The sequence below is a fragment of the Hyperoodon ampullatus genome, assembly GCF_949752795.1.
Source record: "Hyperoodon ampullatus genome assembly, chromosome: 2".
In the NCBI taxonomy this organism is placed as follows: domain Eukaryota; kingdom Metazoa; phylum Chordata; class Mammalia; order Artiodactyla; family Ziphiidae; genus Hyperoodon; species Hyperoodon ampullatus.
Genome location: NC_136915.1, coordinates 150063179 through 150206063, shown reverse-complemented (window position 1 = coordinate 150206063; position 142885 = coordinate 150063179). Strand labels below are relative to the sequence as shown.

At 48.5% G+C, this 142885-nt stretch overlaps 1 protein-coding gene across 6 annotated transcripts; it reads left to right on the top strand.

Moving 5' to 3' along the window:
* Nucleotides 1–72682: 72682 nt before the first annotated feature.
* NFASC (neurofascin) lies at nucleotides 72683–142314 on the top strand (the record flags this gene model as incomplete). Of its 6 annotated transcripts, XM_079696795.1 has the most annotated exons (29): nucleotides 72698–72788; nucleotides 78901–78918; nucleotides 79528–79633; nucleotides 81348–81544; nucleotides 82024–82146; nucleotides 85064–85234; nucleotides 95509–95620; nucleotides 96059–96243; nucleotides 97763–97894; nucleotides 100573–100716; nucleotides 101373–101484; nucleotides 101780–101946; nucleotides 102429–102576; nucleotides 103866–103990; nucleotides 104863–104907; nucleotides 106152–106253; nucleotides 106544–106741; nucleotides 107561–107631; nucleotides 108950–109172; nucleotides 111157–111272; nucleotides 112891–113095; nucleotides 114266–114388; nucleotides 115499–115672; nucleotides 123719–123946; nucleotides 127448–127564; nucleotides 128733–128885; nucleotides 136159–136290; nucleotides 138561–138630; nucleotides 142083–142314. In XM_079696795.1, the coding sequence occupies 29 exons, from the start codon at nucleotides 72698–72700 to the stop codon at nucleotides 142312–142314; spliced, it is 4020 nt and encodes a 1339-aa protein (XP_079552921.1). The 6 variants fall into 6 exon arrangements, with proteins under 6 accessions (XP_079552922.1, XP_079552921.1, XP_079552923.1 ...); XM_079696796.1 differs by lacking the exons at nucleotides 111157–111272; nucleotides 112891–113095 and having other exon boundaries at nucleotides 72683–72788; XM_079696797.1 differs by lacking the exons at nucleotides 78901–78918; nucleotides 123719–123946; nucleotides 127448–127564; nucleotides 128733–128885 and adding an exon at nucleotides 89431–89481.
* Nucleotides 142315–142885: the final 571 nt, after the last annotated feature.

Sequence of the window (142885 nt, the reverse complement as noted above, 5' to 3'; positions counted from 1 at the left end):
GCATCTGCCCCAGATCCTGCCTTTTCTCTGCCAGCACCCTTCTCCCCTTCCCACCTCTGTCTTGTCCCTGGTCTGAACCTCACCCAGTTTATACTTCTCATGGATTCCGGTACACTTTGCATGCCTAAAGCAAACATCTGTTGACATTTAAAAGTACTTCAAGGCCCACATTTTCATTTCCGTGTGAACACAGCATACTCTCTTTCTGGTGTGCGAAACTTAAAGGAGGCCCTTGTGATGGAGTCAGCCCACATTTATAATCACTTTTGAAAAAGAGAGGTAACTTTCCATTTTGCTCTGGACTGAGCAGGGTCAGGATGAAGAGGTTGGGTGAAGGAGGGTGGCATAATGTTCTCTGGCTGCCCTCAGGCAGTGCCCTGTCCTTTTTTTTTTTTTTTTTTTTTTTTTTTGATGTATGTCTTCAATAATCTGAGGAGGCAGATACCACAATCCCCATTTTATAGATGGGGAAACAGAGAGGTTAAGTGACTTACCTAAGGTCACACAGTGATTGAGAGAGTCAGAATTTGAGTGTGGATCTGTTTAATTCTCCAGGAATCATGCAGCCTCTAGAAGGTGGGTTGGATAGGGGATGTTAACGTAGACATAACTGAATTTTGATTACCCTGGAGCTGGATTTTTGACCCTGAGCAAATCCAAGCATCCTGTTCATGTCCCTTCCTTGTAATTTTCCATCCCTTCTCTGTGGACCTCCCTGAAGGGAGGAGGGGAGACCCCAGCCTCCCATTGCTCTCTGTCGGCCTCCAGGTTAGACCAGGAGTGTGGGGACACTGCTGAAGCTGTGAGCTTCCCAGAAGTCACGCGTCCCTGAGAATAGACTATATTTTGCCAGAAGAAGGGAAAAGAAAAATAGGTCTGGAAGTGCCTGAATAATACAGTAATAGAAAGTTGAAGGGCTTCTCCTGCCTAAAAACAGGCTGTGAATGCAAAATTCTTGCAGATTGTCCAGGAGTGCTGAGTGTGGATACCTGTACAGTCCATAAAAATCACTGCTCCCAGTCTCCAGGCTCTGGGCTCTCCTTGGAGCTTTCCCATTCCCCAAGCTTCTTAGCTCCCCTGCTGGGGGCTCTTTGTAAGGGATGATGTAAGTGGCAGGGTAATGGGCCTAAGCACACACTAAGAGCCAATGGTAGGGCCCAGCCACCCAGTTCCCCCATCCACAAACTCCCAACCAAGACAGGATGTTATTAACTACTTCGGAGGAAACATTTGGAATTCTACTTCCATCAGCCTGAGGAGAGGTCTGACGGGGTCTTTGTCTGCCTGACTCTGAAATTCTGGGGTTAGTGGGGAGAGGCGGAGGGAGGAGGGGTCTGTAGGTTTCTTAGACTCAGCACAGAATTGTCTGGTAAATACACAGTCATTTGGGATGTATTTTCTTCCTTCCTGAGCCTTTAAGATTTGCCTCCTAAATTACTACTAAAGCATGTGACTTTCTTACCCGAGCTCTTTTTTTTTTTAACTTTTAAAATAAACTGTATTGAGGTATAATTTCCATTCAATAAAGTATACTCATTTTAAAGGTATAGTCAGATGAGGTTTTTTTAAAAAATAAATTTATTTATTTATTTATTTATTTTTGGCTGCGTTGGGTCTTCGTTGCTGCGCATGGGCTTTCTCTAGTTGCGGCGAGCAGGGGGCTACTCTTTGTTGCGGTGTGCGGGCTTCTCATTGCGGTGGCTTCTCTTTGCTGTGGAGCACGGGCTCTGGAGCACAGGCTCAGTAGTTGTGGCGCACGGGCTTAGTTGCTCTGCAGCATGTGGGGTCTTCCCAGACCAGGGCTCGAACCTGTGTCCCGTGCATTGGCAGGCGGATTCTTAACCACTGCACCACCAGGGAAGTCCTGTCAGATGAGTTTTGATTAATGTATATACCCATGTAACCACAACTCCAATCAGGATATATAGATTATTTCATCTCCCCTAAAAGTTCCCTCATCCCACTTGCAGTCAGTTTCCCTCCCGGCCCTGGCCCCAGGCAACCTCTGAGGGCTTTCTGTCATTGTAGATTGTTTCTGCTGTTCTAGATATCTATATATTTGCATATAGGCTGGTCTCTTTGTGCCACTTCTAGGGTTTGATAAGCTTCAGGGGAGAGTAAGAGTGATTTGATTTCCCCAGGTCTCTGCACCCTCTCAGTCCTTCCCTGAGCCCTTCAGCCTGTTTTTGCCCTCGTTTGTGGACACAGATACATTGGCAGGAGAAAGACACTCCCTTCCCTCTGCTTCAGCAGTGAGTCTAGGGAAACCGGAGGGAGAGGAGATTTTGGGGAATTCTGGCAATGGCTGAGGAACTCAGGATGTGGAGGATTCTGTTCTCAGCCATGAAGTGGATGTGGGATCCGGGTTGGAAAGCCTGCGGGGCTAGGGCTGGGGCAGCAGGGGGCTGTCCTCTGTCCTGCTGCAGGCTTTGCTGCCACTGTTGCTGCCATTCTTTGCATCGAAGTGGGTTTGAAAGCCGCTCTCCTGGGGACCATTCACCCTGGAGTTCCAGGGTACTTTTGAGTACCTGGAGGGGCAGGGAGGCACAAGATGCAGACTTCAGAGGGCAGCTTCTGTCGGGGTGCTGGAGTGAACAGGCCAGTTCCTCACACCCTGGTCAAGCCCAGCCTGAGGGCTCTGGCACTGAGGTGTGTGCGTGTCCTGCCCAGCAAGGAGGTGCCAGAGGACAAGCAGCAGGGGGCTTGGGGCTGATCAGCACCACGCTCTTCGGCTTGTGCTCAGGTCTGCAGCTCACCCCGTCCTTGGGCAGGCGGGAGGGGCAGCAGACAGGACTGACTCTTACACGGCAGTAGCCATCCTAGGTGGCAGCCTGCTGGAGAAGGACACATTGCTAAAGATTTGCTACAGTTTGCCTAACCTTTCTGGGATTCAGTTGACCCATGCTACAAGTGGGCCTATTTGAGGATATTTTAAGGTTGCTTTCAGCCCTTGGGAAAAAGAGATACAAACTAAAACCAGGATGTTGTCATTATAGTATTTTTTTTTATCATCATTATTATTACTTCATTATGGTAAAATATATACAACATAAAATTTACCATTTTAACCATTTTTAAGTGTACAGTTCAGGGGCCTGAAGTACATTCACTGTGTTGTGCAATCATCATCACCATCCATCTCCCGAACTTCTCATCCTCCCCAACTGAAACTCTATACCCATTAAACACTAACTCCCCATTCCCCCTCCTCTCCCAGCCTCTGGTAACCACCATTCTACTTTCTGTTTCTGTGAATTTGACTACTCTAGTAATCTCATGTAAGTGGAATCAGTATTTGTGTATCTGGCTTATTTCATTTAGCATAATGTCTTCCAGGGTCATCCATGTTGTAGCAAGTATCAGAATTCCGTTCCTTTTTAAAGCTGAATGTTATTTCATTGTATAAATAGAGCACATTTTGTTTATCCATCTGTCAGTGGCTATCTGGGTTGTTTCTACATTTTGGCTATTGGGAATAATGCTGCTGTTGCGAACATTTGTGTACAAATATCTGTCTGGTCATCATGGTATTCAAATGCTCAGCAATCCCTTCTAGCATCTCCTCTTGCTTAAACCTACTGCCGCCCGAGGCCTGGGAGAGGGATGCATTTCTCTTTCCTAGCCTGCCTCCCTATCCCTTCTAACTTAGTGCCTATGACGAATGATGCGCTTCAAACGCTTCAGTCTTGGACGGGTATTTGGGAGCTCAGGTTTCCCAGGCAATGGAGTCAAGTTCCTTTCTTTAGAGTCCTTCATTTTAGTGTGTCTTAGTTACTGTTGTCCACCAGCTAACTTCTGGAGTTTGATTCCACTAAGCTTCTTTTTTTTTTTTTAATTAATTTATTTTTGGCTGTGTTGGGTTTTCGTTGCTGTGCGCGGGCTTTCTCTAGTTGCAGCGAGCAGTGGCTTCTCTTGTTGTGGAGCATGGGCTCTAGGCGCACGGGCTTCAGTAGTTGTGGCACGCAGGCTTAGTAGTTGTGGCTTGTGGGCTCTAGAGCACAGGCTCAGTAGTTGTGGTGCACGGGCTTAGTTGCTCCATGGCATGTGGGATCTTCCTGGACCAGGGCTCGAACCCGTGTCCCCTGCTTTGGCAGGCTGATTCTTAACCACTGCGCCACCAGGGAAGTCCTCCACTAAGCTTCTTAATACTAGAATACAATAGAACATCTTTGCTCCATTAAGGGAAGAAAAGAAACTAAATTTTATCCCGCATCTGCTATGTGCTAGGTACCGCTTGAGGTGCTGTCACAGTACTACAAGCTTCACTTCCTTTCCCTCACTGGACAGCCCTGTGAGGTAGGGACAAAACCTGAGTTTTAAGGGTAGGGAAGCAGAGGAGAGGCAGAGAGGTTAAGTTACTTGCCCAAGCTCACAGAGGCCAACATTCTTTCTATATACCACCTAAATACCACCCTGACCTTTCAAATGCCAGAGGTATTTCCTGGATCTTTTCTTTTATAATGGAAATCCACGTCTGGAGTTCCCCCTATGATCTGAAAAGAGTAACCCTTTGGGCTTCCTTGCCCTAGTTCTGTAAAAGGTAGAATTATTAATCAAGGTTTTGTTTATTTTTCAGAAGGTACAAGAGTAGAGACAGTAGTATCATGAATCCCCATGTCTCCATCACCCAGCTTCAACAAGTATGGACACTTGGCCAATCTTGTTTCATTGATCAGGTTCCTCTTTTTGATCTGTGGGGTCCTCCCAAGTGGAGTGGCAGCAGTTGGTGTTTTCTGGAAGAGGGAAGGGGAATCGGTAGATCTGGGCATCATGAAGCTAAATCTGTTCCCAGCTGGAAGTGTGTTAATTGCCACCGGTTGGAATCCTCTCTGATGGTTCATTATTCGGCTGGGTACTGAACACCATCCAGGAGGCTGGGGGAGGGGAAAACTCTTTTGAGAGGCCTGGCAAGTCCTGGCAAGGTGGTGTGCAGAGAGGCTTCCCTTTCTTAGAGCATTATCCTTCTTCTGTTTGATTTTATTGGAATTTTTCTGAGTAGGAGGAGAGAAAGTTATGTGAGGATAACCATCCCCTTAGGGGAACAGCCAAGGCAGTCTTAGGATGGAGCGGGGACCAGTGGGAAATAAGCTTTTGGCCTCTTCAACTAGATTTATTTAACAAACATTTTAATTTTTAGTTTTTTTTAACTATCCACCATGTGCCAGGCACTGCGCTAAATGCTGGGCATCCAACTATATAATGTTGGTATCTGCTCTCGAGAAATTTGTGGTCCACAAAAATAACAGCTAGTAACAACTAACGTGTGTGTGCCAGACACTTTACGTACATTGTCTGATTATACCCCCCAACACAATCTGTAAGATGGGTACAATTGTGTCTGTTTTGTAGACAAGGAAACCGGGGCTCACTGCCTCCCACATAGCTGGCAGGGCGTGGAGCTGATTGTGTTTGTGCTGCCGCATCTGAGCAGAATGAGGAGTTCAGGCACAGGTTGGAGAAGGTAGAGGGGGCAGGGGACTGTCTCTTAAGCTGCAGGAACATGCGTATATAAAACCCCGTGAGATGTGCTTTCTCATAGGATTGGGGGCAGCCAAATGGTAGGTATATTTTTCCTCTCGACTTTACAGAGGACTGTGGGATTTATTTTTATTTTGAAGACAGGGGAGTTCTTTGGGAGGAGGGGAAGAATGAAGACTGGAACTTCAGAAAGAGTTCTTTCCTGAGGCTGCAGAAAGGGATGGAGAGAAGAGAATGAGCTAGGTTTGTTCTGTTTTTATTTAAAAGAAGATTTGGCATCTTTCAAGGGAGAGGAGTTGTGGGAATGAGAGAAGTGGTTTTAAGTATAACGAAGGGACAGTTTCTGATCTGGTTTGACTTAGTCCAGATATCAGATGGTTTTGGGTTCTAGTGGGGTGGGCCCTCAGTCACAAGAGCAGCTGGTGGTGCCATTCCTCTCTTTCTGGGATGAAGTCGGCTTGGTGTGCCCAATTTCTTTCACATGGAGGCCTGCTTTGAGTTTGAACATGTTTTCCAAGGTTGCATCAGCAAGTACCTCTGTAGCAGGGGGCAGTAAATTATTTATTTTAAAAGAAAACCTGGGCTTCCCTGGTGGCGCAGTGGTTGAGAGTCCGCCTGCCGAGGCAGGGGACACGGGTTCGTGCCCCGGTCTGGGAGGATCCCACATGCCGCGGGGCAGCTGGGCCCGTGAGCCATGGCCGCTGAGCCTGCGCGTCTGGAGCCTGTGCTCCGCAACGGGAGAGGCCACAACAATGAGAGGCCCGCGTACCGCAAAAAAAAAAAAAAAAAAAGAAGAAGAAGAAAACCTATGACTCTCTTTTCCACTCATCCCAGGAAGCCCCTCATCCTTACCCATGTTTAAGCTGTAACCTATAGTGTAAGATAAATGTAGAAAGCTCTGCCTGCCTAACCAAAAAGAAATATGAAACGTTGAAATCAGGGTCCCAGGCTGAGATCTCTTTTAAGGAAAGGAAAATGTTTATTATTAGCATTTTAATTTAATTTTAATTCATTTTTTAAAAGTTTTTTTTTTGCCGTGAGATGGGGCCAGGTGCCATCTGGCTCAGAGGCAGGAGAATGGAACATCTCAAGTTCCTTCCAGGTGTGTGATTTTTTTTTTCTAGTTGTCCCCACTCTGAGTTCCCAGGTAACATAGAAGCAAGATTTTATGCAGGATCAGCTTCAAATAGAACCCAGGAGAATATCCCATCTTCAAATCAGCATATCATCTCCATTTGCACCTGGCTGACAGAGAGAGGAAATAGATGAAAGTGGATGAGGACACCTCTTTTTTTTTTTTTTTCTTTTTTGTGGTACGCGGGCCTCTCACTGTTGTGGCCTCTCCCGTTGCAGAGCACAGGCTCCGGACGCGCAGGCTCAGCGGCCATGGCTCACGGGCCCAGCCGCTCCGTGGCATGTGGGATCCTCCCGGACCGGGGTACGAACCCGTGTCCCCTGCATCGGCAGACGGACTCTCAACCACTGCGCCACCAGGGAAGCCTGAGGACACCTCTTTTAGGAATTGAGCGCTTCCAAACCAGCAGGAGAAAAGCGTGTCTCCACTCAGAATAAATGGCAAGAGTGATGCTGCCTGCCCTCCAGGGACTGCAACTCACAAATGCCGGTTGCTCTGGATACGGGCAACTGAGGCTCCCTTGGGTGGTGGCAGTGGAGACCTCAAGGCTGTTGCAGTGATACAGGGCTTGGTGTTGGTGTGTTCTCCATCATGGCGCTTCAGCATGATGGGCAGGGACCAGCTTTGCCTGAGCTGCCACCTTGGCTCCTCTAAGGGCCTCAGGTGGCCCAGCCGGGAGCCGGGGGGCAGCGGTGCACCTGAGGTGGGCCACACCTGTGTGGAGCTGCTGCACTTTAGGTGGCAGGTAGGGTTTAGGGTTCGCGCCCTATCCTGGAGGCTGAAAGGACGTATCAGAAGGAAGGGGAAACATAATTTGTGCCATCAGGGAGCTCCTGGTATGAGAGGGGAAAAGCCCCTGCGCTCAGTGGGCTCCCAGTTTGATGGGGACAACCAGATGCACAGGAAGACACAGGGTAGGGGACAAAGACAGAGAAGGAAAAAGCCATGGCTTCCTTATTTTAAGCCCTCCAGTGGCCTCCCTTCATGCTTCCCATAAAGTCAGACTCACCTCCATGGTGTACTCAGTACTGTACATGGGCCCTTCCCTCCCGGTCCTCCCCCAGGCTCCCTGGTTTCTGCCACAGTGGGCTCTGGGCTCTTCCTCAGGATTCCAGCTGGCTGCTGCCTTGGGGCCCTTCCTTGCTATTCCCTTGGCCTAGAGCTGTTTCCTCCGTCACCTCCTCCTCCTTCACCTTATTCAGGCCTCTGCTTTGATATCATTTCCTGACCACCCTGTGTCAAATCAGCCCTTCCTTTCTTCCCACACCCCTCACTTAACCTCTTTCCCTGCTCTGCTTTTCTTCACAGCACTTGCATATTTACTTGTTCACTGTTTGATTGCCTGCCTCCTCTCCTGGAAGGTCTGCTCCTCCGGAGCTGGGACAATGTCTCGTTTACCCCTGAATCCCATTGCTAAGAGCATCGCCTGGCACATGTGAAGCACTCAATAAATATTGGATGACTAAGTGACAAACCGTGTAGCTCAGAGGATTGCATTCGATTCTGTGAGAATGTTAACAATGTGCTTTTATATTACTCCACCCGTTGTAAAGAGAAAACTTCTGTAAGTCAGAAAAAGAAAGACAAATACCATGTGATATCATGTATATGTGGAATCCAAAATATGACACAAATGAACTCATCTATGAAACAGAGTCACAGACATAGAGGACCGACTTGTGATTGCCAAGGGGGAGGGGGGTGGGGGAGGGATGTATTGGGAGTTTGGGATTAGCAGATGCAAACTATTACATATAGAACAGATAACAAGGTCCTACTGTATAGCACACAGAACTATATATAATCTCCTGGGATAAACCATAATGGAAAAGAATATGAAAAAGAATGTATATATATGTATAAATGAATCACTTTGCTGTACAGCAGAAACTAACACATGGTATATCAACTATACGATAAATTTTTTAAACATTTTTTAAAAAGAGAAAACTTCTCTTTTGCAATTCTAATTTGCAATTGAAAGACATTGTTCATAAAATTAGATTTTGGTTTCTTAAGGCAGTACCTCTTACACTTATACAGACCCTGGGGGTTCTTGGATGTGCCCATGGGAGTTTGGGGATTTTTTTCCTTTGGAAGATGTCTGTATATTAGTCAGGTTTGGGAAATCCATGTGTAGCTGTTGGAAATCATGCACATAAGGGCTCACGAGGTAGGGTGCCTTGGAGGTGGACTCTGGAGGACTTTCTGGAAAACAGATCTTAAGCAGTAATTAGAAGAAAGGGGCAGGTCTTAATACAGGACAGAAGAGCTTTGGGTGACTCGCTTTGAGGGCCTGGTTTGTAACGCTAAGAAGCCATAGGGGGCAAGCCCTCACGGGCCACTGGGGAGCACGTGTGCCTGGCCGAAATGGAGTCTGAACTTGGATAGAACAAGGTGAAGCAGTTAAGTTGAGGGTACTTCATGCTCTGAAAGCCTGAATTTGAGTGACAGCTGTGCAAGGGCTGGGATTGCAGTGGAGCAGTAACCCGTAAACTCTGCTTTCTGGCCCCTTCCTCATCACTTACGTGTCACTGAAGTCGTGTTGGCATGATCCCCTCCAGGGAGCCTTGGCCCCCCTCCTGTGGCCTGTGCAGCTGGGGCATGGAGGGTGCGCGGGAGTCAGCTGGCAGGTGGAAGATGACCCAGGCCTGGGGAAGGCGGTCCCCAGCTCACCAGCTTGCGGTCCTTTGTTTAACTGGGAATCAACCAGACCAGAGGTCAGCATTTTCCTTGGGAGACTGTCAAAGCTTGCCTGAGGTTGAGGGGGAGTGGGGTCAAATTCCCAGGGAGTGGGCCAGGATACGGCCCTATCTCCTGCATCAGCTCTCCGTTGTCTGCAGCCCGGCTGGTGCAGCAGCATGTGATTGGCAAGGTGGCTTCCCAACCTGGTCACAGACTGCAGACCTGAGGATCTGGGAGGCCCTTTACAAGCCACGCAGCGACCCCCTTGTTGTAGGGATGGGGTGCTTGAGGCCCAGAGAGTGACAGAAGAGTCGGGACACCCAGCTCAGTGCTCTTTGTGCCGTCTCCTGTTTAGGACAGGAACCCAGGTGGGCCACGAGATACGGGCAGCAGTACCTCAGCACCTTGGTTTTGGCCCGTGCATCTCACGCACGCATAAACATTGAGGTTTGCTTTGAGAAGTTAAAATAAATGTATCCTGCTCTCTGCTGGAGTGACAGTTATTCTCTTTGGACACGGGGCTGTGATGTGGCTTCCTCACCCCGTCAGGCTTCAGGCAGGACTGTGTCTGGGGGGCTGTCAGCCCTGCAGGTAATGTCTGTGTATAGAGTGGCTCCCGAGTGGAAAGGCAGCTAGGCCTGAGGAAGAGGATGTCCGTGCCCCGCGATGCCCTACCCTTCTCTGTCCACAGCTTCCCGTCTACCTCCCGCTTGTTCTTCCAGGGTCAGTCATCCTGGTGGAGGTTCCTAAAACCACCACGTGGGCTTTGAGGTCCCTTCCTCCTGCCCCCTCCCCCCAGCCTGGAGGCAGGAGAGTGTGGAGGTTAGGAAGGGAACAGGCAGACCTGGCTGGGGCAGGGATACCTGAAGTAGAAGATTAGGTCAGGGGTTTTCTAACTCCTTAATTTAGGATCTTGAGAAATAGGCCATGTTTAAGTGTTAAGAGCTCTGGTTTTGGAGTCCAGGGAGACGTAGATTTGCACCCAAGCCTCTCCCCTTGACCTTGAATAGGCTACTTAATCTCCTTGACCTTGAATAGGCTACTTAACTTTTTTGACCCTCAGTTTTCTTATCTGAAAAGTGGATTTCATAGCCCCTGGCACCTTGCACCATATAGGGATTCACTGAGATAATCCATATCCACAGAGCGCTTACCTGAGTACCCAGCCCCAGTAGGCAAACATGATAAGGTAACTTAGCATCGCCATCAGCACCACAGGACAGCTGAGTGCCTGCACGGTGCCAACACTATGCAAGATGCTGTGAAAAGTAAAGAGGATCACGCATCAGCCACTGGGCACGTAGTCTGGCTGGAGAATTACACATAAAACAAAGTGCACAGCATACATAGAGATCTCAAATGGGGAGAGATCTGCAAAGGGAAGAAGAGGATTTTAAAGGCCTTTTGAGGAGTTATGGGTGGCTTAGGAAAAAACTTGATATATATTCAAATTAATATTCCACTTTTAGTATGTCCCCGCCCCTGCAAGTGAACACTTTAGAATAACACACGTGGAGCAAGGAGAAAGTCCTCCCGCTGAGGGGCAGGCAGAAGTTCCGAGTGGCCAGTAGCCGGGGGAACAGAAAGCCCCATCCTCACCCTCGCCTTGCCCTCCCAGGGGCTTGGTGCATGGGTTCCTCCTTCCCAAAGGCCAGAAAGTTTGTGTGGCTAGATAGAGGAGGAATCTTTCACCCTCTTCACTCTCACTGGACTCTGTGGGATGCTAGAAATATTTTCCAACCCACCGCAAGAGAAAGAATCAACCAGGGCGGGTGCCAAAATATTCGGTAAATTCAAAAGAGTCTATTGTTTGCTGAAGAAAGCAGCTGAGCTGGAGACTCCTCTTCCAATCTGACATCATAGCCTGGTGGGTTGGGCCTTCCATTCTTGTCCAGCTCCCACTCCCGAGCTCCAAGGTCTTAGCCTATGCAGGGTCCTTTAGGAAAGCGCAGTTCTGGTTCCACCTGTCAGTTCCCTCGCCTTCGGCAAATCCATCAGCCCCTCTGGCCTTAGCGGCTTCACCTGTGAAGTGGTGATGGCCATTCCACTCACTCTGAAGGGAGGGATTGGCCAGGCGGGATGGTCTTTTGCTCCACCGCCAGCTGTCAGGTCTGAGCTCAGATGCAGCAAGTGTTGCCCCTTTCCAGATGGGCACTCTGAGATGCCAAACACACACGTCTGTCATTATTTAGAACAAAGCTCTGCTTTGGAATTTGCCTCTGAACCTGTGGCACATTCATTCTTCCTCAGTGAGGGGTAGTCTTCTTCTTAGAGGGAATTTGATTTCGGGGAGCAGCCTAATCAAGAAAATAAGTATAGGATCAAGCTGAATGAAGATACTTTTAGTTGCAAACAAATGAAGCTGATTTCATCCAGCTTCTACACGGACTCAGAAAACGGTTCCAAATAAAATTTTAAAAATGTTTTGCACAAGGACTGCATCCTTAGAACACAGATGATATGTTCTTATTATTTTAAGGACAGTACTCATTTGGGTATATTAATTCTGATTTTTAAAAAATGATTTTGCTACTTTATATTTACATCTCATGTTTTCAAAAAGTGATTATCCTCTCCATTTCCTAATGCATTTGTTTTATGTGTTTGGATATTTGTGCTTTTTATTTTATTAAAAATGTGGCTTACTGAGTTCATTATCAATTATAAAAACATAAAATGTTTTATGTTAGTGGTTCTCAAACCTCTTAGCTTATTCAAACCCAGGTGGCTGGGCTCATGCACAGAGCTTCTGATTCAGTAAGTCTCGGGTGGGGCTCGATTATTTGCATTTTAATATACTCCCAGGTGATGCTGTTGCTCCTGGACCATGTTCTGAGACCCCCTGACCTAAGTGAAAGGGGCTTTGGTCATCAAATCTAACCCCTTTATTGTACATGTCGGTTAACTGAGGTATAGGGAGGAGTGACTCCCTCACCAAGTGTTGTATAATTAGGTTAGTGACAAAGCTGGGTCTGAAACCCAGGCATTCAGTAAGCCCAGTCCAGTGCTTTTCAAATTATTATTTCTTGGTTGGAGACTAGTTAACGTGAGTGTAAGGTTTTAAGATTTTGTACGACCTTCCTGATTTCAAATAATCTGGCCTGTTATCCCCTTTAGTACAACTGTGTCATGATTTTTATTTCATCACAGGAATAACTTGTGATGTTTGATTTTCTTTTTAAAACATTGTGATAAAATACACACAACACAAAATTTAATATTTTAAACCTTTTAAGTATACTAAGTACACATTGTTATGAAGCCATCACCACCACATCCATCTCCAGAACATTTTTTATCTTCCCCAACTGAGACTCTGTACCCGCTAAACAACGACTCCCCATTTCTTTGTCCTCCAGCTCCTGGCAACCACCATTCTAATTTCTGTCTCTGTGACTTTACTCTAGGTACCTCATGTAAGTGGAATCATACAGTATTTGTCCTTGTGTGTCTGGCTGATTTCACTTAGCACAATGTCTTCAGGGTTCATCCATGTTGAAGCATGTGTCAGAATTCAATTCCTTTTGAAGGCTGAATAATATTCCATTGTATGTATACACCACATTTTATTCATCCATTTATCCATTGATGGACACTTGGGTTGCTTCCACTTCTTGGTTATTATGAATAAGGCTGCTATGAACATGGGTGTGCAAATATCTCATCGAGCCCCTGCTTTCAGTTCTTTGGGGTATATACTCAGAAGTGGAATTGCTGGGTCACATGGTAATTCTATATTTAGTTTTTGTTGTTGTTGTTGTTTTGGTTTGGTTTTTTTTTTGCAGTACGCGGGCCTCTCACTGTTGTGGCCTCTCCCTTAGCGGAGCACAGGCTCCGGACGCACAGGCTCAGTGGCCATGGCTTATGGGCCCAGCCGCTCTGCGGCATGTGGGATCTTCCCGGGCCGGGGCACGAACCCGTGTCCCCTGCATCGGCAGGCGGACTCTCAACCACTGCGCCACCAGGGGAGCCCTATATTTAGTTTTTTGAGGAACCTGATTTGCTTTTGATTCTGGGAGCTTGAGGCTAGAAATATGGACCTGCTATTAACAAGTTAGTGGGTAAACAGAGCTGGAACAGTCCCTGGCTCTTATCCATCTGGTGCTAATGTTGGAAGGTGAATCAGCTGCCCTAAGGCCTTGTGATAAAGAGACCCTGTTATTTCCAGTTTACTACCCGAGACTGCAGTGTCTCCTAGGTGTTTGCTCTTCTACGCCTTGGCTCTGCTCTGACTTCACTGACACCAGTCTTCACTCATGTTTGCCTCCCTCTTTGTCTTTGGGCATTTATCTGATAGTTTGTATTCTTGTCCATCAAATCTTGCCAGCCCCAAACACTCCCACTGCATTGCAGAATGAAGTCTGGAATCAGTGGGTCCAACCCCATTACACTGCACCTTAAGTTCTCTATATGGAATATGATTGTAATCTGGGAGGCAGCATGCCAGGTGGTGGCGTGAGAAGACCTCGCATGTAGTAGACATTAAGAAATACTTGTAGAATTAATGAATGGGTGTGACAAGAGGGCTAGAATGCTGTCAGGCAGGGTTCCAGGGCTGGGCGTTTTGCAAGAAATAGCCAACTACTTGGATTGGTTTTTGCCACCACCCAACAGTCTCTGGGGCTACACCACCTCCAGGGAATCTTGTGCTGCCCTGGAATTAGAGGGGCCAATTGGGAGGCCTAGTGCCTTCTGCTTCCAAGTAAGTGCCAGCTTGAGGGTTGAAGAATGTGTCTTCCTTGGGATCCAGTCTTGTCTGGAGGGATCTAGAGCAGCGACTCCTAGAATTGGCAGAGTGTTGGGGGCTGAAGGAGAAGAAAGAACAGGCTGTAGACTTGCCAACTCACGGTTCCAGCCCAAGTCTGCAAAAACCCAAATGTCTCTTCAGTGACTCAAGAGGATATTGTGAGACTTCAAAACCAATTATTATATTTTTAAATTTAAGGAAAATTAAGACTGTACAGCACTTTCTTTGTGGTTGGTTTATAAAATCCTTCTATCAGTGCAGTTAGATCAATAGCAACCAGGTGTAGAATTCCTAAAACGTGTGTATCCGCATCATTTTTCCACCCTATCCAGGGTCAGGGAACTAAGTGGCTAGGTTACTTCCTTTTTAAATTTTAAAGCAAGATGCCCATTATTGAGTTCATCAGAAATGACTCTTTTTGTTCTAGTGCTCCATTATCCAGGTTAACAGAGGGGAACAGTGAAACAGATGTGGTCGTTAATCCACAGAATCCCTGTTGGCTCAGAATAGCATCTTTTTTACTTACTCTGTATCAGCAGATGATACTGCCTTTCTGTATAGAGTTTCATGGTTTACAGTTTGCTTTACCCACGTCTCTCCACAGTGGTAAATATCTTGTTAGATCCCAGGACTTTGTGTTTCTCTTCCTCCAGGCCATTTTCCCAGAAGCAGGTAGTCCAGCTCCAAATGTCTATCATCCTTGTTTTCTTCAGTCGGGTTAAAATAGAGGCTTGTAAGAGTTCCCAGATCCCAGGAGCAGTCATGGAAGGTAAACTGGGTGGTAGTCGGTGATTTCTCTGGATACTGGGAGCTGTCATCAGGTCTTCAGAGTACAAATTTGTGGAATCCATTAACATCAGTGCTTGCTACTAATGGTAACCAGACCCAACCTTCTCTCAGCAACATGCTGCGGCTTAAAAGGGTAATTCCCGCGCAGTAACTGACTACCCTTTCTGGTTGCACTGTAACAGAGTGATCACATGAGACCAGCAGGGTCTTTGTGGGTCTCCCCTGTCTGTGAGAGCTGCCCTGCTTAGGGTGCTGCACAGCACGGAGGCAGATGCGGCTGACTCGCCGGGTGTTAGACCTGCAGAAGAGTTAAGTCAGCACTTTAAATCCCCTGAGACACCTCCTTGGTAACCTCCACCCCTTCCCCCATCCATTCATTCAGATAGTGTTTGCTCCGGGAGTGCTTGTGCTGGGAGTGGCCCAGGGGCCAGAGCTGTGTGAGACCTGGCGTGTGCCTTCACAGTGCCTCCAGGATGCTTGAGAAAACCAGTCTGCTCTACATGAAGATCTAGGCAACAATACAAGGCAGGCTGTAAGGCACCCAACCCATGCATTTTACAGGTAAATCGAGGGAGCATGTGAAACTCAAGCTCTTGTTCCTAAACTAGGCATGAAGTAATACCAGGAGAAGGAGAGAAGTGAAGTATTTTAAGCATGATAAGTAAAAGTACTTAAGAAAAACAGTGTCTGTGTCTTTGGAAAGTGAAGGGCCCTTTTCCAAGAGGAGTGGTAGAGGGAAATGACGGTGCATGTATGCCCTGGTGTTTGCCCATTGGTCTGGTGCTCTGGTTATGGGCTGGGCCTTCTTGGGTAAGCAGAATGGGATGGTAGAGAAAGTGTTACCTCAATTGGGAGCCAAAGAAATTTGGGGGCTTCCCTGGTGGCGCAGTGGTTGAGAGTCCGCCTGCCGATGCAGGGGACACGGGTTCGTGCCCCGGTCTGGGAAGATCTCACGTGCCGTGGAGCGGCTGGGCCCGTGGGCCATGGCCGTTGAGCCTGCGCGTCCGGAGCCTGTGCTCCGCAACGGGGAGAGGCCACAACAGTGAGAGGCCCGCGTACCGCAAAAAAAAAAAAAAAAAAAAAAAAAAAAAAAGAAATTTGGGTCTTCATTGAGGCAGCTAAGCATAAGATGCCTAACGTCATATTTGAGGGTGGAACCTAAAGATCTACCAGCTGGAAAAATCCTAGATTACTTGGCATCTGGCCTGGAGTCCCTAGAACACAGAGCCTAAGGTAAAGGCTTATGTGCTGCACCTTTATCAGAGAGTACAATCCCAGAGAACAGAAGTGAAGGAGAAGGCGAGATGCAGGGAAAGGGCAGGCCAACATGAGGATAATTTATTGATCTGGCTAGCACTTGGTGTCAAGCCCAACCAGTGGTTCAGTCTTTCAGGGTTTGAAGAACTGACTGCTCCTCAGGACAATCAGTCAGGAGTGGAAGGGGTCCCCCTCCCATGGGCCAAAGGCTCATCCCACTGGGCGTAATTCCCCTGCATTTCTGGATTGTACATGCCCAGTCTCCCTAAGTAGGCCCTGCTGTCTCTCAACCCCCAGTGTAAATAGGAAGCCCTAGGGCCGGAAGCAGGAGGTACAGGAAGTGGGCATAAGTCTAGGCATGGTTGGGTGGTGCCTGTGGGAAGTGCGTAGCTCTACAGCAGTGTCACTACAGCAGTGTCTGGGGCTGGAAGGAAAGTGCAAAGGCCCTGGTGACAGATGCGGCTGAGAGGCACTTGACCACACACCCGTACACCACAATGGACAGGAGGCAAGATAGATTTTCTTTCAATACCAGCAAGAGTGTAGGGCACAGAGTGGGGCTGGGGGTGGTGCCAGGAAGCATTATTAGTTTTCCTGTGGATGGAGATGAAGAGGAAAGATGCCCAGGTAGCAACAACAGCTGCCGTTTAGTTTGCTGTGCCCCAACCTCTGGTCAAACAAAACTAGTCTACAAAGAAAACGTTATCTTCTCCAGTCCTCCTCCATGGAGCCCTGCACCTAACCCAGCCCAGGGAAAAAGGTTCTGTGGACTCCTCTGTTAATATTTAGCACCAAGGATGTGCCTTGCATCTGTGTAGGCATGTGATGGTTTAGCAAGCAATATACAAGCATAAAAAGGGGGCTTAGAGTCAGCAGAATTGAAATAAAGTCAATCTCTGACACTGACTACCAATTTGAAAATTACTTTTACATTCACCCTTCTTTACCCTCTTGAATAGTTAACCCCTTTGTCCCTTGAACTCTTAAGATCTTCGTTTCTTTAGTAAAGACAGCAGCACTATCTACTGCTGTATCAGTTTTCTATTGCCGCGTAACAAGCCACCCCCAAAACTTAGGGGCTTAAAACAACCACCATATCATTTATTCACAATTCTCTGGTCAACAATTTAAGCAGAGCTTGGTTGGGACATTCTTCTGATGGTCATGCCTGTAGTCACTCGTGTGGCTGCAGTCACCTGGTGGCCCAAAAGGATGATGTAAGTTGGCCTTGCACATCTGGTATGTGCTGCTGCCAGCTGCTTGGTCGAGGGCTGTGCTGTCCAGTACAGTAGCAACTAACCGCATATGGCTATTGAGCACTTGAAATGTGGCTGGCCCGATTTGAGGTGTGCCGTAACTGTAGAATACACTGGATTTTGAAGACTTAATAACTGTGTCCAAGGTAATCTATCTCATTAATAATTTTGATATATTGGTTACATGTTGAAATGCTAATTTTTTAATATTGGGCTAAATATAATATATTAAGCTTAATTTCACCTGTTTCTATTTGCCTGCTTCTTTTTAGTTTTCTAATATGACTATTAGAAAATTTAAAATTACATATATGGCTTGCATTATTATATTTCTACTGGACAGCATTATACTATATGAATGAAATATATAGTTGCATTACAAATGGAACTATGATGTAATTTCACAGTTTATACATATAAACGATGAAATAGGTAAACAGTCCCACCTATCACCTCTGGCCCATACATTTCACTTCTGGTAGAAGGATCCAGAATTATTTAAGGTTGGGGAGCTTGGACTAGCATACAGAGTCTTGCTTTGTAACACCTCTGTTTTGTGAAGGAGGGAAACAAAGGCCCAGAGGGTTAAATGACTTGGTAAGAACTAGAGCCCAGGACTCCTGCCATCCAGGCCTTGGCTGCACTGCTCATGCCCCTCAATGATGTGTCATTGAATCCCAGGCTTCTCAGTGGACCATCTGCTTCTCCAGCTTAGGTGCTTCCCTCCTCTAGACACCCCCAAACCCTTCCCCATCACATCCCATGCCTTCATGCCACTGGCAGCCCAACTCAATCCCAAGCACCAGAAGCAGATACAGTAGCTCAGAGTCCTACAGTTTGACATTCTGCTGTAGTCAGTTGATGTTCACTCACCTTGCTGGACCAGGTGGGACAAGATGGGGAGCAGGACCCCCAACCCAACCAGGAACAAAGGATGAAAAGTAGAGACTGTAATTAGTGACAGTCACTGAGCTGGGCTGAGGAAATCCACCTAGCCTTTTGACCCAAATGCTCTAGGTCCTAAGGAAGTCTGCAACTTCTGTGGCCACGGCAAAGCAGAACTGTACCATAGACCTTGCTGAAGCTCAAAGATAACTATTAGGCAGCAGGAAAACAATTACCAGGTTTTGTAGTGATCCTGGGGAGACTTGAACTAAAGCACAGCAGGAAGCATGAATAGTAAGGGATAGAATAATTAGATACCTGGGAGCCAAAATATCTATAGATAGGAATTGGATATGGGAGGCTTAGGGTTCTCAAGTCTAGCCAAGTGGATAATGGTGTCATTCACTGATAATGTGACTATGAGGAAGAGGAAGAGGTTTGGTAGAGAAGATCATAGGTCTGGTTTAATTATGTTGGTTTTAAAGTACCTATGGGAGACCCAAGTGGAGATGGTCAGTAAACAACTGTAAGTATGGATTTAATTGTGGGAGAGAAGGAAGGACATGAGAAATTGATTGGGAGCCTTATCAAGTAGGGGGTAATTAAAACCATTGGCAAAGATAAGATTCTCTGGGGGAGGGGGTGTAGACTAAGAAGATATTGCTTGAGAGGGAGACCCTGGGAAACAGCCATGTTTGAAGTACAGGGAAGGGAAACAGAACCTTCGAAGTAGGCCAAGAAGTGATCTAGTAACAGAGCTTGGTACTTAATCTATAATTGCTAAAGAAAAGGAGAAAGAGATTCCTGGAACATCGTGGACCATGTGTTTAGCATTTTATTCCCCAAAGGGCTTTGTACAGAGAAGACAGGGAGTAACATTTGTTGAATTAAATTAAGTTGCATTGTATTGCACTGCACTGGTTTGAACTGAATTGAGTTTACTACTTCCTGGGCTGCTCTAGCTCTTTTAGGCTTTTTCCCTGCTCTGTTCAGCTTCTCCCTCTTTCCCTCCTCTTGTTCACTGTGTCCAGTATACAGCAAGAACTCTGTTGCCCAGTTAAACATTTCAGGGACTTAGTAAAAGCTGATTATCTCACCAGTTACCATTTACCAGCCTTCAGATGACTGTGAACAGAATGACTAGATAACAGAGGCTTAAGTAAAAGGACACTTAATTACCTCTCATAATAAGCAGTCTGAAGGTAGGTAGCTTCAGGTTTGGGGCAGGACTTATGTTATAAAGGACCCAACTTTTGTTGTCTTTCCTCTTTGGTATCTTAAGTTTGTTGATCCTTAGTCCCCAGGTTTAGCACCTCATGCTTATGGGATGTTTGCCATACTTCCAAGCATCATATCCTAAAATAGTCAAGTTCTTGGAAGGAATAAAATGTCAGGCCTCTGCTGTATCTTTGACAGAGATAAAAATCTTTGTCAGAAGTTTCCCCAGCTGATTTCCCCTTATGTCTCATAGGCCAACTTGGCCATTACTAAACCAAGCACAAGCAAAAGGAGATGGTGTTACCATTCCGATTTAGCCAAATCATGGCTCATCCCTTGGAGCAAGAGGAAGATTCACCTTCCCTGAGCCTGGTACCACCAGGAAAAAATGGGGTCCTGAAAACTAAGGAAGAAGGAGGGATGGGTGTTGGGTAGGAAACCAATGGTGTCTTCCATACCCATATTTTTGGTCCTTGTAACTTAGGCTTGAGAACATTCAATCCAACATTTATTGAGTGGCTACTGTGTAGCAAGAACAGTTATTTTACCACTGAGGCAGGTAACAGGTCAGGTTTTAAAATACTGACTAGATCCTTCTGCCTACCACCTTTCGTTGGCCTCTGTTATTCCTTGGAGGCCTTTCCTGCTTGTGATACTGAATCAGCCCTCTGGGTTTTGCTCAGTTCTAAATCAATATTGCAGCCACTTGCCTCGCCATCTTGGCTGGTGCAGCTAGTTCTGATTTTGGAAACCCTGTATTCCTATCATCTTTGTTCTGTTTGTGGTGGACCTTGTCCTCTGTACTCCTGGTCTCCCCTTCAGCTCCTCCCTTTAAAATATTTTACCACCTATTCTTCTTTCTGTCTGTGATGAATCTCCCTCCTTCCCAATTTCCATCGGTCAATCTCAATGTCGTCTTCAAGCTTGTTTGCTCACTCTCTTCTTCCTGCACCATTCACTCTCTTCAACCTCGTGCCTTGCATTACTTTGTTCTTGAGGAGTCACCTGCTCGCCTCTGCTGACTGTTCCCAATTTGAACACAGTCCCTGGCTTAGAAAGTTCCAGTGAGTCCCCATTGCCTGTTACATGAAGTCTCTAGCCTGACAGAAGGATAGCCACCGAGCCAATAACAGTGTTGTCTATGTAGAAGAGACTTGAGTGAGAGAAAAAGGTGTTGAGGGGTTCCGTATTACTTGAATCTTTTACTGCAAGAATGTGTTCTGTGTAACTTGCAAAATTTAAAAAGAAAAAACCTCTAGTCTAGCTTTCAAAGTTTTCCACGTTCTTTCCAGGTCCTCTTCCGCTGCTCTTCTGCACGAACTTTCCTCTCCATTCAAACTGGCATCCTTCCTACCCTCAAGACCAGGCTTGAATCGTTGCACAAACGCAACCTAGTATCAAATGACTCATGACTTTCCTGCCAGACTTAATTTCTACACGTTCTTTAATCTTCCAAGACCTAGACTGTCTAACAATTTGCTCAAGAGCCCCCATCCCACCTCCTGGCAGCCACCACCCCTCCCCATGAGTCTCCCACAAGCTCGTCCTTCTCTGAACTCCGAAGCACTTTTGCTGTTGTACATCAGGGTTCTGAACACATCTGCCCCTTTGTGTCATTGATCTCTGCTCTTTGGGTACTGCCTAATAGAGCATCCATTCTCCGTGCCTTTATTCATTCACATTCTGATTTTAGCTGACGACACGGAATGTGGCTGGAGTGACCGAAACAGGATTTTACCTTACAAAAGTGAACTTTAAGATGTGGTCTCCAGAAAGGCCTTGCCTATAAACTGGAATACCTGAATTATTCATTTGACTTTTTTTTTTTTTTGCCGTATGCGGGCCTCCCACTGTTGTGGCCTCTCCCACTGTGGAGCACAGGCTCCGGACGCGCAGGCTCAGCAGCCATGGCTCACGGGCCCAGCCGCTCCACGGCATGTGGGATCTTCCCAGACCGGGGCATGAACCCGTGTCCCCTGCATCGGCAAGCGGACCCTCAACCACTGCGCCACCAGGGAAGCCCTGAACTATTCATTTGACTTTTAAATGTAATATCTCTGATATTGTAGCCTTGAGGCATTACTTAAGTACCACATTGTTATTTACTATTCTTATTTATCTCATCCCCCTAAGAAGATTGTAAACCACATGGACAGTGTCCTATCTTATTTATTTCTATTTACCCCCCACAGTATCTTTCCTAGTAAATATTTGTTGGTTTGATTTTAATCCTATTTTCTTACATTTTCTTCATATGAAGAAAATGCAGATCAGCACTCAAGACTCATTTTTTAAATACTTATGACCCTACATATGAATTTGCAGGTTGATGTTTCCAACCCCCTTTGTATAAGTTAAGTGGCCCCTCTAGCTCTATAAGCACCTACTTGGAGGTACAAAGTTTTCAAGCGCCTTCCCCAGGTTTCTACTTTCCTCCCTAATCTGTAGGAGGTTGAGAATGAAGGGAATTCGTTCTGCCAGTGGGTTAGGTTGCCTGGAGATGGCCTGGTCCACTCGTCTCCTTGAGATTATTTTGTTTAGAACCTTGTGAACTGCACACAGCTCTGCCCACTCTCTGGCCTGAAGAAGACAGCATGGAGTAGGCCAAAAGGAACAAAATGGAGGCAGGGAGCCGGGTGGGGTAATCAGAAAAGCTGAATGCAGAGAGCTGAAGTTCACTGCCTGAAGTTGCTGTGAAGCTGGTGGGAGGGGTAGCATCCCAGCCCCCGCCTGTGGCTGCTGCCTGTTGGCTTTAGTAATTGTATTCTGAGTAGCATTTAGACAGGCCTAGAATGTGAATTCTTGCAGGGGAGGCAGCCAGCACAATCCTGCTTTGTTCCAGTTCTTTGAGGACTAAGGAAATAATTTTTAAAACAATACCCTCCTTCCTGGGCTGTCACTTGTTTGTTTGCTCTGAGGATTTCTCAGTAACTCTTTGGTCTCTGTTGTGTGTGTGCTCCTAACTCTGTGCTCCTAACCACAAGCAGGAATTGGTAGAAAGGAGGGTTTGGGTTTATATGAAAGGCTGGGGATGTATTAATGGTGACATTCTACGTACGTTGGACACTCATAAAGGGCCATGGACCAGGGTCTCTCATTCACTGTTCCTTTAGGCATCTATTCAATAAACACATTCTAGGCCTTGGTTTTGTGTCTAGGACCATTCTAAGAACTATTTGGGGTGGAAAAGGAGTAAAAGATATGGTTCTTGCCTCAAGAAGCTGTAGTGAGCATATAATAATATTATTATTAATAATGGCTGACACCATTTATTGAATCCTTTTTAGTCTGACTAGAAATCAGGCTAAAGACATTATAGATATTGCTCAGTTTAATCAGCCAACGTTTCTTGAGCACTTCTTGTCTAGGCACTGTGCTAGGGGCTGGAGTAGGGGACCTTAGTCTAGCAGGAAGACAGATATCATTAAACAAGTGATTACAGGCATGCAGGGGTGCCACATCACTCTCAAGGGTACTCCTCCCAGCAGCATTGTTACTGAACCAAACAGATCCACTCACCCGCACGCAGTAAAGGAAATCTACTGACATCCAGTTGTGGTGAAGGAAAGTGCGGCGTTTATTGTAAGACGCCAGACAAGGAGAACAGGTGGCTCATGCTCTAAAACCCTGAAGTCCCCGAAGGGTTTCAGCAAAGCATTTTCAAAGGCAAGGTGAGGGAAGGACATCCCAAGGTATGTGATCAGCTCATGAACATTTCTCTGGTTGGTTGACGGTGAGGTTGAAGGTGGTGTCACAGAGGTTAACATTATCAATTTTTAGGTGCCAGTAGGTCTGGGGGCTACATGCTCATGATCACCATGTAGTCCATTTCTTCCATTTGGTGGTGGTTTTAGCATCTGTATAACAACCCAGTAAATACGCATCAGATGCTATTATCTAAGTACTTCAGAGAGAAGCTACAGCATAGGGGTCTGTCCTGGGAAGGCCCCACAGGGTCCTGCTCGATTACAGTATCAGATCACCTACAGCTTGTTAGAAATAACAAATGTAGGGCCCCACCCAGACATGCCATATTTTAACAAGATTACTGGGTGATTCATTGATATGTACACTGAAGTTTGGGAAGCACTGGCCAGCAGACAGGGATTAGCTTGGTCTAAAGTAGAGGATGAAGGAAGGCCTCGCCCAGGCAGTGACTGTTAAACCGAGATGTGCTGAGGACCCAGCAGGAAAGAAGATGACAGGTGGGGCTGGGATGAGGCGAGTTTCAGGCAACGGGAACAGCCTGTGAGCATGTGGGGCTGTGAAGTACAGTATGGTAGCTGAGCAGAGGGATAGGCAGGAGCCAGGAGGGGAAGGCCTGGTAAACCAGGGTAAGGAATTTAGATCCAGTGAGAATGGATTGAAGAGATACTGTCCCCAATGTATAGATGAGGCCACCAAAGCTCAGATAGGTTGAGTAATTGGCCCATAGCCACACAGTTAGTAATTGACTGGTAAACTAATCAAAGCTGGGATGTATATCCAGGTCTCTAATTCTGAAGCCCATTTTATGAACCACTACATAATTTTGTCCTCTCAGGTAATTAACAAGACAAAATATACACACAGTATAATTTTTAATGCATCTCTGTATAATTTAGGATTTGAAGACTCTTATAATGACTTAGATAAAACAAGGAGATTAAATTTGGAATAAAATAATAAAACCCATGAACTGAGAGGAGATATAAATTCCATCTGAGCACAGATATATCCCCCCCTAAGTTTCTTAGGAGATACGGTATAAAAGGAGACACTGTAAGTTGTATAGTTAACCCTTGTTATCTGAAAAAATGAAGTAGACTTCTTCCTAAAGAAGAACGTTTTTCTTTTTCCTATCATTAAACTGTAAGAGGAAGCATGAAACGACTAATTGTGAGGGCAAAGCACTCTGTGATTCAACTAGGGCTGTGCTGCTAGGCTGAGAGACCCTTCCTTTCTCTCTGCTCGCAGGGTGGGCAGCACGGCTCATGGGGCCAGAAGCCAGGAGGGAGAGGCAGGGAGGGAATGGAGAGACCAAGTACAGCCAGTGTGCTCTGCATCTCAGTCCAGATATGTGAGATTTGGGCATCGCAGGACGAGCTGAGCGCCTGATCTCCTCCCAGGAGCCTGACTGGGTCCTGTGTGGTTCATGGATTTCTGAGAGGTCAGATTGCAGGGGAGGAGAGAATACAGGCCCCTGTCCTTGGTGTTGGGGGAGGTTAAAAGAGGAGATGGGAGCCCTGGGGTTCAGGGGATTCTAAAGCTATTGGGAGATATGATCTTTAATCTTGGGTAGCTTCCAGTCTAATGGGAGAGGCACAGCCCCTGCCTTCGGACAGCTCCCAATGTGATAGGAGAGGCACAGCTCCTGTGTTCATGAAGTCACCCTGAAGGGGAGTGACAGACCAGCCCCAGGGAGTCCCCAGGCTGATGGGAGAGATAGAAAGCACAGACATAGGAGAATAAATAAGAGCACAATGATCAAAGTTACCAAAACTATTAAAAAAGTCACAGCCTTTCTGACTCCACACTGCCACCGGAGGACTCTGAAACCTTCGCTTCTTCTTGCCTTTTCCTGGCAAGCTGCAAAAGCAGCAAGTGCTCATCACATCTGTAAAATGGGAAGCCAGCGAAGTCAGTCATGTCAGAGATTGTGCCCGCCTTGGTTGAGCTGGTCTCCTCTGCCCAGGGCTTGTTTCAGGTGCCTCCTTATGGCCCTGGCAGGAGGGAAGGAGAAGCTCCTGAACAGAGACAGATAGCTGGCAACACCCAGGCTGTCTCTCTGCTCCCCTCATCCAAACCCCAGCTTGGCTCGCAACTCACACTCCGCTGTGCAGGCGAGGCTGGTGGCACGGGTTGGGCCAGTTCCCGCCTCTGGAGGACAGCTGTGCCTCTAGAGCACTGTCTAGCATGCGTTGTATTTGTCTGGCCATCCTTGGCAAAAATGGAATCCTTCTGTCTCCCTGCCCTTCCTCCCTAGCACCTCCCCTGGAGACCATGACTGCTGATGTCAGGCAAGAGAGAAAGAGAACTCGAGGTCTACTGAAGGCGATGTTGGATTAATCAGGAAGCTCTTGCTTTTGTCCCACAAATGACTTACATGTCACCTTGAGCAAATTCTCCTCCATTCCTTTTCTCTGCTACCAGGACCACCGTTTTCCCATCAATATTAAACTAAGGAAACATGGTGGACAGGAAAGACCACATGATGTGAAATCATGAGACCCAGTTTCAATTCCTGGCTCTCCTGCTTGTAACTGTATGACCTTGGGTAAGGCGAATCCACTTTCCCACAGATAAAGGATTTTTTTAATTTTCCTTATTTTTTTGGCTGCGTCGGGTCTTAGTTGCAGCACACGGGGTCTTCATTGAGCCACGCAGGATCTTTCTTTATGGCGTGAAGTCTCTTCATTGCAGTGCTCGGGCTTCTCTCTAGTTGTGACGTGCAGGATCTGTAGTTTGAGACACGTGGGTTCTCTAGTTGAGGCGCGCGAGCTCAGTAGTTGTGGCTCATGGGCTTAGTTGTCCTGCAGCATGTGGGATCTTAGTTCCCTGTCCAGGGATCAAACTCGTGTCTCCTGCATTGGAAGGCAGATCCTTTACCACTGGACCGCCAGGGAAGTCCCCAGATAAACGATTTTTAAAAATCACTTGAGGGCCTCCCTGGTGGCGCAGTGGTTGAGAGTCCGCCTGCCGATGCAGGGGATACGGGTTCGTGCCCCGGTCTGGGAGGATCCCATATGCCGCGGAGCGGCTGGGCCCGTGAGCCATGGCTGCTGAGCCTGCGCATCCGGAGCCTGTGCTCCGCAACGGGAGAGGCCACAACAGTGAGAGGCCCGCGTATCACAAAAAAAAAAAAAAAAAAAAAAAAAAAAAAAAAAAAAAAAATAAAAAAAAAAAAAAAAAATCACTTGAGCTTCAGTTTTCTTACCTGTAAGATGGAAATTATGACAGTAATGTCTACCATACTGGGAGGTTATGAGGGTCAATTATAGTGAATATGCTGAAATACTTTGACAATTTTAAATCATTTAATAACCAGTGTTATTTTTTGAAGGGGAGATAGGTACCCTTCCCTTTCCTCCTCACATGGTTGTGGTGGTGATAATATTGAAAAAAAAGATCATATGTGAAAACAAAAAGTTTATTGAAATGTAAGAGATTCATATTAGCCAAAATAAATATTGAGTCCACACAGGTTTGAGAGCCTGAGCGGCAGGAACAGCTAATTCATGACCAATACTATGTAGGGCTGAGGGGGAGAAAGGATAAGTGGGAAACCAGGTCTCAGGCTCAGATAACCCAGAGTCTAGAAGGAGAAATAAGGCTAAGAGTCGTGGCAGTAATACATAATACTAACTGCTGCATTTCAGACTAAGTGCTGGGGAGGTTCAGAGGCCTATGTGGAGGAAATACCTTTTACTATAGCTACATGTATAAATGTATTTATTTATTCAGCAAATATTTTTGACCACCTTCTATGGGCTGGACACTGTTGTAGATGTCAGAAATATAATGGTAAATAGATAAAATCCCTGTATTTCAAGGAACTTACATTTTAATAGGGAAAGACAGGTAATAACCAAGCTAAAATAAGTAAAAATATGTGGTACATTAGGAGGTAATAAGTGCTAAGAAGTTATAAAATAAAGCAGGTAAGGAGGACAGTGAGGGTTGTTGGGGCAAGATGGTTTGTAATTTTAGACGCAGTGACCAGGAATTCCTTACTGAGAAGGGAACATGGGAGCAAAGATCAGGGGGAGAAAAATAAGGTAATAGACGAGCATGGTGGTGTGGACCAGGAGAAGAGCAGCAGAGGAAGCGAGGAGAGAGCAGATTCCTTTTCCAGGAAGAGGTGATAGGATTTGCTGATGTTCAGGGGCAGGGTGAGAGGGAGAGAGCGGAGTCAGAGATGACTCGAGGGTTTGTCATGAACACCTGGAAGAGCTGTCATTAAATGAAATGGGACTCCACTGTGCCGGTGGAGTGGGAGGAAGAAGGTGAGATCAGGAGCTGAGTTTCAGACTCTGAGACCCTTGTTAGAAATACAGTCGGAGGTGCCACGTCGGCAGTTAGATACGTGGGTCCAAAGTTTGGTGGAGAGGTCTGGGCTAGAGATGTAAAGCTGGGAGTTTTGAGCATACAGATGGTGTTTAATGCTGTGAGACTAGATGGGATCCCAAGGCAGAGGGCCCATGTAGAGAAGACCTCCTGGGACCGAGCCTGGGGCACTCCAGCACTAGAAGTTGGGAGGAAGAGGAGGCTCCAGCAGATGAGATGGAGAAGGAACAGCAATAAGGAAGGAGGAAAATCAGGAGATTGTGCTGTTCCAGGTGTCAAGTGAAGGAAGTGCTCTGGGAGGACAGAGCGATCACTTGTGTTGGGAGCAAGAAAGCTGAGAGCTCGGAGTTCATTCACCCCTGGACTTACACTATTGAGGTGACCTTAATAAGAACAGTTTGGGTTGAATTGTTGGGGGGAATCTTGACTGGTACGGGTTTAAATGAAGTTTGGAGAAGAGAAATTGGAGGACGTAAGCGTGGGCAGGTCTGTAAGGATTTTTCCTGTAAAGGGAAGAGAAAGAGGGCCATAGCCAGAGGCAAGAGTGTGGGCAAGGGAAGGCTAATCCGTGGGTTGGGATAAATCACAGCATTGTAAGCTGGTGGGAAAGATCCAGTAATGATGAGGCAGGAGGAAGAGAAGAATTGCTGGAGCACTGTTGCTGAATGGGCAAGAGGGTATGGGGTCCAGAGCACAGATGGGTCATCCACAGATACGGGAGAGAAGGTGAAACATACAAGACAGAGGTAGGTGGGCAAATGGAGCGGAGGCACCTGTGGAAGTTCTTACTCCTTGCTTCTGTTTTCTGTCAAAGAATAAACGTGGCCATCAGCCGAGAAATGGTGGGGGAATCCCAGTTGAAAAAAAATGAAGGGGAAGGGGAAAAAAAAGAGATGCAACCCCAGTTTCTTTCAAAACAAATAAAGTGTAAGGGAAATAAAGAGATGAAATTTACAGATTAAAAGAGACATAATTATCAGCTAATGTGTGGACCTTATTTGGATTCTGATTCAAACAAGCAGTAAAAAAATGGACATTGTGAGCCCATTGGATATTCAGACATGGAATGGATATTTGATAATAAAAGTTATTGATAATTTTGGAGGCGTGATGTTACTAAGGTTATGTTTTGTAAAAGGGTCATCTTTTAGAGATAGATGCCAAGAAATCACTATTTATAGATGAAATTATACAGTAACAGGGATTTGCTTCAAAATAATCCAGTGGAGAAGTGGGGGAGAAGGGTGTGTGTGTGTTAGATAATGGATGATTGGCCTTGGGTCAGTAATTGTCAATGTTGGCTGGTGTGCATATGGAGATTCACTCACCATACTTCGTAGTACTTCATTATACTTCATAATAAAAATTAAAACAAAGGAAAAAAGAATGGGGAAGGAGAGGTTGGGGGTTAAGAAGAAAAGGGAAGGTATGAATTGCCATCTGGGAGAGCAGATGAGGGGGAGATGCATTTGATTGTCCCATGCCATTAAAGGCCCACTTGAGATTCAAAAGCATGAATTAAAATGAAGCCAGACAGCATCGAGGTATGTATTTCCTCAGCCACGAGCAGCTATACACCTGGGGGCACAGAGTAGGTGAAGCATTGTGGGATTAGCCAACCAAGTACAGGAATTGAGAATATCATCCTCCCATTGTGTTAATAAAGTCTTGGAGGACTGGGGTTCTGTCTTTGCTTCAGTGACTTCACAGCTAATTTGACTAGCTGATTCCCTAGCCCACCCACATGTTTTGACTAAAACTCAATACTCTATCGCAAGTACTTTAAAATGATTTATTTGGAGGTGCTAACTGGAGGCGGGAATATGGGAATATATTGTTTAATGGGTACAGAGTGTTAGTCTGGGAAGATGAAGAAGTTCTTAGGATGGATGGTAATGATGGTTGCACCACAAGGTGAATGTACTTAATGCCACTGAACCATACACAAAGTGGTTAGAATGGTAAATTTTATGTTATGTATATTTTACCAGTTTTTTTTTTTTTTTTTTTTTAAGATTTACTTGGTTGCATCTACAAGCAAAAAAAAGTGGGAATAGAAGTGGTTTCAGTTGCCTTGTGTCTCATGCTCCTCCCCTTTGGTCCTAAGTAGCAGGTAATCTTGGTTTGCGAGTCCTCTTTCCATGTGCACGTGGCTGGGACAAATGTGATATTAATGCCTCTCATGAACAATGTCAGATCCCCATTTTCTTTTTTTTTTTATTGAAGTATAGTTGATTTACAATGTTGTGTCAATCTCTGCTGCACAGCAAAGTGACTCAGTTTTACACATATATACATTCTTTTTTTAATATTCTTTTCCATTATGGTTTATCCCAGGAGATTGGATATAGTTCCCTGTGCTCTACAGTAGGACCTTGTTGTTTATCCATTCTAAATGTAATAGTTTGCACCTACCAGCCCCAAATTCCCAGTCCATCCCTCTCCCTCCGCCCCCACCCCCCACCCCGGCAACCACAAATCTGATCTCCTGTGAGTCTGTTTCTGTTTTGTAGATAGGTTCATTTGTGCCATATTTTAGATTCCACACATAAGTGATATGATATGGTATTTGTCTTTCTCTTTCTGGCTTACTTTACTTGGTATGATAATCTCTAGTTGCATTCATGTTGCTGCAGATGGCATTATTTTGTTCTTTTTATGGCTGAGTAATATTCCATTATATATATGAACCACATCTTCTTTAGCCATTCGTCTGTCGATGGACATTTAGGTTGTTTCCATGTTTTGGCTGTTGTGAATAGTGCTGCTATGAACATAGGGGTGCATATCTTTTTGAATTATAGTTTTGTCCAGGTATATGCCCAGGAGTAACATTGCTGGATCATATTTTTGGTTTTTTAAGGATCCTCCATACTGTTTTTCATAGTGGCTGCACCAACTTAACACTCCCACCAACAGTACAGGAGGGTTCCCTTTTCTTCACACCCTCTCCAGCATTTGTTATTTGTAGACTTTTTAATGATGGCCATTCTGACTGGTGTGAGGTGATAGCTCATTGTAGTTTTGATTTGCATTTCTCTAATAATTAGTGATGTTGAGCATCTTTTCATGGGCCTACAGGCCATCTGTTTGTCTTCTTTGGAGAAATAGAAGTAGAAATAGAAAAAGACCTAAATAGTTAGGTCTTCTGCCCATTTTTCTATTGGGTTGTTAGTTTTTTTTGTTGTTGAGTTGTATGAGCTATTTCTATATTTTGAACATTAAGCCCTTGTCAGTTTCCTCATTTGCAACTATTTTCTCCCATTCCTTAGGTTGTCTTTTAGGTTTTTTTGTGGTTTCCTTTGCTATGCAAAAGCTTGTAAGTTTGACTAGGTCCCATTTGTTTTTGTTTGTTTTTATTTCTATTGCCTTGGGAGACTGACCTAAGAAAACATTGGTATGATTTATGTCAGAGAATGTTTTGCCTATGCTCTCTTCTAGGAGTTTTATGGTATCATGTCTTATATTTAAGTCTTTAAGCCATTTTGAGTTTATTTTTGTGCATGGTGTGAGGGTGTGTTCTAACTTCATTGATTTACACGCGGCTCTCCAACTTTCCCAGCACACTTGCTGAAGAGACTGGTTTTTTTCCCCCATTTTATATCCTTACCTCCTTTGTCGAAAATTAATTGACCATAGGTGTGTGGATTTGATTCTGGGCTCTCTATATTCTGTTCCATTGATCCGCATGTCTGTTTTTGTTCCCATACCACAGTTTTGATTACTGTAGCTTTGTAGTATTGTCTGAAGTCTGGAGAGTTATATCTTCTGCTTTGTTTTTGTTCCTCAGGATTGCTTTGGCAATTCTGGGTCTTTTATGATTTCATATAAATTTTTGGATTATTTGTTCTGGTTCTGTGAAAAATGTCATGGGTAATTTGATAGAGTCAGATTCCCATTTTCAGTTGTTAACTTGTTCTGTGAAGCGTGTCGTTGAGGCCCAGTTGGGAGTCAAAGACTCAGGGTGTTTCCCACATCCCTGATGATGGCTCAGCCTTTGTAGAGTGCTGCCCTCACCCCCTCCTGTCTACCAGTTTATGATCTTTTCCAAGTCTCTTCCATCTGAAGCAGGAGCCTATCTTTCACTGGAGCATTTCTTCCTAGGTTCTAGTCACAGAAGTAGGGGTCCAATTGCTATGACATACCTACTTTATCTTCTTTAAGAAGAGTTTTCTATAAATCAAAACATTTCTCTGGCAAGGTTATGTTACCATTACAAATTTGTCTCTCATTCATTGTATATTTTAAAACCAAGACATATGGAATATATAAACCAAGTGTAATTATACCCCTTTCCCCCCTTGGGCATAATGACAATTTTCTGATATAATCACAAAGAGAACTTTTAAAAGAAATCCAGGGCCATTCACAAAGTAGCAGTTGGAATGTTGCTTTATTGCTGTGAACTAGGCTTCCACGTGGCATCAAAGGAGTGTGGGCTCTGGAGACAACCACCAACCTGGGTTTGAGTGTTGGCTCTGCCACTCACCAGCAGGCAAGTTTTTGTGGTTTTTTTTGGATATCATTAGGCTTCAGATTTATAATGTGTAAAATCAGGATAATAATGCCTTCCTTATAGGAATGTTGTAAGGATTAAAAGTGATGGTTAGTGTAAGAATGGATGTCTGTTCTTAATTTGCCCTCATTGCTGCTTCCTGTTTTAACAAACATGGTTGAGAAAGGATTAGAACGTAGATAGCTGTGTGACAGAGAGATCATTGAACATTTCTGAGTGTTATTCACATTTCTCATCTATTTCTGCATCACTTTTCTCATCACATTGAATGACGGAATTCAATTAGAGATTTCTGAGATCCTTTCATTTTAGGTAATCTAGGATTCCTTTGACCCACTGGAACAGAGTTTTGCGGAGGAGAACCTCAGGTACACAGCACTGGATTAATTATAATCCTTGGTTCATGATTCATTCTCATCATTGGTCCATGCATGCCCTGCTGTTTTTCTTCTCTCTTTTATTCCTTCTCTCCCTCCTTCCCCCCTTCCTTCCTTCTTACCTTCCTTCCTTGCTACCTGCTTTCCTTCCTAATTGGCTATCTTTGTACCTACTTATCTATAGTAATATTGTAAGTACCTGCAAATCTACCACCTACAAAAAGTAGGACTTTGAGAATAGCAAATATCTAATCTTATGGTCCCACTACACCCATTCAGCTGTTCTCTCCACCTCCCCCACTACCAGGAGTAATCATTATCTTTCTTTTTTAGTTGTAGTAAGATATACATGACATAAAATTTACCATTTAAACCATTTTTAAGTGTGCAGCTCTGTAGTGTTAAGTACATTCACATTGTTGTACAACTAGTCTTCAGAACTCTTTTCATCTTGCAAAACTGAAAGCCTGTACCCATTAAAGAACAGCTCCGCATCCCTCCTCCCCCTGGCAACCACCATTCTACTTATGTTTCTATGAAACCTGACTACTTTAGGTACCTCATATAAGTGGAATCATACAGTATTTGTCCTTTTGTGACTGACTTATTTCAATTTACATAGTATCCTCAAAGTTTATCCATGTTGTAGCCCACGTTAGAATCCCCTTCCTTTTTAAGGCTGAATAATATTCCATTGTTTGTTTATACTGCATTTTGTTAATCCATTCATCTGTTGATGAAAGCTTGGGTTGCTTCCACCTTTTGGCTCTCTTAAATAATGCTGCTGTGAACATGGGTGTGCAGATATTTCTTTGAGACCTTGCTTTCAATTCTTTTTTATATATACCCAAAAGTGGAATCGCCAGATCATATGATAATTCTGTTTTTAATTTTTTGAGGAACCACCAGGCTGTTTTCCATAAAGGCTGCACCATCTTACATTCCCACCAGCAATGTAGGAGGGTTCCAGTTTCTCCACATCCTCACCAACACTGTTATTTTCTGTTCCTCTTTCAGCACTTGATATCATCAGATTTAGTAATTTTTGCAAATCGAATGAGTGTAAATTGGTATCTCATTATGGTCTTGATTTGCATTTCCTAATCACCAGTATGTTTATTCGCCATCTTTCTGTTGGATTGTTTATCCTCCTATTTACTTATAGAACTTATTTATATATTCTTGATAGTAATCCTTTGTCAGATGTGTATATCCAATAGCTTCTCCTAGGTTTTAATTTGTCTTTTCCCATACCTTAAGAGGTTTTTTTCCCCAAGCCGGGTCTATTGGGGTATAACTTAGATAGAATAAAATTCACTTTTGTTAGGTGTACAGTCCTATGAATATTACAAACACATACAGTTATGTAACCACCACTGTAATAAAAATACAGAGCATTTCCATCATTCCATAAAGTTCTCATGTACCCCTTTTTGGTTAATCTTCTCCCCTCCAATCCCAGCTTCTGGTAACCACTGATCTTTATTATGTCCCTAGAGTATGCATTTCCTAAAATGTCATATAAATGAAATCATATAGTATGTAGTCTTTTGAGACTGGCTTCTTTTACTTAACAATGCACTGGGGATGCCTCTGATTTGCTGCATGTATTAGTAGATCATTTCTTTTTATTGGTAAGTAGTATTCCATAGTATTATGTACCACAGTTTATTTATCCACTCGCCTATTGACAGATATTTGGCTTATTTCTAGTTTTTGGCAATTATGAATAAACTTGCTATAAATATTCACATGTAGGTTTTTGTGTAGAAATACATATTCATTTCTCTTGGGTGAATACCTAGGAGTGGGATTACTGGGTTATATGGTAACTGTATGTTTCACTTTCTAAGAATCTGCCAAACTGTTTTCCAAAGTAGGTGTACTATTTTTTTATTTCCACCAGCAATGTATGCAAGTTTCAGTTCACATCCTCACCAGCACATGGTATTGTAAGGTTTTTAGTTTTGGGGGTTTTTTGAGCAATTATTCTAACAGGTATATAATGGTATCACATGGTATCTCATTGTGGTTTTAATTTGCACTTCCCTAATGACTATGGGTGTTGAACATCTTTTTGAGTGCTTATTTGCCAAATATATCTTCTTTGGTGAAGATCTGTTTAGATCTTTTGCTTATTTTTTATTGGGTTGTTTGTTTTCTTATTATTCAGTTGAGAATTCATTGTATATTCTGCAACCAGCCGTTTATCAGATTTATGTTTTTCAAACATTTTCTCTCAGTCTGTGGCTTGTCCTTTTGTTCTCTTAGCAGTGTCTTTCCAGTGGCCGTGCAGGCCCCTCTAGCCTCTCCTGGTTGTTCCTCCCCTTACTATGCAGCAGGCAGAGCTGCAGGGGCCCACTTGATGCTGGCCTCCCCACTATCACCAGCAATCACTCTGGGCACATTTTTTAATTGAAGCATAATTGATGTACAATATTGTATAAGTTACAAGTGTACAATATAGTGGTTCACAATTTTTAAAGGTTATACTCCATTTATAGTTATTGTAAAATATTGGCTATATTCCCTGTGTTGTACAACATATCCTTGTAGCTTATTTTATACGTAATGGTTTGTACCTCTACCCCTATACCCTGGGCACATTTTGAAGATAATGTTTCTCCACATTGTTTACTGTTCTGTTTGACTGGTCTAACTTTGCTGAAACTGTGAGTGAAAGTGCTCACATCTGTCTTGAACTTTCCAGAGTGAATGCCCATCTTTCTTGCATTTAGAGAACCTCTTTTTCCTCTTGCTGATGGCTTCAGAATGCAGGTCCAGCTGTACTGAAATAACAGTGTCGGATTTTAGTGGGATTTTTTTTGCTCATTTGGAATCTGAGACCCACTTAGTGAAGCAAGTTATCAAGGAAGGCTAATGAATCTCTCCTCTTGGAAGTGCCATTTTTGAACACTCATGATGCTCTTAGCACTGGGCAATTTGTTCTGAGGAGCAATAGCTTTTAAATACATCTAGGTTTTAGAAATACTGCCAAAATTCTGTAATCTGTGCTAGCCTGTAATGAGAATACGTTAAAAAATTATTTCCATCCAGTTTGTATTACTTTATATGATAGCAGATTTTTCTTTCCTAATTTGTTTTCCTATGCCTAACATTAAGTTGAATCTGCCAAAAGAAAGAAATGAGGTATAAAAATTGGAAATGAGGAGATATTATAATTATTTACAGATGATATAATTATTTACATGGAATTCAAAAGGAATCAACTGAAAACTATTTTTAATTAATTTTTAAATTTTGAGGCAATTATAGATTCATATGCAGTTTCAGCAAATAATACAGAGAGATCCCTTATACAGTTTGCCCAGCTTCCACCAGTAGTAACAACTTAGAAAACTAGGATATTGACGATATACTGTCAAGATTAAAAAACACTTCCATCACTACAAAGATACCTCTTGTTGACCTTTTATAGTCATACCCACCTCCTCCCGTCACCACCCCCCTTCCTTAACCCGTGGCAACCACAAATCTGTTCTGCATTTCTATAATTTTGTCATTTCCAGAATGTTATATAAATGGAATTACACACTTTAACCTTTTGGGTTGACTTTTTTCACTCAGCATAATTCTCTGGAGATTTATCTAAGTTAATGTATGTTTCAGTAATGTATGTTCTTTCCTTTTTATTGCTGGGTAGTGTCCCATGTTGTGGATGTACTGCTGTTTGTTTAACCATTCAGCCATTAAAGGATACCTGGGTTGTTTCCAGTTTGGGGCTATTATGAATAAAGCCACTATAAACATTCTTGTACAGGTTTTGGTGTGAACATAAGTCTTTATTTCTCTGGGATAAATGCCCAGAAGTGCATTTACTGGGTTACATGATAGTTACATGTTTAGTTTTTTTTTTTAAGAAACTGCCGAACTGTGTTCTAGGCTGGATGTACCATTTTACATTTCCACCAGCAATGTATGAGTGATCTAATTTTTCCACCTCTTGCCAGCATTTGCTGTTGTCACTATTTTTTATCTTAGTCATTCTGATAGATGTGTAGTGATATCTCACTGGGTTTTTCTTTTTATTATGGTTTTAATTTGCATTCCCCTGATGGTTAATGATGTTGAATATCTTTTCAAGTGCTTATTTGCCATCTAAATATCTACTTCAGTGAAGTGTCTTTACCATGACTTTGACCATGTCCTAATTGGGTTGTTTGCATCTTTACTGCCAAGTTTTTAGGTTCTTTATTTTATATTCTAGTTATATTCTATGACAGAGAGCTAGTTCTTTGTCATATGCGTGGTTTCTGCCACTATTACCTCCTGAAAAGCAAAGTTTTAAATTTTGAAATCTAGTTTATCAATTTTTGCTTCTGTGGATCTTGCTTTTGGCATCAAATCTAAGAACTGTTTGCCTAGATTTTCTCTTGTATTTATTCTACAAGTTTTATAGTTTTACATTTTAAGTCCACCATCCATTTGGAGCCCATTTTTGTATAAGGACTTGGGTTAAGAATTTTTTTTTTTTAGCCTGTAGATCCTATGGATGTCCAATTCCTCCAGCACCATTTATTGAAAAGGCTATCTTCCTCCATTGCTTTGGCCTCTTTGTTAAAAATCAGTTGAGCATATTTGTGTTGGGCTATTCCTGTGTTTTCAGTTCTGTTCCATTGAACTATGTGTCTATTCCTCCACCAATACCACATAATTTTGATTACTGTAGCTATATAATGAGTCTTTCAATTGGGTAGCCTGACTCTTCCCATTTTTCTTCTTTTTCAAAATTATTTTAGCTATTCTAGTTATTTTGTATTTCCATATAAATTTTAGAATAATCTGTCTATATCTACTAAAAATCTTGGGATTTTGATAAAGGTTGCTTTAAACCAGTGTATCAATTTGGGGAGAATTTGCATGTTTACTGCGTTGAGTCTTCCAATCCATGAACATGATATGTCTCTCCATTTATTTAGATCTTTGATTTACTTCATCGGTAGTTTTCAGCATACAAGTCCTGTACATGTTTTGTTCATTTTATACTTAGGTATTTATTTTTTTGAGGGACAGTAAGTGGTATTTTAAATTTTTACATGGGTTCATTGCTTATATACAGAAATACAATTGATTTTTTTATGTTTACCTTGTATCCTGAGACTTTGATGGCTCCAGTTGTAAGACAATTTTTTGTAGTTTCCTTGGGATTTTTTACATAGACCATCATGTTATCAGTACATAGAAACAGTTTTATTTCTTCCATTCTGACTTGTACGCCCTTTATTTCCTTTTCTTGTCTTTTCCAATGGCTAAAACGTCCAGCACTATGTTGAATAAGAGTGGTGAAAGTAGACATCCTTGCCTTGTCTCCAGTTTTAGGGGAGAAAACATTCAGTTTTTCACCATTAAGTATAATGTTAGCTGTGGATTTTTGTAGATTTTTAAAAATCAAGTTGAGGAATTTTCTCTCACTTCCTATGTTTCTGAGACTTTTTTTCTTTATCATGACTGGGTGTTGAATTTTGTCAAATGCTTTTTCTTCATTGATTGATATGGTCATATGTTTTTCTTCTTTAGCTTGTTAATATGGTAGATTACATTGATTGATTTTAGAATATTAAACCAGCCTTACATCCCTGGAATGAACCCTACTTGGTCATGGTGTATAATTCTTTTTATATATTGCTGAATTCTGTTTGCTAATATTTTGTTAAGGATTTTTGCATCTGTATTCATGAGGGGTATTATTATTATTTTTTAAAATCTTTATTGGAGTATAATTGCTTTACAATGGTGTGTTAGTTTCTGCTTTATAACAAAGTGAATCAGTTATACATATACATATGTTCCCATATCTCTTCCATCTTGCGTCTCCCTCCCTCACAACCATGAGAGGTATTATTGATCTGCTAATTTTTTTCCTTCCTTCCTTCCTTCCTTCCTTTCTCTCTCTCTCTCTCTCTCTTTCTTTCTTTTTTTTTCTTTCTTTCTTTCTTTCTTTCTTTCTTTCTTTCTTTCTTTCTTTCTTTCTTTCTTATACTGTCTTCATTTGATTTTGGTATCAGTATAACACTGGCTACATCAAATGAATTTGGAAGTGTCCTCTCCTCTTCTATAGTTTGGAAGAGATTTTATAGAATTGGTGTTGATTATCTTTAAGAGTTTGTTAAAATTCTCTAGTGAAAGAATCTGGGCCTGGAGATTTCTCTTTGGGAAATTTTTGAATTATGAGTTCAATTTCTTTAATGATTATAAACCTATTCAAATTACCTAGTGCCTATTGAGGACTGTGGTAGTTTGTGTTTTTCAAGGAATTGTTCCATTACAACTAAGTTTTTAAATTTATGGGTGTGGAATTGTTCATAGTATTTTCTTAGTATTCTTTTGATGTCTGCAGGATCTGTAATGACATTCGCTTTTTTCATTCCTGATGTTGGCAACTGTGTCATCTCTCTTTCTTTTCTTCTTCAGTTTTGCCAGAGGTTTGTCAATCATATTAACCTTTTCAAAGAACCAGTTTATTTCATTGATTTTTTTTCTATTGTTTTTGTTTTCTATTTCATTAATTTCTGTTTTTTATTTCCTTCATTCTGCTTGCTTTGGGTTTATTTCGCTCCTCTTTTTCTACTTTCTTGAAGTGGGACCTTTTACTACTGTTTGAAACTTTTCCTTTTTTTTAAATGTATGTATTTAGTGCTATAAATTTCCCTTTAGCACTGCTTTAGCTGTGTCCCACAGATTTGGATATATTGCATTTTAATTTTCATTCAGTTCAATGTATTTTTTTTAATTTCCCTTGAAGCTTTTCCTTTGAATGATGAATTTTTTAGAAAATAAAATTCAAAATAGTGGAATTCAAAATTAATATAAAACAATTCTTTTTAAAAATTTTTACTTATTTATTTATTTTATTTTTTATTGGCTCGTTGGTCTTTGTTGCTGCGTGTGGGCTTTCTCTAGCTGCAGCGAGTGGGAGCTACTCTTCATTGCAGTGCGCGGGCTTCTCATTGCGGTGGCTTTTCTTGTTGCAGAGCACGGGCTCTAGGCACGTGGGCTTCAGTAGTTCTGGCACGTGGGCTCAGTGGTTGTGGCTCGCAGGCTCTAGAGCGCGGGCTCAGTAGTTGTGGCACACAGGCTTAGTTGCTTCGCGGCATGTGGGATCTTCCCAGACCAGGGATCGAACCTGTGTCCCCTGCATTGGCAGGCAGATTCTTAACCACTGCGACACCAGGGAAGTCCTTAAAACAATTCTTTAAAATAGCTTAATGAAAGATCAAATGCATAGTAATAAATATAACAAGAATGTATATAATCTATATGAGAAAACTTTAAAATGTAGTTGAAAAACCCCGAAGAGAATTTAAACAAATTTAAGGTATGTCACATTCTTAAGTAGATTCAACATCATAAATGTGTCAGTTCTCTCTAAGTTAATTTATAATTTTAATATGATTTTTAAAAAATACCATCTGATTAAAAAAACCCTAGAGAATCTGATTTTGTAGTTCATGTGGGAAAAAAAGCAAAAATAAACAGGAAAATTCTTAAAAATCAAATCAAATAAACTACAGTAATTAAAAGTGTGTGGTACCTGCGTATGAAGAGATAAATAAATGAGTGGAAGAGAAAATCCAGGAATAGACCCAAACACATAAGGGAGTTTAATATATGAAAACAAAAAAGGCATTTCAAACCAACGGGTAAAATGTGAATGGTGTTGGGAAAGCCATCTTATATGTTTATAAAGTTATAGTCCTCCCTCCTATGATTTCAAAGTAATTTCCAGATGAATAGAAGATTGAAACATAAATATTAAACTATAGAAATGCTAAAGAAAACATGGGAATACTTAAAAATATTCTTGAAAGAAGAGGCCTAAGTATGACATAAACAATGACAAAAGATCTATAACTATGAAAAAACTTTTTTTTGCATGGCAAAAACACCATAAATAAAGTCAGGATAAAAATAATGATATGGACAGTTTGCAGCTACTCTTATAAATAAAGGGGTAATTTTCCTAAAAAATAAAGAGTTCCTTCAAACTGATAAGAATAAACCAACTACCCAGTAGAAAACTGGTCAAAGAATACAATAATTCAAAGAAAAGAAAAGTGTTCAACCTCACTATAATAAGAGAACCACAAAGGGACACCAATTTCTGTGCATCAGATGGTTAATATTAAAAAATAATAATAACAACAGCATGTTGGAGAAGGAAAACAGGAACTTTTATAAATTGCTGGTGGGAGTTTAATTGTGAAAACTTTCATGGAGAACAATTTAGCCACATTCCCTTTGACCTAAGAATTCTGCATCCAAGAATTTATCCTAAAAATAATCTTGCAAATGAGAGAAATCATATTTATCCAAAGATATGTATTGCAGCAATTTTCTACATCCAGGGATTACAAACATCCTAAATGTCTATCAGTAGAGGGTTGAGTAAATGATTATATGTTCATACAGTGGAATACTATACAGCTGCTAAAAGTAATAAGGCAGTTTCATATGAACTAATATAGAAAAACATCTAAGATATTAACTGAAAAAGGCAAGTTAGGAGAAAATTTGTATAGTATGCTATAATTTTTAAAATGTATCTGTGTATGCATGGACGTCTCTGGAAGGATACACAAGAGACTGGTAAGAGTGGCTGGTGGGGGTGAGGGGCTCAGTGGGACTAGGAAGTTGCAGGACAAGATTGGGGGGGAAATTTACTTATATATACAATACTTCTACTATACACTCTTGTATCTTTTGAGTTTCATATAATGTGAAGGGGTTACCTATTCAAAAAACAAATAAAGTAATTTTTTAAATGTTTAAGTAAGAACCTCAAGCAAGAGACAGAGACAGAGAGAGTTCTTGTTCCCTGAGCTCAGACTAAATATCCAGAGGGAGGGAGCACATGAACCAGGACTCAGGACAAGTTTGACTTTGTACTTCTTCAGAAATAAGCATTTATAGAATCATGGAATTCCAAGGTGAAAAAGTCTTAGAGAGTCCCCAGACCCACTTTTCTTCTGTGGCAGAGGGAAGGACAATCTGAGAATCAACATTTGCTGAGAAGAGATCTGTAGGTACTCTCCAGGCAGACATTAAGATATGAATGCCGAGAGAGAGCAGGTGTCTGACCTTCTGGAACCTGGAGGCAGTGCCTGAGATGCCCAGCAACCTGGCCATGGTCCCCACCCAGCTGGGCCTCAGAGCTGCTCTTCTTGCAGCTTGCAGGCTATCAGGTGTCTTTCTTGATCCCTGATCGTCCCCAGAGCATCAGGTGTCCCTCCTGGAACCTTCCTATCCCTGGGTCAGCTGGAGAGTCTAGACCCTGGGTTTGAAGCCTCACTTCTCATTTAACCCTGAAGTCCTGTGAGTGATGATAGAGGTATCAGGGTAGTTGCAACCTCACTCGTCTTTGAGGCTTTTCTGTTTCTCTCTCTTGATATCTGTCTATCTATCTTCAAATCACAGTTCTCAGTGGATCCTCACAGCAACTGCATAGGGCATATCTGATCCCCAATTTTCAAATGACAGCAAAATATTTATACAAAGATTTGTTTTCCAAACACTTTTCTCATTGCAGCCCCCCATTAACCTCATATAGGCAAGGAAAGTTTTATTAATGCAGATATAAAAGAGGAGAATATTAAAGAGGCAACTCTGAAATAGTGAGCCTTTGGGCTAAGAATATGTGGGCTTGAATCCTGACTCAAAGGATTCTTTACACTTATTTCCTCCAGGGTAACGTGGGGATAATAATATCTATATCCTTGGTCACCATATAGGATTGTTGTTAGGATTAAATGACTGTGGTTCTAAAGAGTTTCAAGACATTCTAAGATTTCTCATTTCTCAACCTGTTCTATCATTTAAAGTTTATTTTTATTTTGAAAATGTGTTACAAAGAAGAGAGAATAATATAATGAACCTGATGTATCTGTCACTGTCTTCAACAGTGATCAGTACCAGGCCAGTCTTGTCTCAGCAATACCTCTACCCACTCCTCCCTCTTTTGCTTTATTGACCAGATTTTCAAATAGTAAAGTGTATTCCTAACATCCCTAAAAGGTGACTCACGGGTTATTTGGGGTTTTAAAGAATATTATTAGGGATTTATAAGATTTAAATGTTTAAACACATTTGTTATGTTTCAACCTATTGTAGTCATGATCCTGGTTTTTTTTTGTTTTTTGTTTTTTGGTACACGGGCCTCTCACTGTTGTGGCCTCTCCCGTTGCGGAGCACAGGCTCCAGATGCACAGGCTCAGCAACCATGGCTCACGGGCCCAGCCGCTCCGCGGCACATGGGATCTTCCCGGACCAGGGCACAAACCCATGTCCCCTGCATTGGCAGGTGGACTCTCAACCACTGCGCCACCAGGGAAGCCCCATGATCCTTTTTAATGCTCAATTTGACCAGGGACACCTTATGCTGGGTAGCTTCCAAGTCCCTTTGGCATAACTCTAGTAATCTTTTTTTTTTCTTTTTTTAACATCTTTTTTGGAGTATAGTTGCTTTACAATGTTGTGTTACTTTCTGCTGTATAACAAAGTGAATTAGCTATATGTATACATATATCCCTATATCCCCTCCCTCTTGTGTCTCCCTCCCACCCTCCCTATCCCACCCCTCTAGGTGGACACAAAGCACCGAGGTGATCCCCCTGTGTTATGCAGCTGCTTCCCACGAGCTATCTGTTTTACATTTGGTAGTGTATATATGTCAGTGCTACTCTCTCACTACGTCCCAGATTACCCTTCCGCCTCCCTGTGTCCTCAAGTCCATTCTCTACATCTGCGTCTTTATTCCTCTCCTGTCCCTAGGTTCCCCTAGTCTGAAGTCAGAGAGCCTGATTCCTCCAGCTCTGTTTTTCTTTCTCAAGATTGCTTTGGCTATTCGAGGTCTTTTGTGTTTCCATACAAATTGTGAAATTTTTTGTTCTAGTTCTGTGAAAAATGCCATTGGTAATTTGATAGGGGTTGCATTGAATCTGTACGTTACTTTGGGTAGTATAATGATTTTCACAATGTTGATTCTTCCAATCCAAGAACATGGTATATCTCTCCATCTGTTTGTATCGTCTTTAATTTCTTTCATCAGTGTCTTACAGTTTTCTACATACAGGTCTTTTGTCTCCTTGGGTAGGTTTATCCCTAGGTATTTTATTCTTTTTGTTGCGATGGAAAATAGGAGTGTTTCCTTAATTTTTCTTTCAGATTTTTCATCGTTAGTGTATAGGAATGCCAGAGGTTTCTGTGCATTAATTTTGTATCCTGCTACTTTACCAAATTCATTGATTAACTCTAGTAGTTTTCTGGTAGCATCTTTAGGATTCTCTATGTATAGTATCATGTCATCTACAAACAGTGACAGTTTTACTTCTTTTCCGATTTGGATTCCTTTTATTTCTTTTTCTTCTCTGATTTCTGTGGCTAAAACTTCCAAAACTATGTTAAATAATAGTGGTGAGAGTGGGCAACCTTGCTTGTTCCTGATCTTAGAGGAAATGGTTTCAGTTTTTCACCACTGAGAACAGTGTTGGCTGTGGGTTTGTCATATGTGGCCTTTATTATGTTGAGGTAGGTTCCCTCTGTGCCTACCTTCTGGAGAGTTTTTATAATAAATGGGTGTTGAATTTTGTTGAAAGCTTTTTCTGAATCTACTGAGATGATCATATGGTTTTTATCCTTCAATTTGTTAATATAGTGTATCACATTGATTGATTTGCGTATATTGAACAATCCTTGCATTCCAGGGGTAAACCCCACTTGATTGTGGTGTATGATCCTTCTAATGTGCTGTTGGATTCTGTTTGCTAATATTTTGTTGAGGATTTTTGCATCTATGTTCATCAGTGATATTAGCCTGTAGTTTTCTTTTTTTGTGACATCTTTGTCTGGTTTTGGTATCAGGGTGATGGTGGCCTTGTAGAACGAGTTTGGGAGTGTTCCTCCCTCTGCTATATTTTGGAAGAGTTTGAGAAGGATAGGTGTTAGTTCTTCTCTAAATGTTTGACAGAATTCTCCTGTGAAGCCATCTGGTCCTGGGCTTTTGTTTGTTGGAAGATTTTTTTTTTTTTTAAGACGTTGCGGGTAGGAGTTTAATTATTTATTTATTTATTTTTGCTGTGTTGGGTCTTTGTTTCTGTGCGAGGGCTTTCTCCAGTTGTGGCAAGCTGGGGCCACTCTTCATCGTGGTGAGTGGGCCTCTCACCATCGCGGCCTCTCTTGTTGCGGAGCACAGGCTCCAGACGCGCAGGCTCAGTAGTTGTGGCTCACGGGCCTAGTTGCTCCGCGGCACATAGGGTCCCCCCAGACCAGAGCTCGAACCCATGTCCCCTGCATTAGCAGGCAGGCTCTCAACCACTGCGCCACCAGGGAAGCCCTGTTGGAAGATTTTTAATCACAGTTTCAATTTCAGTGCTTGTGATTGGTCTGTTTATATTTTCTGTTTCTTCCTGGTTCAGTCCCGAAAGGTTATGCTCTTCTAAGAATTTGTCCATTTCTTCCAGGTTGTCCATTTTATTGGCATATAGTTGCTTGTAGTAATCTCTCATGATCCTTTTCATTTCTGCAGTGTCAGCTATTACTTCTCCTTTTTCATTTCTAATTCTGTTGATTTGAGTCTTCTCTCTTCTTTTCTTGATGAGTCTGGCTAGTGGTTTATCAACCTTGTTTATCTTCTCAAAGAACCAGCTTTTAGTTTTATTGATCTTTGCTATTGTTTCCTTCATTTCTTTTTCATTTATTTCTGATCTGATCTTTATGATTTCTTTCCTTCTGCTAACTTTGGGGGTTTTTTTTGTTGTTGTTGTTCTTCTTCTTCTTTCTCTAATTGCTTTAGGTGTAAAGTTAGGTTGTTTATTTGAGATGTTTCTTGTTTCTTGAGGTAGGATTGTATTGCTATAAACTTCCCTCTTAGAACTGCTTTTGCTGCATCCCATAGGTTTTGGGTCATCGTGTTTTCATTGTCATTTGTTTCTAGATATTTTTTGATTTCCTCTTTGATTTCTTCAGTGATCTCTTGGTTATTTAGTAGTGTATTGTTTAGCATCCATGTGTTTGTATTTTTTACAGTTTTTTTCCCTGTAATTAATATCTACTCTCATAGTGTTGTGGTCAGAAAAGATACTTGATATGATTTCAATTTTCTTAAATTTACCAAGGCTTGATTTATGACCCAAGATATGATCTATTCTGGAGAATGTTCCATGAGCACTTGAAAAGGAAGTATATATTCTGTTGTTTTTGGATGGAATGTCCTGTAAATATCAATTAAGTCCATCTTGTCTAATGTGTCATTTAAAGCTTGTGTTTCCTTATTTAATTTCATTTTGGATGATCTGACCATTGGTGAAAGTGGGATGTTGAAGTCCCCCACTATTATTGTGTTACTGTTGATTCCCCCTTTTATGGCTGTTAGTATTTCCCTTATGTATTGAGGTGCTCCTATGTTGGGTGCATAAATATTTACAATTGTTATATTTTCTTCTTGGATTGATCCCTTGATCACTAGGTAGTGTCCTTCTTTATCTCTTATAATAGTCTTTATTTTAAAGTATATTTTGTCTGATATGAGAATTGCTACTCCAGCTTTCTTTTGATTCCCATTTTCATGGAATATCTTTCTCCATCCCCTCACTTTCAGTCTGTATGTGTCCCTAAGTCTGAAATGGGTCTCTTGTAGACAGCATATATAGTCTTGTTTTTGTATCCATTCAGCCAGTCTATGTCTTTTGGTTGGAGCATTTAATCCATTCACGTTTAAGGTAATTATCGATATGTATGTTCCTATTACCATTTTCTTAATTGTTTTGGGTTTGCTTTTGTAGGTCTTTTCCTCCTCTTGTGTTTCCTGCCTAGATAAGTTCCTATAGCATTTGTGGTAAAGCTGGTTTGGTGGTGCTGAATTCTCTTAACTTTTGCTTATCTGTAAAAAATCTGTAATTTCTCCATCAAATCTGAATGAGATCCTTGCTGGGTAGAGTAAGCTTGGTTGTAGGTTTTTCCCTTTCATCACTTTAAATATGTCCTGCCACTCCCTTCTGGCTTGCAGAGTTTCTGCTGAAAGATCAGCTGTTAACCTTACGGGGATTCCCTTGTATGTTATTTGTTGCTTTTCCCTTGCTGCTTTTAATATTTTTTCTTTGTATTTAATTTTTGATAGTTTGATTAATATGTGTCTTGGCATGTTTCTTCTTGGATTTATCCTGTATGGGACTCTCTGCACTTCATGGACTTGATTGACTATTTCCTTTCCCATGTTTGGGAAGTTTTCAACTATATATTTAATATATAGAATATATATATATATATAATATATGATATTTTCTCAGTCCCTTTTTTTCTTCTTCTTCTTCTGGGACCCCTATAATTCGAATGTTGGTGTATTTAATGTTGTCCCAGAGGTCCCTGAGACTGTCCTCAATTCTTTTCATTCTTTTTTTCTTTATTCTGCTCTGTAGTAGTTATTTCCACTATTTTATCTTCCAGGTCACTTACCCATTCTTCTGCCTCAGTTATTCTGCTACTGATTCCTTCTAGAGAATTTTTAATTTCATTTATTGTGTTGTCCATCGTTGTTTGTTTGCTGTTTATTCTTCTAGGTCCTTGTTAAACATTTCTTGTATTTTCTCCATTCTGTTTCCAAGTTTTTGGATCATCTTTACTATCATTACTCTGAATTCTTTTTCAGGTAGACTGCCTATTTCCTCTTCATTTGGTTGCTCTGGTGGGTTTTTACCTTGCTCCTTCATCTGCTGCATATTTCTCTGTCTTCTCATTTTGTTTAACTTACTGTGTTTGGGGTCTCCTTTTTGCAGGCTGCAGGTTCGTAGTTCCCGTTGTTTTTGGTATCTGCCCCCAGTGGGTGAGGTTGGTTCAGTGCCTTGTATAGGCTTCCTGGTGGAGGGGACTTGTGCCTGTGTTCTGGTGGGTGGGGCTGGATCTTGTCTCTCTGGTGGGCAGGGCCGCATCTGGTGGTGTGTTTTGGGGTGTCTGTGAACTTCTTATGATTTTAGGCAGCCTCTCTGCTAATGGGGGCGGTTGTGTTCCTGTCTTACTAGTTGTTTGGCATGGGGCATCCATCCCTGGAGCTTGCTAGCTGTTGGGTGGAACTGGGTCTTAGCATTGAGATGGAGATCTCTGGGAGAGCTTTCGCTGACTGGTATTACATGGGGCCGGGAGGTCTCTGGTGGTCCAGTGTCCTGAATTCGGCTTCCTACCTCAGAGGCTCAGGCCTGACACCAGGCTGGAGCACCAAGAGCCTGTCAGCCACACAGCTCAGAAGAAAAGGGAGGAAAAAGAAAAAGAAAAAAAGAAAAGTTATTTACATAAAATAATAATAATAGTTTTAAAAGAAAAGAAGAGAGCAACCAAACCAATAAACAAATACACCAATGATAACAAGCGCTAAAAACTAAACTAAGATAAACATAAATATCAGAAGCGAATCAGTTGCAGACAGCAAACCCCAAGTCTACAGTTGCTCCTAAAGTCCACCGCCTCAATCTTGGGAACATTCATTGTCTCTTCAGGTATTCCACAGATGCAGGGTACATCAAGTTGATTGTGGGGTTTAATCCGCTGCTCCTGAGACTGCACAGAGAAATTTCCCCTTCTCTTCTTTGTTCGCACAGTTCCCAGGGTTCAGCTTTGGTTTGGGCCCCAACTCTGTGTATAGGTCGCCCTCAGGCATCTTTTGGGAAGTCTGAGGTCTTCTGCCAGTGTTCAGTAGGTGTTCTGTAGGAGTTGTTCCACATGGAGATGTATTTTTGATGTATTTGTGGGCAGGAAGGTGATCTCCACGTCTTACTCCTCCGCCATCTTGAAGGTCCCCCCAACTCTAGTAAACTTTGACGCTTTGTTTGCTTTATGGTGTGACAAGATGTTCTAGGCTCATCTTATATATTTGCTGCTTCAGACCCTTCTCCAAGGAAGCCTGATTTCTTTGGGGGGGATGGTATATAGAGTTCATAATCTGATTGCTAGGGGTACTCATTCCTTCCAGGATGATCCTTGTTTCTAGGCCTTGCTAGGCAGTGTGTGTGTGTGTGTGTGTGTGTGTGTGTATGTGTATGGATGGATGTAACATAAAACATATGGAGTTCATCCTGATACTCCCAGTTCACAATCAGGACTACAAAATTTTAACCTGATCTCATCGAGCTTACATTTGTATGTTCTTGCAATAGGAAACCCTTGTTTTTCAGTAATATAAATATTATTACTCATTTGGTTTATCCCACAATACACATACAAAAGTCTCAGAATAACAACAACAATAATAATACCATAGCTTCATCAATAATATGATTATTGAAAACAGTTTAGGATTTTGGGGTGGGGGGAATGGAGCAGTTCTTTTTATTCTTAGGATATATCCCTCCAAGGATATACAGTCAAATTACTGTGTTTTAATTTCTCTATGTGTAGTTATGCCAACCAGCTGGACATACAGACTCATTTGCTACACTTTCATTTTAGGGATTTCTTTCAAAAATATTGTTCCTTATAATTATGTCAGATATTTACATGTTCCAAAGCAAATCCACAAAACAAGGTATCTTCAATATCCCTGTTCCCTCCACCTCATTCCTCCCCCTCCCTATAAGTCCTTTAAATTTTATTTTATGCTTTATCCTTTTATTGTCTTTTCAGAATATAAGCAAATACATACATATCTTTGCATTCATTCTCCCTTTCTTTAATAAATGGTAGCATATTAAGCACACTTTTTCCTGTCGTGTTTTTTTTCACTTGACAATAATCCTGTAGGTCACAACTTGGGCATCATATAAGATATATTTCAAAAAGATTCCTAGAACTGAGGCTATTGGGACAAAGAATAAATGCATACTTATTTTGATAGATATTGCTGCATTCCCCTCTACAAAGGTGGATGTGACCATTTTCTGCAGACACGTTTTAATGTTAAAGCAAATGATTAAGTGAGATATGTTATCTGTAGTGAGAAAGGCTAAATGATTGCCCTAAAGGACCGGACCTGGGACTTGAACCCTTGAAATGCCAACTAATAGTCTAGTGGTCTCACCCACTGTCCTGTACCTTCTCCCCATTTAACAGATGAAGAAAATGAGTCACATGTAGGGACGTGATCTATGCAAAATGATAAAACAAGCTAGGACCTAAAACCCATGTCTCCTAACACTAAAATTTGATCTCCTTTTAATGGGTAATTTATTTATGGTGAACTTGGTTTGATTATCTGTAGATGGGGAAGAAAAACATAATAGTTCTAAGTAAAAAAATTAATGAGATAATTATGGGTAAATTCTCCCTTGGGTGTAGGAGAGATTCTTTGAGGAATGGCTTAACTCCTTCAGGTGACTAGGGATTCAGCAATTCGATTATGATGTCAGGCCACAATAATAATCTTATGAAGAGAGAGATGATCCCCCCTTCCCAAAGTCCAGCATGCTTAGGCACCTTGCAGAATCTGTCCCATTTCTTGCAGAGTGCTTTGAATTTTTGTGAACAAAGATGCTGTTATGCTATGTAAAACTGTCCAAATGGGTGTGGACAAAGATGTAATTTCCCAGTGAATGAACAAGCTGCAAAGCACAAAGCCTTTTCTTTTCCTTTCCTAAAGTGACCCTGGGGTTCTTCTTTGTGCTTGCTTTGTGACAGGTTGATTGACTTATGTGCAATTTGGGACGCTGGAGTGTTCCTTCCCGCTGCAGACTGGAAGGGAGCCCCCTCTGGTGTTACAGGAAGGAGGCTGAATGAGGCAGAGACGGTGAGTGGGGCTTGGGCCTGGGCCTGGGCCTGGGCCCCGTGTCTCAGGGGTAGGGTGGGAAGAAATTCTCACCTCCTGACCCTTCTCTTTGATGAGAGACATTTCAGGCCCCGGAATTTTCTGAGGGGACATCTCCTTCCTTCTCCCCAGAGTTGGCCACAGAGCCAGACCTCAAGGCTCTCCTAGGCCAGGAGGCTGACTTTGGGGAAGCATTTGTTCCTTTTTCTCCAGCAGATGCAGTGAGCCGGCATTAGCCCTGCCATTGTCCCGACTGTTCACTTCAATTGAAAAATTGGGAAACAGCTGTGTTTGTGGCCCTCACTCCCCCTTAGCCTGGCCTCCACAACCTGGGAGCCTCCTGAGTGACAGCCCCAGCATATGGGGGGCAGTCTGAGAACTCCTCCTCTGGGCGGAGCAGTGGGCCCTGGCAGATGGACAGCTGTCCAGGGCACCGTAAACAGCTAAAGCTGACATCACTGAAGCCACACCCTGTGTCCAGGGTCTGCATTGTTCCATTCTGGGGTAAAATTTCCTGCTGCTCCCAGCAACTCCTGTCTTAGTCTCAAGGCAGGAATGGCAGGGGAGTACATGCAAGAAGGGCTACAAATTTAACCAAGGAGAATTGGCATTGAATCAGACGCTAGCAGCCTGGAGGCTTCTGGGCTGGCGGAGTCTGACCTGGAGGCCTGAACAGAGAAAGGTTTCCCTGTTCTTGAGTGTGGGCATTTCAGCCTCATTGCTCCAACTCCCTTTTCAGATGGCTTCTGTTCTCCCAGAAAGAGTTGGAGATTTGGGCTGGGAGGAGGCAGGCAGGGAGGGAGTTGAAAGGTAGGAACAGAATATGCTGATGACATGGGTTCTGGCTGTCCTTGCTTTGTGACTGTAGGAAAGTTTCGAGCCACTCTAGGTTTATACAGTAGGGATAATAATGAACATCTTGTAAAGATTAAACGTATAAAGAGCCCTGGACCGTGCCTGGCCTATACTAGGTATTCAGTAAATGAAATTATTTGTCATATCAACAGCGGCTCAGATATACTTGTTTTATGAAGGTAGTTTCTGTATGGGTTCTCTTAGGTCTACGACTTGCCTTAGAAGAGTGTCAGGTTTCGGGGACCACCAGGGAAATCCATCTGACCACAGGACTTTCTCACCTGTTACTAAGTATTGAACTTTAACATACTGGCAGTAGCGGCGGGGGGGACACCGTTCTTTTTTTTTTTTTTTTTTTTTTTTTTAATTTTTTTTTTTTATTAGTTTCTGCTTTATAACAAAGTGAATCAGTCATACATATACATCTGTTCCCATATCCCTTCCCTCATGCATCTCCCTCCCTCCCACCCTCCCCATCTTTTGGTTTGTATTTGGAGGACTCTGATTGCAAAAATAGTGTACAGGTTATTATAATGGGCCTGTAAATATATGCAAAACAGCATGGGAACAGATCCCCAGGTTTGTGCCAGAATCAGGGGTTAGTCCAGCTTTGTGGTCACTGTGGCCCCTCTCTTGGCACTTTTTCATGAACCCACCCTACTTTCTATCTCTGCGCCCCCTCCTAAGGCCCCTCCACACTCCTCCCTGGGCACACACACTCTGGGTTGCCTAACCAGATCCCTGCCTAAGGAACCTGGGAGCCCCCCGACCTTCTCTGATGATAGCAGTGTCACTACCCAGCAGCACACCTGACTGGCAGCCAGAGTCACACCCTGCTGCATCCTGCCTGATGCCGAGCAAACCTATTCTAACTTGCACCTCTGGACACTTCCCGTCTAATCCACGAGCCCTAAAATTAGAACCACATATTGGTTCACTATATTTTTACAGTGCATTCATTTACATTAGTTGTGTCATTTGACTTTCACGACAATTCTGTGATGTGGGCAAGGCTGGCGTCGTCATTCGCATTTGACTGATGAATACAGTGAGGCTCAAGAAGTTACTTCTCCAACGTCCACAAAACGAACAGCAACAGAACTCATATTAGAACTCAGATGTCCTGGGGCTTCCCTGGTGGCGCAGTGGTTAAGAATCCGCCTGCCAATGCAGAAGACACGGGTTCGAGCCCTGGTCCGGGAAGATCCCACATGGCACGGAGCAACTAAGCCCGTGCACCACAACTACTGAGCCTGTGCTCTAGAGCCTGTGAGCCACAACTACTGAGCCTATGTGCTACAATGACTGAAGCCCGCGTGCCTAGAGCCCGTGCTCCGCAACAAGAGAAGCCACCGCAATGAGAAGCCCGTGCACCGCAACGAAGAGTAGCCCCTGCTCGCCGCAACTAGAGAAAGCCCGCGCACAGCAACAAAGACCCAACGCAGCCAAAAATAAATTAAATAAATAAATTTTTTTTAAAAAAGAAAGCACTCAGATGTCCTGAATTGTGGGCCGTTTTTCTTGCTGCGACGCCACACTGCCTCCTCCAGTCTGAGGCACCCACACCTTCAGGAAGTCAATGGATCAGAGAACCTTCAGACACACAGGGAAACTTTTAACAGAAGAAGAAGAGAGTGCACACGTATGGCCACGTGAGGACCACTACGCTCTGCAGGGGTCTGAGCCGGTTCTTTAGAGGTGGTAACAGCCATCCTTGCCAGAATCAGCACTGGAGGACTCCCCAGCCGCCAGCGCTGTGCATTTTCCATTGAATCCTCCTCACAGTCACCCTATGAAATAGGGCCCATTGTTACCCACATTTTACTGGTGACAGAAATACAGAAAGGTGGAGGAACATGCTCAGAGCACCACAGCTGAGAAAGCGGCAGCACCTGAATTCGAATCCCAGCAGTTCTCCAGCTCTGGGACCCACACGGTTGGCCATTTGGGCTTGGGGTTGCAGGGTGTTTTCAGGGTGGCTTGGGGCTGCATAGGTGTTTCTGAGCAAGCCTCCGGCCAGGTTCCAGGTAAGAATCTGATTTCGTCTCTCCACTTGGGAAGCCTCAGAGGAGCAAGTCCTCTGTCTCTCTGTCCTGCTTCCCTCTGGCTCTTCCCCTTTTGTTCTGGGCCACTGCCATCTGGAGCGGCCCCATGCATCTGCTCCCCAGCACAGGTCTCCTCCCTCCCCACTCCTCCTGCAGCCCCAGCGTGAGGCACCTTCCCACACAGACTAATCTCTCCCATCCCGTGTCTCCCCTGCCCCAGTGCTTCAGCCCCTGGGCCTCGCCGGGCACTCAGAGCAGACACCTGCCCTTTGATGCAAGGCAGAAGAACCACCCAGCTCGCCCAGGCCTTCAGTTTCTCAAATGGAGTCATTTGGTTAATGGCACTCACACTCCTCAGCCCCTCTGCCTGTTGGTAAGAAGCTGGGCCTTCTCTCTCCAGAAACATTACAACAGGCTGCTGTGGCCAACGTGGGCTTAGGACACACCACTGTGGGATGATTGGGGAAGGGCCGTGGAACTGCATTAGGAACTGTTTTGCCTCCACACTCCCTGCCCCAGGACCAATTCCGGGCCCCTGAGGCAGCATCCATGCTTAGCCACCTTCTCCTGGGTGCTGAGATCTGCAGGGCTAGGTGTGGAGCCATAGCTGGCAACAGTGAAAGCTATTCCCCTCAATAGCGTGTGCTGTCTACCTCGTTTCTGCTGAGGTGATGCAATCGCTTCTACACCCCTCTCAGCCTTCCTTGCTGCCCTACTAAACCCACCTTTTTACTGGAGGCTGGGCTGTTGGGTTTGAGACAGCATGTCACCCTGTGAGTTTCCATTTCTAATGGGAGGATTATAGACTATAGCAAAGGGAGGCCCTTCTACAAGCAGGTGTATGCGCTCATTCGGGGCATTAACACAAAGCTTTTCCCTACACCGCTGGAGCCAATGGTGTCTTCGGTGTGAGCATAATAGCCAGCACTTTGCACCAGACTTCTAGACAAATGGTGCATCTTATAATGCAGGAAACAACCTTCCCCTGTCTGTTCCACCTTCCCTCGTCCATGTGCCTGTATTTTCACATCTCCTCCAACCTGTAGAAGCCTGCCAGGATGGCAATTGGATCCAGACCAATGACTGTGTTGGATGTGAATGCAGAGGGCTGGAGAGAGAGGAAGAACAGATGCTACTCCCTCCTGCTGTCTTAGTCCTTTCCTCCCTGTGCCTCCTTATTATGTCAGACAGGAATCTTAAAAATGCCACCAGCGTTGTGCAATCCGTGGAATATCAGCAGCTAGACCAATATTGATAGAAGGATGGAAGCCTCAGAAGAACTGACCTGGCTCCATTGAGGTTGACTCCAGTCTGGTGCAGTTGATGTCACAGGTCATGGACCACTGGTGGAAGAAGCTGGCATGAACAAGGGCAGGATTGGGGCCGTGCAGGGTGGTCCCCAGGAGTTTGAAGCACTTTGGTTAAGGAGGCCAGGGTAAAGGCGCGAGAGAGGGCGGCGCAGAGCTGCTTTGGCTGGTCTGGAATCTTGCAGGAACCTCCCTTCTCTCTGGTCCACAGTAGACAACACTTGTGCAGATCACCATATGTTGGCTCTAAGAGTGAATAATAACTCCTTGGCCACAGAGGCAACGTATGGTTATTAGCACAGGCATCGTGTACTTTGTACATCTACAGAATAGATCTGTAGGTTCGAAGGTCCAGCTTGTCCAAAGTCATGTAGCAAAGCATTGCACCAGCTGTAACTTGTGGGGAAGGGGAAATGACCAATAGTTTTTGAATGCTTAGTTTGGGCCAGGCCTTGTGTTAGATGCTATATATAAACATTAGCCCATTCATTCAAAATGAATTAAATCAACTCAGTTAATAATCATCACAATAATCTTATAATAAGTAAGTGTATTGGTCCGTTCAAAGACAAGAAAACTGAGGCTCTAAGAGAGAGAGTAAACAAATTGCTGAAGACCATGCAGCAGGTAAATGGCTGAGGTGGGATTGAAACTCAGGTGTGCGGCTCGCAAGTCCATGCCCCTTCCATGTGCCAGCGGGATTATACTACGTCACTTACTCTTGAAGCTGCGTCTCAGAATCCATGTCTGGTGTGTTTCCCCTGGTCTGCATCTTCTTCGCTAGCCCTGTTCTGCTTTGAGCTGGTGCTCGCTTCTATGAAGAACACAGGAAAAAGGTAGAAGGCACTGCCCTCACCCTCAAGAAGCTCACAGTCCGGTTAAGGGGCTGGAGGTCATCTCTCTTTCCCTCATCCCAAGCTTCTTCAATAGTCTTGCCCCCCCACCCCCCCTTTTTTTTTCCTGCTTGAGCTCATCCTGTGGTTTTCAAATGGCTTTAGAACCCCGGTCTGTTGAAACTAGGCTTGGAATCCCACAAATAGAGGGTGGAGTAAGCAGCTTAACATGAGTGACGTTTGAGCAGATGGGTCCAGATGGTAGCTCCTCAGATGGACAGAGTCCCGGACTCCAAATGGACACCCCACTCAGGGAGCCTGGGAACGCATTGGTCAGTGACTCGAATGAGGAGCTGGGGTTTGAAAGAAAGGTGGCTAGGGATTTGTACAGCTATCACCCTTCAGGAAAGCCGCCAAGACAGAGATTGAGCTTTCGGGCTGTTCTTTGTGCATCATTCCCTTTGTACAGCATTTTGCAGTTTACTGTGGAGATAGGGACTAGACAAACAGTGACTTGTTCTGGGTGGCATCCAGGAACTTAGCCCTAGGTCTTTTTAAAAAAATCAATATTCAATATGTTAAAGTTAGGAATCCCCAAACCTAATTTTTCTTAAACTTTTCATTTCAACTGACAAATTTTACAATTCTCTTCATAAATCTCATAAATTTTAACAATCACTTGTTTGATTCCATTAATAAACTTAGTTAAATTCCTTTGAACATTTGAAACTGCATTTATAAATTTAATCATTCATTTCCCTTTTTGAAGTTTCACAATTTTCTAGCAAAGTCTTCCAAGTTCTTATGTAATTAATTCTTTTTTCTCATTGATATTTTATTTATTTATTTATTTATTTATTTATTTTTTTGCGGTACGCGGGCCTCTCACTGCTGTGGCCTCTCCCGTTGCGGAGCACAGGCTCCGGACGCGCAGGCTCAGTGGCCATGGCTCACGGGCCTAGCCGCTCCGCGGCATGCGGGATCCTCCCGGACCGGGGCACGAACCCGCGCCCCCTGCATCGGCAGGCGGACTCTCAACCACTGCGCCACCAGGGAAGCCCATCATTGATATTTTAAATAACAGCTTTATTGAGATATAATTCACATACCATACAATTCACCTATATAAAATATACAACTCGTTAATCAACTATACTTCAATAAAAAATAAATTTGAAAAAAAATAAAGTATACAATGCATTGATTTTTAATATATTTACCGACTTGGGCACCAATCACCATAATTAATTTTAGAACATTTTAATTACCTTCCACTTCCACCAAAAAAACCCATACCCATTATCAGTCACTCCTCTTCCCACCCCCAACCCTGGTCTTCCTCTAGCCTTAGGCAATCACTAATGTATTTCCCACTTCTGTAGATTTGCCTATTCCGGACATTTTGTATAAACGGAATGGTACAATATGTGGTCTTTTGTGTCTGGCTTCTTTTACTTAGCGTGATGTTTTCAAGGTTCATCCATGTTGTAGCATGTGTCCATATGTCATTCCTTTTTATGGCTGAATAATATTCCTTTATATATAGATATACCACATTTTACTTATGCATCATCAGTTGATGGACATTTAGGTTGTTTCAACTTTTTGGCTATGATCAGTTATGCTACTGTGAGCATTCATGTTTAAGTTCTGATTGGACATACATTTTTAGTTCTCTTTGGTATATACCCAGGAGTGGATTGCTGGGTCATGTGGTAATTCTGTGTTTCATGTTTTGAGGAACCCTAGGTCTTCTCATACTAAATCCAGTCCTCCCTTTTAGGCCTTCTACCTTCAGTCTCTACCTTCTCTCCCACTCAGGTCCCTCCTTCTTACCCTTCCCAAATATTGGGCTGTACCCTTGGACACATAGGATTATGTCCATAGGATTATGATTACTTCCCCCTCCAGCCTTCCTCAGAGCAATTTCCCTTTACTAACAGGCCCAGGGGAGCCGGCTCTGCTATCCCGGATGTCTTCTCCCCGACTTGGAGGCGGGTGGAGAGCTTCACAGCCCTCTCTCTTCTCCCTCCAGCTGTAAAGAAGATGTGTGTCTAATGGCTGTGAAACTTTCTCCCTGAGGGTAGAAAACAGGGAGACGAGTGTGAAGTTGGTTCTTAAGTTGTAGAGAGGTGGGGGCTCTTCTTCTCCTTCTTGGAGGTGGCAGAATTTCTCCCCCCACCGAGGGAAGATTGTTTCCTGTGTCTTTAGCTGATGTCTCCAAGGTGGAGGCTGTCTGCATACCCTACATGTTAACTTTTGTTCCCTTTGCAATTTGCTTTACCTGCTAATCTCTATAAGAAAACTGGTCAGAGCTCAGTTAACCCCGAGCAGGGGCAGTGAGTGGAGCCGGAATAAGGGAAATTCACAGATATCCACAAACCTTATTGAAGGCAGCCCCTGCACAGCGTGTCACATCAGCTAACAGGCAGCTATACTGACTACATTTGAGAGTCTTTTCCATTCCATGTATGTCTCCCAGTCCTGCCTCTTGGAGGATGAATGAATAAGCAATAATAATGAGGAGAAAATGGACAGCCCCAAAGAACTTCAGAAAGCTGGCTTGGCTGGATTATAGCATCAGCGATATCCTTCCCAGTGTGCCCAGCAACTGCCAGCCTGTGTGGTTGGCTGTTCAGGGCTGGGCTGTGGACCCAGCTGCCTGTATACTTTGGGCTGTCTTGCTATGCCAGGCTAAGATGTGTCAGGCTCCAGTTGGCCTGGGGTCAAAGAAACAGGATAAGGCAGCAACCCCACTTCTTCCATATATCGGATTGTATGTACGAGGGTATTCATTGTAACATTGTGGTGATGGAGAAAAAATAAAGAAATATCATCTAAAGGTCCACTATAAGCAGATGGTTAAAAGATTTGTTGTAGATCCACACAAATCAGTTATGAAAAAGTATGCAGCAGGTCTCTTATGTCCAAGCTCTATTGACTTAGTGACTCAGCCAGCTCTGCCCCCACAGTGAGGTGCCTGCGCCTTTCCCCCTAGAAGGGGGGCACTTTCCTGGTGGGCACAGCCTTCGTGTGGAGCCTGGCTGCCTGGTGGCTTTTGCACACCAAGGTGCCCTGCAAGTGCTTTGTGCCCCAGAGAGCCTGGAGTGAACATGAGAAATTCACTAGATATTTATGGTGGGCACCTCGAGGAAAAGGTCCCTTCCCCCTTTATTCTTTCCTGACCCCTCCTTCCCTCACCCCCAACTTACTAAATAGCCAAGTGGTTCAGGTTTCAACCTATAGATTAGTTCTGGGTGTTGAGCAGGAAACAGCTGTTTTCAGCCAAATCCTTAATCCTAAACCCAGGTGTCCCCCTCCACCCGCTCCCGGCGGGAATCAGGGCCACCTGATACTGTTGTTCCCCCACCCTGCACTCCTGCTGAGACCCTGTTGGCCTCTGAACTTAGCCCAGGCAGGGAGAGGAGGGGCCAGACCTGCTGGTGCCCCTACCACCAAGCGGAACCCTACCAATGGTTAAACCCGCAGCCCCTCACTCCTCCCAGATCTCTCCCCCTGACCATGCAAGGGAGCCAAGCATGAAACACAGCCACCGAGCAGATGGAGACCACCCCCCTCCAACCCTGAGAAGGGAGGAGGGGGGAGGGGGCTTGAATCCCATAACAAGGTGTCTTTAGCTGTTGGAAAATCCTGGAAGACAACTGGTTGAACCCCGCACCGGGAGGAAGCGGGGTCTCCCCTCCTGGGCAGGGGGAGAGGCAGATCTAGAAGCAGGCTGGTGAGTGCTTTCTTAGGCTGTCAAGTCCTTGGGCCCGGGAGGGTTCGGTGTAGTTACAGCCCCATAAAGGGGAGGTGGGAGGATTGCGCGGGCAGAGAGACTTTGTAAAGATGCTGAGACTGCGGTCATTTCGTGGGCGGTGAAGGGGAGATGTGAGATATCAAGCTTCCCTGGGGCTTTCTCAAGAGGAAGACAGGGAGCTCCCCCTGCGGCTTCCCCGTCTTGTCTCGTCCTCTTCCAGAGACCCCTCTATCTTCCTTCTCCCTGCTTGGCACTCTGTCTCTTTGGGACAGGCTGATGATCACTACTAGGGGGCATTTCCAGTTTCCTAGGAAACCCCTCTGGCCTTCAGATGCCCGTGAGTGGAGGGAGTGAGTGGGCTCGGGTCACCATCTGTTGCATGGTTCCTTCCTTGGCATGAGAGATAGAAGGGAGGAGGGGACCCGAGGTAGGAAGAGAAGCAGGGAGGAGGGTCCTCCACAGTGCCCAGGGCAACCCTCTGCTGAAGGTGACCTCAGAACCAGGGCAGCTAAGCGGAAGCACTCGGGATGAGGACGCGGGGAGGCTGGGAACGGAGGTGATGGCCGTTCTGGGGTTAGTGCCTGGAGCGGCTGAATCCGAAGTTTCTGAGAGTCTGTCTGTGGGTTGGAGAAAGCAGGGTGGCCTGACTGCGATCAGACAGAAACCCTGAGAGGGAGTGGGGGAGGATTTCAGGAAAAAAGGAGATGAATATGTCTGCTGAGCAGGGACAGGATCTATCTACTTCATGGGATGCTTAATAGATATTATTATTAGGTTATTGCTGTTATTTTTATTACTCAGGCTTATACTGTAACAACAGTTTTTATCATTTGTGATTTAATCAAGGGTTTATAATATACTAATTCATTGATGGGATGCATATCTCTCAGTAATAGGAAATATCTGATAAGATGGCTGTTCACTAGCCCCATGAGTATTTATTGTACTGTCTCACTACAAAGGGAGACAAAACATGGACTCTGACCTCAAGAATTTCAGAGTCTGATGCAGGAGATGGATGTTGGAGCAACTATTCCCACAGGCAGGAGGAAATGACCCCTAGAACAGAGTGTGCTGGGGAGCACAGGGGAAATTGCAGCCCACTTTCAATGGGAAAGTAGGGTCAGCATCGTGGAGAGGTTGCCACTGAGGGCCTTGTAGAGAGGTAAGGGGATAGCACTTCCAGCCTATGCAGAGTGTGGCCAAAGGTCCAGAAAGCACCTGGCCGGTCTGGGGAGTGGTGCAAGGTCTGGGCTGGACCTGCTTGAGAGGAGGCTGAGCGGGGCGGGAGTCCGGTCACAGGGGCTTGCACAGTGCACAGAGAGTGTAGATTTTGTCTCTTAGGCCAGTTCCTCGACTGTTTTTTTCTGCCAAAACAAACGTGATAGAGGACACACACTGGCTCTTTCTCCGTTCTTCAAGAAAGAAAACAGAAAGTGAGGGAAAATGTGATTATTATAGCAGTAACCTGAGCCGCTCAGATTTATATTTATGTATAAATCATTTACAACAGTTCTTGGTTTGTACGGGGAACAGATTACTTGAGAAATTCCTTATATCCTAGTCCTGAGTTCCAGCTAAGAGGGCCTGCCTGCCTTTCTACAGGGAGCCCCCCGGCCCAGTCTGGAATACTTCCGAGCTCTTTTCAGACGTCACACACACGGCCCTTCCTCACTTATTTTGATGTGCCTGTTTCCTCTTTTGTTTCAGCTCCTCTCTCTGATTTCTGAACAGGTTGCTTCTGGGCACCTGTAGTAATAAACCCTGCTGCGTGTTTGTTTGTTTTTTTAAATCTAATGCAGAATGGCTGAGTTTTGCGTTGGCTCTGTTGGGCTTTTATTATCTCCCTGTTCCCCCACAATATCCTGTGGCAGTGATGTGTGAGTGTATTCCTTAGTTGGTTCTTGTAGTACTATTCTAGTCATTCCATTAGTTTATTCTAAGAGCTAGTTGCTGGCACGTGGCCTCATAGCACTAATCTGTTGGTGTGCGTATCCCCAGGCAGTAATTCGGGAGCACAGCCTCAGACAACCTGCAGAGCTGTTTCGTTCACGACCCTGGGCATTTCGAACTGAACTTGGTTCCAAGCTCATGATCTCCCTGAGCCCCAACCAGTTCCAGACTTTTCCCCTTTCTTTATTCTTTTTTTTTTTAATATAAATTTATTTATTTATTTACTTATTTTTGGCTGCGTTGGGTCTTCGTTGCTGCACGTGGGCTTTCTCTAGTTGCGATGAGCGGGGGCTACTCATTGTTGTGGCTTCTCTTGTTACGGAGCACGGGCTCCAGGTGCACGGGCTTCAGTAGTTGTGGCTCATGGGCTCTAGAGCGCAGGCTCAATAGCTGTGGCGCACGGGCTGAGTTCCTCAGCGGCATGTGGGATCTTCCCGGACCAGGGCTCGAACCCGTGTCCCCTGCATTGGCAGGCGGATTCTTAACCACTGCACCACCAGGGAAGTCCCTCCCCTTTCTTTATTCGTGATGCCAGTTATGTGTCATCCTAATCCAGTTTCCCAACCTAGAAACTTTGATGCCATCCTCCTTCTCGCCATCCACTACCAGTCGGTCATCAGATTCTAACCTTGTTGAATCTAACCCAGAGACCATCCTCAAATCTCAAGGAGGCCTTGGAGGCCATCAAGCCATTCATCTGTCACACACACAGTCTCTTTCACACCTGCCCAGGGGCACCTGTGGAATCTGGAATCTAGGAGAAGGCAGGTGGAGTGACGGGGAGAGGAGAAGTGGTCGAGAAACCTCACCCCTGGGCTTCGCTCCCAGAGCAGGAGGATGATTTAGGGCAGAGAGTGGCCTGTGGCTAAGCCCCAGACCAGCCAGCAGATGGACAGAATGATGGGCAGATCACAGGCCCTCTCCAGGACTTAGGTTTACCTGATAAAGGTCTGTGTGTAGTGGAGTCACTTGAACAGTGAAACAGCTTCCATCTGTACTGTGCTTCACATTCCTATGCATTATTCATGTGATTCTCACAATGAGCATCTGCAGCAGGCAAAGCAGGAATATTTATTTCCATTTTTGAGATTTTTTAAAAGGCTTAGAAAACAAGTAATTTACAAAAGATAAGTGGCAGGACTGAGATCTTTACTTGGATCTTCCTTTCCATAAATGTTTCCTGCCAGGGACCCTGCCAGACACTAGGGACACAGAAATGATCAGGGCATTGTCTGAGCCTCACGAATTCCACAAAGAGGGGAGAAAGCGTAAGCCAGTGGTGAGCAACCTACAACCCTCAGGCCAATCCCGCCTGTTTTGTAAATAAAGTTTTATTGGAACATAGCCATGCCCACCCGCTCACTTATTGTCTATGGCAGCCCTCACACTGTAATAGTAAAGTTCAGTATTTGTGACAGAGACCGTCTGTCTTACAAAGCCTAAAATATTTACTGTCTAGACATTTACAGAAAAGGTCTCCAACCCTTACTTTAATCACGTAGTTTTGCCAGTGTGCTAAGGGCCTCAGAGAGGCAGGTTTAAGCTACAGTAGAGATGAGATGGACTCTCAGCTCTGCTTGGGGATGGAGCGCACAGGCTAAGCACAAGGAATTCTTCACTGAGCAGAAGATGTCTGAGGAGTGAGGTCTTGAAGACTGAGTAGGAATTAATCACATGACAAGGAGGGAAGGCCTTTCCAAGCACAGGGGATGGCACGGGTAAAGTATGGAGGCTGTAAACGGTGTGGTATGCTTAGAAAATGGCACAGCATTCAGTAAGGAAGCTTTTAGGTTTGGGTGAGCTTGGAGAGGCCTCCAGGAACTTGATTTCAAAGAGCCTTATATGCTACGCTTGGGGGTTTGGATTTGGTCTTATAGATTGACGGGGAGACATGGAAAGGTTTGCAGCAGAGCACTGACATGATCAGGTGGGGGTTTAGAAAAATCACTGTAATAGCAACATGGAGAATGGATTGGAAGGAGACCAGTTGGGAGGTTTTTGCAGTGGTTCATGAGACATGATATTTATCAGAGGTGAACAGGTGGGAACATGCAGAAGGGAGGGGGAATGAGAGACACCAGGAAGGAGACAGTCCAAGGGCCTTGGTGGCTGGATGTGAGATGTGAGAAGAGGTGGGATTTAAGGGTGATTCCAGGTGTCTAGCTTGGTGACTTAGGTGGGTACCACCAACAAAGACAGGGAATAGAGATGGAGGGTCAGGACCCTGATGGAGACACTGAGGACATCAGGCAGAAGAGGATCCAGCAGTGTGATCAGTGCCGTCGTGGAGGTTAGAAGGCCCAGAGAGAAAATGAGGGCCCAGGGTGGTGTTTCAGAGGCCAAGGAGGAAAGGATGTTAGGAGGGATGGATGGGGTGGTTAACAAGTGTTAGTGCCTCCAAGAGGTCTGGCAAGATAAAGACTGAGAACACTGGTTTTGGCCATCGGGAGGCCAATGGGAGGTCCAGACAGGAGAGTTCCAGGATGTCATTGGATGAGGAGTGAATGGGAATGAAATAAGTAAAGGCAGGAGCCATTGACCACTGTAGAAAAAACAAAACAAAACAAAAAAAAAACTTTTATGAGAAGAAATGGAAGAAAAAACTTCAGGTACATATAGGGAGGCTGTGAGATGCAGAGAATGATGTTATAATTTCATTATGAGAGAAACTCATGAAGATGTTTCTCTGCTAAGGCAGGGAGAAAGTTGAGAAGAATTTGGAAATTCAGGAGAGAGCAGATAGTTTTGGGGTTTTTTTTCCCCCAATTTATTTATTTATTTTAAGATGGGAAAAAAAGCACTGATTATGACACCCTCCTGTGTCCCTCTTCACACACCCCATTAGCATGGGAGGGTTTCGGGGGGATGCTTTATCTCCTTTGTTTCCAGCACAGTACACACTTTGGCTACATTTTAAGGGCCTCAGGAGATGGAAATGCCCTGAGTTTTCTTTCTTTCTTTTTTTTTTTTTAATATCTTTATTGGAATATAATTGCTTTACATTGTTGTGTTAGTTTCTGCTGTACAACAAAGTGAATCAGCTATATGTATACATATATCCCCATATCCCCTCCCTCTTGAGCCTCCCTCCCATCCTCCCTAACCCACCCCTCTAGGTGGTCACAGAGCATCGAGCTGATCTCCCTGTGCCATGCAGCAACTTCCCACTAGCCAACCAATTGATAGCAGAGGGTTGGGGCCGGGTCCAGGCAGAGGCAGGCAGGTAGGTGGAGGGAGGAATGCTTTTTTAATACAGAAGATGGAGGTCACGGGAAGCTTATGTGTTCAACCAACATACTAGGGGCATTTCTGATTCTGATAGCACTGTCATTTCCAAGTGACAGAAAACTCAACTCCAGCTGGCTTAAAAATTCAAGAGAATTTTTAATATAAACACACAAGTAATTTAAAATCCCCAAGTAGGATATGCTCCATCAGTGACTCAGTGACGCGAAGGATCAGGTCTTCCTGTGTCTTCTCTCTGCCTTCTGCAGTGTTGGAGTATCCTCACATTATGCTTGGAGACCCCCCTACTCCCACTCCCTGAAGCTCCATCCTCTCCCCTTAGGGGGGTTCCTCACTGGATCTCTTTCAGAAGAAAGGCGGAAACTTGTCTTTCCCGGAGCTTTTAGCAGAAGTCTACATGAAGCACACTGCCTCTGGCTGGCTGAAGTGTCCTTTCCTAAACCAACCATAGTGGTGAGGGGTAGGGAATGCTAATTTTCTTATACTAATCACAAGCCAACCCTGGAATTGGGGTAGGATCATTCTGAGAAAGAGGCAGAGATAAATTTGCTGAAGAAAAATGTGGGTACTATTATGGACAGAATCGTGTCCCCCCAAAAATTCATATGTTGAAGGTCTACCCACAATGTGACTCTATTTGGAGACTGGGCCTTTAAAGAAGTAATTAAGGTTAAATGATGTCATTATGGTGCACCCTAATCCAATAGCGTTGGTGTCCTTATAAGAAGAGGAAGAAACACCAGAGGTGCATTTGCACAGAGGAAAGGCATGTGAGGACACTGCAAGAAGGCAGCCATTTGGAAGCCAAGGAGAGAGACCTTAGGAGAAACCAACCCTGCCGGCACCTTGATCTTGGACTGCCAGCTTCCAAAACTGTGAGACAGTGAATTTCCAGTCTGTGGTATTTTGTAATGGCAGTGCTAGCTGATGAACACAGGTACAGTGGGTGGGAGGAGGAGAGCAAGGATGCTGGATAAACATCCAGTAAATGCCCACTAGGTCCTCTGTGTGCTTGACAGCCTCAAGGAATTCACTGGGGAGACAACAATCTACACCAAGACCTAGCACTCATTACAGCGAGTATATCCCAGAATTCTCTGAGAGCAAGGAGGATGAGGACTGCATCCAACCTCGGTGGGATAGGGTGTTCCAGGGAAACCAAGGAAGGCTTCCCAGAGGTGGTGTCACCTGCCCTGAGCCTGAAAGATAACAGAAAGTTGAGTGAAAGAGCAGAAAAGGCAGACTAGGAAAAGAGAATAATTTATGTAAAGTTAGTGTGAAAATAAATGCCACCCAAATGAGAACAAGCAGAGGCTATTTATTTGGAGTGAGCTATAGCAAGGGAGTCAGCCACCATCACTTGCTTTGGCAGAGACTTAAAGGCAGAGAGGGGAGAGGACAGGTTTTTAGCGAAAGAAAGGGAAGGCTTCCTGTATGCTCGGACTGACATGGGCACCTGGAGGCGGGCTAAGTAGAAGCAGGCATCCTATGTGATTGGTCTGAGAAGCATATTTGTCTTTCCCTGGTTGGTCTTGAGTTGGAAATACTGGTAAAAAAATATCTGAAAGCCTGTAGTCACTGCCCGAGTCCTGACCACTCTGGGCTGTCTGCTGAGAGGCTGTGGGCCAGGCTCCTGCTGTCGTAGATGGTGTGGCCGTCGTCTGTGCAGTCCTCTCTCAGTGGGTGGGTGAGCGAGCAAGGACTATTCATGGAACTAGGAATAATTCAGTATAACTGGGGGTGAGTGGAGGAGCGGCGGATGAGACTGGGCAGGTATGCAAGGGCCTGATCAGGGAGGGCTTTCGAAGCACGTTTTATTTTAAGAGAGACATAAAGGACAGAAGCAGGTGGGGTGGGGATGGACACAGGTTGACCAGGGGTGTCAGGGATTGTGAGGCTGTCCCGAGAAGGCACCCCAGGCCTCAGTGAGGAAATGCTAGCCACGGGAAGCCAGACGGTTTCCAGTGCAGTGCTGCGGCCCCAGCCTGGTGTGCTGTTCCTCACGCCTGTACCTGGCTGTTGCACTCACATGTTTTTGCCACTGGGCGCAGGGTTTCTGCATTTGGGAAGTTAGGCTGTTGCACAGGGCTTTTCAGTTCTTTGTTTTACTAACAGAATCCTTTCTTGAAACAAAACCTTATGCAAAAGCCCAATGTAAAACAAGGACTGTGAAGCAGCTAGCCACCCACCCTCCCCCTCGGAGAGGGCCTGAGGCACTTCCAAAGAAGCCACCCAGCTTCTCTGGACCCATCGTAAATACCCAGCACTAAAAGATTTTGCAGAATTTTTCAGCTCTGCCCTCACCACCAGGAATACTTGGTGTGATGAAGTTTCTGGGTTTGGAAGCTGAGGGGCTGGCCTTGCCCCAGAGGATGCAGCGCCTCCTACAAGGTCTCCCTGCTTCCAGTGTTGTGGATCTACATTCAACCCTCCACACAGCAGAGTGGTCTTTACAAACAAATCTTATCGGGTCGGTTCACCACTTAGAACCCTACAATAGTTTCCTGACCTGCTTAGAATATATTTTAATTCCTTACTTTGGCCTTCAGCCCTCTGGGAGTATACTCTTGTCTCCCTCTCTGGCTATGACTTGTTCTGTTCTTCCCCACGTACCCTCCAAGCTCCAGTCACACCGGCTTCTTTCAGTTTCTTTCATGTCCCCATCTGCTTCCTGCCACTGGGCCTTTGCACAGGCAGTTCTCTCTGCCTGCAATGTTTTTCTGACCCATCTTTACAAGGTTGGCTCCTTATTGCCATTTATATCTTGGTCAAATGTCACATTTTCACAGAGGCCTTCCTTGACCATTCACTTTCTTTTATCACATCACCATCACTGTAGTTTCTTTTTTCTTGTTTTTAATGACTATTTTTTAGAGCACTTTTAGATTCACAGCAAAATTGAGCAGAAGGTACAGAGATTTCCCATATGCCTCCTGCCCCCACACATGCACAGCCACCCCTGTGTCATCACCATTCCCACCAGAGTGGTACATTTGTTACAACTGATGAACCTATATTGACACATTGTTATCACCCAAAGTCCATAGTTTGCAATAGGGTTTACTCCTGGTATTGTACATTCTATGAGTTTTAACAAATTATAATGATACCATTAGAGTATCATACAGAGTAGTTTCATTGCCCTAAAAATCCTCTGTGCTCCACCTATTCATCCCTCCAACCCCTGATCTTTTTATTGTCTCCATAGTTTTGCCTTTTCCAGAATGTTCCATAGTTAGAATCATACAGTAGGTAGCTTTTTCAGATTGGCTTCTTTCACTTACTAATAGGCATTTAAGTTTCTTCCATGTCTTTTCAAGGCTTGATAGCTCATTTCCTTTTAGTGCTAAAAAAAAATTCCATTGTCTGGATGGACCAGTTTATCTATTCACCTACTGAAGGACAATTTAGGTGCTTCCAAATTTGGCAGTTATGTAAAAGGCTACTGTAAACGTTGTGTGCAGGTCAGATTGTATTTCCTTCTTTGCACTTACTGCTGCCTGATTTTGTTGTTGTTGCTGTTCAACGTTTATTTCCTGTCTTCCCCACTGAGACGTAGGCTCTGCAAGAGTAGAGAAACCTCAGCTCTTGTCCCTGTATATTCTCTAGACTGGCGCCTGCCACCAGGTCTGGCAAGTGAACGAATGGCCGGCTGACTGCTGGCCAAAAGTCCAAGGCGGGTTCTGCTTCAGGGGCCGTGGTCCTGCCGACTGAGGCGTGTCTCCGCGCAGCCTGTCTCTTCTCCCCATCACTTCAGATGTGTTGTGAACACCGGTGCAGCCTGCTCAGAATGGGGCTGCGGGAATGCGGGGAGCTCCTGACGGCAACAGCTTGTGGGAGCTGTGGGCCTCTCATCCATCTGCCAGGGACAGCTTGTGGAATCAACACCAGGGGCCCCCCAATCTGGGGAAAGAAAGCAAACCAGGACCCAGAAAAAAGGAAAAATAGAAAAGCACACTGATTGCGGTTGGATAAGTAGTATTGCTCCTTGGAGCTGTTGCAGGTAATGTCCTGGAGGTAGTTCAAAGCCCGATGGATAGCAGTAGCTAACATTTCTTGAGCTTGTGCCCCCATGCTTTGTTAAGTGCTTTATATAGGATTTGGGGTACCAAGTCACAGTGGCAACCCTCTGGAATAGGTGCTTCTATTATCTGCATTTTTCAGATGAGAAATACAAAGCTCCAAAGTTTCAGTACTTGCCCGTGGGGAGCAGCTTCAAACCCAGGTGGTTTTGCTGCATGGCCAATGCTGTTGAACCCAACCAAGAGAGGCTGTCATGTCTGCCGTCCCCACCAGTGGCTGATCATCACTCAACTCACGTGCGCTTTCCTGGGCCCCATCTTAGATATTTTGAATTCACATCTCCCACAGGGCTTGCACATTTAAAGTCCTTGAGTTCAAGAAGACCTAAGGTGTGTGAAACACCCCCATGTAAGATAACAGAGGTTCTAAGGGCATTCAAATTAAAAAATTTTTTTAATCTGCAGGCTTGATTTGATGCCCTACCTAGAAGTTTGAGGGTCCAAGGATTTGTGTATTTAAAGAGTACCCAGGTGATCCTGATAAGCATCCAGTTTCCCTCCTGCGGGGGCACATTGTCAGGGACACACCTGACCAAATGCCATATGGATTCTTTATGAAAAGCGGTGAGCTCAGCACATCACATGCAGAACACTTCATATTCAGGTGACTCTATTCTCTTTTGTCTTTTCTTTTCTTTCTTCTTCTTCTTCTTTTTTTTTTTTTTGGCTTTTCTTTTCACACAGTGGTTTGGGGTACAGGCATCTCAGATACACAAGAACTGAATTAATCATATTCTCTAGTTCATAGTACACCACCAGTCCACACAAGATTTCTCTTTTGGTTTTATTTATTTTTGTTCTTTTCCTCACTCCCCATGCAATAGGCCCCCCTTCAATGTATTTTATAGCCTTACAGTTCACCTCTTACCTGTTTGATTCGATATAAAAGGATCCTTCAGATACATCATAGTGGTAGCGTGTGTGGGTGGTGTGTTTCATTTTCATGAATGGTTTTGTACGATGGCTGTGGATTATTCTTCCTTGCATCTCAGAGAAGCATCTGCCTCTCTGGAACTTCCTCCCATTTGATCCTTCTTTTGCCCCCATGGAGCTAAACAGAAAAATGCCACGCCCTCTTCTGACTTCCCAAGACAGTCATCACCACCCCCTCTTCTGCAGCCTCTATCTGCCCTCTCAAGGATATGGGATTTTCCTTATTCCTCCACGGGATGCTTCATAGTTAGATAGCATTTCCCTTGAAGAGCCCTGACAACTCCACCCCCAAGCCCCGCCCCCAGCTGGATGGTATGCTTCTCTCCTAGCGATAACCTGCAATTTGTTTATTCATTGATTCTTTGATGGACATTTGGGCTCGTTCCACTTCTCAGCTATTGTGAATGATGCTGCTATGAACATGTGTGTACATGTACTTGTTTGAGTCCCAGTTTTTAATTCTTTAGGACATATACCTAAGAGCAGAAATACGGGCTCATATGGTAATTCTTTGCTTAATTTTTTGAGGTACTGCCAAACTATACATTTCTTTTTTTAAATTGCAACTTGCTTAGGACCTGTCATGCATATTGAGAGACAGGGAAATTGGATGGAAAAACCCTGAGCTAGAAATCGGGAGACCTGGGTTCTTTTCCTAGCTTTGCCACTAACCCGCACAGTGACCTTGAGCACATCACTTCCCCTTTCTCAGCTCTTGTTTCCTCATCTGAGAAGTAAGGGGATTGCATAAAGCTAAATGCTCTTTAAATTATCTTCCTTTTTAAAGATTTTATTGGAAAAATTGGATTCCAGGAGAAGAGAGAGAGAGAATTGTCAAACAACTAAATGTGATTATTTCTCTGTTCTTTTCCTACTGTGTTTTTAAATTGTGAGTTAAAGACACCCCAAATGATTGGACTTTCTTCTTGCCAATGTGTATCTAGTTAATGAATAGCTTCTGGCTTCCCATTTCCATCAAGATTCCCAGAATAAGATATCCTTCTCTTTCCCATCACTTCCTACCACTTGGCAGCTCCTGAACAAAACATGGCGGTCATGGAGCCAAGACTGGAGCCATCCCCACTGTCCTCCTGGAAGGAAAGCTGAACCTCCCCCTGGTGCTGGTTCCCTCAGCACTAAAGTTTCAGTTGGATAACCTGAGTCTAGTCTTTGGAAATACAGGAGCCATGGAGAGGCATTAGCAGACTCTTTTTGAGACAGTGTGAGGATCATCTTAGAGAGGAGAAAGAATCAAAGACCTGCTGTGATACCTTCCAGCCAGACAGTCCCCACCTTGGGAGATTTTCTACTTTCTTAACTCTCTTACAGCTGGATGGTTCCCTGGCTGGAGAGCAGTGCCTGTGTAGGGAGGGAATTTTGTCCTCCACTGATGGGAAGCCTTCACAGTTTGCTGCCCAGGTCCAAAGCATGTGTTCTCCTGCGCCGCCTGGTGGTTTTATGGGGAAACAGGTTTAAAACCTGTGATCCTAGTGGTTTATTATTTTATTTGCTCATTTTTCATCCATCCATCACATGGTTTTGAGTGCCTGCTATGTTTTAGGCACTATGCTGTATTCCAGGAATAACAAGACGAGGCACCTTCCCTTACAGTACCTTCCTTTCTATAGGGGATACAGACTAGTGACTTTTAGAGTGAATACAAAGTGACAAGTGCTATAATAGGGGGTCATGAGTGGTGTTCAGGAGCGCAGACAAGGGGGCACATAAGTCACACTTAGCATAGCCTAATGAGAGAAGGCAGGTGCAAAGAGTGTTCTAGACAGAAGTTAATCTGTGCAGAAGTCAGCACAACAGAGCATTATGCACTGAAAGACCTGGTAGAAGACCCATGTTGGCTGGAACACAGAACACAAGGGGATGGTGATAAGAAATAACCTTGCAGACGGGACTGCATCATGCAGGGCTTCTGAGCCATTTCACGGACTTCAGCTTCAACTTTGGAGCAGCAGTGAGCTAGTGAGCTTGACTAGGGGAGTGGCTTATTTATACTTGCATTTGAGGAGTAAGCACTCTGACTGTGGATGGAGAATGAACCAGAGAGGCAAGAGTAGAAGTGGGAAGAGACCACTTAGGAAGCTGTTGCAGTAATTGGTGTGAAATAGTGGTGCCCAAAGCCAAGGAGGAAGCAATGGGAAAGGAGACCAGCAGATGGAGTCCAGAAATACACATGAGGTTGGAGGCTGGTATTGGGCCCAGCTTCCAGGAAAGAAATTGCTGAAACCTGGATCAGCATCCTCTAGTTTGCTCACATCCCAGCACAGGGCATGCCTTATACCCTCAGTCTGGAAAGCTGGGAGATGGTGGGGTTGTACAGGTGATAGAGTCTTCGTTTTGCTGCCAAATTGTTTTAAACAATGTGTCCATTTGATAGATGGCTGTTGGTCCAGCAAAGCTGGAGGAATTGTGGGGAAATTGCCTCCCACTGTCCTCTTTGCTTTCTTTGGCCCCATGCTAGGTAGAACAGCAAAATGGACCAGTTTTTACAACTCCGTGTTTCCGAGCCTCAGGCAGTTTTATAGCTCAGTATCTGAGCCTCAGCTGTAGGCCATTCTTGCTCTTCTCTCTCAGGACAAGGGGAAAAGGGTTTGTCTCTCAAGGACCTGTTCCAGGCTCCTTGGACAGCCATTTTTAACCCTTACCCCTGTAAGCCCTGGAATGATGTCTTGTGCTTGAGGGTGTGAACATCGTGCTGTCATAAATGTTGCTTATTCTGCCAACCTCCTGGAGCCTCCTGTCCTGGGCCCTCATCTCAGCACTGCCTTTATCTCTTAAGGGACAACATCAGGGACCACCACCAAATATTTAGCTGCACAAAGTATTTGCAGAAATCATTCAATTACAGAAAGTCTTTGGGGCAACCAAGTTTTCACTTACCAAACTTCTGGCCCACAGTGCTGCCCCCTCCCCCTCTCTCTGGGTCAAAGGACAGCACTGTGATCTTGTCTCTGAGCTACTACCTCAGACACACTCGGCCTCGGGTCCACTCATCACACATGGTTCATAGAGGCTGTGAGATCGGTGCATTTCCTACTGGCTCAGTGCACGGCACCTTCTAGATGCTGGACCTAGGGGCCAGTGTTTGTTTTCATGACTGTTCTATGCTGAGTTGCCCTTCCTTCTAGAATACTGGTTCTCAACAGGGGGTGGTTTTGCCCTCCAGGGGACAGTTGTCAATGTCTAGAGACGTTTTTTGATTGGAGGCAGGAGTGAGCTCTACTGGCATCTAGTGGGTAGAGGCCAGGGATGCTGCTCAACATCCTACAATACCCAAGACAGTTCCCCACACAAAGAATCACTGGGTCCCAAAAGTCAATAGCGCAAGGTTAAGAAACCCTGTAATAGAACATAGGTCTATAACCAAGGGGACCCTTGAGTCCTCGAGGCCCTGTAGGATTGCTGGAGCAAACCAGGAGTTCAATAAAAACTCACCTGTCATCACATTTCTTTCCACAGCTGAGCTCTGTCCGGGAGGCCCAGTTACAGCGGCTGGAGGCTGTGGGCCAGAGAGCAGGGAGCGAGGCCCAGTGCTCAGGATGGCCAGGCAGCAGCCACCGCCCTGGGTCCACACAGCCTTCCTCTTCTGCCTGCTCAGCCTCAGCGGGGCCATCGAGATTCCTATGGATCGTGAGTCCTGCGCTGTCCTCTTTTATTCTCCTGATTTGTGGCAGAGGAATTGGAGGGTAGGGAAGGTCAGGGGAGAGTGAAGACCATTCAAAGAAGGTTGGGGATGAGGAAGCAGTGGCTTCTGGATTCAGAGCTGGGTTTCCCTCTGAAGAATCGGTGCAGGTGGCCTCATATTTGGGGACCTGAGACCTTGAGTCGCAGTGCTGTCTCTCAGGGCCATGGCTGCGTGGATGGCTGCCTGGAGCCTGCTGAGTGGGACCAGAGACGGCAGAGTTTGGAAGTCTGAGTGTCAATGGGGAGTTCTTCCCTCCACACCCCTCCCTCGGCCCTCCGTCGTCTTGACTTACCTATTGAAGTGGAGTTTCCAGGGGCCGAGCGTGGTGGACAGCTCTTATTTGCCTTTCTCATATGTCCAGGTCCTCTTGGCTGAAGTGATGAGGAGGACAGATGGCCTGGGAGGGTTGAGAAGGAGATTACTTTTGCAAAAGACTGTGGCTAAATGAGACATTAAAATAGAGCCCCATTATAATGTCACCATGGGAGAACCAGGCATGGATTCCTTCTGTTTGTTTTCAACTTTCCCATGGTAAAGTTGAAAAGTAAAATCCATGGCATCTGTTTACCAGGGTGGGGGAATTATTCGGCCATCAGGATCATAAAGGAAAGCTTAAAATGCTGATCTAATAGCCATGTCTCCACCAACCATATCTGGTGTTGCATTTGTAAATGGCCCATTGACTGGCAGCCATGCTCCTTGGCTCTGCGTTTAGATGTGCACCACCTTTGCCACAATTCTGACACTTCTGCCAGAAAGTCTTGGCATCCCAGTGCTATGATGTAGACATACCACCTTTGTCCCCTGTTCCCTGCTTCTAGGAATAGATGGGGCCCACGTGATGCCAGTGTTGACTTGGGCTCTCTCCAGGTGACAGGTGTCTGGGGAGGGGTGAGAGAGTGATATAGCCTCCAAGAAGTCCCCACTGAGCTCCCCAAAACCAGCCCCTGGGGCCTGGAATTAGCACAGCTTGGAGAAGAGTTGCAGGTATCTCTACTCCCCGCCCCCCACTTTGCCAGTAATAGTTGCTCAGAGGAGTGGGTGCTTCTGGAAGGAGAAGGCCAGGAGAAACTCTAAGTTGGACCCAGAGCAAGATGGACAAGGTCCCTACTGCCCTCCCTATGGCCCCAACGTGTGTATGTGTGTACGTGTGTACGTGTGTGTGTGCGTGCGCACTCGCTCGCACACACTTAGGGAGGGAGGGAGAGGGGAATTGTAAAGGGGACTGTTCCCATGGAGACCATCTGCACTGCTGGCTCGAGGATAGTTTCTCATTAACAGCCCCAGGCAGATAGTCTAATAAGAAGCATGATAAGGCCTCGTCCTTGGAGAGGAGAGGGGCTGCAGAGGAAATTGCATTATGAAGGAAGTGGTGAAGGCTCGTTTCTCTTCTGCTGCTTCTCTTCACTCACTCACCTGCCACTTTGATCCCTGGGGCTGGTGGGTGAGGGGTTCCTGCAAGGTGAACCTGTAAACAGATGGCTTTGATGTCTGTGTTAGGAATCTGGAGTCCTAAAGCTCAGCCGTGCCCCAGGCAGGACCCCCGCAGTCAGTCTCTCCAGAGCACCACCTGTGGGCCAGAGAGCTGCCAGGACCCTGAGGAGGGTCTGCAGGACCCCTTCCCATGTGTTCACGGGAACTCAGGTCCCTACTTGCTCAAGGTCACACAGCAAACGGATGATGGACTCATGGAAAGAACCCAGGCCTCTTGGATCCCCAGTCTGGCCCAACATGCCGCACCCCTACCTCTGGTAATCTGGCCCCTTTTAGCTCCTCTTGGAGCCCCTGTTATTCTCCCTGGAACAGCAGCTGCCGTGTGCTTAATAGAGAGCTAAGAGCTTTCCAGGCATCATCTCCCATGATTCTCACAGCGAATCCATGAAGTAGGTATTATCCTTAGCTGACAGGTTAGAAATCTGAGGAGCAGAGAAACAAAGCTGTTTTCTCCTGCTCATAGTGGCAGGGCCAGTGTTTCTCCGAATGAAGAGGTGAGTTCTTCTGCAAAGCCACTCCCAGTGCCCTGGGCTGTGCACTCCTGCTGCCGCCGCTGGAGCCTGCCTGCCTCATACATACGTGTGCCTCCCTGGTTGCTGCAGGCACAGTGGCCGTGGCGACGTCTCCAGACTGAGTCTACAAAAGCTGAATGCAAGACAAGAGTGAGGCAAGCCCTTCAGAGAATACCCAGTTGCCATGGGAAGAGGTCCTCTTCAGCCAGGATTTTCCCTCCCCCTGGGCCCAGGATAGATGCCCCCCAGATTATCTGAGCCCGTCCTTCCATCTCACCCTGGGCTGAGCCCCAGTGGAATGGGCTGGGGAAAGATCAGGCTTTCTCCCCTCCACCCCCAGCTTTATTGAGATATTATTGACGTATATGTCAATTTAAGGTGTACAACTCGATGATTTGATGCACATATACAGTAGGAAATGGTCACCAGAATAGGGTGAGTTAACACATACATCTCCTCACATAATTACCTTTTTGTGTGTGTGGTGATAACTTTGAAGATCTCTCATAACAACTTACAAGTATATAGTGCAGTACAGTTAATTATAGTTGCCATGCTGTACATGAGATCCTCAGAACTTATCCATCTTGTAGCTGAAAGTTTGTGCCCCTTGGCCAGCATCCCCCTACTTCCCCCACCCCCGGCCCCTGGCAACCACCATCCTACTCCCTATTTCTTTCAGTTTGACTTTTTTAGATTCTACATATAAGTGAGAACACACAGTATTTGTCTTTCTCTGACTTATTTTCACTTAGCATAGTGACCTCAGGGTCCATCCATGTTGTTGCAAAAGGCAGGAGAGGTATCTGCACCCCCATGTGCATGCAGCATTGCTCACAATAGCCAACGGGAACCACCTCAGATCAGGCACTCGTAACTTTCTCTGTGTGTTGGCTGGAAGGGACTGAGGGGCTCAGGCCAGAGGCTCCCCGGCCCGGCGTGCCCTCCGCTCGCTTCCCTTTGCGAGGGCGTCGTCTGTGCCTTGAGGACCAGGGCACTGCTTCTGCCCTGGGGAGCTTGGGTGCAGCAGGCTTCCTGGAACGGACCCCATGGGCCGAGGCACAATCCCTCATTGAACACTCGGCCTCTCGTTCCCACTGCTCTGCCAGCCGAGTCACATGTACCCCAACTCTCACTACCCCAAGCAGAACAGCATGACCTTTGGAAAAAGCAAAGGGTTGCCCCGTCCACCGGAGTGATTTTGCCAGAAAAGTGAGTCTGCTGGCAGCTTGCCCCTCCATCTCCCTCCCCACATCAAAGAACTCGGCATTTTTCTCCTAGGAACCCACAGAGGAGGGCCCTGGGGTAGGAGAAACACTTCCTCCTCACTGTCATCCCGGGCAGTGAGGCTGCAGGACACCTCAGCAAAGCGCGCACACACACACACACACACACACACACACACACACACACTCCATCCTCCAAGGGATGACTGCTTTGGTGGTAGCCAGGGAAAGAAAAGTGGTTCATGAATAAAGAAACCTTGCAGACTGGGCAGACATCTGCCTCACCCCCTGCAGAGACCATTGGAAGACTTTTCCTCCCCCTTGGAAGTCAAAAGAGCAAATTCATTCTCCACTTGACATAGTCATCCAGCAACTTCCATAGACAGAGAGAAGGGCAGGTGGTGTGACATGGGGGGCAGGGGCGTTCCCGGGACTAGATGGGTCGCCTTTGTCCCTAGGCAGGCTGTCCTCACTGTCTTCTCCCTGTGGCGGCATGTCTTCTGGGTTGATTGTGTCCCTGTAATAAACCCCTTGGTAGCACCATGGTGGCTGCAGATGTCATTACCTCTTTAGGCAAGTAGTTTCTCAGGAGGCCCCCGGCCTGACTTCAGTGTGGGGCTGGGGGCAGCATCCTGAGCGTCTCCCCTTCCCCAAGCTCTGTCCAAAGTGTCAAGGAGAACAGAGTGCCAAGACCCCACCAGACCAGCTCATCTCTCCGGCCAAGGATGGATTTGCAAAAAGAGCTCTTGACCAGCAGTGGGAGAGCTGATTCTCATTCCTATTCTGCAGCAAACTTCCTGTGTGACCTTAACTGAGTGACTTCCCTTCCAAGAACCTGAGATTCCCTGGGCAACGTCTAGGGCTGTTTCCATTGAACTGACCTTTATATAAAAGAGGCTTGAAGCCCATGTGGGCAAAGCAGATCCTTTGTCAGGCTTTCCATCCAGGGTGAGGCCAGAGCCCTCAAATGGATAGGAGGACCCAAGAGACGTCAACTGTGTCTTGAGATGAAGAAACCAGGGGCCTGGGCTGGTTATCAAAGGAGTGGGTCAGGTGTCAGCCCTGCTGCTCCGGACAATGGTCCCTTCCCCCCACCTCCCCCTCCCTGCCCAGCCCCACTGATTTTCCAGAATTACCTTTCTTGGGCCGTGGCAGGAAAATCATAGATGGGTGAAGATGCTGCAGTGGGGAGCTCCACAGAGCCTGTGTTCAGAAACCACAGACTCCTGCTGTTCCCCTGGACTTTTCTTTTCCTTTTTGTTTCCTGCCAGGGCTGCCCCAGGCACATGGTAAAGCAGATAAAATTTCTCTTCAGTGCCCGAACAGGCCACACAACCCTGGCCCAATGAAAGAATTGTTTTGAACCTCTCCATAAGCCTTACTCTCAACACTTGCACTTCCTGATAGCATGTGTAGCAGGGCCCTCATCCCTGCTACCCTCCGTCTCTCCTCTCTGTCTCCCTTCTTTCTCCTGTGGCTCCTGTTGCATCTCTTAGTCCTGTCTTAACTCTGCCTTCCCCAGGTCGCCCCCTCTCTGAGCCCCTAAACTCCTCTTGCATAGCTCACTGTGGTCAAGTCAGAAAGCTTTGAGGTCACCGTGGCTCAGCCTTCCCCCAGGAAGCGATCACTTGGAAAAGGTCAGCTCACAACACCGGCAGTGTCTGACATCCCCACCAGCATGAAATAAGAATGGCATACAGTAACATAATCATGTAATACATATATTGTATAAGGGAAAAAGTTATAGCAACACATGTTCTCTTTTCTGCAGACAAATTTTAACCAAGCCCTTCTCCCCCCAGAGAGTATATACCCTCTAAAACCTCTGAAACCTTGCTATTCAAAGTGTGGTCCACAGACCACACTGGTGGTGAGCACCGGCATCACCTGACTGCTTGTCAAAAAGGCAGAAGCTCAGACCCCGCCCAGACCTACTGAGTCAGAACCTGCATTTTAACCAGACCCCCCTGCAAGGTGATTCTCGTGCTTCTCAAAGTGTGAGAAGCCCACACCCCAAATGTGCGCACACCTGTACATGAGCACATGCACACCTCAGGTGAGCGCCGGGGAACATTTGTGCCACCTGCCTCTTTACCCTCTTTGTAAAAAGCACAGAAAGGAGTGGTGGGCTCTGCTTCATCCCCAGGGTTTTTCAGAAGCAGAGTTTCCGTAGAACAATGTACTTCTGCCATGAGCAGACGACGATAATTCATCCGTCCCTCGAGTTTTCCAAAGGATGGCAAAGGAGGAGACCATGAGGAGAGAAGGTGCTTTCAGGTGTGAAAGAGAAGAAGGTGTCGAGGGAGGAGTGGCGCCTGTGGACCTGGCTGGGCCCCCTCGGGCTGCCCCCTGTAGCGGTGGTTCAGATCCACTCCTTCCCTGGCGCCCCCAGCCTCACCCTTGCACCCTTGGCTAAGGAACCTGCTTTGCTCGGGGGCATCTGGAGATGACAGGCTGCATCTTCAGACCCCAGCCTCTTTTGAGCAACATTGCCACTCCTGATGGGAGACATCCCTGGAGACGTCATCATCTGGTCAGAAGGTGGTCATTCTGCTCAACTGCACAGTCTGGTCTCCTGGGGGAGGCATCACCTTCTCCGTGAAGCACTTGCCGGGTCTGTCCCCACCCCTGCTTGGCTATTCACGGAGTTCCGCAGCTGGGAGGAGACAGCCCGCACACTGCCCTCCCCAGGCCTGCCTCGCCCTCTCCCTGTATGCTGGGGTGTGAGGCCACCTGGGCGATCAGTCGTGTCCAACCACAGATAACCGATAACCGTTGTCTTCTTTTCTCCCCCATCACAATGCTAACCCATCGGGAACTAACAGCAAGCATTCAGAATGAGCGTAAGTCCCCTGGGCTCCTGTCTGCACTTGTGCCTCTGGGAGTTAGGAGGGCAGCAAGGAGGGGCGGGAAAAGGCCAGGGAGGAGATCCCTGGAGAACTTTGGAGTCCGGGACTGGGAATGAGAGGAGCTGGCTCTTTAGCTGCAGACAAGTAAGTCCCTGGGAGGGCTTCTGGGGACTGAAGCATCTTTCAGCTCCAACCTCACCACAGTTTGGCCAACTGGGCTCAGAAGGTTCTGGAAATGGCCACTAGGTTCTGGAAATCGAGCAGCTTTTGGCTTCTTTATTCATTCAACAAACACTTGTCAAGAACTGTTGTACGCTAGGCATTGTACTAAGCCCTGGAGTACAAGAATGAGTAAAACAGAAGCCTGGCCTTCAGTTTCTCACAACGATATTATGAGATCTTAAAGGGATTCTTCTTATGCTTAGTCCTTGACACACACCCCCTTTCCTGCAGCCCCGTTTAAGGAGCTGGGTCTCTAGAATGGGGCACTGTTCTCCCCCCGCTTGCCTGCTTGTCTGTGTGGCTCCTGAAGCTCTTAATTTCAGCCGTTCGCCAAGGGCAGGTCCCTGCAGCCCTGACTGCCCACTGTGTGTGCTGTTGCAGTGTCCCAGCCCCCAACCATCACCAAGCAGTCAGTGAAGGACCACATCGTGGATCCCCGTGATAACATCTTGATTGAGTGTGAAGCAAAAGGGAACCCTGCCCCCAGGTGAGTGTACTGGCAGGTAAATCCAAGCTGGGTGGAGGGAAAGGGACCTGCGAAGAGGGCATTTAAACCGTCCCCTTCCCCCTGGGTCTGATGATAGTTGAAGCAGCTGAGAAATTAAATGTATCCATTCAAAAAATGTCCATTAGGCACCCACAAGGTAGAAGGTACAATTTGGATAGCCAGGAAATTTAGCTGATGAGGACACTGGGGGCCAGAAAACTTAACTGGCTTAAGTTCACACCAAAAAGCCAGGACTAGGTATTAAGTTTTCCAACTTTGAGTAAAACATTCTTCCCACTGCCTTTGTCCCCAGCATCCACCCCATGCTTAGGTTATAGGAAGTTCCTCTTCAAGCTAACTTGAGTCTTTCATTCTGAGCTCGTCTCTGCTTATTTATGTGCACATCAGGATCACATGAGATGTCAGCAGACACGAGTTGCAAGCCTGCTGTGCCAGGCTCTGTGTTAGATGTTCCTCACACCATCTGTTCAACCACCTCACTGCCCTTTGGGGAAGGACTCATGTCCTGGTGAAGAGGCAGTAAAATGGAGGCACAGAGATGTGAAGTACCTAATCCCAGGCCTCTGACTGCCCAGGCCAGGTTCGTTTCTACCAAGCGATAAGCACTGGTGATAAGGATGCACTGCACGTCCACCATCTTCAAAACAGCATCCACAGGCTGGAGCTTTCAGGAGCCTCACGCTGGATTCAGACCCAGACGTGACAGGCCCCCATGTAGAGTGTGTCTGTCAGCAGGAGCAATGAGGCGAGTGGAGCCTGCCTCAGGTGTGTGGCATCCTGCTTCTGCCTCCCTCCCCGGGTGTGCCTGAGATGGTCTGGCCCAGAGCTGTGAGCCCGGGAGCAAGCAGGGCCTCTCTTGCCCATGACGGGAGAAGCAGGAGTCACCCTGAAAAGTCAGGCAGGGCACTGGTGACCTTGCTTCTGAGGTTTGGTCTTTCTTCCACGGTCCTTCGCAGGGACAATGACTCAGACACTGAGCAGCCACTATTGCTCCTGCTTCTTTTACTTATGTCCTGGGCAGCTGCAGACACGCGTCCCCCCAGGCGAAGCAGAGGGATGTTCTAGTCTCTCCACCCCAGGCTCAGTTTTATTAAGGCTGCCCTTTCTTTCAAAATTGCTCCTTCCGAAATGTACAGCCACCGTTTTATAATCTGCATCCACTGAGCAGCGGCATAGATAACCCGGGCCATTTCGATTATCAAATAAAGACACAGGAGGAGCAGGCCTGGCTCCCTCATGTGTTCGGGTCGGGTGGAATAGGAATTTGGGTTTGCATTCCTAGTCGGAGGCTGGGAATGCTTGGGGGTGGAAGTAGCAGCTGACTCTGGATTTTACAAAATCAAAATTGCTGCCTACTCCTCTAAAGAGCACAATCCCCCAGGGGCTACTTGGTATCTATCACTTAGAGCCATGACTCCCAGCCTAGGTTGGGTAATAAAACTACTAATGTCAGGGACCTGCCCCAGAGGTTCACCTGGGTGGGACCCGGGTCCCGGCATTTTATCAGGCATTCTAGCAGGTCCTGCTACTCAGCCAGGGCTGGGACCCATTGGTCTGGAGGAACAGTTATGGGCCTGAGTCAGAGTCTAGGGCCCTGTGATTCTGACCTGGAGCTCGGAGCCTGGAGCCCACCCTGCTACTCTTCATCGTCCCTGACCACCCCCCTCCAACCCACCCCCTTCATTGTCCACAGCTTCCACTGGACTCGCAACAGTAGGTTCTTCAACATCGCCAAGGACCCCCGGGTGTCAATGAGGAGGAGGTCTGGTACCCTGGTGATCGACTTCCGCAGTGGCGGGCGGCCAGAGGAATATGAGGGGGAATACCAGTGCTTTGCCCGCAACAAGTTTGGCACGGCCCTATCCAATAGGATCCGCCTGCAGGTGTCCAGTGAGTGCATGGGGCAGGCCCAGGATGCCCTGCTTCTGGGTCAGTGGAGGGCAGGGCCTGGAGGGTCATTCCAGAAGGGTTGCCCCACCCTTGTCCTGCAGGTACCTTGGTGCCCCACGTGTCCTGCTTGCTTTTCTGCCTCTGAGCAGGGGTTCATCTCCCCCAACTCAAAAAGATTCCTTGGAAAAGAAGTTTCCAAACCGGTCATGAACAACTTCACTGGCCACTCCGGGTGCAGGGCGGGGAAGGAGAAGAGACTTTAAAGATGTGCATCCATTCAGTCAGATGAAATAGGCCTCTCCAGCCTCTCAAGGGCTGCGCCTCGCTTGGACTCATAGGCCCCGTTCCTCTCTCATGCCTCCCTTGTTCTCCCATTTCCTCTTCTCTTTGCCCTCCTTGCGTGCCAGCCTCTAACCCTGCTCCTTGCCCCAGCCCAGCCGTCACCCTCATCGCATCCTCCTTTGTCTGTTTCTCCCTAGAATCTCCTCTGTGGCCCAAGGAAAACCTAGACCCTGTCGTCGTTCAAGAAGGTGCTCCCTTGACGCTCCAGTGCAACCCCCCACCCGGACTTCCATCCCCAGTCATCTTTTGGATGAGCAGCTGTAAGTCTTGGGGACCTGGTGTTTTATTTCTCTTTTAATCTTAGGGAGTGTTAAATGGGGAGGGGTCTTCCCAAGGCTAGACGACCTTGACTTGTGAGAAGCAGATATAAGGTGGCCATGTGGCAGAGAACACTGGCTTTGCAGAGAGAGGTTGCTAGGGCTCACTTTTTAGCCTGGCTGCTATTAGCTGTGTGATCTTGAGCAAGCTGCTTAACATCTCTGGGCCTCAGTTTCCTCCTCTGGAAAAAATTAGGCTGGTAGTCGTACTTATCTAATAGAATTATTGTAAGGATAAATGAGTTAATACATCCAAAGTGCTTAGAACAGGGCCAGACACAATAAGTGCTCAGTAATATTTGTGAACATGGAGAAGAGGAAGAGCGAAAGGAATGGGACGGAGGAGAAGCTGGTTTTCAGTCGGCCAATTGAAGGCAGGTTGAAACCAAGCCTCCTCTTTCAGTCTTTGGTGCATCTGGATTTACTCCGATTCACTCTTCTTGTAGGACAGAAGTGGGATTCAGGAATGAAACTTCTGATAAAGGAGTGATGGGGAGACAGGATGTTTGGAGTCGGGGACAGAGTACATCATTCAGAGCTTGTCCTGGCTCAGTTTTGGACAGAGGCTCACTTAACTGCTGTGGACCGATGTTTATTCCTGTGTTTTCAGTCAAATAAAGGGAGGGGGCATTATGAAGGTGGATAGAAGACTGCTGTCTATCTGAGCATCACCCTGGCTTCCTTCCTCCCTCCCCCTCCTTCCCCATCTATCCATCCTTTCATCAATCTATAGATACTCCTCCCTGTCACCCATCATTCTCTCCATCCCTGAATTCTTTTTTTTTAATATTTTATTTAGTTTTATTTATTTATTTGGCTGCGCCGGGTCTTAGTTGCAGCACGTGGGATCTTCTTTGCCACGTGCGAGATCTTCCTTGCAGCATGCGAACTCTTAGTTGCAGCATGTGGGCTCTAGTTTCCTGACCAGGGATCGAACCTGGGTCCCCTGCACCGGGAGTGTGGAGTCCTAGCCACTGGACCACCAGGGAAGTCCCCATCTCTGAATTCTTATTAGCCTGCTTCCGAAAGAGACTGCTTTCAATTGTTTTGCGAGGTGAGGATGGCTTTGTGCTCAATCATTGTCCCTGCCTTGCCTCACCACCGTGAGTATATGTGGGCCACAGGCTGGAGGGTTGGCTTGTTAGCTAACAGTTCAGACTCTCCTCTCATCCCCCGCATCACACCAAGTTGTGTCCATGCTACCTCCTGAGCACATTTCATGGCCCTCCTCTTTCCATCCTCTCTAGCATCTACCCAGCACAGGCCACCGTCGGCTTTTCCCTAGGTTAGAGTAATCATCCGTACCTGGCCTCCCCTGTCTTTCTAAAAATGTAAGACTGATTCATTCATGCTCAGAGTCCTTCACTGCCTCCTCATCACTTCCCATAAAGTCCAGACTCCTTTCCCTGGCACACAGCTCCTGATGTGGTCCCCTGTGACTCTCCAGCCCTTCCCCTACCCCCTGCCTCTCCCCACCCCCACTCCCCTGCTCAGGCTGTGGATTCTTACCTTTCGCACACGCTGTTCCTGCTGCTTAGAAACCACTTAGGTCCTTTCTCTTCTGCCTGGTAAATGTCATGCAGCCTTCAAGTGTCAGCTCAAACCCCGGAATGGACTGGGTGTTCCTTCTCTCAGCTCATCCCCTTCTTATCTGGGGCTTCCCACTCACCACACTGCATTGCATTTATCTACTGTCTCTTCTACTAGACCGAAGGTGCTTTGAGGGTAGGAACTGTCTTTCTTATTTCTCTCTCTTTCAACAGTGCCTAGCACAGTGCCTGACGCCTACAGTAAATCTTTGATAAATGAATTGAAAAGCTCAGCAGCCCATCATTGGAAAGTTGGCATCATTAACCTTTAAGAAATGCTTTAAGAAATGGTGACTTGATAGATAAACAGCAAGGTCCTACTGTATGGCACAGAGAACTATATTCAATACCTTATAATAACCTATAATGGAAAAAGAATCTGACAAAGTATTATATATATATATATATATATATATATATATATAAATAAACTGAATCACTTTGCTGTATACCTGAAAGTAGCACAACATTGTAAAATAAATAAATAAATAAATAAATAAATAAATAAATAAATGAGAACCACTGTTCAAGAGAAAAAAAAAGAAATGGTGACTTGAGAAACAATCAGTAGGGATAAGAAGGCGATACCTATGAGTAGTCAGCCTTATTAAGTATATTTTTATAAACCTAACAGCCTAGAAACCTGATCATTTGAGTTTACAGATGCAGTGCTTGAAAGAAATGTAGATTATGTTGTCAGCATTCTCAGCCACTCCTATGATGTCATTAATTCTAAAAAGCACACATTTTCATATTTTAACATCTCTAAAATTGGAAGGTGTTCTAAAATTGTTGGTATGCATCATTGATTGGTATACCTCGTACAATTATAATTGGTGGTGCTTTTTTCTTTCTTGGGGATGAGTAGACGTTTAAAAAATAAAACAGGTGAACTTGACTCCCAGTTTGGGGAGCATCTGAAGGATTGTGTTTCCTCCCTCTGGCCTCGGAGCCAGTCAGATCTTTTGTGGCATGAATAGGAGATAGAAAAGCATGGTCACGGAGCATGAGCATGGTGGGCAGGCAGATCTGAATCGAAATCCTACTCCCCTCTCACTGCTTTTGCGACCCAGATCATGTTAAATCCTCTGCTTTCTTATCCTTAAAATGGGAATAAGCCCTGCCTCAGAGTTAAAAGGATTAAATCAAATAATGTCAAGCTCCCGGCCCCCACCTGGCCCTCCGTAGGTGCTCAATTGCCAGAACTATGATGATTTTTATTACTGTTATAGTTACTGCTAACCTCCCACTCTACCTCTGCTTCCTTATAGCCATGGAGCCCATCACCCAAGACAAGCGTGTCTCCCAGGGCCATAACGGAGACCTGTATTTCTCTAATGTGATGCTGCAGGACATGCAGACGGACTACAGCTGCAATGCCCGCTTCCACTTCACCCACACCATCCAGCAGAAGAACCCATTCAACCTCAAAGTCCTTACCAGTAAGTGCAGGCCCCTGCCCGGGGCTGGAAACTGGGGGTCGGGGGCAGCAGCCTGCTGAGCCCAAGCGGCCCCTGGCACCTGGGTCTGGGAAGAGCCTTGTCCCCCATCTTGAGCTAGCAATCCTTGCAGCTCATTGTGCCTGAGTGACTTTAGCTGCTCTTCAGCCACATCTCTTGATTCTGGAGCCTTGAGTTAAACTTGGTCCTATTCCACACCAGCGCTTCTCAAATTTTGGTGGAATCAGAATAACCTGGCAAACCTGGCACCCGTACGTACCTAAGCCTAGCCCTCTCCTGCCCGGCAGTCCGGGGCCTCTTTGGTCTTCATTAGTTCTCCAGGTGTTTTGGGACACACCACAATTTGAGAAGCACTACTGTAAGTGGTCATCCACCATTGTTCTCATGCAGCCAGCTTGATTATTTCTAGTCCTTGTTTGGCTATCTTTATTTCTAGAATAAAGCAATAGTATGGAATATCCAAATTAGTGAGTACAGCAAAATGAATTGTGTTTGATTCTGTAATAAGTATATGCTGGACCATGTGGAGTCGCTGTGTTTAAAAGTTGCAGGTTTATCTTTTAGTTTTATTTGTTTTCACTTTTATTCCCTGATTCTGTTTGGCTGGTACCAGAGTGAATCAGCATTTCCTGACCCATTTTAGCATTGTGACGCTCCACCAGAAGAGAAAGAAGACAGGTCAGAGAGACACTTTTTTTGCCAGGTGCCAGCCGGCCTGGAGCTTTGGCTGCAAAGTCCTCAGCCTGCTCAGGACATTGAAAGTGGCTGTGTTGGTTTATACCATGGATTTGTAACTTGCCTTCTGTAGAAAAGCCCCCCAAAGACCTTCGTCTGTCTGACACAGCTATGAGTGTTGTTTTCAATGCCATGGGCAGAGGCAGTCATGGGGGAGGCCAGGCAGAGGGCCCCATGTGGGCGCTGGCAGTTTCCGCAGGTCGAAGGAAAGAGGCTGAGCCCTGGCTCCCCGGAGCGCCCCCCGGAAGTGGGTGGGTGGTTGACGACGCCTCCTGGGTGGGCGCAGGCGGCGGGGGGAGAGGCGCGGGTGAGCTCGCCCCTCGGTCAGGACAGGTGGGCTCTTCTCTCCCCACCAGTCCCTGCCGGTGATGGGAACCCCTGGTGCTGAGAGTCAGCCCTGCCCCACACTGTCTCCACCGCAGCACGGAGGGGGACCCACAAGAAGCAGCATCCCTCCCGTGCCCCTTCTCCTGTTGTGGGCCTTTTCTTTCTTCCTTTCTCTTCACGTTCTTCCCTTTTTTTCACTTCCTTCTTCACTGTTTCGCCTCCCTCTTTCTTTCTCTCTTCTTTTCCCCTCTCATCTTTCTCTCTTTGAACCCCCTTTCACCCTCCTCTAATTCTCCCCTTCCTGCCTGTACAGCTCCCCACACAGTGCTCTGAGTTGCCCGTGCTCTGGTAGCCAACACGATGGCCAGCAACCCAGGGACAAGCCCCCCTTGTTCCTGGCAGGGTCACCCAGCTCCGATCCACTTGCTACCTGTTCCCTGGTTTTCTTATTCCGGACCCAGGCCCAGAGAGGACCCCTGCAAAGAAAGTTGGGTTGTCTGAGGTGTCGCCTCAGTGCAGGGGCGATCGCCTGCCAGCTGGCTGAGCTGGGGAGGACAGTGTGGTCTGCCCAGGACCTCAGAGGGGCCTCCGGAGCCAGGACAGAGCAGGCAGCCTTGGGCAGTGGGAGAGACAGGAATATCAAGAGCAAGGTGCTCCCTGGATAGCTTTCAGTGCCATCACCTTGAAATCTGCCTGCTGTTTGGGGACTGAGTCAGGTGACCATCTGCAGTCCTGAGCAGAGGCCCTCACTGTTACACGGGGTAGAAGCAGGGAGATAGAGGTGGGGAAGAGCCTTCCTCTGTAGAATTAAGCAGCTGGAGATTTCAACAACATTTACAAGTTGAACTTTCCAGAAACCTCCTTTTCCCTACCAGAGGAGGTAAGAGATGTTTGTTTCTGCTTCATTTCTGGGTCCCCTACCCCAGTGAAATCGCTTTCCCCCAAATGCTGAGAAACCCCCTGGGTGATGGGCACAGAACCCTGTCGGCTTCCTGGAGTTCTCCCAAGGGCAGCTTTGGCTGGGAGCAAGTTCTGGGCATCCGAGCCAGCCCAGAATTGGGCACAGTTGCTTAAAATAACTCAGTTGTGCTCTCTCTGCTTTCCTGCCTGGAAAGGACACAAGCTTTTTCTTGTACCTTCAGAACCAGGTCTGGGGGTGGAAGACAAAACAGACAAGTTGGGACAGCTTCAAAGACTGTTCTCACCAGGAGTTTCTTTCACAGTCTGCCCATTGGGGAAGAAATACATCTCATCACAGCCCAGTTTTTATTACCTGCATTAAAGGAAGGAGAGAAAGGGATCTAATACCAAATATTGGGCAATATAAAATCATTTTAAAATTTTGTTTTGGGATGCAGTCAAAGACAAACAGTGAAGTCGGAGTAACAAAGAGATGCCTGTCCCACTTTGTCCACACCACACAGGCACCGGGTGCCTCCTGGGGACAAGAGGCAGCCGTGGTGAGGGAGGAGGGATGGCCCTGAGGCGGACGGTGGAGCGCTAACCCTGCTTCCTTCTAATGTCTGTCGTCTCAGGGACCTTCTTAAAGGAGTCAGAAAGTCTCCCTAAATCTCTCAGATGTGCTCCAGAATCCACAAACCAAGAGGTCAATCCTGAGCTTGGTCACTTCTGTTTCACCTGGTGGCACTGGGAGCATGAAGCAAGGGCCCTTTCACCTGTGTGTGCCCTGTCCTCCCCAGGAGGGGAACGTTACCACTCAACCCTCCTGCCCCTTTGCCACCCTGTCTCTTCTTTCCACTGCAGATCAGTTCCCACCTTTAGCTGCAGATAAACCCAAGCCAGCTTCCCAAACACAGGCTAGGTCTCTTACAACTCTCTCCATTTTAAAGGATGGTTCTGAATAATGAAACTCCTTCTAGCAGGTGTTAAGCAAATTTGGGATGCAGCGCAATGCGGGTCCCAGGAAAGAGCTCGCATTGCCTCCCTGGCATGAGTTGTAACAGGATTTGATCTGTCTTCAAATATGCAAATGTTCTGGCAGCACCTCTCCCTCCCTCAGGCAGTTGGGCTCCGTCCAGGCTTCTCAGGGCCGTCTGCTTGGCTTCCAGTCGGCTGTTCCACTCCCCACCCCCTGTTGGTACTGTCAAAACGTGAACCCAGTAGCTGGAAGGGGACAGTGATAGGAGAACGAAAATCTACTTAAGGATGTTGGCATGATTGTGGCCTATCCCAGAATGTCTTTTTCACTGAGGATGAAATGCCCAAAGGTTTTAATTACCTAACATTGGAGCCCACTGATCTTGTTCCTTAAGGAATGGCTTCATCCCAAGCTAGTCTGAAGAGCTCTGAACCTCCATCTTAGTCAGCAGGCCTTTCCCTGTTCTAAGTGTAAAACTCATAGCTCACACTCTCTCCCCTGTCCCAGGCTGCCTTTCTAATCCTAAAATCTGAACCTCAGCCTGGCTGTCTCCACCTCCCTGGACCACTCCTCACCTCCTCAGAAGGAGGCCTTTCTGCCAACAGACACATCTTGGAGACCAGGGCGCTGCCCACCTGGACAGGTTGGGGAGTGTTTGTTGCTGGTCGGCACATTATTGCTGGACACTGCCAAGGGTCTCTCTGTCCCACTCTGTTGATGATCTGTTTCTCTCTGTCTTCTCCCCTCATTTACCTCCCACCCCTTGCAAGTTAACTTCTGCTCAGGTAGGGTTTTGCTCTTGCCCCAGGGCTCACTAACACTCCTTTCTCTTCAGCGACCCCAGGAGCTGGCCTGATCCAGAGTCCTGGGAACTGAGGATTTTGGTGGGAAAGGGTTGTTCCAATTGCTACGGGATACCACTAATTCTTATCTCATTTGTTTAAAAACATAGTAGGACCAAGCAATTAAAGGTCAAGGCTAATTTCTTTATTAAAAAAGAAACATATTGCCTTCTTTTGCAGGATTTAACCTTTTCTTCCCTTTCGGGGGCTGTTTTGTGTTGCTTGTTCTTCACCAAGCGTATTTCCTTTCCAAATATGCTGTGTGTTTCCTTTGCAAAAGACCACTGGTGCTCCCTGGTTGTTTTGTGGCTTTGCATTTCTGTTGTTCTCTCCCGTTTATGCCTCCATGACCTCTCCGTGGTCCCTGTTTGCTCACCCTCTTTTGTTTATTGCAGACCACCCCTATAATGACTCGTCCTTAAGAAACCACCCTGACATGTACAGTGGTGAGTCGCCGTGGTAACCTTGGGAGTAACCTTGCCGGTCCTAACCCCAGTTTGCCTAACTTGACTGATACCATGCCATTAACTCATGCTGGGTGCCAAGTGTGACAGTTGGCCAGGTCAGGATACCAAGGCGCCACCTCCAGAGCGCTGCTCACGGGGAGGAAGGTGGCCAGTGTGGGAGGAGAGGTGCGATCTCTTCGAATGTGCCAGCCTCCAGTCTGAGTTCTGGACGAGTTGGTCAGGCCAGGGGAGGACTTCAAAGGAGCTTCTTGGAGGGTTCAGTAGAAACTTAGGAACCAGTGGTGGATGGATGGAGAATACCTGAGGATAGGGAGTTCCCACAGTCAGGAGGAAAGGGGAGGTCTCGTTTCTATCAGTGGTTTAAAGAACACAGAAAGCTTTGTAGTGTGTGCTTAGCTAGCTCTTAAGTGTCTGGATATGAATTGCCTGCGTTGGGCTCTAGCCTTAGTTACTGGGGGTACCATTTCACAGGTCCCATATCCCTTTAAAATTCATCTGGGAAATAGGAGGAAGAGTCTAGCTCTGAGTTCACTTTCAAGGTAAGTATAAAAGAAGTTGGACCATCCACTGCAATCTAGCACCTGGGTCTCTTTCCTCCTGTGGGAGCGCATGCAAATCCAATGCCCATCCACCCACACATTTGCAAGTCATGGAACAATTTCCATGAGGCATATTTCTAACTCATCACACAACTGGTTGCTCAAGCTGATTAGTAGAGTAATTGGCTGTTTCCACACCTGAGCTACCCGCAACCATGGCTCAAGAATGTCTTGTTTTCCTTGAGCAGCCGGAGGAATCATCATTTGCTGGCTCTGGAGAGGCAGCTGGCTGCCATCTCGGAAGCTGAGGCTGCAGGTCCCCAGGGGGGTCATTGTGGGCTCAAATAGATAGGAAGTGTCTGTATGGTGATGTGCTAATATAAACAATGATCGGTGTCTGGAGTGGGGGATGGGAAGAGGGAGTGAGAGCCAGCGAGAGTGGCAAAGGCTTTAACTTGGCACCGAGCACCCAGAGCCACATTGAGATCCTGCCAAAGAGATTTACTGCCCGAGGAAGCAGGGGACCTTTGTTGGATTCGGGGCATTGTTTGTTTTCAAACTAATGGGGCCAACCACCATTGTGTCAAGAGCCCCAGAGCATTGGTGTGGAATGTGCCTTTTTCTCAATTGGACTCCGGGTAATCTGTTATGGAAGTATTCTTAAAGCTGGAGTCTTATCAAAGCCAGAAGGTCTCTTAGAGGCCATCTGGTCCAAGCTCCTTGCTTTATATAAGACAAACCACTGAGGGGGACATGCATATAGAGTTGTTTCATCAATTATATAAGTTTAAGTGATTCCAGCCATTTAAACCAGTTTGTGACCAGTGGTAGATATTATTGTAAGTAAATAAGTAGGAGTTATAAGAATCATCCAGGGCTATGAAACCAAGCAAAACTCACAAGAGCTCAGAAGAAGATTGACCTCATCTCCTCAATCCAAGGTAGAGTGGGGCTGACCCAAGTATGACCCCAGCTGGAAAGGGTATAAAGTCAAAGTGAGGTACATGTTGAACAAAGGACAGCTAACTTGAATGCTTCTAGAAAGAGACAGAAAGTGAAAAGAAAGGAAAGAAGATAAGGTCCTTCCTGAGTTCAGGGAGCTGGACAGAGAGACACAGTATGATGAACAGTACCCAGTACACCTCTGAACTTGGCTTTGAAGCATGCCCCTTTTGTAACAGTAGGGCCAGCCCATAGCTATAGTTTAGTGATCTCTATAGTGGTTTGGTATCCTCTGAACATATGCCAGATGCCCCCTGACCTGCTAAGTAGCAGGGGGAAGCTGATCTGAAAATTGTAACTTGCCACTTAGGATTCACCCAGGAAAGGAGAAAGGAAGATAATGATGTGTGCTGTGAGGCAGACTGCCTTGAATTAAACTCAGCCTCCAGGACATACCATTGAGTGACCTTGGGCAAGTCATTTAGTGTGTCAGGCCTTTAATCTCCTCATCTGCAAAATGGGTGTATTACCTGCCCCAAAGGATTGTTGTGAAGATTAAACAGGATAATGTGCCTATGTTCCTAGTGTGGTGTCAGACACAGCAGTGATTAATAAATGTTACCATTATGGTGTTAAAGACTTAGTGTTGACTGTATCAAGTACAATTGTTCTTTGATTCTAAAATTAAGAGGGACATGGAGAACTTGAAGAGAAGCTTAGTGGAGAGAGGCAGGCACAATTATGGGAAGAAAGTACTAAGGAGGGAGAAATTTTAGGGCAGACTAGCTTTTCAGATTCTCAGCTATGCTGAGAACTGGGTAAGAAAAAAGCTCCAACTACAGCATGAGGGATTTGGGTTAGATTTATGGAAGAGATTTCCTGGCAGTAGAAGGTATCAAATTTACTAGACAAAGAGTTTTTCTTGTCTTCTGCGGTTGTTTTGTCAGCCGTTTCTAGAGCCAGAGAGGTGGTGAGATGCCAGGGATCCAGGCCCATGAGTTCTCAGTTCTGAGAATCACAAGCAGCTAAAGGTAGGATCCAGCCGCCCCTAAAAGCTGTTTGTGGATTCCAGATACATCTGATTCATTGAACTCTCTTCTCCTAACACACAGTACTTGACAGAGGGGGAGCAACTCGGGTTTTCAGCAATTTTGACCCGTACTTTTGCAGGAGACAATTGAGGCATTTTTCATTGGCTCTTTAAAGCCAAGGTGGTTGAGGCAGAGGCATCTCCTGACGTCCCCCTGCTGGCCAGACTTCCCCGGAAACTGATGAGCCTGCTCTTTTACCACAGCTTGTGAGAGGCAGGAGAGGATGGACCGCCCTTGGCCTAGAGGTCAGATGGGCCAGCATGGGAAGCTCTTCCCGAATCCTCACAGATGTGACCTTCAGCATCTGGATTCTGAGATGATCAGATATTAGGTCCAGCCCTGAAGATGTGGGAGAGTCAGTGAAGCGTCATCAAGCTGGAGAGGCTGGGATCCCCACCTCTGAGAAGGTGGTGGGATCCTATGATGCCCTAAAAGACTCTGTCATCTTCCACCATATAGAGTCTCATAGAGTAATCATTCGCCTTTGTCTCCAACCCTCCTTCTGGGTCTACGTCTCCAGGGCAAGAAATGAGCTACCCTCCCTTGGGAGCAGTAGCTCCCCAAACCACCAGCTGGATTATCCTTTGTAAATTTTCCTGCAAATCCCTTTAATGTAAGACCACATTTTTTCACGATCTCCCCTTTGGGTCCAGCTTTCTCATCCCTTAATGATACCATGTGTCACCCTGCCTCCTCTTCAAGCTTTCTGTGGCTTTAACAATCCAGCTGAGATGTCTTTGGAGCCTTTTAATGTCCAGCCCAGCTTGTATTTTTCCAGTTTGGGCCTGACTTTATTTAATAGCCATCGAGGAGAGATAGAATCTCAGCTGAGATGGTGAGAACAATATTTGAGAAAAACATCATGGAAGAGTTTCACCAGAGCAGCTCATTAAGACAAAAATATCTTTCTCCTTTACGTCTTTTGCCCTTGAATTTTGGTATTCTTTGGTTTGAGTACAAAAAATCTTCCCAAAGCTGACTGTCAGAAGTAGGAACAAGTAGGGTATCCATCTTTAAAGAGAGAGGCAACATAGAATAGATGCTAGAACACAAACTTTGACACCAGATGGTCCACAATCCAAAATATAACTGGCTTGTGACCTCGGCAAGTCTGTTGACTCCACTGAACCTCAGCTTCCTCTGTGGAAAATGGGAGTCATACCCCCCAAGTTTGCTGTGAGGATCGAACTTGATGATGGTGATGGAGATGGAGCCAAGCCCCAGCGCTTGGCCCATAGTAAACGGCCACGTGGCAGCCCTGATGATTACCTCTGCCTTTAGGATGTTCTTCCCTGTAGTTTTGAACTTTGGCTCATTTCCCAGTAGCTTCTCCTCCTTTGGAACAACTCTGTGGCTGCTAGCCCACATCCTACAAATGAAGTATTGCTATAACCTTTTTATAGTCACAGCTGCAGTGTGTCAGGGCAGCCACAGCAGCCCTCGGTGTTCATTTCCCCCTTTCCTGTACTTAATGCTTTGCTGGTCATGTGTACTTGGCAGGGCTGCACACTGTGGTGTGAATTAAATGTCCACAGGGTCACAGATTGGTTTCTACAGGTTTTGTTCCCATGTGGAAGGAGTGTGCCGACTGAGCTTCCACGTAACCCCACGGTTCGCAGCTCTCCCAGATTCACCAAACCGGCACCAGAGCCTCCTCATGTGCCCCTGACCTTGTGTTGTCTGACCGTTTGGGTGATTCCGGGATGATGGGTGGGAGGAAGCTGCTGCTTTGGTATCAGGCTTCTTCGGTACTGAGACCTGGATGCTATAAGAGTTATAGACGGTAACCGATTAACCACATAATGGATTAACCCCTTCAGTAGCCACTGTTGTATATGTGTGTGCTGGTGGGACAGATGAGCATATCTACAGAGAGAGAGAGAGAGAACATGGGGTAACTTGTTGCCTTCTTTTTTAGTCTCTTCTCTTGAATTTATTCATCCCACACACACTTACTGAACACTCGATATATGTGCCATATATTGTGCCAGTAGCCTAACTCCCTCCACGTTTCATCAGTTCTTCCCCTTGACAAAAGGATAAAATAGATGCCAACTCTACGAAACGCACTCCCCTGAAGGCTGACGGAGAGAAGCTGGGCGCCCCTAGGACAGGAGCCCCGCTGTTCCAGCCAGCCAGTAGCTAGCTCACTAAGTCCAGCAATGTCACAGACACAGAGTTCCCCCTGCCACTCTGTCCTTCTGCCAGCGCCCAGTAACACTACCTGACTCCTGCCGGGAAGAATGCCTCACTCTCCCTCCAGGCATGTCTGAGGGCTCCCAGCTCCTGGCAGCCCTGCCTCCCCTCCAGCTCTCACCTCTCCAGCTGAGTTGAAGACCCATGAAACCCATGGGTAGGCCCAGCTTATCTTTATATTTTTAACTCTTCTTGTTTGCAGTCATACACCTTTTGAGCAGGGGTGACTGCTCCAGTTTCCCTTTGCTTTGTGGTTCCTGGTTGCAAAATCCTTGTTCTTCTCCGTCCCATCTTATCCGCTTCCATAGAACTGTGCCCTGAGGGAGAGGTGAGGCTGAGGTAAGGTGGGGTCCACTGCGCTGGGGTGTCCCCAGACTTGCATGACCCCTTCCATAGGGAAATAGCCACCCTGACAGCGTCGCTCTCTTGTGAGCCATCTGGCTTCCAAAAGCTGTGTGCATGTCATTGATTCCAGACCCCGCGGCTGCTCCAGCCTCGTTGAATTGCAGATCGCCGCCTCCATCTTGGCTGCCCCTTGCCTCTCACCCCTCCCCCAGTCTCTCACATCCAATTAACACCCTCCTCCCCAGCCCCCTTCCAGAGTCATTAGTGAAGAAGCAGAATGGTCTTGGCCCCAAAGTGATTTCCTGTCATCTCTGTTCATTAATTCTCTCCATGTCTTTGCTAAACCATTAATAATACTCCCCGCATCTCTGACTGTTCATCTGAGTCTCCGTGGCTTCATCCCAGCTCCTTGTCTCCAGGGTCCCAAAGAGCAGGTTATCCTGTGGCCCCAAGATGTTCCTTCTCTTTCTTCCACTGCTGCTGAGATGGCCTCCCTGGGGGCCACCGTGCTGGCCTCCGGATCCCAACACGAGATGCTCGGGGAGTAGACACTCGCTGCTCAGGCAACTCCTCCCCCGTTGCAGGGCCAGAGAGGCTTACTGAACTGGGAGGGGGGCTGGGCTCCTCTTGGCAGGTCCTGTCAGAATGTAGAGCTGCTCACACACATGTGCTGGTGGGGCCGAGGAGCCCTGCGCTTCCTAACACACCTCATTTAATGATGTCCCGGCCCTTGGGGTGGTCTCAGCGGGGAGGGTCTGGGGCTTGGTGCCTCTGAGGGTAAGGGGGTAAGCAGGAGGGCATGGTAACCTTTCTCTCTAGCCTGACAGCTCTGGCCTAGCTGGGTCAGCCCTCTGGGCAATAAGCTCACGAGAGCTTGTTCCATCCTGTTTCAGCCCGAGGAGTTGCAGAAAGAACACCCAGCTTCATGTATCCCCAGGGCACTGCGAGCAGTCAGATGGTGCTGCGTGGCATGGACCTCCTGCTGGAGTGCATCGCCTCCGGGGTGTACGTACAGTTTGCACCCCGACTTCTGGCCACCCTCCAGGAGGCTGGGCTGGGGGTTTGTGCATGCTCTGTTCTTGCCACATTTGGGGGTGGAGGGCGTTGTGGTGGTGCAAAAAGCGAGGCAAACAGCTCCTAGTGAGGACGATGCAAACCATAGTCATCTCCATCCCACTGGCCGCCTCTCTTTTTTAGATAATGAGGAAAGGAGGTGACTAGGCTTCCTGTATGTGTGTTAGACCCTCTTGTGACCTTAGCTAAGTCCCTCAGGTGCCCTGTGGCTGAGCATCCCCTCTGCATAGGAGGCATCAGCTCTCAGAGGACATGCATCCTCCTGGGCCCGAGTACACTTTAAGGATACCTGGGTGTCCCGGACTCCATACAATAATAGCAGAGCCACATTTAGTGATAAGTCCCTGTTTCTCGCCTGGTCCCTCTTAGCCCAACACCAGACATCGCATGGTACAAGAAAGGTGGGGACCTCCCGTCTGACAAGGCCAAGTTTGAGAACTTTAACAAGGCCCTGCGTATCACCAACGTGTCCGAGGAAGACTCCGGGGAGTATTTCTGCCTGGCCTCCAACAAGATGGGCAGCATCCGGCACACGATCTCGGTGAGAGTAAAGGGTACGTTGTGTGTATTTCTCATTACGATGATTTTGCCAGCGCTACACTCCATGGCCACCCTTCTCTCTCAGGGTGGTTGGAGGGCAGGGTGAGTGGGGAAAATGTCCAGCATGCTGATTAGTGGCAATAGTGTCCTGCAGGAATGGTGTCACCCCCAGGTGTGTGTGTGTGTGTGTGTGTGTGTAAAAGGGGAGGGGGAAAGAGGGAGGTGTTAAGGGAGGGAATCTGCCCTGACCATTGCCCAGCAGGTGCACTTTCTCCTGTGGCCTATTTGGATCACCCAGAACCTTTCTGTCTTTCGTTTCGCAGTCCTGTTCACGGTGTGTTGTCTTAGGCCTGTGCTGTCTGTGTACTTGTGTATGGTTCTCTTTCAAAAATGGGAAGTTGGGCCTCCCTGGTGGAGCAGTGGTTGAGAGTCCGCCTGCCGATGCAGGGGATACGGGTTCGTGCCCCGGTCTGGGAGGATCCCATATGCCGCGGAGCGGCTGGGCCCGTGAGCCATGGCTGCTGAGCCTGCGCATCCGGAGCCTGTGCTCCGCAACGGGAGAGGCCACAACAGTGAGAGGCCCGCATACCACAAAAAAAAAAAAAAAAAAAAAAAAAAAAAAAAAAATGGGAAGTCATCATGGCCCAAATTATTTTTCAAAAAATCACTTCCCTCCCCTCAAAGCATAGATGGGCCACCTGAGCTGTTGTAGGCAACAGAGCACATGCCTCTGTGGGGGTCCCAGCCACGGGTGGGGGTGGGGGTGCACTAGTCACTTCTCAGTCTGAATGGTGGGCTGAATGGATGATTGGGGTGATGAGGTCTGAAACCACAGTGTAAGAACTTTCCTAGTACAGGCTCAGGTTGACCTGTGACCTTGGTTTCAGCACCACGCTCGAACCAGGGGCTCTTAACCTTTATTGGGGTTTCAAGATCTTTGGGACTCTGATCCAAAGGACCCTCTTCTCAAAAAAAATCCATATCCACATATTCACAAACATTTCCAGAAAATTGGAAGGGGTGGCCAGCTAAGAGCGTCTGCTCTAACCGAAGCTTAGTGTCTAAAAGAATGAATATCTGGCCTTTCCTAAATGGTCTGATCCTGCAGCAACAACAGCAGGAATCCAGAGGGCCAACCCCTGCTACTTTACCACCCTCCCTGGCTCAAGCCCTTGGGTGCACACCACGAGAGCCTGGGGGGCTCTCAACGCATTGGCCGCCCAGTCATCCCCGAGGATTCTGACTTAGTAGGTCGAAGATGGGCCCTGGCACCCATGTTTGTTAACAGCTCTTCAGGGAGCCCCAGTTTAGAACTCTTGTTCTGTGAACTTGAAATAAATCAGTCAGCATCTGTAGTGCCAAGCTGACCAAAGGCAGCCTAGACTGTCACCCTATCAGGATGAGCCCTGGGCAGGTGGCGGGGGCCTGGGGCTGGCACTCGGGGGCTCCTGCCTTCCTAGAGGGGGCCCATTGGTTCCTTCTGGCTGCTCCTGTCATCTGACACCCCTGCCTATGCCTGTCCTTGTCTTCCAGCTGCTCCCTACTGGCTGGACGAACCCAAGAACCTTATCCTGGCTCCTGGCGAGGACGGGAGACTGGTGTGTCGAGCCAACGGGAACCCCAAGCCCACCGTCCAGTGGATGGTGAATGGAGAACCTTTGCAATGTGAGTAACGCACTGTTCTCCCGCTTGCCTCTGCCCTGTCTCCTGCCAGAGGATCCAGCTCCCCATCCCTGTGGGCCAGCCCTGTTGCAGCAGAAGTGAGGGAGTAGCCCATCTCTTTGGACATCTCAAGAGGCAGGAAACCTGCCTCATTTGTGTGTGAGAGAGAACAGAAGGCCTGTGGTTATGTTCCCATGTTTAGGGGATTTCTGCTCCCTGGGGTTTTTCGTAAATTTCTGCTTTCTGCCCTTTACAACTACAGAGCCCGGTTCAAGGGCTAGAGACCTCAGCCTGTATCTCCTGAGAGTATAGGCTCTGAGTGATGGCTGGGGCTCAGGAGGTAGAGGAGAGCTCGGTAACTCATTTCCATCATTTACCCAAGTCCCTCTCTCTGCCGAGGGCAAAATAAGAGGCAGGGTTATGCGACAACATGAAAGATATGGTCAGAAATGAGGGAAAACTTCCCTGTGAGAGCAGAGGTTCACAGTGCAGTTACTGAGTGCGCACAGACGTCAGGGAGATGTAGTCCCACCCAGATACCGGAGTGGGTGACTCCAGGGATCCTTCCAGCCAGAGGTCAACTTTTCACATCATATTCACTCCAGTTGCATTTACTTTTTAAGTGTCCTGTCCTTACTTTCTCTAAGGGGTCAGAGGAAATGCAAACAATGTTTTCAACCCGATGGGGCCAAAAATAGATGGCAAGACCTCAGAGCCTAACTCACAAGCAACAGCTGATAGAAACAGGTGGAGAGGCAGGGAGACAGGTAGAGGAGAATGCACCTTTCTAGACATTTATTGTGTGCCAGGCACTGTGCATTCCTCTTATCTCATTAACCTCAAACATTAAAGATGAGGAAATGAGGCTCTGGTGGTGCAGGGAATTGCCCGAGGTCACATGGCTAGTGAGTGGGGAAGCTGTGGCCTGCTGTGACAGTGCAATATGCCTACCCTGTCTATCCCAGGAAATATCCTGCCTCTAGATACGAGCGACACACAGACACGGCCTGCCCTCTGCCCTTCTCCCTGTCCTGGTAGCAGTTTGGGGACAAAGCAAACAAAGGCTCTAAACTTCACAGCACCATTAAATAAATGCAAAGTTCAGGATTTACAGCTGAGCCTTGGCCCAGGGAAAGGTCCCCCATCACTCAAGGGAGTGACCGGGAGGAAAGCTGGTCTGTGGGAATTGCCGGGCAAGGAGACTGAAAGTTGCTGGCATCGGCTTCCTTTGCGCTTTTTTGCTGAGTGGAGACTCCGGAAGGATGATAAGGATGCTGACCTCGGCTTTGTTCACCTGCTGATTCCCTAGTTCCGGGCTCAGACTTGCTATCTGTGGGGTGGAGCCCAGGGGGCCAGACCCTGGGTTCTTCTCTGCTGACTTCTGTGGTAGGTCTGAGTGATCCTGGATGAGTTCCTAGATCACGCAAACCAAGTCATCTGGCTCAGTCCCGAAATCTTACAGAGGAAAGGCACCTTCTGGTGGTGAAAGATGAGAGAAGTAGGGATTCTTTACACTTCTAAAAAACTTTTATTTGTACAGCTCATTATCTCATTATCATTTTCTTATCTTAACCTTCCTCAGAGTAGGGGAAAGATGGGAGTAATGCTTCCGCATTTGACAGGTGAAGGAAATGAGGCCCAGAGGAGTTATTGATTTGCCCTGGGTCTTGGAGTGATAACGGGGACAGGTGTGAGACCCCACGGCCACTCCCCAGCCTCTGCTGTCTGCATCCCCAGCCAGTGGTACCAGGAGAACTGCAGCAGGGATTGTCCTCTCAGTGTGCACTCGTCTTGGGGAGATCAGGTTGCTTTGGCAAATACAGGGACTCATTCAGCTTTCAGCAGGCATCGACTTCCGGATTTAACTTTGTGAATGTCTGCAGAGTCCTCTGCTCAGAGGATGGGAAGGTGGCAGGTCCCATCTAGTTGGATATTGCTTTATCCTTTTCAAAACACATTTGAGTATATGCACATTGAATTAAAATAATAACAACGGGCTTCCCTGGTGGCGCAGTGGTTGAGAGTCTGCCTGCCGATGCAGGGGACACAGGTTCGTGCCCCGGTCCGGGAAGATCCCACATGCCGTGGAGCGGCTGGGCCCGTGAGCCATGGCCGCTGAGCCTGTGCGTCTGGAGCCTGTGCTCCGCAGCGGGAGAGGCCACAGCGGGGAGAGGCCCGTGTACCGCAAAAAAATAAAATAAAATAAAATAAAATAATAACAACGATAATGATCAGTATGTGCTGAGCCCTCTGCTAATGACATGCAGAGAATCTCCGGTCATCCTCATAAGACCCCCACAAGCTGATATGTTATCCCCATTCAGTTGACAAGGAGACTGAAGTACAGAGCCATTGAATAGTGCCGGCAGGTAGTGTGGTTAGAATTCAAACCCCTCCTGTTTCCAAAGCTTACGCTGTCAACCACAGCTGCCCAGCTGCTGTGTAGGTTTGACCGGGATTCCTATTCCCATCGGATGGACTGAGAAATAAACTCCAGTGGGCTCAGTGATGGACCCAGGCCACACAGCTAGGCAGTGGTGGGCCGGAAGCTGGGTCTGAGCTGGCCCAGTGCTACTGCCTCCACAGCACCCCAGTCCTACCAGGGAGTCCTGGCCAGAGTCCCAAGTGCCCTTCGCCCTGCCCTCCCTCTTTCTCACAAGGAGTGTCTTTTCCAACTGTAGCGGCACCACCCAACCCAAACCGTGAGGTGGCCGGGGACACCATCATCTTCCGGGACACCCAGATCAGCAGCAGGGCCGTGTACCAGTGCAACACCTCCAACGAGCACGGCTACCTGCTGGCCAACGCCTTCGTCAGCGTGCTGGGTGAGCGCACCCCTCCCTCCACTCGCCTGCCTGGACCTTGCTCACCTCCTGGGCACACTTTCTTCTCCGGTGATTGGCCAGGCTGGTGGGGCATGAGGGCGGCAGGATGGGGGAAGCACGGAGACCTAGAATGACATTTGCGGGGAGGATGGAGGACTTAAAATCCATTGAGCTGGGTGTGCAGACAGAGTTCATTCCATGCGAAAAGTCAGTCTCAGTCACCTTCCTCCCCTGATGAGAGGAGGGACCGTCTTGTCTCCTTGGTGTGTCCATGTTGACTCTCCCTGGGTTTTCCATGGTCTCGGTGGGAAATAGTCCTGAATATGTTCGTGGCATTTCCAGAGCAGGGAGAGGTGGGCAGGTGCAGCTAGGAGAAGCCTTGGGGCTGTGGAGGGGCAGGTATAGAAGCTGCTGGAAAATTGGGGGGAACCCTTTGCAAAAGCTGGACTGGATGTAGGGTAGATGAAGGACAAATGGATAAGCTTCCTCCTTCCTCACCTAATCCTCAGAGGCTTCTTAAAGGAGGGAGGTTGATGGGGGAAGGTACACTGGTGCTGAGAAAGCTGCTGTGAGGAGAAGGAACAGAGAGATAAGACTGGTCCACAAAGAGGAAGAGGAAGACTCCCCACCCAAGGTCAGTTCTCTGGGAATTGCAGACGTGCCGCCTCGGATGCTGTCACCCCGGAACCAGCTCATCAGGGTGATCCTGTACAACCGGACGCGGCTGGACTGCCCGTTCTTTGGATCTCCCATCCCCACACTCCGATGGTAAGTTCCAGGAGACCAGGCCTCCCCCACGGGGTCATCTGTCTCGCCTTTCTCATTCCATCTGGCCCGTGAGAGGTATTCAGCAAGTCCTGGGAGCCTTAAAGGGTTGAAGCTGAGAGGAGGTGGTGGATCAGCTGGGTCAACCCTCTTATTGTGCAAAGAAAGAAACCGAGGCCCAGAGACTTGCCAAGGCCATCCAGTGGTCAGAGGCAAGACCCACAGGGCTCGGGGCTCCTCCCGCCCCCCGGGCCAGTCCTTTCTCAGTATGCTGTGTGTCCTGCTGCTCTGTTGTGAGGTTTAAGAATGGGCAAGGAAGCAACCTGGATGGTGGCAACTACCATGTCTACGAGAACGGCAGTCTGGAAATCAAGATGATCCGCAAAGAGGACCAAGGCATCTACACCTGTGTTGCCACCAACATCCTGGGCAAAGCTGAGAACCAGGTCCGCCTGGAGGTCAAAGGTAAAGGAGAGAGTTGCTAGATAGAGGGAGGGGTGGGGAGGGCAAGGAAGCCATCTCCTCAAGGTTATCCATGTGTGTCACTCACTTTGAAAATGTGCCACACCTAGTGGGACCTCCCTCCAGGTCTGTGTGTCCTCTCCGTGGAAGTTTCGTGGCCAGGGCCTCTGGCTGGCCTGGTGTTGCGAGCACTGGGTCATCACCAGCCTGGTCCAAATAGACTTAGGCAGGGACGCCTGTTACCCACACCAGCTCCCCACTACCACCCCAGAAAATACGTCCTATGTTCCTGAGCCAGAGAGAAGGGATTTGGGGATTGGCTACTGTTTGGGATCCCCCCATACCAGGCGTCCCCTACCATTCATGTAACCGAGTCCTATTTCTGCCACTTCCGTGGTCCATCTAACCTGGAGGTCATGCATGTCACACTGTGTGGCCGCATGGGCATGGGGTGGCAGAGACGAGTTCCGGGGGCTTCCCCACAGACCCCACCAGGATCTACCGGATGCCTGAGGACCAGATCGCCAAAAGGGGCACCACGGTGCAGCTGGAGTGTCGCGTGAAGCACGACCCCTCCCTGAAGCTCACGGTGTACTGGCTGAAGGACGATGAGCCCCTCTACGTCGGGAACAGGTTTCTGCTCCTCCCTCCTTCCTTCCTGCTGCTCCTCTGGGCGTTTTCTTTTCCCTTGCTCTTGGGGATGCATGGAAGAACACAGGGAACCTGTGCCATGTGTGTCACTGGGGAACTGCTGAGGAGGGCGTGACAGCCTCAGCGACTCCCTCCACATCTGGCGAGACCCCCCTCCCACGGCAGCTTCCCCCTCTCCCCCGTCAGGGCTCTGCTTCTCTCTCCTCCTCCTCCTCCCTCCCTCTTCTCCTCTCCTTCCCACGCCTTCCTGTCTTCACTTCTCTCCCTCTCTTCCCTCACTTCTTCTCTTGTCCTCCTCCCTTTATTTTGATCCTTTCCCTGCCTCCTTTTCACAGCCAGGACTCCCTCCCCATCCTCTCAGCCCTGCCTGCAGTGCTCCTGTTCTCCAGCAGAGGGCAGGGTTGGCCGAGCAGACTCTAACCCTCGTGGTTAATGGCGCTCTCCGCCCTTAATGCACCTGGGACCGTTTACCAGGCCCAGGCCTGCCCCATCCATCCCTCATCCCAGATTCGGATTTAACTGGAGTTGAGGGAGGGCCCAGGCATAGATAGTGTTTAAAAGTCCCCCCAGGTGTTTGTAATGTGCAGCTAGGGTTAAGAACGGCTGATCCAGAGGCTCCCCTCGGGACTGTTTGTCCGTCTCCGGGCAGGTTGAGCATCGGTACCAGCTGTTTCCAGTGATGATCTGGTTTTCTGCAGGGGCGTAGCCTGCGGGTGGGTGCAGGCATTCTGGCCCTCAGCCATGCTCACAGTCTGCCCTGCTCTTTGGTGCCCTCCTCCCTCTATGGGAGACAGTGCAGAGGAGCCCGGGGCACCTGGGCTGAGCCTGGGCATCAATCTGGGCTGAAGACAGAGCTGGAAGTACGAGAAGACCTGCCTTTGGGGGGTGGGCCTAACTGTGCCCTAATTCGGGAGGGGAGCACAGCACAGGAAAGGCACGGAGAGCAGACCCAGTGTGGGAACTGAGGACAGTGAATGTGGGCCAGGGCCGCTTTGGCTCCGCCTACTTTCCTGTCCCCTCCAGCAAGCACCGTAAGTGCTCAGGGTGACATGAAGACCCTGCCTCTCTCGAAGCACTGAGGTGGAGCCTCACGTCCCCTAGGAGGGGCTGCGGTGGCCCAGCCCAGACTACAGTGCCGCCTCCTCCCTTCTGACCCACCGTCCCCACTTCAGGGAGAAAGCAGCCGGGCAGTGCCCAGCACTCCTGCTGCCTGCCCCCTTCACTGTCACCCTACTCGCCTTCCTCCCAACCCCTCCCCGGTACCTTTGCAGGATGAAGAAGGAAGAGGACTCCCTGACCATCTTTGGTGTGGCCGAGCGGGACCAGGGTAGCTACACGTGCGTTGCCAGCACCGAGCTGGACCAAGACCTGGCCAAGGCCTACCTGACCGTGCTAGGTAACTGCCGCTGCCCACACTGGCGCTGATCCCCACCCCCCTACTTCCCGAGGCCAGAGAAGCAGAGGACGGTTCCAAAGGCAGAGCCTGTGGTCAGCGAGCCAGCCAGGCCTGGTGATCCTCCTGCCTCCTGGTTTAAGGGTTAGGAAGTTGCTCCTTTCAGAACACGCTGTGCTGGATGCCTTACCTCCTGAATGGAATCATTAACTTGCCCAAATCCTCACCTGAACGGTGCCTGAAGCAGAGAGGGAAATGGACAGGGGGTTCTCACTGTGATCATTTTTACCAACTTTACAGCTAACTCTAAACCACTAAGTCAATTAAAACGATCCATCCTTGAAGCAAGACTGAACTTTGTGTTTGTCCTTCCAACACCCTCTGCTAGCCTTCCTCTCTGCACCCCTTTCCTGATGGGATTTCACAGGGTGCTGTGCATTTCGGATGATCCTGTCTTGTCCTGCCCTCGTGTCCAGGCCAGACTGTAAATACTAAGCCATCCCAGACCTGGGGACGTAACCTCTCCCGTCTGGGGAAGCAAATCACCTCCTCATCTCTGCTGTCTCCAGGCCCTCTATTGCCATAACTCTCAGTGCACTCCTGTCCCTCAGCAGTGTCCCTGCATGGTCACAGGGAACAGTGGGCCCAGGCACAGTCGTAGCATTGGGACAGGAAGGACCCAGGGTGTCTACCCCCAGCTGTGGAGCAAGCACAGGAAGGCCTTTGTGAGGGCGGGGCACTCTCCATGGAAGTGGGGGAGGGGTGAAGCTGTGCAGGGGCAGCTGTTCAAGCCTTGGCTGCCTATTCCCACCCTTCGAGAACACCTTTATCCCCAGATAACCTGCTAACCTGGATAACCCATCTTACCTTTGCAGCTGATCAGGCCACTCCAACTAACCGTTTGGCTGCCCTGCCCAAAGGTAATTCATACTAATCCCGGGGACTGTCGCCAAGCACTCGAGGTGTCTGGGAGGGAGGAGTCTAGGAGGAGGAAGGCGCTGCCAGACTGGAGTGCTGTGTACAGGCAAGGGGCGGCCTGCCCCGCCCCCTGCCAAATCTGACTCCTCGCAAGAGGCCCACGTCACCTACCTTAGCCCATCACAGCCCGACTCCCGGCTGCCTGCTCCTTCCACAGACTGAGCTCCAAAGTCCGGCTGTCGCTCCCCGTGTCCCCAGTCCCTTACCTCTGGCCATGCCCACGACTCCCTTGGGGTGGCCTGTTCTCTTCCCCCAGCTCAGCCTCTGAAGTGTATTCAGTCAGGAAACCCACTTGCTTTGAGTTATCTGTAGGCCCATCTATTTTGCAGCCTTTCACATCTACTATACACCCATTTCCAATCCGCACACGTTCCTGTGCAACACACATGAATGTGGGCTCCAGTGACTCACCTTCCAGATCCTTCCAGTAACCAGCCAAAATGTGGAAATAGCTGGTTCAAGGAGCCAGGATAGGAGAAAAAAATCACGCCTACCCTCACCAGTCAGTGGCCAGATGGCTTTATCCCCAGGCCAGGAGGGCACTTACACACACTTAGGAAATCCAGTGAGACGGGAGCCCCAAAGAGGTGCTGCCCCCACCCTTGTTAGGGCCTCTGTCCTGTCCAGCACTGAAACTTCTAGACTGAGTCCCTGTCTCCTCCCTGGCCTGGTCCTCCGTCTTTGTCCCCTCTATTCCCTTAACTGGTCTGCCCTGCTCAGCTTTCCCAACACCCCCTGGGCTCCTGCCCCCTCAGAGCCTCGGCACACTGAGTAGAAGATAATTATGAGAAAATGAGACAAAATCCCAGACTTCTTCACCAGTTTTCCTAAAGGTTGTGAACATGGGTCTAATGCAAAGGGCAGCATTTCCCAAATGCTTGCACTCCGAGAACATCCACAGCAATGGGGTGGGTTGGCCCCAGCCCTCCCTGTGCCCTGCATTCCTTGATATTTTGGGGGGTGGTGGTGGAAGTTGGGGTTCTCTCTTTGTTCTTCCTTGAACCCTGAGGGAAGGGGGCGGTCCCTGTGCTGACCCTCCGGCACAGGCTGGGGTTGGTTCCTGCGGTGGTGACCTCAGCCCGCTAGAGTCCTGTCCGTGGGACAGTGTTCAGGGCTGAGGCCAGCCCAGGGACGGGCCGGCTCTAACGCGGGAGGCCTGCGTGGTGTCTTCTCCCTCTGCTGCCAGGACGGCCAGACCGACCCCGGGACCTGGAGCTCACTGACCTGGCCGAGAGGAGCGTGAGACTGACCTGGATCCCGGGGGACGATAACAACAGCCCCATCACAGGTCAGCCGGGGCCCTGCGCTACTGTCCAGAAAAGAGGGACGGCAGCCCGGAAGCCAGAGGCCTGGTCCTGGTTTCTGGTCCCACTTCGGCCTCACTTGACGTGTGCCCTGGCCTGTTGACAGAACGCGTGGAGGCCTTGGTTTCCCTTTCTGGGTTTTGGGAAGAATACCTGTGCCTTTGTCTACCCAAGGGAGATTATAAAGACTAATGGAGACCATGAAGGAGTGCTCTTGAGAAAGAACTCACTAACTCAGCTCCCCAAACAGCCCTGTCTTCCTTTGCCCCCTCAGACTACGTTGTCCAGTTTGAAGAGGACCAGTTCCAGCCAGGGGTCTGGCATGACCATTCCAAGTTCCCAGGCAGTGTCAACTCAGCCGTCCTCCAGCTGTCCCCCTATGTCAACTACCAGTTCCGGGTCATTGCCATCAATGAGGTGGGCAGCAGCCATCCCAGCCTCCCGTCCGAGCGCTACCGAACCAGTGGAGCACGTGAGTGCTTGAGGGCTAACGGGAGGTGCTGAAGCCAGGTACCCCAAGTTCAGACTGAGTTCCCCCGGTCCCCAGCCACATGAATTTGGGCAAGTTACTTAACCTCTCCAAGGCTTAGCTTCCTCATCTGTGAAACAGAGAATAATAACACCATCTCCATCATGGGGCTGTTGTGAGGATTACGTTTGAAAATGGGATTCGGGTACTTACCGTGATGTGCATATAGCAAGCACACAATAAAAGTTAACTGTTATTTTTATTATTACTAATACTATGAATAACTCTTGATGCTCTGCTTTAAAGGGAAGAGCTACGGCAAAGATTTGCAGTAGAAATATATCATCTGGGGTTGCACCAGGTTTCTTAAAACACTTGGGTAATGAAATGTTTAGATTTCTAAAATCATGCTGGTTCATTGAGGGTGGAGATGCTCCCCAAAAATGTTGAATGCCAGGGTAAACCAGTCTTGTATTAAACATACTTAGTGGATAATCCACAAAGGGGATAATCCACATTGAGTTGGCTGTACTGATCATCTAAAGTGTGGAAAGCCTTATGATAAATGCTGTCTTATAAGGGATTAAAATTCAAAAGAAAGTATCCCTGCTTTGGGGGGTTTAAATCTTATCTAGGAAGGCACATCATCCATACGAGAAAGTGGCAGAGCGAGTTCAGCTGCTTACGGGACAGAGTGTGTTGAGAGATGCTGAGAAAAGACAGAGAGTAGAAGGGACCAGTCAGTCTGGGGGAGAGAGGGTGCTTACTGTGCCCTGGTAATGCACAGACTGGACTTGAACTTTGCATCCATTTGGATTCCAGCCCCTGAGTCCAACCCCTCTGATGTGAAGGGAGAGGGGACGAGAAAGAACAACATGGAGATCACGTGGACGGTAAGAGCCCCTCGCAGCCCATCCGTGATGGGCTTGCCCTCTACAACCCTGTGACTCCAAGGCCGCAGGGTGGCTCAGACTACCTGGCTGGTGCGGGGGCTACTCGTCTCTGCATTGAGCATCCAGAAACCAAACAGGAGAATGTCTAAGAGCAACATTTAAGACAGGAGACAGGAGCAGAGATGACCAAGGAACAGAGACTGTCAGTCTGGCAAAATCAGAGAGAGTCCTGCAGGATCAATGGGCTTCTTCAGAAGAGGGAGAAATTTAGATTAGTCTGTAGGAGAGATTTAGCCCAAACACCAGTACCTCACTTTGGTGTGTTCTGGGGGCCCATCACTGGAGATTGCTGGGAGTGGTGGGGAGAGACCAGCCTCTGAGTGGTCCTCCAGTGCCAGCCATCTGTAAGTCCAGGATGGACAAGGTGACTCAAAAGATGTCCTCTGGGCCAGGATTGAAAAAGCTCATCTTCATCTCGGCTCACTGACCACATTTTCCAAACCAAAACTGGGATATGTGGCCTCAAAATGACTTTTTTCCAAACCCCTTCCAAGTCTAAGAGATGCAAATTCAGCCACTGAAATATTAACATTTTTGTGCTGTTGACGTGAGTAATGGAAACAGGGAGATAACAGAGTTTGGAATCACGACCATCCCCGTCTTCGGAGAGCCTGGTTTCACAGCAGCCTTGGCAACTGGGCTGAGCCCAGACTTAAGACACCGGGACTCGTCTTGCAGGACCTTGCAAGGGTCGGTTCTTGGTCTACGGCTCTGTATTCCAGGCTCCCGGAGGACTGCTTCCTGGACCAGGCCCTTAGGGAACAAAAACAGAGTTATGCTCACTCCCAGCTCCGGCCTTTTGGGAAGGACAGGACAGACATGCAAGGATTAAGTAGGACTGAAATCTGGAATTTTGAGTTCATTGGCAGCAGGCATGCTGTGCCTGAAGCAAACTCGCCCCTTTCTGACTTTGGAGCCATATATCACTGTCCATATTTTGTTTCCTGGTTGCTCCATCACAGGAAAGAGTCCTGTCGACAATAAAGCTTTCGCTCCCTGGGCACCTGCCAGGGGGGCTGGCTGTGGAATCAGAGGGACTAGGGCTTGGGTGGCGAATCTCGATGCTGCTGGCTTCACGGGACTCCAGGCTCCGGGGGGACTCAGAGTGGGGGCCGTGGTCTCCCCAGCTCTGCCAGGGGGCTGGCCGCTGTTGGGCAGTTTGGGGCAGGGTGCCTGGCACAGAAAGGGTGCGAGCCGTGGGTGGCCTGGGCTCCTCGCCTGCACCCTCTCCACTCCTGCCATCTCTCTCCCTGCTCAGCCGATGAACGCCACCTCCGCCTTTGGCCCCAACCTGCGCTACATCGTCAAGTGGCGGCGGAGAGAGACCCGAGAGACCTGGAACAATGTCACTGTGTGGGGCTCCCGCTATGTGGTGGGGCAGACCCCTGTCTACGTGCCCTATGAGATCCGAGTCCAGGCAGAAAATGACTTTGGGAAGGGCCCTGAACCAGACACTGTCATCGGTTACTCTGGAGAAGATTGTGAGTACCCTCCCCTGTCCCCACCCAGGACCCTGATGGCTGGGCTGCACAGGCCACCCTCACAGACCAGGAACCTCAGGGTGGGTCGGGGGTCTTCCGAGAGCATCCTGGGAGGACATTCAGTTCCCAGGGAAGAGAAATCCCCTACAGTGACCTAGAGCAGACAGGCCCCAGGTGATGCCGGGAGCAGAGATGGTATCATCCGAACACTAGTTAGTATTCTTGTTAGTCACCTAGTCCAATACCCTCACTTTATCAACATGAAAACTGAGGCCCTGCAAGGGAAACCCCTGCCAATATTGCACAATAGCAAATGTCAGGCTTGAAAATAGAACCCAGACCTTCTGATCTACCTTACTGCCAGGGCTTGCTAGTACCACGGGCCATCCGTCCCAACAGGCCATAATTAGACACCTCCACCAGAAGCAGGGCCACAGGCCAGACTCCTCCTGGGCTCCCCAGGGGAATCCTTGAGGGAGCAAGGTCCACAGAGCCCCAGACTGGAATGCTCCAGACCAGGCACTGCAACATTCCCAGTGTTGCTCTTAGCCCTTGGAATTGAACATAAGAAGAGAAGTTCTTTGGAGGCTGTCACTGGGTAAATCAACACAATTCTGGGCATATATGTAGAAGTATGTGCCTGGTTTTCCAGATGGTGGTAGCCTCTCTGCCCCCCGCACATCAATCCTGTAGGCTTTTGAGCAAGGTAGGAGGGTTGGTGATGCCCCTCCTGGTCAGGGCAATCCATGTCCTGGTGTGTTTGGGTCTGATCCAAGAAGAAATCATGTAGGTGGATGAGGTGACCAGAAGGAAGGGAAGAGCAGAGTCACAGGGGCCAAGGCTGGGGTCAGGAGGAGGGCCAGCGGGGTTCATAACGGTGAGATGGGAGTAAGTGAGGGTTGGGCCCTTCCCTGGAAGTGATTATGTATTGGACCCACTTGGGAGATAAGTAGAGGGGATCAGCAGGCCCTCCGTCTGTCCCACTCCTCATCTCCATGGTGGCAGACACTTCCGGACAGAAGACAGTAGGGACTACTGGAGGGTAAGTATGGAAGAGGCAGCATCTAGCCATGGACTTCACGGACCACCTCACGGTTTCCATCGCATCCGTGTACCCCTGCGGCAGATGCTTTAGAGAGGATGGGGCACAACTGCTTTTGCAGCAGAGTAGAGAAAACGGGGGTGAGAACCAGTGTGGGGGAGGGAGGAGTGGCCCTCCCTTTGCAAGTAGTCACAGGATCAGAATCTTTTCCTGAACTTGGTTAGGGTGTCTTTAGTCTGTAGGTAACGTTTCCTGCAGGGCCCTGGCAGGAAATAAATGCCACTCAACGGGGACTATTTCTAATGTGAGGACAGAGTTAAGAGGGACAACAGCAAGGTACAGCAAACCAGCTGGAGGGCCAGCGACAGCAGGATGCTGTTATACCACTCGGGCCCTGAGGGGCTGGCGGCGGGCGAGTCACCACGGCCAGCGAGGGCTGCCCTTGTGTAGAAGAGTGCACTACTGCCATCCTGCCTCCCCGCAAAGAGGCAGCCAGGGGAATAGATACCATCTTCCCTCTCCTGCCCTGGGAGCTCCTGTTGCTACCGCCTGTTGGGCAGACCCATCTGGAAGCCTGAGAACAGGGGAGCCCCGCTGACACGGTCCAGAGAGGACAAGCCTCCCGGGACCCGAGGCAGGGTGGGGAAGGGTGGCCAATGGGATGGAGGGGCAAACAGAGACTCTGTGTGACGGTTGCACATAATTGCCCTCTAAACGTGTAGGCAGAGCCCTCCACCTGTGAGGCCGCCCTTTTGTCTTGAGCCTCCCCACACTCTTCCAAGTCCAGGCTGGTGGAGGAGGCATGGCCCCTGCCCTCAGGGAGTACCCAGTGTCCAGAGTGGGCCGGAGGTGCAGGCCAGCAGAGAACAAGTCGGAGGGGACTCTCGAGTCGGGGGCCCAGCCCCGCCTGCATAACCAGCTCTCTGTCCCAACACATTGCAGATCCCAGGGCTGCACCCACTGATGTTAAAATCCGAGTCCTGAACAGCACAGCCATCAGCCTTCAGTGGAACCGCGTCTACTCCGACACGGTCCAGGGCCAGCTCAGAGAGTACCGAGTGAGGAAGCCAGCTCCAAGCCCTGTCTAACCACCCAGCTCGCTAACCAGGGCGAGGGAGTAGCAGATGCGGGCCGTAAGATATTTGGAAGGGGTCCCTTGGGATAGCTGTTGGATCCAGAGTTGGTTCAAGAAGATGATGTCTAGGGTTAGCTGTTCAAAAATATACCCAGAAAAAAAATATATACACCCAGAAGTATCCTGCACCGGGTATGCTGAGAGATTCTACTCAGCAGAAAATCATGTGAAGGGTGTTGGGTTTGGGTTGACCATACATAGCACATTATGCTTGTAATACATGTGTGTGGACACACATGTATCTTCAGAAGCAGTGTTGAGGCACCGCTGAGCTACACCCTTCCCCTCTCCTAATGGCCCCCGCTGGGCTGCTTGCCTCTCCCAGTCTGATTTCATGAAGCCGCAACTAACCGGAAGAGCCACTAGAAGGGTACAAACCCTTCCCTGTTGTCACAGCCAACTCCAATTATCAAGGCCCTTGGCTTCCCCTGGCCACCTCTTCCATCCCTGACATCTCTCTCTTTGAAAGGGAAGGGAGAGAAAACCCAGGGTATGCAAGGCTCTCCCTGATGAGTAGCTCTTTTTAAAAAGTTCCTGGGGAGGCTGTAGCCCTGGGGTAACACAGGCTTAGGGGTCATCGAGAGTTGGCTGATGGACAGTTGGGGGCACACAGAGGGAGCCAGTCTCTTCTTGGGAAATGGATTTGGTAGGTAGGGGAAGGAAGGCAAGGTGATATATATGCTTAAATCTTCCCCAACTTGCACTCTTAACCTACTTGCCTAGAGATTTTTTTTGGCTAAAGCTCCCTCTGGGTCCCCCTCTTAAGTCTGGACTTCCTCCTTACCTTGCCTTTGGAGGCCCCGGGTGATGCTCGTGTGACAGCTGACCTGGGGCGTCTCCTCCACTGCTCATCAGACCCCATGTCTCAGACTCTCTCGACTGTACCTGTGACACTACCGCCTTGCACAGGCCGTCCCATCCCATCCAAGCTCTTGCCACCCCACAGCCTGGTCTCCCACTGGCTTGGCCATGTCACTGTCCTAAAGGTCTTTAAACAGTATTAAAAGGAACCATTGGACTTCAATGGATTAAATCAACCCTTTCTTATATTCAGACTTCTGGGGGTAACCTGCTGCTTTTCAACTCCTGCCCGCTGCCAATCTAAACCATACTAAATCTAACTCAAGGTGATGCGGTCTTTGAGCACAGAAAAGAGCTTTCTGTGCCTGGACCCTTGGCTCAAATCTGTGGTTCTGGCACGGACTCCCTGAGCAACCTATCCCCAGCTTGGAAAGAAGTCTCAAGACGGAGCCGCTCAGCTGTAAGTTTGGCTGACTTGCCTGTTCCCCAGAGAGGCGACATGGCTCAGAAAATGATTGAAACCAAAAACTCTTACTTTGTTTGACATCAATTCCCACTCACTAGTGGCTAACGAATGGGGACTGTCAGGACACCCCCAGCCCTCTGTGGGCCTGACGAGGTCGTTGGGGATTTGGAGCCTGTGGCCAGCAAAGGGAACACCGGTCACCATGAGCGTCACCACTAACAACTAACCTGGCTCTGCCTGGCCGAACCCTTACCGGCCTGCCTCTGTCCCGAAGGCCTACTACTGGAGGGAGAGCAGCTTGCTGAAGAGCCTGTGGGTGTCTCAGAAGAGGCAGCAAGCCGGCTTCCCCGGCGACCGCCTCCGTGGCGTGGTGTCCCGCCTCTTCCCCTACAGTAACTACAAGCTGGAGATGGTTGTGGTCAATGGGCGAGGCGATGGGCCTCGCAGTGAAACCAAGGAGTTCACCACCCCGGAAGGAGGTAGGTCCGGCCGCAGCTCCCTGGGTGGGGCAGGTCGAGGGTGGCGCGGCCAGGTGCCCCTGAGCGGCTCCAGCGTGGCTCAGCCTGGACCACACAAATTGACCTCTGCCTGACCTCAAGAAGGGATGACCTGCGAGCTGAGCAGCGCCGCCGTGCTCATGGAGCACCGTCACCAAGGCGGTCGCCCTGACGGGAGATTGTACGTCAAGACGAGACTGTGCTGGCTGCTGCCATGATTCCAGACGGGATGTGCACACGGACTCCCGAGGGCACTGCGGGAGGCGGGGCTGCCTGCCTACCACCTCCTGAGGGAGCTCAGGCACCTTGACCCCAAGAGGCATCTGGTTGGTTTACCATACCCAAGGACCTTCACTCTTGTTACACCACTATAGTCAAGAGACTGCCCTGCAGTGGGCGCCCCGATCCTGGGAGGCAGACACCTGCCGAGGTCCCGGCGCATCTCCTCTTCCTGCCAGCCCTCTTGAACCAGCTGGGCAGTGGCTTTGCCCTCTTCTGTTTCTCCTTTCTCCCTTCTTAACTATTATTTTCCCCATTCTTCTTCTCTTCCTCCTTTGTCCTCTCCTCTGTTCTCCCCTCTTGTTTCTTTATTCCTGTCTCCCCTCCTCGTCTGGTTTTCATCACCAGCCTCTCCCCATTGCTCATGCTCTTGGCACCATCCACATGTTCCATCATGGGTTTCTCTCTCTTCACCCCTGAACCCGGCATTCTCAGCCCAGAGGCCAGGGCCTGATGCTTGGACCCAGTGGTGAGAATCCTTGTCTGAGGATTGGGAACTGCAGCCTCTATTACCAAACGGCTAAAACCGGTTCCCTGCCTGGGAATGACTGCCCAACTTGGGGGTTTCTTTGCAGGATCAGAGCCTAACATGTGTTGAATCCAGGGTAGTTGCTAAAGGAGAACTTGACTGGCTTCTTCCCCATGTAAACCGAGTCTGAGCCGTGCTTGTCCTAGATCTGGGGAAACGCCATCCTGGAGGGGGCGGTGGGCGCTGGCCACCTCGTAGTTCTCTGGGCTCTGGCTTAACAGTGATCCAGCACGGGGGTTGCCCAGAGGTCAATGCCTTCATACTTGTGCTTTGTGTTTTGTGTTTTCTTCATCTTGCCCGCCCCTCTTCCCCCCATCTCCCCCACTCTCTCCTCCTTCCCCAAGTACCCAGTGCCCCCAGGCGTTTCCGAGTCCGGCAGCCCAACCTGGAGACAATCAACCTGGAATGGGATCATCCAGAACACCCCAATGGGATCCTGATTGGATATACCCTCAAATACGTGGCCTGTACGTTCTGCCCTCTTTCTCTTGGATAACCTGAGAATCAGAAACCCCATTCTCAACACTTTTCCTAAGGAATCAAGGTAGAAAGCCTATGGGTACAGAGGTCATTGTGGAGGGATAGAGGGACCAGGGGAAAAGTTTCCTGTAGGGTTAGGGGAGGCAAGTGAGACCCAATCCCTGCTCTTCTGACACACCTCCTCCTGCAGGGAGCTTCCAGTCGGCCCGGTGAGACAAAGGGGACTTCTGGTTTGATGAGGGATTCAACCCCTGCCCTCAGGAATCTTAGAGTCTCTAACACCTACAAGTCTAGGAGAGAAGTTTCCTTACCTGATGGACCTTCCATCCGATGGGGCAGATAGTACGTGCTTAGGAATCCACACGACACCGACACTCGGGGACACCTTAATAAGATGCCATTTATGGTAAGGCAGCTGTATGTAGAGCTGCCATGGAATTTGGAGTGGCTCAGTCAGGAGCCTGGGTCTGGACGACCTCACCTAAAGAGTTCAGCCTCACCAGGCAGGGACAGGAGCGTCATTCATTTGAAAAACTTTAAGTCTTCTAAAGTGGGTGACGTTGTGCCTCAGTGTGAAGCTCAAAGGACAGGTATTGTGCTGTTAAGGATTTTAATAGCCAACTGGGTGCTTGTATGTGGTTCTGAATCCATCTCTGGACCTGACCTTCCCCCTCTGAGGTATTTGACAAAGGAGGCCTTTTACAAAGGAGGCATTAACAACAAAAAGCTCTAGTGGTTTTGCCCTAGTTCTGTTTGAAAGGAAAAAAGGAACTTCAAGTTCTGTCCTTGTTGAAAAGGCTTGAGGATTAAAAATTGAATCTTTCAGAATCAGCCACATAACTTCGCACTGAGCTGGCGTAACGAGATCAGTGAAAAAGTGTTACCCTGGTGCGTCATCAAAAAGCCGGAAAGGAGTTCTTGCACACCCATCAGCCTTTGAATCATCTCCCTCCCCTGAGTCCTTAAGATCACGGGCAGGTTCCACGGGTTCCCTTCCCAGCAGAGTCGGGAAGGCTTCGTCCTTCCAGCTGCAGATTACATAACCCATCATGGTCAATGTTGCTAAAGTTCAATTCCACTTACCTGTCTCTCCCCAGTTAATGGAACCAAAGTAGGAAAGCAGATAGTGGAAAACTTCTCTCCCAATCAGACCAAGTTCACGATGCAAAGAGCAGACCCCGTGTCGCGCTACCGCTTTTCCCTCAGTGCCAGGACGCAGGTGGGCTCTGGGGAAGCAGTCACAGAGGAATCACCAGCACCCCCGAATGAAGGTAGGTGCACTGCGGCAGCCTCGGGGCGAATGGTGCCGGGGAATTCAGATGCCTAGAGGCCGCCCGGCCTCCTGGGATGGAGAGGCTGCAGGCCCTCGAGCCCTCCAGAGGAGGGAGCCACGCTGTGTGCTGAGAGGTAGGTACCAGCGATGTATATGGAAAACACATCTTACTGTTGCAGTCAGACCTGGTTCCCGACTTGGCCTTGACTTGCTCAGCTACTTAACATCTGTCATCTTTCCTTCTGGTGGGGGGATAGGGAAGAGAGTGTGAATCGTAGCTGAGTTGAGGGGATGAGAGAAAGCGTGCTGGAAGTCAATGTGCTCACAAACTCCAAAGAGCAGTGAAGATGCTCGCCTAGTGAGGGAGGCAGCAGTACTATGGAGACCGCCCCGTGAGGGCTCTGGGGGTGCCCCTTCTTCTCTCGAGGACGCGTGACGCCCAGGAGAGAGGGGAACAGCTGTGACTGAAGCTAATTGCCGGGATCATGAGTAGAGCAGGAGGTGTAGTCCCTCCTTGCAGCCTGAATTGAGGGAGTTGTCAGGCTGAGGAGAGGAAAGGGGGTTTGGAAACAGCCATTTGCCAGACCAGCTCCACAGAGAGAGCACATGAGTTCCTCTCCTGGGTTCTGGCACCTAGCAGCGTCGCACCCCGCCCCAGAGCTGCGCCTGCCTGAGAACTCCACTAGAGGGGGCTCCAGGCCCATCTGCACACGTTCTGGCTTCCAGGAACCTCTCGGGCAGGCGAGCCACTAGAAGCCTCGATACTGGCAGATCCCCTATGAGAGCGGGTGGAGGCTCTGCCTCTCCAGAGGTGCCATGGTCTCTGCAAAGGCCATCTCTTGAGCACCCACAACATGAGGTGCCAGACGCTGTACCCAAAACGAGGGATATAAAGCTAATAAGCTCACACAGTCTAGAAAGAGGGACATCCACAGGAATATCTAATTGTAATTCACCATGAGCTGTGTATGTTTAGATGGCAGAAGTGCAGTGGCTGTGCAGGGGAAGGGGGTTGATTCTACAAGGGAAGACTTCAAAGGAGGGGTGATGTGATTAGGAATCCTTGAAGCTGACAACAGGTTATCCTGTCTAGTGCTTTCCCCAGAAGGCGGAGGTCTCGTGGCCTGACCCTGGCCTGACTGGACCTCCTGAGCACCCGTACCCCCAACCCAGGAGAGGAGCAGTGCTTCCAGGCCCTGCTGCCTCTGCTGCCTTACCCCAGGCTCCCAGTGCGGCTTCATGAGCAGCCCTGCATCCCTCCCCAGGCCCCACCTCCCTGGCCAGCAGGCCAGCACTGAAGCGGAGAGGAGAGGGGGCAGGCAGAATGTAGAGAAAGGCTGACAGTGCTTTGTCTCTACCTCTCTGCTCTCGTAACCCAGGAGTGAGCTACACAATAAGCTCCCCTCCTAGTGTACCCTTCCAATCTCCTGGGGACTTGGGCAATTTATTAGGGCTGGGGGACTTGGAGTAAGTGGTTAATATATGCCTATTACCAAAGGCCAGGCCAGGGATGATGCACTCTCCTGATTACTTAATTCTGTAAGGAGATACATAAAGAGAGCCTCTGCTCCCTCCCCATCTCCCCCCGCATTACACAACATCAGAGAAACAAAGCCCCGTTGCCCAGCCCCAGTGACCACCCCAGGGAAGGATCTTCAGCTCCAGGGGACAAGAGAACAAAGAGAGACTTTCTTCTCAACCTAGGGGTTTGCGGCAAATTCAGGAATTCCTTTTAGGGCTCTCAGTCCCCAGTTGAGTTTCTTCATGCAATACAACGGAGCAGCAGGACAGTGGCTCCGGGCTCCAGTCCATCACATGCCCCAGCCTTCCGAGGCTGAGCTGGTGTGGGGAGCTCAGCCAAATGCGCTCCCCCTCACCCCACCCCCACCCCAGCACTACTCAACGCCTGCCCCTGGGGATGAAGGAACCATCCTTTTGACAGGCGTTGATGTCCTCCTAAACGACCTGTACCTTATGCCTTCAATTCCTGGCGTCACTGAGGGTTACTCAGACTCCTTCACCCCAGCCCAGCTAGGAAAGGACACACCCTTCGAGAAAGACCTGGGAATATAGCACTCGAGGTGGACTGTTTCTGCTGCCACCTCTTAGATGTCCTTGAGTAGAGGCAGAAGCGAGTATATTAGAAAGGTTTCCAAGACCCAGGAAAGTTTTCCGTAGGAACGTGTCAGACCCCAGTGGAGTTGAACATGATCCCCGAACACCAGGTGGCATCCTCAGGGCCGTGACCAGCACTTGGCCACACCGTCTGGGTCAGATTTGAGCCAGAACCTTCTCTGTCCTGTGATTGCTTGTCTTGTGGTTTCACCTGTGCTGTTTTCTCTTCCCTCTCGTTCTTTCACCCTCTCCCTCTCTGGCTATCTTGGGCGCTGTGTTCTGAAGCTGCTCCAACCGCAGGTACCGTACCAGCAGCAGAGGTAATGGGCATGGCATGGGGCAATTCAGGTGGAGTCCGGCCCAGCCAGAGCGGAGAAGGAGGGAGAGGCTTGGGGTGAAAGCATGCTCCGGACTCACCCTTTCAGTGGTTGGGAAGCCAGACTCTCCAGGAGGATGTATGTGGAGGATGGGACCAGAGGAGATCAAACACATTCTCCTCCCTTCGCTAGAGAAGGAGGTTGGCTTAGAAGGGGCCCCACATGCATAGGCTGCAGACCTGTTCTCTAGAGCTGCAGCTTTCTCTGAAGCGGTGATTACTTCCCCTGAGCCACCTGGGGCCTTGCCCAGGCTTGACATCCCAGAGCACAGAGAAAGGGTCCACAGCCTCTGGGTGGCCAGCTGCGCCCTAGAAGGAGTGGGGGCAGCTGGCTCCCATCTCCTGGTCAGGCTGCCATCCCCTGAAAGGGTGGCCTGCGGGTGAGCACGCCGTGCATGCTGGCCTTGCATGCTGCATGGGGCCTGGCACCAGCTCTGCCATCCACCATGGCTTCTAGCCAGTGAGAACGAGTCTGCATGTCCCAGGATGGGGCCAGGTGCCCCAGGACCTGGAGTCTCAGTGGACGCCATGCACTGATTGCCCACTCACCCCTCAGAAACCCAGCTTCTCAGAGTCTTGGGTGTTAAGAACAGTCTCCACTCTTGGGGTCTGGGAAGTGGACGCACAGTGAGGAGCTGGGCAGGCAAGTCTGGAGCAGGAGGTGACCTGCTAGCCAAGGTCCTTGTCTCAAGTCCTCATGTTGTGGGTTTGAGGAACATCACCACCGAAGGCCGGTCCTCAAGCTGGAGGAACTAGGCAGGGGCCCCAGGGTGCCTTCCGCTGCCCTCCTTTGAGGCGGAACCAAGGCTATAGGGCAAGGGTTTGCCAGAGCCTTCTCAGGCTCTAGGTAGCAGGGAGAGCCGAGAGCCAGGTGAGGAACTGGAGGGTTGGCTTAGGAAGAGGACGCCACCTTACCCGCTTTGGTTCCCCTCCACCTTCACTCATTTACCTCCCCCTGCTCCGCCATTTTAGGTTGATTCTGTTTCTGTTGCGCACCCTGCTTCCTCTGTTTGCGTTTGCTCCACCAGTCGGATCTGTGTGGTGCGCTGCCATCATCCTTCCCACGCCCAGTCCTCTCCGTCCCCCCGCCCCCAAATAACCCAGGCCTGCAGGGGCCAGTGCCTCCCCACCTCTGCTGGGATGTGAGGCAGAGAGGTGTTCTGGGCCTGGAGACCGGGAGAAAGCCATCCTTGCAGTCTGGGAGTGGCCCTAACTTCCTGATTCAAGTTTGCATAAGGGTTTCCCCTGGGACTATTATAGCAGGTGCTCAGGGCAGCCGAAGCGACTTAGTGGAGATGGAAGGGGAGATGCAGGGAGGGTACCACGTGAATCACCTAGAAGCTCTTTGGTCAGGCAGCTTGCAGTCCACCTTCCACATTCTGGCACCCAGGACCCAAAGCAAGTGGATCTGGTTGCGGAGAGTATGCTTTGCTCAGTGGGCATCCGTGCCAGTCTGTGCTGCCCCTCTCGTGTGTGGCAGGTGTGAGGGGGATGGATGTAATTCCAAACACCCCACTTCCTACTTCTCGTTTAGGAAAGATCCAAGCTCACCCTGGTGTGCAGAGGGTGCCAGGGCCTCTGTCCATCGGTCAGATGTGTTTCCTAGGCTCCAGCTTCCATGTGACATGGTGGTAGAGGCACAACGCGCATCTTGGTAGATGAGCTGTGCTGGTAACATCAGCTGTTCCCAGCCTTAAATGTGTAAGAACCTCCTGCACAATCTGCAGGTGTGAAGTGATGGCGCTCAGGTTCTATACTGGTGACGTGGGCCTGGAGTCCAGCCCACTGCTCCCTTCCCTCTCATCTTCTCCAAACGTGGGCATTTCCCCCCCACACTGATCTGTTCCTATCTCACCCGGTAAAGATAATCCCTCTCATGCGCCCATATCTGCAGTCTCTTAGGGTTGCTGCCCATCTGTCCTGGCCATCTGTGGTTTGGCCAGGGTAGTCCGTACACCAGGTGGACATGTTTGGACTGAACCCTCCACCTTGGAATGTCTAGAAACTGCCGTCCTTGTCTTTGACTCGGCTCAGATCTGCCAGTGTTTGGTGGGCAGCTCCAGGGCAGGTTCTGGGCAACGAAAAATGAATAAGAGACATGTTGTCTTAATTTTCTCCATCTCCTGCGTGGTGTCGCCCAAAACTCTGGTGGAAAACCTTTGGCCATAGCTGGGGTGCCTTCCAGTGTGCATTAGGTAACCCATTAGGTTGACTCTGCCTTCAGGTAGGGGTCCTGTGCTTCCAGCTCCAGGCCCACTGTGGCTCCCCATTACTCTCGGTCGCCAGGCTGGTGGTCTCCACTGGGCAGTGACCAGGGTGGTTCTCCAGCCCATAGTTCCTGCTGTGGCTGAAGATGACACCCTAGCCCAGCAACGAGTCTGTCCAGCCTGTGGGCCACTCTGACTATAAGCCCCGCTTCTGGGCCGTATTCCCCGTTTATCTGCTACCCCCACCCCACCCCAGGGGTTGAAATCATCTAAATCCCCGTAGACCTGAGCGCTGGACAGTTTCCCATGGAAAACCTGCCCTCCTCTCCCACCTATAACAACTCACTCACCTGACTCCTCGGTCCCTTCCCTCAGAGCCTTGCCTTCTGGCCTCTGCCCTCCCAGTCTCTCTGGCCCTGTCCAACCCTGGGACACTAGACACAGCTAATGAGTAGGCCAGAGAGGATGCTGATTTACCAGCTGTGACCTCAGCCAACCAAGGTGTCTTCTCCACTGTGCCTCCAGTGCTGGGGACCCTCTGGGAGGACGCCTGGGAAGTGCCTCCTTTCCTCCCACTCCCTTCTGGTCCCCTCTCGCTAATACCTGATTGTTGCTGCTGAGCTGAAGGATAAGCATCTAGGTAGCCATCATCAAAGAAAACCCTTCCTCCTGTCACACTTGGCAGAGGGAGGGGAGGAGAGTGTGGAAGCATCCTCAGTCATTGCTCATTCTTGTCTCTGCCCAGCAGGGCCCAGGAAGAAACTCGCTCTAGCCTAGCCTGTCTCAGCACCTCTGTTTCTAGGGCTGCTTGCTGGAGCGCCCAGGGAAGCGTGTGGGCCTGGCTGTAGGCCCTGTGTGAGCATGAGCATGTGTACCTGCTTGTATGAGGACCAGGGCCCACGTGAGAGTGTGAATAGCTTCCGGGGGCTGGGAAATGCAGCACCACTGTGCACATAAGAAGGGAAGCCTGCGTCTCTGCACTGCACAGAGTGGGATGATTTACCTTTAAAGGCATTTTCAGTTTTTTGATGACGCCTTTTAAACAGTCATAGCAAAGGGGAACCTTGTAAACATTGCTCTTGCTAGAAATTATTAGAAAATACACTAGTGAGGGCTTCCCTGGTGGCACAGTGGTTGGGAGTCCGCCTGCCGATGCGGGGGACATGGGTTCGTGCCCCGGTCCGGGAAGATCCCACATGCGGCGGAGCGGCTGGGCCCGTGAGCCATGGCCGCTGAGCCTGCACGTCCAGAGCCTGTGCTCCGCAATGGGAGAGGCCACAACGGTGAGAGGCCCGCACACCGCAAAAAAAAAAAATGAAAGTACACTATTGATAAGGAGCCAGAGCAGAGCAGTCATATCCAGATGGACAAAATAGCTTCTCAGGGTTCCTTCCAGCAGCTCAGAACAGCAGGAAAAGCCTATGTGTGTTCCGTGGCCATGGGAGCTGCCAGGCATCAGGCCTGAGAGGGAGCTCACCTTTGCTTTGTGGATCTCTCAGGCCCGTATATATATGTGTGTGTGTGTGTGTCTTGGTGGGTGGGATAGGTGAATTCCCTCAGGCTGAGCTCTTATAGCACTGAGCTTGCATTCCAGGCGTGGGGCCACCTTGGACTGAAATACATCCTTGAATACTGACTGTGAGAGGGAGAGTTTTTCCCACCTCACGTTCCCCTCCCCGCCCCCCCTTCCTGATGTCTGCGAGTTGACTGGGGTTTGGGGAATATGGTGCAGTCTGCCTTGACCTTGTCCAGGAATCTCTGGAATGCATGGGGCATAGTCAGCTGCCCAGTGTGACTTCTGTGGTCAGCACCCTCAGGCCCAATAATGCCTCTGATCTTACAAATAGGGAAGTGACTGGGATCCTGGGAACAGTCCCTCCTTCTCTATGGGGGACTTGTAATATTGGAGTCCCGGGGGAATGAAAGGGCTTTTGTTGGTCAGGCTCTTGTTGAGAAGACTCAGGATCTCTTGATTCTTTCTTGAGAAAGGCTTTCTGGCAATTTTCTCTCTGGTTCCCTCCCTGCCCTGGCTCCCTTCTGGGGAGTGGGGATAGTATTTTCCTGATCTTCTGCAGATTTGAGATAAGGTAGGATATCACTCTTCCTTGAAAGTTAGAGTTACCTACTTATGTCTTAACATCACTGCCTTCCGCCCCATCAGCAGTGACACTAGAAGGTAGACTGTGGTCAGATCACAGGAGGTAGTGGGCAAGGAGGAGAGGCAGCTCTGTTTCTCTCTGATTTGCCCATCATTCTTCTCATACCCTAAGCTTTAGCAATACTGGAACTAAAGAGGAATAGGCCAGCCCTTTTTTAGTGTCCACAACCCTTCTGTAGAAGGAAAGACGGTCTATGGAAATGTTGTCATGATAGACTTAGCCCCTTAGGGCTGACCAATGACAAAGGGTAGCTTTGGATGGGAGATGAGGAAGTAAGAAGTGCAGATTTGAACTTCTCTGAAGATTTATGCAAAAGAGCAGCCCAGCCTGTGCCTCACTCGTGTCCTGGGATTTCTACATCTACTGTGGGCTGGGAAGATGGTGCTACTGAGTGCAGGCCACGCTGTGAGTCCATCAGTGCCCTTTTCCCACATTCTAATCAAAGGGAAAGGTCTTCGGGTGCCCAGACCCCAGATGCCCTAGAGAGAAAGGCAGTTACTACAAGTCAGGGTGGATTGGGGTAATCTGGGACCATCGCTGGGCAGAGAAGAAGGGAGGAGAGGCCAGGGAATGAACAAGAGCTGAGAGCCTGGGGAGGGGCTGGCGGTGGAGGTAGGAAAGACGAACCAAGGTGCAAGTCTTGCCCACAGAGTGGGGATCGTTCTCTCTCTGTCACGGGGTTTGGGTGGTGGTAGAACTCAAGCAGGCAGGAGAGGGGGTGATTTTGGAGTGAATGGTTGGGAATGGCAGGCTTCCCGGTGCTCCTGCAGGACAGGGCCCCGCAACCTGCCCACCTCCAAGGCCGGGGCTCCAGGCCTGCACCCAAGTGGTGCTGCTTGGCCTGTGCTGGGTGGTGCTTGACCTGGGACTCCATGTCATCCCTGGGGTCTGAGTGATTTGGTATGTGTCCCGTCTTCATCACCTCCCTTGGCTGTGTGCATGCTGGTGCTTTGAGCCACACAGACCATGAGAAGAAAATGAAACACACAGGCTTCATTCTCTTTCCTTGCCATGGTCCTGTTCTCTTTCACGGCGACCCGTCTGACCCAGTCCATCCTGCTCGGGGAGGCTTCTGGTCCCTAAGCTCCATCTCTTCTGCGGGCTGCCTGCCTTGCACGTGGGGCCATGTGTCCAGGCTGGGGACGGCCACACCAACCAGACTTGGCTGTTTTACATTTCCCCCTTAGCTCCTCCCACGTCGCCCCCGACCACAGTGGGTGTGACGGGCACGGTGGGCAGTACTGATGCCACTGCCACTGCTGCCACCACCGAAGCCACAACAGTCCCCACCATCCCAACTGTCGCACCCTCCACCATCGCCACCACCACCGTCGCCACAACTACTACAACCACTGCCGCCGCCACCACCACGGAGAGTCCTCCCACCACCACCAGGACTAAGATTCAAGAATCCGGTACTGCCCATCATCCATGCTCCCGTCCCTCCACCCACAGGCTTCCCCAGATAGGAGGGGGGGTCTCAGATGGTGCTGGTCAACACCTCCCTTTGTTTCTGCTTTGAAAGCACAGGAGACTGGATTCTCAGTCTGGTGGCCTAGAGGCACAGAGCGCCCACCCCTATGGTGGCCTCCACTGCTCAGAGCCCCTGTCCTAACCTCGGATCCCTGTTCTTTAACAGAGGGCCCCCAGGCTCCAGACTCTAGGGCTGCCTCCAGCCACAGGCTGAGGGATCAGCTTAGGGCTGAGCACTCTAGAAGGGGGAGAGTGGGGAAGGGCCTGACACTGGCCGACCGACCTGAGAAGTCTTCCTGTCTCCGCCATGATGCCCCAGCCTTGCAGCAGAGGGCTGAGGAGTGGGGAGTGGCCAGCCACGCCAGGCAGCTCTGTCCCCAGAATCCTGCGCCTCCCTTGCACCTCTCCCCGAAAGGCGCACTTACAGGCTTTTCTAGTCAGAGCTTGCAGGAAATGGTATTACCAAGGAGTCCTGTAATGGCAGAGAGGGCTCTGCGGCTCTCCCCACTCATATTCCCCACGCCCCCAGATATACACACGGAGGGAAAATCGCAGCCTTTCTAGGGGCCCGTGGTAAGAATCGATCCCAGGGCTGGCCTGCTGAGCCCAGAGAATGTGCTGTTCCTGCATCACGCAGCCAGGCCAGGAAGCTCTGTTCTTCCAGCATGAGGAGACCCCCTCGGGAATCCAGCAGTACTTCTAAGAACTGACATCAAACACTCTTATTACCACGGAGGGGAGGGCCTCTAGCTTGTGGAGCCCACAGGCCAGCTGTAAAGTCAGCACGATGCGGCTGGCAGGAAGCACCCAGAACCCTCCTCCAGCAGCTGTAGAATTGTAGGCCCCCTCTGTTTCCTGGGCAAGTCCCTTCGCCTTCCGAGGCCTCACTGTCACCCATCCCACCCCTCTTCTCTCAGCACTTGAATGAGGATAGAGGCTTAATGCATGTGTGAGTATCTTCTTTAATCCAATTACATGGAGTTGTGTGAGCCATAAGGGGAGACACATGATACATAGCTGACATTATGCTCCTCAGACCTTGAAAACACTGATTTGCTTTAAAGCTGCAATAACGAGAATTTAAAGAGCATGGTCTGTAGGGAAAAGTTGGCTGAGAGAAACCTGCTAGGCTATGAGAAGCTGCCACTGGCAGTTTGGTGATGGGTGTTCTTTGGGTCCACAGTGAGGCTTCTTTTGCATTCAGGTGGGCCTCCGTGCCCCACTTTAATGCTCCGAGTTCACAGAAGAGACGTACCAAGAATGAAGACAGGGAGTGGGTCTTGCTCCTTCTGGAAGGATTGGCCTCGCTGCCGCAGAGGACTAGCCTATGGACTCTCACATCCCAACTGCTAACTGAGCCTGAGGTGCTGCAGGGGCCTGGCCACACTCTGACCTTATCCTTAGAGCTCAGGGGCTCCCCTCAACATCCTCATCTCCCTCAACGCAGCAGAGTGGCTCTGTTGTCCAGGATTTTCAAAATGAAAGTTCATCTTTTTCGTGTCTTACAACTTAGGACAAAATGTTTCCTAAGTTTACTCTTTTGGGTGGTGAAATGGGACTTTTTCTTTGTCCTTAACTTGTCTTTTTCAGATTTCAAGGAATACGCCTTAAGTCTCACATCCCACGAGCTGACAGGACAATCCATGCTTCCCCTCACTTCTTCCTCTTGTTTTTGTAGTAATTGATAGCTTTCCTTCTTGGCGCCTTTCTTTGAGCTTTTCTGTTCTTTAGTGATCGTCATCTTGGTCTCTCTAGATGGCAGTGCCTTCTTCCAGCTCCCACCTCTAAATCATTTTGGTTTCCCATTGCTTGACCTTATCTAATAGTGCCCCAATCTCCATTACCTTTAAGACAGTCAGATTTGGGCCAGGGTTGTATTGGTGGTCAGACAGTCTAAACCCAAATTCTTTGGCTATTTCCAGGGCCCAGGGCTGAGGAGGAAAAATCTCAAGTCCCCAAATCATAACTGATCATAATTCATTCCCACTAGAGAGAGCCATGAGATTGTAAGGAGCTGGGATTTGGGCTGAGTTAAAGCAGCCAATACAGCGGAAACCTTTGGCAGATCAGTAAAGAAGGCTGCCTTCTGCCCTCCCCACAGAGAATGCCTCGTGCCATCAATGGAATCTCTTTCTAAAATGAATCATATTCACCTGGGGCAACTGACAACTGACAAGGTTGTAGTAGAGAAGGTGTTTCTTTGAAGTGGAGACCAAGAGATCTTTTATCACTTCCCCAGCCCTGCAGACTCAGTCACATGTCAAATAGGTAATGAATAAATGCATCACCAATGTACTCTATTCATTTATTTTTGACAGGTGAGTCGGTGACAGTGCCCCCTTGCATGCTAATAAAATATAGAGGAGCCACACTTGTAAAGTCTTTGAAATATAAGCCTTCATGCTAGTATTCCACTATTAAATCTTTGCTGGGAAACGGGGTAATCAGACCGCTGGGATGCTTGAAAAATGATTACATTTGAAGATTAGTGCCATTCTCCTGTCCGCAGGCTGTGGTTTCAGACAGGGTGATGGCTTTGATAAAGTATCTCCCAGCTCATAGGAACTAGATAATTAATGTCTTCTGTGTTACATAGAGATCGGGCCTCAAAGATACAGTGCTGAGAAGGCAACAGAGCAGGATTCTTCTGGTATCTGGACCACTGAACGTTGGGTGTCAAGAAGGAGTTATCTTCTCTGGTCCCCTCTAGCCCATGAAAGGGAGAGGAAGGATTCGTACTGTCTCTGCTTGGGGCCCTGGGGTTTTAGGCCCCAAGTCCCCTTAGAGAATCTGAGGCCATTTTTCAATAATTCAGCATCTTGTGGACCAAGAATGACCCCAGGGGCTCCTCAGACCAGAGTCACCCTTGTAGGTTGCCATTCTCCACCTCCAGTTTCAGGATCCCATTAAGGCTTTCCCCTGTTTGGTCCTATCCTTTCTGCAAATCTCATCATGACTCTCGAGTGGCTTTTCAAGATACCTTCTCTCCTTCCTGTAGAATGTCTATAGTTGAGGGGAAAGAGGCTGGCACACCTCTCCCGCCCCATCTGCATCCTAGCTAATGGGGCTCTTCACTGGCCCCTTTGGCTGCACTGTTCACATCCATGACAAGGGACCTAAAAAGGGAATAAACCCAGGTTAGAGCCTCCAATGGCCTGGATCAAGCCCACTCTTTCATTCCTACTCCCACCTATGTGGACACATAGTTTCCGGCTCTCCCTCACATACGGGTCCTCCTGACTGTACTTGCTCATACCTATAGCCTGGCTACCAAGGCTGCAGCTTGGAGCTCTGTCGGGCCCTGTGCACAGCCACTTCCTCCTCTCCCCTTTCCTAGCTGCCCGTGCGTGTGTATGTGTGTGTGTGTGTGTGTGTGTGTGTGTGTGTCTCTGCAGTGCTGCCTCCCTCCTCACCACTAACTCCTCTTCTAACCCCCCTACCAGCCCCCGATGAGCAATCCATCTGGAACGTCACAGTGCTCCCCAACAGTAAATGGGCCAACATCACCTGGAAGCACAATTTCGGGCCCGGAACTGACTTTGTGGTTGAGTACATCGACAGTAAGCATTCTGTGCGGGTGGTGGAGATGCCATTGAAAAAGATCCCATGCGCTCCCCCAGGCTCAGGGAGGCCTTCCAGCCGCTTCATTGTGGCTTAATGAAGTCGACATGTGCTCAGGCGGCGGCGAGGTAGGAAGAGCAGACTCGAGGAGGAGGAAGGGGTTTCTGCGGCCGTTAGCGAAGGTCCAGGGGTGCCTTGCGGTGGGGGCGGCCTGGGTGAGGGGCCCTTCGTCCATTTCCTGCCCAGGATGAGGGTTCTGGTGGCCCCCAGATCTCACCTTTGCTTGGATCTCCTTAATTCAGGATCCACATTCTCAGCTGTCTCCCCTAGACAGGCTGGGCCAGTCCAGACTTGGGGTTCAACTGTGCTTTGCTCACGGACACTAGCTGCTCACAGGTCAGAGACACCGTCCAGGGTCACTCGTCTCAGCTGGTGGCTTGAGCTGAGCTGTTCATTCTTTACTGGATCTTGGGAACAAGCGTCCAGATTTGTGAGGCTGTGAAGTGTGGTCAGGCTATCTGCCTTCTCTGAGTGAAGGCCCCTGTTCCTGAGGGCTCAGACCCACCATGCTGGCCTATATGGCTTGTGCTGGAAATCCACCCGAAGCTCTTTGAGGGAGAACAAAGTCAACTCTTAGTTCTCTGCAGTTGGAGAGATATTCACATCCACAGAATCCAGAATTCCTAGTTTGGTCCACACTTTTTCAGACACCCAGGCACTCGCTTCTCCTGATGTGTGAATTCACCACGCAGCGAGAAATGAGAGGGGAAACCAGGAGTGAGAGCTGAGAAGAAGAGGCCGTCTCACCTCCGGTTACCGTGAGGGACGCTGACTGGCTCTCTGACCCTCTCCAGGGTAACGGAGCGCTGGCTGACACCCTGAGAGCTTAAGGAAGCAGGTCATGATGTGCTAAGTGCTTAAGACTGGGGTGAGGACAGAAAACTTTAGGAGAGGGAACAGTGTCCTAGGCTGCAGGGCCATTGTATAGGAGAGTCAGCATGTGAGAAAGCTGGTGGAGCTGCCCAGTGACCTCCAGGTCTGCAAGACAGCCTGGCCCCTTCCCCCACCCTCCATGCTTCTACCTTTGACAGGTGCCCAGGAGCCTAAGCACTGCCTCTCCAGCTCATCGTGCCCAGCCTTAGGCTGACTGAGGTTTCTGTTCCCCAGGCAACCATACGAAAAAAACTGTCCCTGTTAAGGCCCAGGCCCAGCCCATACAGCTGACAGACCTCTATCCCGGTATGACATACACGTTGCGAGTTTATTCCCGGGACAACGAGGGCATCAGCAGTACCGTCATCACCTTTATGACCAGTACAGGTGAGAGGGGACCTGGCCTGGCCGTCCCCTACAAGCATGGGGCATGTTGTTCTCATTGTCGGCTTCCTGCTTGTCTCTTCTCCTCGGAAAGAAGACTCATCCTCCCATTCCTCACCTTGCATGACATGGCTCGGCTCTTCTTATATGTCAGTCTGCAGCTCCCAGGAAGACAAAACGAGCCAAAAGTGCATGCCAGTAGATAGGAAACCATGCTTCTGACCCTGTGGGGATGAGTGGGATGTCAGGGGGGAACGGAGGCATTGTAGAATGAGGGCAGGGGAGACCACCTGGTCTCCACTGTGCTTGAACCACAAGGGCTTGGTGTATATGCAGACATGGTCCCTGTGTGTGGGTCTGGGGGCAGTGTGTCCCGGAGGCACAGGGGCTTGCTTCTCGCACGTGGGGTTAGGTTAGGGGATAGGCCATCCAAGGGTCTTGACCCAAAAATCCTCCCAGGAACCAAACCAAGGATCAGCATGTATGTCACTACCTTGCCACTGTCATCTGTTGTTTAAAAATTCGAAAGTGTGTTACACAAGTTGTTTTGGTTTAATTTTGTCCCAAGTTTGTCGTGGCTTAAAAGTAGTTGACCTTTGGTCGTACCGGGGAGGGGAAGAAGCCTTCTAATCCTAAAAGAGCTCTGGATCTATCAGGGCTGTGGATAGAGAAGCTTCTTCACTTGTACCAACTGGGGCTCAGTAAAAGGTACAAGGTTCGGAAATCTCTCTGTTGATCAGGGTGACTGGCAGTCTGGAGACCGTGAGGACACTTGCTTGTCTGTCTGTGTGTCTCTTTAAAATCAGCCAGGCAAGCTAGCCAAGTGGCCAATTTGCTAAGCCCTGGGGTAAGGATGAGTGTGGGGAAAGAGACTGAGAGAGAAAAGCACCAGTCCCTGCCTCAAGGCACATCCTAATCAGATGCAGGTTACTAGACACAGGATAAAGGGAAAAACACAATGGTTTATATGAACTTCTGAATGTGGACTTAAGTATGTATTACTCTCCCTGTGCCTGGCTTGACGAGGCCGATCTTGGTAGTTTGCATCTTGAGAGTCACTGCCCATGTGTATAAGGGCTTCACTCCACCCCTTCTAGCCTGGTGCCTCCTGGTCTGGGTGTCCCGGCCTCCTCCCTGTGTCTCTGCCTGTCCTGTGCATGCCCATGCCATCAAGACTCAGGGAGTCTGAGAGTCCGGCTGCCTGCTTGAGGCTAACCAGGCCAACTCAGGCAGGATGTCCGTGAGCAGCCAGGTCATCCTGGGAACCAGGCCAGGGGGACTGGACAGTTGACCAAGCAGAGCAGGTGGCCGGATTCTGTCTGACCCAGTCGGGGTCCCAAGCTGTTGCTCACCAGTGCGTGCATTTGATTTTACTCATTACAAATTTGATTCTGCACAGAGGCAGAAAGCAAAGATGAGATTTGAGGATAGCGTTCCATCCTAGGGATTGCAGCAAAAGCCGGCTCAGCCTGCTTTCAGACTTCGACTTCTCCCAGAGCTGAGCCCTGGGACTGTGGGTGAGGGTTGGGGAGAAAGAGCCAGAGCAAAAAGGACCAGCCCCTGCCCTGGGGTATGTCCCAATCTGCTTTGAGATATGAAACATGCAATACAGAAAAATAATAATAATGATTGATAATACACTCCTGAATATTGACTCGGGTATTCATTTCTCTTTTCCTGTGGTTGCTATGGAGAAACTGATCCCATAGCTTGCTTTCAGAGTGATTGAGGCCTTCAGCACTTGCATGTTTTCCCAGTTCCTCCCAGTGCAAGCTGGAGAGGGCAGGTATGACCCTCGCCCTGAGTACATACAGCTCACTTACCTCACTGGCTGGCTGGAAACGACTATGTGCAAACCACATAGAGAAGGAAAATATTTCCACTTTCTGAAGTTCATGTGTGTCTGTGAGTGTGTGTTCAGATCCTTTGAAAACACACAAAGGAGTGGCTGGACTCCACAGTCAAGTTCACACAATCTCCCAGGTCCCTGTGTCTCATCAAAGTAAGTTTATGATCATCTCTGGGCCCAACCACTAGTCATTTAGGCAACCACAGGCCATCACTGTAGTCTATAGACTCAAACATGCTACAGTGGTTCAGGAAGGAAATGGAAGAAAACAACTAGGAATGCTAACAAGCTCCCTGACTCTCACCAGAAAGATCCCACATGGGAAGTTAATCACCTTCTTGAAGCTTTTGAAGCCAAAGAGACCCGAGGGACCACAAACACATAACCCTGGACTCCAGGGGGCCTGCCAGCTCTTACATCCTGGGGCAGGTGGGATGGGGGGCTGACGGGGGCCAGCGAGACAGACAGCAAACTGCCTTAGACCTCAGGAACTCTGGGAGGAGGGACATTAGGGGACCTACTTGTATTTGGCCTCTTTCTGCTGTGTTTGGGAGAAACCCAGGATGGAGCGAGGTGAAGATGGAAAGGTGTAAAATGATGCTTAAGTGAGAGTAGCCAAGCTAAACTGCGTTTGAAGAAAGCCCATCCCTGTCATACTTGTTCATCTGCCCTATTTCTGAAATATAATTTTTCTGCTGACTTTGAGTGACTGGCCTCTCTCCAATGGCCAAACCAGTTTCCTCCTGATTAGAGTTCGGAGTTATGGGAACTGTCTGCCTTGCAGGTGAATTGCCCATTTCTGAGCAGGATTGTAGGGTGTGGTGTGGAAGGCACACAAAATATGGCCTCTAGGCTAGAGTAAGAGCTATGAGGACCTGTGTGTACCCAAGGAACGGGTGCTGTTCTGGCTTCCGTTAGCTACAGCAAAGGTGGTGAGTGTAAATATACCCTGATCTTGGGATGTTGCTATTACTGTGTCCATTAGGAATCTGGAAACATGTTGAATGGATCGATTAAGAGCGGTGTTAGCAGACAAATGTAACTGCCCTGAAGCCTTGCAAAAATGCCTTATTCCTCTCAGAGTCTGTGTGTAGGGTCACATTGTGAGTGAGATCATGTCCTAAATTTCTTTTGGTTCTTGAGAAACTAAGTCATTTTGATGGGGTCTGGTTGAGCCCACCTTACCCCAGATCCCACTGGGTTTTTGGTTTCTTTGTTTTTGTGTATCATTGACACTGATTAGTTTTAGGCGTACAACATAATGATTTGATCTCTGTATATACTGCAAAATGATTATCACTATAGGTTTAGTTAACATCTATCACCAAACATAGTTACAGAATCTACTTGGTTTTGAACAGCCTTCTGTGTCCAAACTCCACAGAAATTTCTTTGATCTTTTCAGTGAGGACTGAAGGTAACATTTGAACTTTACATGGTGCTGTCAGGAATGGAAAGCTACATTTAATTTCTAAATTGCCCATATGGCCACTTTCCCTGCAATTGTGACTTTCTCTCCCAAGAGAAAGGAGTCTCGTGGGAGACGGCTATCAGCAAGATGGTGGAGCAAACAGGTCACTGCAGACGTTCAGACCAACTTCTCTGTAAAAGGTGGCGACCACCATCCAAACACAAGTTGAAGTGACTCCTTCATCCCAGTGCCCAGGTGGCACGTGGTCAAGCCAATATCCATGTGACCCTCCAGCTAGTATCAGGAAAAAAATGAAAGAGATACCCCAGGTTAGCCATAGTATATTAGGATTAAATTGGTCATTAATAAGTAGTCAATGACTGCTTGTTAGGTGACCAACATCATGCTAAGTATGAGGGGGCCCAAGGAATCCCCTTTTCTCAAGCCTTAATAGTATCATTGGACATCAGAACGCAGGAAACAGAGCGATTAAATGTTACATTGTGCAGAGTAAATAGGGGTGAAGTGGGAGTTCAGAGATTGGTGTGAGCTGGAGGAATGGGAGATTCAGGAAGGAGGGGGTACAATGTGGAAAGGTGGAGGGCAAGAAGGGTGGCAATCCAGGCTCTCTGGGGCAGGATGGGAAGGATGCAGGGAGGGGAAGACCAGAGCACCTGGCATGATGGAAGTGTTCTGGGAACATGATAACATGATGTGTCATTGTATCCTTGGGATCTGCTGGACACTGGGGTGCGGGGACTCCTTTAGAATGGGGCAGTGACATGACTATGAGAGACATGTTGGAAGGAGTAAAATGATAGCCCTTAGAGATGAGTCCTGAAGCCACTGGCAGAAGCAGGGGGGCAGGAAGGGGGCAGAGGGACCATCCAAGGAGATGTCAGGAGCAAGCCCTGGGCTTACAGTGTGGAACCGGCTGGAAGGACAATGAGAGGTGAAAAAAGGATCACCAGTTGGAAGGGCAGGACTGGAGGGCAGGTGAGAGTAAGAGTCAAGGGTGTCGAGGTAAGTCTGGGAAAGATGCCCTCAGTGATGGTGGATGAGCACTGAGTACAGAGGGGCTCGAGGTTAGCGTCTTGGCAGAGAAAGGAGTTGGCAGGAACTGGAGATGATGGAAGATTAAAGAGTTTACCTATAAGAGGACAGTGCATGCACTAGAGCCAAAAAGTCTGCCAGGTTCCTCAAGGGTTTTTTGTTTTAAGATCCAAGGAGCTTCAACGTGCTTAACAGCAGGAGGGAGGAGATAGCACAGAGGAAGAAATTGAAAATGCTGGAGTTTTCAGAGATCCTTACAGGATCGAGCCACCAAGGAGGTGAGGCATTGGGTCCCTTCAGAGGGGAGAGAGGAAGGCCCTACTGGACACAGAAGGAAGGGACGGTCATGGAGGCTGTGAGGTTTCAGTGGTCTCCAGAGTAGAACAGGTGAGCTCGACACCGAGACCCTGACTCAGAGAGAGGGTCACATGGGGGCAGCGAGAGGGGGAGGGGGGCATTTGGGAGGGGCAGTGAGAAAGGAGTGAAGGGTGGCCAGGCTGCAGAGAAGGTCCGGTTGAAGTATGACTTAGTGAATCTGTGAGGGGCCTGGGCCTTCATCTTCCTCCAGCAAAGCTCAGGGCAAGCACAAAAAGATGCAGTAATTGCCAAGGGGACCCACAGCTGGCGACTGAGTCACGTGCTGGAATGGGTGATGCAGAAGGGAGGGCAGCGTGGAGTTTGAGGGAAGCAGAGACCCCATCAGGCCAAGAGGATGAGTGGACTGAGCGAAGGGAAGGAAGTCAGGAAGCAGATGTGAATCAAGAGCCTCTATGTTCCAGGCTGTGTCCCAGCACTGGGGGGACGACAGTAACCCTCACAGTCCCTCCTTCAAGGAGCTTACTTTCTGGGTGGAGAGATGAGAGTGGAGTGAAGAGCACAGACTCGCGCTGTGACGGCCAGGGGTCACAGCTCAGCTCTACCACTTACCAGCTCTGGGCCCCTCAGCAAATCACTAACCTCAGTGCTTCAGTTTCCCCACCTGTGAAATAGGGGTAATAGTAAAAATCCACCTTATGGGGTTGTTGGGAGGATTAAATTAGATAATCATGGGAAAGCACTTGGAGTCATGCCAGCCCATAGGAAGTGCTTATAGGTGTAAACTGTTAGTAGTAGTAAGATAGCAAATGGTTATAAGTGCTAGGAAGAGGATAAATTCGAGCCCTCAGATAGAGAGTGGCTGGGTGGGGGAGAGGGCTTTTGCCTTAGCTGGGAAGTTCCAGGAAGGCCTTTCTGAAGAGATGACCTTTGCTGAGGCAGCCATCTGAAAAGAAGAGCAGCAGATGCCAAGGCCCTGAGGCAGGAGTGGGAGTGGCCAGTGTCCAGGGTGGTGGGAGATGGGACTGATGGAGCCCAGCAGATCAGGATAAGGAATGGACGGTTTTTCCTAACAGTAATGAGAAGCATTGGAGGTTGAAGCGAGGAAGTGATCTGATCCTGCATGGGGTTTAGGAAGACCTCTCTGACCCTGTGCAGGAAATGGCCTTTGGAAGCAGGAGTGGAAGCAGGGATGGGACTTGCCCCACAGTGTACCTGGATCAGGGTAGTCACAGCCATGTTCCCATGGAACTCAGCTGCTTTCCATCCCGGGCTGCCTGGGCAGCCAGAGCACAGAGAGCGTGGAAGGTCTTGTTCATCAGTCTTCATTGTTTATTGAGACCCATCTTGGTGCAATGCCCTTGGCTCAATGCTGAGAACACTATAAAGACAGTTTCTCTGCCCAAGAAGAGCAAAGGGTAGACTGCACCCAGATACGTGCCCCACAAAATGGTGTGTGATGCAGACCCTAGAGTACGGCACGGGCCCCGGGTCCATCCTCTGTGCCTGTGCTTTTCCCCCGAGGAGGCCCTGAGCTTCGGCTCTAGCTGCGTGGCTCTCAGCACTCCTGATGTTGTCTGGCTCTCCCAGAGCCCACTCCGCTCGCTCTGCTGGCCCCAGGGTTACCCAGGGTCTGTTCTGCCCCTGTGATCCTTCCTGTCCTCCACGTCGTGGTTTCCATGGAAGGCTGCTGCTTTTGTTCTCCAGTCCATAGAAAGGAAGAGGGCAAGTGACTCCTACCCACCCCACCCCTTCTGATCTCTAACCTTAGCTATTGGTCCTCCAGGACACCATCAGATCTGCTTCTGGTCTCCAGGCCCGCCCATCTGCCCCTTGCGTCATGAAGGTGTCTGCCCACTTTGAGACAGGTCTCCGCATGTCCAGGCAGGGACAGCGAGGGACCCGCTGTCACAGGGGTCTCCACGTATGGAAGTGGTCTGGAAGCGGCAGCATGGGGTGTGCTGAAGGCACAGCCCTGGCCCTAACCTCGCCACCGGCCCATCTGGGCTACCTGCACAGGGACTATCTTTGCTGTCAGGGAGCCCACAGTGCAATTGGGAAGACACGAGGAAGCACAGGGCATCCTGGAACTGTACCCCACCTGTGACCCACTGCCGGGAAGCCCGATTGGCTTCAGGGCCATACTCGTGGGACAGGCCGCTGCTCTGTGCCTGTGCAGGTCTGTGAAGGCGTTCTTCCAGGGGTTTTGCCATGGGACCACTGACCTTGTTCCCTGACGGGTAGCGTGCCGGCTCACCCCTGGCTCATTCGTGGGAAATCATAGTCAATCCCTGGCCTTCCCTCATTCCCCACCAGGCTGTGCCCAGCCATCGGGTTTGCAAGAATGCCATGCCTCATCCTTAGGAAACTTCCCTTCCTAAAGGACCTGTTCAGCTTTCTGCTGCTTATTCTGCTCCCTGTACCCCTTTCCTGTGCCTATTTTCTGACCTTTTGACCTTGACTTTTAAATTATTTTCTCTTTGTCCCTGTAGTAGGGTAGGGTAGTTTGGGCCAGAGGGCTGCGGGGTGGTACCGTTAGGCTGCAGGAGGAACGTGGACATGAAATAACTGACGTTCTTCCCTCCCCTCCTCACCTTCTCCCACGTGAATCATTCACCACGTGTTTGCTTCTGGCCCTCCCCCGCCAGCCTACACCAACAACCAGGCGGACATCGCCACCCAGGGCTGGTTCATTGGGCTCATGTGCGCCGTCGCCCTCCTGGTGCTGACCCTGCTCATCGTCTGTTTCATCAAGAGGAGTCGAGGCGGCAAGTACCCAGGTAAGATGTGTCAGAGGAGTGGGCTTGGGGGACAGGGCCAGCGGGCTTTCCTGCGAGTCACCAGGTCTCCTGCCAGGTCCAGGCGGCTCCGCCCTCTCAGTGAGCACAGTCCTTGCCAAGCTTGGACGTACAGTCCTCTTGCCTGTTCTGTGCATCTTAAGAGTAGCCAGAAAGCACTTGAGTTAATTAAGTTCGCCTGAGGTGGGGGGATGGAGCAGTCCAGGCAGCCAGCGAGGATATGGAAAGAGCCCTGGCTCCCGTTAAGAATGACCTTCCCTCCCCTTGACTCACCACCCATCTGCTCAGTAATTGGCTTCTTTCAGCCTGAATCTCATTAGGATCCTATGTCCCAGTGAAGTGGGAAGGAGAGATGCATTTTCTGTAACCGTAAGAGAGAGGCCGGAGTGAAGAGAGGTCTGGATGGAAGAAGCACATGCATGAGAGAGGCTGCAGAGCTGGGCTCTCAGCACGGCTGGGTTGAAATCACAGATACACCAACAGAGGGTCAGATGCTCCTATATGAGGAGCTGGCAGAGGCGGAGGGGTGGGTTGCACTGAGGGGGACCCCCAGTCCTTAAATGGCTTTGAGCTTTTCTTGAGTCCCACAGCAGTATTTCTCTTCTGTGGCCTGAAGATCCTCCAGCCCAGACAAACCAAGGTCAAGGACAAGGACCTCTGGCTTTTTTGTTTCTGGAAATATTGACTGTTTTTCAAACAGGGATGAGAAAGCCATCTGTCTGTGATGGAGTGGGTAGGGTGGCAGGAGACAGGATAATGGATGACCCTGAGAGTGAAAATCCAGCTGGACTGCACAATGAAATTGCTCCCTGCCCCCAAAGCCATTGCCAGACACACCCCACGCGCCCCAAGTGCCAGCTTCTGTGCATCTCTGTGAACACATCCTCCTCCACGATCCCCTAAAACTCAACTCAAAGAGAGAGGAGATTCTGTTTTATTTTCTTCCCCTGGCCCGTGTGCCCTCAGACCCTAGGATTCTAAAGAGTTACGCCTCTCCTTCAAGTCAGGGAGGGCAGGAAATTATACTTCTTTATTGGTGAATGATGTTTTCTTTCACTTCGTTGTGCTGTGTTGGGGCTGGTTTTCTTCTGTAAGACAGAAAGGCAGAGTTAGGAGAAGGGCAGCCTTTCTGAGCTTACCCTCTGTTCCAGGGGGAACTGATGCACCTGAGAACTGATCAGATAAACTCAGCTTTCCTCTGCCCGTTCCAGAAAGTTCTTCTTACAGCTAATCCCCTTTCCTCCAGCTCCAAGGGAAGCCCCCCATCCATTAGGAAGATGAGTGAACCAGGAGCCTTGAGGCCAGGGCTCCAGTCTCCACCTTAAACTTTGTTTAGTTGCTAATTAGTTATGTGACATCTTCAAGGCCTCAGCTTCCCTCCCCTAAAATAGGGGTGATTATCCTGCCTCGTACCTTAGAAAGAAATGAAGTCACTCACCTCAGTGTCTGCTGTGTGCCAGGCTCTGTGCTGGGTGCTAAGGATACTAGAAGGAGAGGTGACCTCTCCCTCAAGGACAGTGCAGCTGGCATAGTAGGAGGATCACAGCACAAGACAGGGCCTGGGAGGGACGCTGACGCATCACAGAGGAGGTGTGGGAAGAGGGAGTCGCACAAACAAGTGAGGTCACACTTAAGAGAGCACCTTCCATTCCAGAGGTGTGTGTGGCGTGTCCTGTCTGCCCAGTGCGCTCTCTTAGGAGCTTTGAAGAAACACACAGTCCCCACCCTCGAGACAAGAACTGGCATTCTGTTACAGGCAAAATAAATGCACAAATAATTATAACATGGAGCCAGATTAAGAAAGGTGCTGAGGAATTCCCTGGTGGTCCAGTGGTTAGGACTCGGCGCTTCCACTGCAGGGGGCATGGGTTCGATCCCTGGTCAGGGAACTAAGATCTAGTATGCCACGTGCCGCAGCCAAAAAAAGAAAAGAAAAAAGAAAGGTGCCAAGGATCGCATCCATTTGGTGTTTGGAGAAGACCTCATGGAGCAGTGGTGGGGAGCCGGGTGGGGGGAGATTTCAGTTGTCAGTGGAGATGTAAGAAAAGCCCCAGTGACGGGGAGGAGGAAGCAGAATTCACTTGGCACCCGATCAACCGTGGGAGGCAAGAACAAGGGGGGCATGGATGGGGCCTTGTTAAGAGGGAGAGTCATGGAACCCAGAGGCGGCTTCTTTGGCTGTACTTCGGGGCCCCACAGAGCGGGAGCACGCTCAATCATCACGTCTGTCTTTGCTTCCCTTACTGACCAAGTGCGAGAAAAGAAGGATGTCCCCCTCGGCCCTGAAGACCCCAAAGAAGAGGATGGCTCCTTTGATTACAGGTGCGCGATCTCCTTGACTCCTGTCCACACAGGTGGGTTCTCCTCACCCACCCTGAGGCATCCCCCTTCCCTCAGAGCTGCTCAGCTGGGCTGAGACGCTACTACACGGATGTCCTCTCCCATCAGGCTGTCACCTCCGCCTCTGTGACAGCACCCCCCATGCCCCTCGGGGACGGGGAGCACTGCCCAACACACTTACACTCATTCGATGAACAGCATTTCATCCATTCAACTGCACAACCCAGATTTATTGCATTCTTTGTATGTATGTTTCCACCTTTTCGCTCTGAAAGCGCACCCAGGCCCCCTTGCTGTGAAATGAGCTCTGCTCTCAGCTCGCTCTCTGCCTACACCCCACCTTAACTCTGAAGATGACGACCTGGGGAAGTTGTATTGTCTTTAAAACTCAACTAAGTGAGGGATGAAGGGGGCGTGGGGAGGTGTTCTAGGCCTTTTCCTCAGGAACTAGAATGACTTCTCTGGGCTGTGGCTTGGAATAGGCCTTGGAGAGGCATTTGGTCCAGAGCCTGTGTCCCAGATCAGAAGATCAAGGCCCAGGCTGGGAAGTGACCTGGAAGATTCCTGTGCCGTCCACTCAGTGAGCTAGCACAGAACTGGAGAGCCCAGGGGCCCAACGTCCAGCTACCAGAGTCCAGCTACTGCCACTGTCCTATGCCCATGCTCCCTCTCAGATCTGGACGGGCCTTTGTATCTGGCTTAACAAAAGTTGTAATCTGTCCATTTTATTGGCAAGTAGGCTTTGAGTAAAGGAATGGTGCAGGGTGAGTCACGGAGGTCTCGTTCCCAGGCCAAGTACAAAGGGAGGAAATGTTCTGATTGGAGCCCTCCTTCCCCACCCCCACCAAGTCACTCTCTGGGGCCAGGTCACCCCGTCCTCCTCTGACTTCTCCTTATCCTGTCTTGGGCCTCTGCCACTTAGCCCATCAGCAGCCTCTCAAACAGGATCAGATCAATGGGCGGCAGAGCCTCTGCCCACACAGGAGCCCGTCTGGCGGCTTATAGACCCTGTCTATCCATCCAATTCATGCATCCCCAGGAGCCTCCCAAAGAACAAGCACGAGAGACCCCTCCCCAGGCTGTCCTCAGCACCCTTGGTGGGGCCCAGCTTCCCCATGGGCCAGGAGCTATCCTCTGGCCATCAGTTCCAAAGGCCCTGGGCCTTCTCTCCCCAGGCCCTCAGTGCAGCGTGAGGAAGGGTGAGGACCTCCTCAAATACAGGGCCAGGTAACCTATGAGAAGCCACTTCCTCAGGTACCTCTCCTCCACCAGACACCGAAGCTGTTGGGCGAAAACACCTGCCTCCTCACCACCCTACCCCCCTGACCCACCGACACTGAGGCTGGATACACATATACTGGTGCACGCATGCACGGGCCTCCACACCACGCACACACATGTACACACACACAAGCGCACGCACATACACACCCCTTGGCTTCGGCTCCGGGGAGGCCTGCGGCATCCATCCTAGAGCCCCCACTTGGATGAGTCCAAGAGTCTGAAACTGGGAAAGGGGAGAAATTAATACATTAGAGGAAAAACCAAGTTTCTGGGCGGGACAGGCTGGGGGTCTGGCTCACCCTGCTCGTCTGGGACCTCGCTGCCCAGGCACCTCTCTGGTGTGTCTCTCTCTGCTTCTCTCTCCCTTGTTTGTCCACTTGGTCCTCAAAGGTCTCCTGGAAGGTAGGCTAACAGGTGACTGGACCAGGGGGCCACAGTCATTGGGTTTCTTTCAGGCTTCCCTTAGGAGAGGTCTGTTCTTTCCAGACCTGGATCCTCTTTCCCCACAAGAACCTGACACACTAAGGACCCCTCCCACCCCCACTGGGCCACCCTGTTCAGTGATTGCATTTAGCTTGGGGGCCTGGAATTCCCGAGAACCACATAGACACAATTGTCACTCCCTTGCAGGGGGAGTGGAGGGCCCTGGGGAGAGGGTGCCTGTGAGAAACACTGGCAAGTGGGCTAAGGAGCCTGGTCATTAGAATCTGCTGGTTCTCAAAACGTGAATTCCACCCCCTGAACAAATACAGCATAACCCCAGACACCCACTTCCCTCACTCAGCTGCCTCTCCCACAGCACTGCCGTCAGAGAACACAGTTAAGCAGGGTAACGGGCCGCATTCACTCAGCTCACGGGGGCAGTGGGCTAATAGCCTTCCATCTCCTGACGCCTAGCTCCTCTGGCTCGCGGCCCTCCCCCCACAGCTGTCTTTGACCAGCGCTGCCGTTAGAAGTGAGAACTCACTGCCCACTCTAATGGCAACTCAGCCGGTGGTTTGCCACAAGCCCAGGAAGGACTAAGGGTGGCCTGGGGCAGGGGAGTGGGGGTGGGGGGTGTCTGCTCAGACTGCCTGGCACCGCTGTGGTCCTGCCTGCCGGGACCCAGATGCCCACTTGCTGGTCCTGCTGGCCCCTGCCGGGACCTCGTCTCTCCTCTGAAGTGTAGCCAGCAGCACCTGGTCCCCGCCTCTGAGCCTAAAAGAGCCAGGGGAAGGGATGTGGTGCCTGAGCAGATGCCGGCCCACTCGGGGTATCTCACTTCCTGGGGGCACAGCAGGCACCGCAGTGGGTAGATGCCACTTTAACGACCAGCTCTCCTTGCATGAGAGGCGCTTAAGGGCAGGACCTGGGGCCTCAGAGGGGGGCTGAACTGGATCCTCTGAGTCTTGCTGGTTTTGTCTCAAGTTGCTGGCCCCTCCTACCTCATTTGCATGCCCCTCCCTCCTCCCTCCATCACTTGCTAGCCCTGAAACAACAGCGTCTGTTTGTGGATAAACCAGAGCTGAGAGGAACACCACCAAGACAAAGAAGGGGAAAGGCAGGGAGAGGTTTGTCCCTTTAAGGCCCAGATCCTTGCTTTTTGTCAAGAGCAGAGTCAGTCCAGAGACAGTCACAGGTCACAGAGAGTCAAAGCTAGTTGAACCCTCTTGATAGAGGGACTAAGCCCCAGTAAGAAGGAAGGGTTTTCCCAAGGCCACAGAACCACACAGGGGTACACATGGGACCAGAACTCCCAGTCCTGGACTACCCTCCTTTGACCCTTCCTCTTCCCCCTGGTCTACAAGTGGCTGGCTCTGCCTCACCATGGGGTGGTGGCCTCTGCCTGCTTCCACCCCGGAGAGCGACCCAGCTTCCCGGAGAGGACCCCAGACCCGGCGTCCAGGAGTGTGGGTCCATCCCAGCTCTGCACCAGCTTGCCCCTCGCCTGGGAGACGATGCCGTCCTCTCTAGGCCTCAGCTTCCCTTCTGCAGAACTGGCCGGACGGGGAGGGGAGTGAGGGCTGGTCTGGGTCATCCCTGAGGTCCCGTCCTGTCTGAGCTGTGTGGTACGCATGCCTGGCAAGAGGCTGGGGGCCTTCTTCCGCCTGGCCTGGGTTTGGGCTGCGCTGGGTGGGCCAGCCCTGACTCTCCGTCCTCTCTCCATCCAGTGATGAGGACAACAAGCCCCTGCAGGGCAGCCAGACGTCCCTGGATGGCACCATCAAGCAGCAGGAGAGCGATGACAGCCTGGTGGACTATGGCGAGGGCGGCGAGGGACAGTTCAACGAGGACGGCTCCTTCATCGGCCAGTACACAGTCAAAAAGGACAAGGAGGAGACGGAGGGCAACGAAAGCTCAGAGGCCACGTCTCCTGTCAACGCCATCTATTCTCTGGCCTAACAGAGCCCCCCAGGCACAGCCACTACTTTGCAAGTAGAAGGAGGGGAGAGGGGAAGACGAGCCCCTGCAGACCTACCACAAAGCCGCCACCACCTTCAGGGACAAGGGTACAACACGGGAGTCTGCCAAGCTGTGAGGACCAGTGACCACCCAGCCAACCGCAAGCCCCCTCCCGATGACCCCCCCGGGGTGCCACCGGTGGGCGAGCTGGAGCCATGGCTAAGCTCAGCTGGAGGGAGCCCAGGTCCCTTGCTCAGCCTCACAGCCACCCCCAGCCTCTACCCACACTGCCTGCCCTTGACCTCAACACACACACTCACCAGTTTCTGTTGGTTACGGTACTTACTCACTGTCTTTATTTTTGCTCTGTGGGTCTTCTCCTCCAGACCCAACATCTCCATTTTCTTTTCCTTTTGAAGAAATGTCCCTGGAAAAAAAAGAAAGAATAGGTGGATTCTCGCCCAGGAAACTGCAGAGATAGGCAAAAAAAGGATTGATCCGTGAATGAACATACAGAAAAGCTATAGTATTCAAACCGCGGCTGGGCCAACGTGTTTCCGAAGGATGCCTT